Source organism: Hemiscyllium ocellatum, chromosome 37, assembly GCF_020745735.1.
Source record: "Hemiscyllium ocellatum isolate sHemOce1 chromosome 37, sHemOce1.pat.X.cur, whole genome shotgun sequence".
Classification (NCBI taxonomy): domain Eukaryota; kingdom Metazoa; phylum Chordata; class Chondrichthyes; order Orectolobiformes; family Hemiscylliidae; genus Hemiscyllium; species Hemiscyllium ocellatum.
This window is the reverse complement of record NC_083437.1, coordinates 16,942,797-17,086,975: the sequence shown is the minus strand read 5'-3', so window position 1 is coordinate 17,086,975 and position 144,179 is coordinate 16,942,797. Positions and strand designations below refer to the sequence as shown.

Here is a 144,179-nt window from a genome sequence, read left to right as displayed (position 1 = left end):
TCCTTTCTTCACTCTAAAGTTTGCTTAATTGACAAGGTCAACACTGTTTTGTTTCTGTTACAATCTGCATATTCACCAGATTTGACTCTTTCTGTCTCTCCCCAGTACACAGATACTAGACTCAGGCTAAGTCATTGACTTTTCTCATTGAGAAGGAAAAATTCAGAACTAAATCTGCTTTTGACTCTCTCTGGGTCATAGTTCTAAACTGAGTAAAGACTTCAACAATTATTCCCCTCCCCCACCCCAACCAAACCTACTTGCTTGTGTTGTCATTTTACAAATGAATTTTTATAGGTTTCGAAAGTTCCACAATAACCCTTATTTTTGTTTCTCTAGGTGCCATTTGGCCTTGTCCCAAATGTGGCTGAAGTAATGTTTTTTATTCCAAACAGCATGACTTCACAATGGTAAAAATGGTAAAAACAATGACTGCAGATGCTGGAAACCAGAATCTAGATTAGAGTGGTGCTGGGAAAGCACAGCAGTTCAAGCAGCATCCGAGGAGCAGGAAAATTGACGTTTCGGGCAAAAGCCCTTCATCAGGAACACAGGAATACACATTGGTAAAGTCTATCCAGTATTACAAAAGCTATTCTTTCTATGATTGTATTAATGAATGGAACTTGCCAGTTTCCTTTCATGAACCAATTTTATAACAAATGTGCTTTTCCAATTTTCGCAATACATTTCTTCAATTGTAGAATCAGATTTGAATTCAACTTTATGAGCACTCCTGACTCATTGTTTAAGTTCTTTCCTGTGATCTTTATATTCTTTAGGAGCTCTGACTGTTGTGATGGAACAGACAAGACTCCCTCAAACATATTTTAAGAAGGTAGCCTAGACCCTAAATTTTTCTTATTTTAAAGGTAGATGTGAAGTGGGTGTTCCAGAAGTGATGCAACTGGTCAAACTTCACAATGTCAAGCAAAACACAATTTATTTCAACACTATAACTAAAATACAAATGAAAGAAAGAGGAATTTAGAATAACTTTACTTTCAGAAAACTCAGGCGAAAAGTGTGGTGCTGGAAAAGCACAGCCGGTCAGGCAGCATCCAAGGAGCAGGAGAGTCAACATTTTGGGCATAAGCCCTTCATCAGGAATGAAAGGCTTATGCCCGAAACGTCAACTCTCCCGTTTCTCAGATGCTGCCTTACCAGCTATGCTTTTCTAGCACCTCACTCTGCGACTCTGATCTCCAACATCTGCAGTTCTCACTTTCTCCATCGGAAAACTCAACCAGATAATAGATACAGTACCTAGTACTAATTAACTTTTCCAATACATTAACATCCACTAAACATACCCACTGGCAAAAAGGTAAATTCAGATACAGGTTCTGACACGCCGTTCAATATCAAGAGAGATTTTAGAGAAAGTCACAGTTAGGAATCATTTACTGATGCTCCAACTCTTCTGGGACCAAACAACCTCTCCCTGCTACAACTTAAAAAAATAGACAGCCCGATCTGCAAGAACCGGCCCTTCCTCTTTCATTGTTAAACTCTTTTCAAAAACACAGAAAGCCTCTTAAGCTAATGATTTAAACTAGGTCCTGTTGCCACTTCAATGCCTCTACCTTTACGATCTCTCTTCAAAAAACCCCAAAACAGAAAAACCTTTTTGAAGTGACAGCATCGTCACACTGTCTTTAATTTCCTAACCTTGCACATGTCTTCTTTTTCTTTTTGACTAAGTGCGTAATATCTTTGGTCATCCAAGATTCCCAAACCTTGCCATCCTTATTCTTCATTTTCACAGGAACAAAGTTGATTCTTTTAAAACATTCCCACATGTTTGATATGGATTTAACCTCAAACAGCCACCTCCAATCTACATTCCTCAGGTCCTGTTCAATGTTGTCGTAGTTAGCCTTCCCCCAAGATATATAAGAAAGCAAATGCAACGGAAATAAAGTTCACTCGGAACATTCTAAAAACAGTGATAGTTAGAATCATGGAGTCATAGAGATGTACGGCATAGTAACAGCTATCAAACTATTGTCATCCCATTTCCCAGCACATGGCCCATACCATTGTATGCCCTGGCATCACAAGCGTACATGGTCTAAATACTTCTTAAATGTTATAAGAGTTTCTGCCTCCACCAACATTGCAGGCAGTGAGTTCCAGATTCCCACCACCCCCTGGGTGAAAAAGTGTTTCCTCATATCCTTTCTAAACGCCCTGCTGTGACCCTATACCCATGCTACCTAATTATTGATCTCTCCGACAAAGGAAAAAGTTTCTTCTTGTCTCCCCAATCTGTACCCCCATACATTCATACTTCTTAGTCTTCTTTGCTCCAAGAAAAACGATCCCAGTTTGTTCAATCTCTCTTTCATAATTAAAATTCTCAGTCTAGGCAACATCCTGAAAAATCTCCGTAGCAGCTTCTCCAGTGCAAGCACGTCCTCCTCCAGAGTGTGGATTCTGGATATGCACACAATACACATAAGCCACAATGAATGCTCCTTGTCTCAGAATTGTACTGCCATCTCTTGACTTGGTACCAAAGAGACGTGAACTTGAATCAGTCGTTCAACACTATGTGTTGAACCACACGTTGACGTTTCTAGTCTGTTTTGCATAATACCTTCAGTACATGAAAAATTATTTATGAGATTGTTACCTAGGAGTTATTTCTCCACAATTTTCTACAATGCTTTTTTCTGGTTCTTCTGATCTATGTATGTGAACACTGTTTGGCATCTTGCAGAAGTAGCTCTTCCTCCTCAGTCACTTCTGTTTGTCAGAGGCATTCAGTGTTGACCTTGCTCATACGTATTCACCAACAAGCAATAAGTGATTTCTGACCGACAATAAGAACAGTGATATGTGTTTTCCTTCGCCAGTTCTATTGAGTATGTTATTGAGACTGTTAATCATCATTAATTGCAGATTGTACCCAAGCATTTTAGTTAAAAGATCTCAGTAATGTAAGGGGCAGTGTACTTACGAGCTGATCAATTAGAAGGAAAAATCTTATTGGAAATAGCCCAAAGAACAACTAGTTCTTTGACTAGGAATTGAAAGACTAAGTATTTTCTTGTTCAATTTCTGGACTATTTCAATAAATCATTAAGATTTCAGCCAGACTTATGAGGGAGATGCAACAACACTTCATATTTTAAATAGCCGATACGTATTGAGACATGTCTTTAACATCTAATAAAGCATCTCAAATCTGTTACTGTTTATTGATACATCATTTAAGTAAATCTTATAATTAGCTATAACTTGGTACATACTTCTTTGGAAAGTAGCTTGGATATTTTTAAAACTAAAATATGTATCTCAAGATTGATACAACCCATTTTGTGTATCAAAAGCTGGTATCACTTTAGTTCTTAATGCCAAATGTATTTGCCAGTACGCCTTCAATAAATCAGCATCTAAAAGGGATGAAACACGTCCAACACGATTACAGAGGAACCTCCATTATCCGAATGCCGGGCAGGGGCTGTGTTGAACAAGGTTGAGGGGGCAGGCAGGGAAGGGTTGTGTTGGACGAGGTTTGGGGGACGAGCGGGAGGCGGTGTTGGATAGAGTTTGAGAGCGAGGGAGCGATGTTGGATGGTGTCGAGGGGGCAGGCGGGGGGGTGGTGTTGGTGTTTGGGGGTGGGCGGGGAGCGGTGTTGGGTGGGGTTTGTGGGACAGGCATGGGGACGTTGTTGGACAGGGTTTGGGGGGCGGGCGGGCGGGTGGATGGTGTTGGATGGGATGTGGGGGTGGGCGGGGGAAGGTCTTGGATGGGGTTTGGGGGTGGCCAGGTGGATGCTGTTGGATGGGGTTTGGGGTGGGTGGGCAGGTTAATAGCGTTGGATGGAGTTTGGGGGTGGGCGGGAGGACGGTGTTGGGCAGGGTTTGGGGGTGGGCGGGTGGACGGTGTTGGATGGGGTTTTGGGGGTGGGTGGATGGATGGTATTGGATGGGGTTTGGGGGGTGGGTGGGTGGATGGTGTTGGATGGGGTTTTGGGGTGGGTGGATGGATGGTATTGGATGGGGTTTGGGGGGTGGGCGGGTGGATGGTGTTGGATGGGGTTTGGGGGGTGGGTGGGGGGACGGTGTTGGATGGGGTTTGGGGGTGGGCGAGTGGACGGTGTTGGGCAGGGTTTGTGGGACAGGCGGGGGGGGTTGGTGTTGGACATGGGTTTGTGGGACCAGTGGGGGGATGGTGTTGGATGGGATTTGGGGGGTGGGCGGGGGATGGTGTTGGATGGGGTTTGGGGGTGGAAGGGAATGAGGTTTGGTTGGTGGGTGGGTAGATGGTGTTGGATGGGATTTGCGGGTGGGCGGGCGAGTGGACGGTGTTGGACGGGGTTTGGGGGGAGGGCGAGTAAACGGTATTGGACGGAGTTTGGGGTGGGCGGGGGATGGTGTTGGATGAGATTTGGGGGTGAGCAGGGGAAGGTGTTGGATGGGGTTTGGGGAGTGGACGGGGGGATGGTGTTGGACAAGATTTGGGGGTGAGCAGGGGATGGTGTTGGACGGGGTTGGGCAGGGGATGGTGTTGGATGGGGTTTGGGGGTGAGCAGGGGACGGTGTTGGACGGGGTTGGGCAGGGGATGGTGTTGGATGGGGTTTGGGAGGTGGGCAGGGTGACAGTGATGGACGGGGTTTGGGGGGTGGGCGAGTGAATGGTGTTGGATGGGGTTTGGGGGGTGGGCAGAGTGACATGCTGGACGAGGTGTGGGGGACAGGCGGGGGTCAGTGTTGGATAGGGTTTGGGGGCAGGCGAGTGGACGGTGTTGGATTGGGTTTGGGGTTGGGCGGGGAACAGTGTTGGACGGGGATTGGGGGGTGGGTGGGTGGATGGTGTTGGACGAGGTTTGGGGGTGAGCGGGGGATGGTGTTGGACGGGGTTTGGGGGGTGGGCGGGGGGACTGTGGTGGATGGGGTTTGGGGGGGTGGGTGGGGGGATGTTGGTGGATGGGGTTTGGGGGTGGGCGGGGGGACGGTGTTGGATGGGATTTGCGGGTGGAAAGGCGAGTGGATGGTGTTGGACGGGGTTTGGGGGCAGGAGAGCTGTATTGGACCTGGTTTATGGGACAGGCGGGGAGATGGTGTTGGACGGGGTTTGGGGAACGGTGTTGGACGAGGTTTGTGGGACAGGCGGGGGGCGGTGTTGGACAGGATTTATGGGATAGGTGGGGGAATGGTGTTGAACGGGGTTTGGGTGGGGGGGGGCGGTGTTGGACGTGGTTTATGGGACAGATGGGGGGACGGTGTTGGATGGTGGCTGGGGGCGGTGTTGGACAGGGTTTGGGGGATAGGCAGGGGGACGGTGTTCGACGCGGTAGTTGGGGGGGGGTGGACAGGTGGACGTTGTTGGATGGGGTTTGCGGGTGGGTAGGAGATGGTGTTGGACGGAATTTATGGGACCGGTGGGGGGATGGTGTTGGACGGGGTTTGTGGGACAGGCGGGGAGATGGTGTTGGACGGGGTTTGAGGGAACGGTGTTCGACGGGGTTTGTGGGAGAGGCGGGAGGCGGTGTTGGACAGGATTTATGGGACAGGTGGGGGAATGGTGTTGAATGGGGTTTGGGGGCAGGGGTGTGGTGTTGGACGTGGTTTATGGGACAGGTGGGGGGACGGTGTTGGATGGTGTTTGGGGGAATGGTGTTGGACAGGGTTTGTGGGACAGGCGAGGGGCGGTGTTGGATGGGGTTTGGGGGACCGTGGTCGACGGGGTTTGTGGGACAGGCGGGGGGCGGTGTTGGACAGGATTTATGGGACAGGTGGGGGATGGTGTTGGACAGATTTGGGGGCAGGGGGGCGGTGTTGGACGTGGTTTATGGGACAGGTGGGGGGACGTTGTTGGATGGTGTTTGGCGGACGGTGTTGGACGGGGTGTGTGGGACAGGCGGGGGAATGGTGTTGGACTGGTTTGGGGGCAGGGGGGAGGTGTTGGACGGGATTGGGTGGGGAGGGGCAGTGTTGGACAGGATTTGTGGGATGGGTTTGGGGATGGGCAGGGGCACGGTGATGGAGGGCGGTGTTGGACGGGTTTTGGGGGTGGGTAGATGCTCACGTGCGGTGTGAGGCTGCCTAGTCTGAACAGGAACCAGACTTAATTCAAAACTCTGAGCCCCACTGGAAAGGCATTGAATCGATTAACTGATTAATCAATTAAACGATAGAAATAGTGCCCACCCATCCCATTCGGATAATCGAGGTTCCCCTGTAATTCAACCTGCAAATCAAGGAATTTAATATGTGTTTGTCACTGCATTTATTCTTCTGTAATTTATACCGAATCTAGTTGATCTGTCAGGCTTAGGAACTAATACAGCTGGAGAACACGAATTAGGTTCAATCAAGTGATGATCTAAAACACATTGAATCCCTCACGCAAGTGTGCTTCTCAGGGTTTAAGTGGTAAAATATTGTGGATGTAAGTTTGCTCAGTGAGGTGGAAGGCTCGTTTTCAGATGTGAAAAGGTTCTGTTGAATTTTGTTATATTGATAATTTCTGTGAGAATTCCTGCAATAAACGTACACCTCATCTTTAACATTTCCTTTATTAGACTGAAATTGCACAGACAGTCAATCTTCTAGGATAGAGCAAGAACTGTTTACTGATCCAATGCTTCCACTATTTTAGTTTTTCATCATTATTGAGATAAAACCACAAAGGTAATTTCATAAATGTAACTGTTCATATTTCCAAATAGAGAAGATATGCACCTGGATTAATGAAACATCTAAGTTTATTGAACATTTTAATTCTCATTCTTTCAACTTTAAGAAATGTTTAATTGATGACTGGTTTTGCCACTTGTTCAAAACATAAGTTTTTTTTCAAATAAATGAGCTTTTTTGAGTTTATTTGTTTCAGCTAATTTGAAGCAGGACAAAACTGACCTTTTGGTTGATTAAATGAGGCCCCTTAACATTTTTGGCACAGCTCAGGGAGTAGCAGAATAATAGCTGTAGTGCTTTCCTCCTGTCTGAGTCACAACAAAGTTCGGGGGCTCATTGCAGAATTTTTGGAAATGGGCAATGTGAGATTGGACAGAGAATAATAGTAATTGGTAAAAGATAAAATAGCAATGGCAGGTTTTCACATTATACAACTACGATAGAAATGGAAACAGCTAAAACTTCCTTACAGATGCTGGAAGTAACCCAGAGTGGGTTACCTGATTTAACTGAGGCTAAACTAATAACATTGACAAATGAGTTAAAACTGAGGTAATTGACATAATGGCAAACAGTTGGGAGGAAGGGTCCTAGGAAGGGTCATTGGACCCGAAACATTAACTCTGATTTCTCTTCACAGATGCTGCTAGAACTGCTGAGCTCTTCCAACAACTTCTGTGTTTGTTTCTGATTTACAGCATCCGCAGTTCTTCTGGTTTTAATTACAGGTTAAATAACAAGACTGATGTATAACAAACTCCATACAATTAAATCAACATTTTACTGAGTTTGGAGAAGGTTGGTAGCTTAGGTTGGGATTCTGGATGTAAGTTTGCTTGTTCATCTGGAAGGTTTTTTTCAGACGTTTCATCACCATTCTAGGTAACATCATCAGTGAGCCTCCAGTGAAGCACTGGTGTTATGGCTCGCTTTCTATTTATGTGTTTAGGTTTCCTTGGGTTGGTGATGCCATTTCCTGTGTTGGTGATGTCATTTCCCATGTTGGTGATGTCAACCCTCTGAGAAAAAGAACAGGAAATTACAGAGAGAGCAGCTTTCCTTCCTTCAAATATTTTAGTCAACCACATGCATTCCTATAATAATTGGCAGTGATTCCTTGGCTATCATTAGACTTTCAAACCTGAGTTCCTGTGAAATGACCAATACCTCACTACAATATCACTATGCCATCACCTAGCCCTAAATCCTGGCCAATCTACATTTTGAGCACTATCATACCATACCATAGCCACCCTGCCTTACAAGAGGTAACATGGAACAAATCAAGGAAAGCAAGCACTCAATTTTACGTCACAAGTCAGCTCTCAGGGGAATGATGGTACACAAGGCTCTCTTCTACCATGAGCCTGAGAGATCAGGCCATTTGTACTTCGGTGCCCATTTTACCCAGTTGTTCAAGATTTTGAAATGACTGAAGCATTGCAGTCTTATCAGAAACAGGTTGTACCTTTTAAGCCTTAAGTGATCACAACTATTCCCAGAACAGCAACAGCACTTCCCTTACTACTGGTGTCTGCTTTCTCAGTCCTGCTCCAAATCCTTGCATTAGTTAGCAAAATGGCAGAGACTACTTTTCAGAAATTGCTGATTTAGCGTGAAGAACCGTAGGCTCCCTCTCCTCTTGCTAATAACATGCCTGCAGCTTTCCCTTACTGTGTATCTGATCGACTTCCTTGAAATTGTTGTTCTACATTAGATGCTATCCACTGGATACTGCAAGCTTGATGCTGAGGTGCCTTAACCAGAGAACCACACAAATTTAGTTTGAGCAACAAAGAATGATATGCATTTTGAAAGCCTGAGACCAGTATCTGCTCAGAGTGATCGAGCTATTAGCCTGCAATTCCTTTTATTGCCCTTTCCAAATTGCATCATTGGATGGGCCAGCATTTATATTCAATCCCCAAATGACTCTTAAGAAGGTAGTGGTGAACTGCCTTCCTGAAATGCTGTAGCCTTGGGGTACATCCAGAGTGCTGTCGGGCAGTGAGTCCCAGCATTTGCAACTGATGCAGCAACATACATTTACAGGTGACCCCATCCTGGATCAGTCCTATATATCCTGATAGATGGATGGTCTCTCATGATTTCAATTCACTCTATCAAATGGTATCTGTCTTGTTAAAAGGTTACTCCTGTTCAACACCCCATAAGCTTTTTTTTCTATTTATTGAATTCTACTTACAACTGTTTTGTAAGCAATTTGGGTTTACATCTCCCGCAGCTGCCCCCATGCTTTCGACTTTATCAATGACTGATGACTTGTTGGAAATCCCCTGAATAAGGACAAGTTTTTCAAGTATAGATTGTTATTATTCTGAAACCAGAAGAAATTTGAATACTCTTTGCAGAAGATGTTCTTTGACATTGATGTCACGGTTGAATCTTTTTTCCCAAATTGGTTTCCTCATGCCAGAGATGTTTGTTGTGTTTCTGAAAGAAGTAATTTTCTACATATTCTTTTGGCTACTTTTTTCGGAATATAGCATCATTTCTTACCAGGTTCAATTACAGATTGTGAAGCTGACTACTGTTTTGGCCTTGTTGCTTTCAAGAGCTTGAATGGAATGTATCAAGAGTCTACTATTAATCTCTGATGCTTGTGGAGGTTTTTTTGACTTCATGCATGAGAAATGGGTGTCACTTTGACCTAGTGACACCAAAGCAACAGTGATATATTTGCAAATCAGGAGTGGCTTGGAAGGCATTGGAGAGAATGGGAGAAATCGAGTTTTCAGGCTGAATAATTCGAAACAAGGTGGTCTTTATTTGAACTATATCAACACAATGTGGGAGAGACCTCAGAAGCTTCACGATGCTCTACCGTGATAACTCAAAACAGCATGTTTATATATTTTATGGCATAATTGTTACATGCAACATTGGTATAAAATAAGCTATACATCAGACATTAACTGCAAAAACAGGATGCAGTTTAGTTTCTTATGTAGTGCTGAGCCATCTAAATTCTATAGGACCTCCATTTCCATGTTATATTCAGAGCTTTTCTGTCCCCATTCACATCGCTCACCAGAGCTTTTCCTTATGAGTAATACTTGTGTGCTACTTAGATCGGTTGCCATGGTCTCTGAACTTTCTGTCATTGCTGACTGTTACCTCTTTATGGATATGTAATTAAACTATCTGAGCTACTGTTACTATTTCCTAATATGGATTTATATACCTGTTTATATTTTGTCTAAGCAGCTTCTTGTCTCCCCTTCACCTTGCTCCAGATCATTCTGCAAGTTGCATCATTCCAACCTTTCACCCATCGACCCTTCTTCAGAGGGGACCTTGCAGATGTTGACATTTCCATGTGTCTGCAGCATCTCATCTTCCTCATGCCCTTCTGCCGTAACGCCTGGTTCTGAACTCCCTGGTCATCAGGAACCTCCTTTCTGCATTTACCCTGTCTAGTCATAGGAACCCTACAGTGTGGAAACAGGCCATTCAGTCCATCAAGTCCACATTGACCCTCCAAAGAGCGTCCCAACTAGACCCACCAACACCCCTACCCCAAAACCCCCACCCCAGTAATCCTACATTTCCCATGGCTAATTCACCTGGCCTGTACACCCCTGCACACTATGGGCAATTTAGCACTGCCTATCCAACCAACCTGCACATCTTTGGACTGTGGAAGGAAACTGGAGCACCTGGAGGAAACCCACGCAAACAAGGGGAGAATGTGCAAACTCCACACAGACAGTGGCCCAAGTGGGAATCTCACAGTTCACTCTCCCAACCAGTTTTGTGTCACCTGCAAACTTGGAGATATTACATTTGCTTCCTTCTAAATCAATAACATGTGTTGTGAATAGCTGGGGTCCAAGCACTGATCCCTGTAGTACCTCACAAGTAACAAGGTATTATTTAGAAAAAGACACGTTTGTACCTACTCTGTTTCCTGTCAGGCAATCAGCTTTCTAACTATGTCAGCACATTATCCTCAATCACAGTGTTTTCATTTTATGTGCCTATCTCTTGTGTGTGCCATTATTGAAACTACCTGAAAAGACCAAAGTAGACCACATCCAATGGTTCAATTCTTCTGGATATATTCTCAAAAAATGCCAATAGATTTGTAAAGCACGATTTCCCTTTCATAAAGCAAGGTTGACTCTGTCCAATTCTGTCGCAGTTTTCCAAGTGTTCTGCTATAATTTTTTCTCAATATAGCAATTTCCCTACAACTGTTGTCATACATACCAGTCTCTAATTCCTTGTTTGCATTCTGTTTGTGATTGGAACTTAATGTACAGTAATTGTCAAATGGTCTTACAATATTCCAAACTACATCGTCTCTTCTCTTACAGTTTGTCATCTTAAAGCATGATCTGCTAATGGGCCTGGAGAAGAAAGAAATCTGTTAACTTATTCTTCTCTGGGCTTCTTCTGGAATCCTCCAGAAATTCTGTATCTCATGGACCGCCTCTTCCTTAGTGTCCAGTTTAGTTCCCTCTCTGAAATATTTGTAATTTTAGATCAGCTTGGAGGTGTAATACCTTTCTCCATTGTCATCACATTTAATTACTGTTGTTTCTTTTATTTAAATGATTTACTTGAAAATTGATACAAGGTTTTTCTAATTGTTTGTACATGTAGTTGTTGTTTTCTGTCCAGTATTTTAACATTTTAATCACTTCAATTGTATTTTTAAGCAGGTGTTTTTAAGTATTGCAATTATTTCTTTAATAACTAGATAATGAAGATGAGAGACTAATAAAACATTATTGTTAGGAAGCTTTGTTTAATGAATATTTTACCTCCTTTTTCAAATATTTCTTTCATTTCTGTTAATTAGAGTTGAAAATCTCAAAATGGAATTATCTTCCTGCTTGTGCTGAAAAAAATATTTTCAACCACTTAAGAATCTTTGAAATGCTTTAATGCTGAAACACATTATCCTTTACAAGATGGAGGAAAACTTTGCTAATTCATGCCATTCCCACTTAAGAGTTACAAAGTCATGTAGTCATACAGCACAGAAGCAGACCTTTCAGCCCAACTCGTCAACACCAAATAAGTTTCCCAAACTAAATCAGTCCCACTTGCTTGTGTTTGGCCCATCTCCCTCTAAACTATTCCTATTCATACACCTGACCAAATATCTTACAAATGTTGTAACTGTATTTGCACCTACCACTTCCTCGGTGCTTCATTCCACATGTGAACCACCCTCTGTGTGAAAAGGTTGCCCCTCAGGTCCATTTCAAACATTTTTCCTCTCACTTTCAAAATATGTCCCCTCGTTTTGAACTCACCCATCCTAGGGAAAATACCTTCACTATTTACCTCATCTATGCTCTTCGTGATTTAACAAACCTTCATAAGGTCACCCCTCAATCTCTTATGTTCCAATAAAAAAAGGTCCCAACCTATCCAGCCTCTACTTACAACTCAAACCCTCCTGTCCCAGCAGCACCCTGAAAAATCTTTTCTGAACCCTCTCCAATTTAATCATATCGTTCCTTGAACAGGACGACCAGAACTGTACACAGTACTCCAAAGTGGCCTCACCAACATCCTGTACAACCCCAACATGCTGACACAACCAATGGTGTGAGCAATGAAGGCATGTGTGCTAAATGCCTTCTTTACCAACCTTAATACTTCTGGCGCAACTTTTAAACAACTATGTATCTGAACCCCGAGGTCTCTGTTCCACGTCACTACCTAGGGCCCTACCATTCATTACATAAGTCCTATCCTTTTTGGGTTTACCAAAATGCATCACCTCGCAATTTAACTCCATTTAACTACATTAAACTCCATCTTCCACTCCTCAGTCCATTAGCCCTATTGATCAAGATCCCTTTGTAACCTTGTTAGCCATTCTCCATAATATAGATGTCTTTCAGTTGCACAATAAATGTTACTTCAACCCTCAAAATATTGATTTTATTTTTGTTTAAAGAGTCTCAGTCTTTGATCTTCTCACTTTTAATCAGTGAAATTACAACTCGGTATTTCCTTAATGAGTATCCTTTCCCAAATAATTATTTTGCAGCTTTCCTGAGAAGTATAAATAATTTTAACAATACTTGTTTAATAAATCTAAAGAATTCAGAACAAAAACAGAAATTGCTGGAAAAAGTTCGGCATGTCTGGCAGCATCTATGGAGAGAAATCAGAGTTAACATTTCAGGTCCAGGGACCTTTCTTCAGAACTGAAGGTGGCTGGAGTAGTTGCCTTGGCACCATCCTTGGGTGTCTACATCAGAGTTAAATCAGTAACAAACAGGGTTTAGTGCGTGACCCTAGCTTCAGTTTTGTAAAGGTTAGTATTAAATGGAGAATTCCCTTTTTACCTTGCTGTAACTCACCATCAACCTAACAATAGCGACCGCACTGAAAAAAAAGGTACATTTATTACATTGGCATCTTTTTGCTATGGAATGTGCATGAGCTATTGCCTCAATTGCATGAGATTTGAGACACATCCAAACCACTCTGTTTGAAACCTGGCCAACTGAGTGAGCTTTTTTTTTTAATTCATTCTTAGGATGTGGTCATCACGGGCTGGGCCAGCATTTATTGCCCATTCCTAATTGCTCAGAGAACTGTGGGTCTGGAGTCACATGTAGGCCAGACCAGGTAAAGACGGCAGTTTTCTTCCCTAAGGGGCATTACTGAACCAGATGGGTTTTTCCAACAATTGGCAATGGATTCATGGTCGTTATGATTCTAGATTTTAAAAAAATTGATTTCAAATTCCGCCATGGCAGGATTTGATCGTGGGTTTTTAGATTAACACTCCAGCAATAAAACAACTAGGGTGTCTGCTTTTAGCTGTTTCTATGCCAGGTTTTTAACTGGCATTTGCAGTGGCCTAATAGGTCCAACACTTTTACTTTGTGTTGCTGCTGACTGTCCCAAGACTGTCAGGCTAGGTATTGCCACCTCGGGCACGATTCTCAGGTGATCCAAACACAGTTGTAGTCCCAACCGTTTGAACCATGGCTAAAACACAGGGAAGAAAGGATCCCAAAGCAATGGCTGGTATCCCCTGACACAGGCTTGTTTGCTTTATCCCTCTTGGCCAGAGCAGTGTACAGGGCAAACCGTTGCTGGAATCTGACACTGAATCCAACCTGAATGCAACTGATGTTGGCCAAATTGCACAGCTATTCCACAGAGTCTCTTCCACAGAGAGATAAACGGCTACGGTTGTGGCAATGAAAGGAACCACAAGAGTTTCACAGTCGGTTCTGATGTAACAGTGTAGTTCCATTCTCGTGCAATCTCGGGTTATAGGAAAATCACACAATACTCACGCCATTTAAACTTATGGGGTCAGAATTGTGTTACAGCCAATACAGGTAAGGAAAGTTTGTGTTCTACAAATAACTGTCTAACTTTGTTCAACCGCATTAAAGTTAATTCGAGTTGAGAAAAGACACATAATAGGAGAACCAACTGTATGTGAAACCATATTGTTGTGTTAGTGGCTGTTAGTTGCTGTTTAATCACAAATGTGCTGTAGGATGATGGCAGTTGGCATGTGAGAGCACCTGGAGCTCAGTAACATTGAGTGGCTGCAAATAGTCCTGGAGGATCAAGTTAAAAGGAGGAACAATTTCTTAGCTTTGTATTATACAAGGAACTTATAGTTCCCTCTTATAATTGGTTATAAAAGGTATCATCAAAAACATTTTTACAATCACTACAAATACTGAAACGTTTTGTGTAAACATTTGGAATATGAGACAGCCAATGACCTCTAACCAATTGCCCAGAGTCCTAACAAGTGGTGCTGATGAGCCAGTTCCAAACAACGTTTTGCAATGAAAACAATTTATTTTGCTCTGTTAAATGTAGCGAGGCATGTTTTATTGGTATAATTGTCAACTTGGCAATATTGTTGTCAACTCTTTAAGAGTTAACTAGCAGCCCCTAGGGCATTCCAGTGAGTAACCAACAAAAAATCCGAAAGGCATTAAATTGATTTAGTTAGTTAATATTTTGTCCTCTTTGAACCCTGCTTTTATTGGCTCTCTATTAAAGAAATCATCGAGACCATGCAACACAGAAGTAAGCCATTCAGCCCATTGAGGCCATGTCAGCTCTGAGCAATCCAGACAGTCATAGCGTCCCTTCCCTCCATCTCTATCACTGCAGCCACTTCAACTTTATTTCCCACAAGTGCTCATTCAAATCATTGATTATCTCCTGAACAAAGAACAAAGAAAATTTACAGCCCAAGAACAGGCCCTTCGGCCCTCCGAACCTGAGCCGATCCAAATCTACTGTCTAAACTTGTCGCCCAATTCCTAAGCATCTGTAACCCTCTGCTCCCCACCTACTCATGCATCTGTCCAGACGCATCTTAGATGAATATACCGTGCCTGCCTCTACCACCTCTGTTGGCAACGCGTTCCAGACACACACCACCCTCTGTGTCAAGTACTTGCCGCATGTATTCCCCTTGAACCTTTCACCTTGAAAGTGTGACCTCTCGTTATTGAATCCTTCACCCTGGGAAAAAGCTTACTTCTATCCACCCTCTCTATACCTTTCACGATTTTGGAAACCTCAATCAGGTGTCTCCTCAATCTCCTTTTTTCTAATGAAAACAAACCTAACCTACTCAACCTCTCTTCATAGCCAGCACCTTCCATACCAGACAACATCCTTGTAAACCTTCTCTGCACCTTTTCCAAAGCGTCCTCATCCTTTTGGTAATGTGGTGATCAGAATTATACACAGTATTCTAAATGTGGCTGAACCAATTTCTTGTACAATTTTAACATAATCTGCCAGGTCTTATACTCAATATCCTGTCTGATGAAGGCAAGCATACCATTTGCCTTCTTGCCCACTCTATTCACCTGTACAGCAACCTTCAGGGTACAGTGGACCTGCACTCCCAGATCTCTCAGCTCGTCAACTTTTCCCAAGGCTCTTCCTTTTACAGTATAATTTGCTCTAGAATTAGACTTGCCTAATTCTAGACTCACCTCACATTTGTCTGGATTGAAATCCATCTGCCCCTTTTCCGCCAATTCTCCAGTCTATTTATATTCTCCTGTATTCTTTGACAGCCCCTTATGCTTTCTGCTACTCCACCAGTCTTCATGTCATCTGCAAACTTGCTGATCATACCAACAGTGCCCTTTTCCAGATCATTTATGTATATCACAAACAATAGTGGCCCCAACACTGATCCCTGTGGAACACCACTGGTCACCTTTCTCCATTCTGAGAAAATCCCTTCAACTACTACTCTGTCTCCTGTTGCTCAACCAGTTCTTCATCCATCTAACTCGAATACTCTGCACACCATGTGACTTCACTTTCTCTATTAGTTTACCAAAGGGAACCATATCAAATGGGTCGACACCGTACCTGTAGTCGCCCCAGGCCTCTAGTATGGTAGGGCATGATTTCCAGGCATCCATGACCTTCTACAGTGTACTCCCAAATAAACAGCTGAGTTTCAATCAGTGCTTTCACCTCCTTAGAAACATGGATTGTCACTCTCATGGTAATGAGGGAATACCTGAAAACTACTTTTCAATCCTGGAGACAAAGTGCATGCAGAATTCTGTCTCTCAGTATTTGCAGAATCGAGTAGGGATGTACCTGGGAGAATCAGAATGTTAATAATGAATAAGTTGGCTTGAATTTACTTTATACTTTGATGCATCAAATAAAACTTAGTCTTTTATTCCTAGAGGTTAAAGTTATGCAAGAGAAATAATCTTACTCTCTTCTAACCGAATCAATCAGCAGATTCTGATTGGCACAAGTATTTTGCTTTATTCCTGTCATGTATACCAAGATACAGTAAAAAGTGTTGTTTTGCATGCTATACAGGAGATATATCATGTGGGAGAAAAGAGATTTCATGTTGTAAAGTACTGGATTTAAAGACGGGTTTTTCATTTAAAGGATTAGATTAGGCCCCTCCAGTGTGGAAACAAGCCCTTCGGCCCAACAAGTCCACTCTGACCCTCTGAAGAGTAACCCACCCAGACCCATTCCCTCACTAATACACCTAACACTCTGGGCAATTTAGTATGGACAATTCACCTGACCTGCACATCTTTGGATTATGGGAGGAAACTCATGCATACACAGGGAGAATATGCAAACTCCACACAGGCAGTCACCCGAGGCAGGAACCGAACCCAGATGCCTGGGGCTATGAGACAGCAGTGCTAACCACTGAACCATCATGCCACCCCATTTGCAAAGGCTGAGGGAACTGTGTAAAATTGAATAGAAGCATTCGGTAATCTAATGCCTCTTGCAGTGGCGTTCTGAGTGATTTTTGCAATGATATCTCCATGTGCTTAGGTCTAGTATAATGGGAAATGAATTTGTTAATGATGATGATGATGCTCTTTGACACCAACAAAGTAGAGAAAAACCCGTGAATAAGAATCAAAGAGAGGTTGAAGAGAAATGTTGCAGTAGAGATCTGCATTCAGTATGATATATATCAAAGTTGAAATAAAAAGTTTATGGGATTACTGAGAGTGAAACAGACTTACTCTGCTAAGGTGCCTGCTGAGTGATGCCTGGTTTGGGGTTCTCCCAGGGCCATTCAGCTCCAGACCTCACTACAGTTTTGGTTCAAACATGGACAAAACAGCTCTATTCCAGTGGTGAGGTGAGAGTGACAGCACATGACATTAAGGCTATATTCGACCAAGTGTGTGGGTGGAGTCATATCTGACACATTGGAAGATATTCATGACTTTTGGAGGTCAGTCATCTCAGCTCCATGACACCTCTACAAGTGTTCCCCAGGGTAGTGCTCCTAGCCCAAGCATCCTCAGTTGCTTCACCAATGACCTTCCATCCATTGTAAGGGTCAGAAGTGAGAATGTTTGCTGATGACTGCACAATGTTCAGCACCATTCACAACTCCTCAGATACGGTGGCACAGTGGTTAGCACTGCTGCCTCACAGCAGCAGAGACCCGGGTTCAATTCCCGCCTCAGGCAACTAACTGACTGTGTGGAGTTTGCACGTTCTCCCCGTGTCTGCGTGGGTTTCCTCCGGGTGCTCCGGTTTCCTCCCACATTCCAAAGATGTGCAGGTCAGGTGAATTGGCCATGCTAAATTGCCTGTAGTGTTAGGTAAGGGGTAAATGTAGGGGCACGGGTGGGTTTCGCTTCGGCGGGTCGGTGTGGACTTGTTGGGCCGAAGGGCCTGTTTCCACACTGTAAGTAATCTAATCTAATCAGTCCCTGTTGAAATGCAACAAGATCTGGGCCATATCCAGGCTTGGGCTGAAATATTGCAAATTGTATTCAGACCACACAAATTCCAGTTAATGACCATCTCCAATAAGAGACAGTCTAATAATCTCCCCGTAATATTCAATGGCAATACCATCACTGAATTCCGCACTATCAATATCCTGGATGTTAGCATTTACCAGAAACTCAACTGGGCTCATCGAATAAACACAGTGGCTGCAAGAGCAAGCCAAAGACTAGAATACTGCAGCAAGTAACTTCCCAATCTCCTGACTCCCCACCATTTACAAAGCATAAATCAGGAGTGTGATGGAATATTCTCCCCTTGCCTGGATGAGTGCATCTCCAACAACACTTAAGAAGCTTCACACCATGCAGGACAAAGCAGCCCACTCGATTGACATCACATCAACAAACATCCGCTCCCTCCACCACTGATGCTCAGTAACAGCAGTGGGTGCTATCTACAAGATGCACTGCAGAAATCTGTCAAAGAAACTTAACCAGCACCTTCCAAACCCATGACTGCAACCAACATAGAAAAACAACAGCAGGAGAAAAATGGAAATCCATCAACTGTAAGCTCCCAAGTCATTCAACATCCTGACTTGGACATATATCACCATTCCTTAGACTATAAGACCATAAGGTATAGGAGCAGAATTATGTTATTCAGCCCATCAAGTCTCCTCCACAATTCGACCATGGCTGATATGTGTCTCAACCCCATTCCACTGCTGTCTCTCCGTAACCTTACAGCCCCTTACCAATCAAGATCCTATCTATCTCTGTCTTAAGTACACTCAATGACTCTCTGGCATTGGGTTCCACAGATTAACCACCTTCTGGCTGAAGAAATTCCTCCCCATCTCAGTTCTAAAGGGTCTTCCAGTCATTCTGAGGTTGTAGCCTTGGACCTTAATCTCTTTTACCAGTGGAAACACCTTCTCCATATGCACTCTACCCAGGCCTCTCAGTATTCTGTAAATGTCAGTGAGATTCCCCTCATCCTCTAAACTCCATTGAGTACAAACCCAAGGAGCTCAAACGCTCCTCAAATGACAAGCCCTTCAAGCCTGGAATAATTCTTGTACACCTCCCCTAGAACCCTTCCAAAGCCAGCTCATCCACTTGATGAAGAATCGAAAAATGTGGTGCTGCAAGTTCCGAGAAGCAGGAGAGTCGACGTTTTAGGCATAAGCCCGCCACATTCCTGGTGAAAGGCATATGCCTGAAGCATCGATTCTCCTGCTCCTCAGGTGCTGCCTGACCTGCTGTGCTTTTCCAGTGCCACACGTTTTGACTCTGATTCTCCAGCATCTGCAGTCCTCACTTTCCCCCTCCCCTTGGTGTCAGTGTCCTGACTCAACTGTATTTTGTCAGACTCTTCCAAGTATTTGACAATCTCAACCTTATTAAAAGACCCTAAAATCTTACCAATGACTGAGGTTAGGCTCACCAGCCTATAGATTCCTGCCTTCCACCACCGTCCTTTCTTAAAGAGGATGTTACATGAAACATTTTTGAGTCCTCTGATACCCTCCTTGACTCCAGTGATTCCTGAAAGATCAACCCTCCTCCTCTTTAGTGATGGTCACTACACTCACCTCGACTTCAAAACTCTCTTGAAATTCTGCTATGTTGCTGGTGTCTTCCACTGATGCAAAGTAGCGATTCAGTCTTTTGCCATTTCATTGTTCCCAGTATTGCATCTCCAATCCCATTTTCCAATGGTCGCATGTCCAGTCTTGCCTATCTCTTAGCCTTTTAGATATCTAAAAAACTCTTGCAAGCTCCTTTTATGATATTAGCTAGCTTACTCGCATTTTTCATCTTCCCTCCCCTTATTACTTATTTAGTTATCCTCTGCTGGCTCTGCTAGATTTTAAAGACTTCCCAATTCTCTGGCTTCCCACTAATCTTCACCACATTAGATGCTTTTTCTTTTGTATTTATGCTGTCCCTGACTTCCCTGGTCAGCCATGATTGCCTTGTCCTCCCATGAATGTGTTTCTTCTTCCTCGGAATGAATTTCTGCTGTGCCTCTGATTTACCTCCAATTGTTGCTCCACCATTTTCCCTGCTAGACTCCGCTTCCAGTTAACTCTGATGAGCTCCTCCCTCACGTCTTTGTCACTTTCTTTACTGAATTGTCATACAGTTACATCTGATTCCAGCTTCTCCATCTCAAACTTAGTTAGAGTAAAAGAAAACTGCAGATGCTTATATCCAAAGTAGGCAAGCAGGAGGCTGGAAGTACCCAATAACCCAAGGAGCATCAAGACATAGGGAAGTCAACGTTACAGATATAACCCTTCTTCAGGAATGGAGGTGGGCACAGGGAGACCTGCCTCAAAACACTCGCCCCACTCCCACTCTTTATCTGCAGCTCCCTCTATCCCCACCTCCATTCCTGAAGAAGGGTTATAACCAAAACCTTGACTTCTCCACCTTTTGATTCTGCCTGGCTTTCTGTGTTCATACAGCCTCCTGCTTGTCTACTCTCCCTCTCAAACTGCAGTGTAAATTCTTATATATTGTGGTCCCTGACACTAGAGGTTCCTTCATCTTAAGCTCCCTAATCAAGTCTGCCTCATTACATATCACCAAATCCAGAATCGTCTTTTCCCTAGTGGGTTCTACCACAAAAAAACAATTTCATGGACATTCTACAAATTCATTTTCTTGTGATCTGCCACCAAGCTAATTTTTCCAGTCCACCTGCAGACTGAAGTCCCCTGTGATGATTGTAATAGTGTCTTTCTTACATGTCTTCCCTATCTCCTGAGTGATATTCTTCCTCACATCCTGATCACTGCTAGAAGGCCTGTACATAACTCTCATGGTTTTATTTCCTTCATGGTTCATCCACTCTATCCACATAGATTCTATACCTTCCAACTCTATGCCATTTCTTGTTATCGATTTAATTTTGTTTCTTACTAACAGGACAGCCTTGTGCCCTCTGCCCATCTGCCTGTCCTTTTGATATCCTTGGATATTTAGTTCCCAACTCTGATCCCCTTGCAACCACGTCTCTGTAATACCCCCAAGTCTTATCAGCAAATCTCAATCTGCAGTACAAGCTCATTGACCTTGTTTTGTACACTGTGTGTACTTAAGCATAACATCCTCAGTCCTGTGTTGACTACATCCCTTCTCATAGTTGTCCCCTGATCTGCTGTGCCTGAAGTCGGATTCATGAACCTTTCCTTAATCCCTGTCCTATGCTGGAAAATTTAATAATCTTTCCTGAGCCCTCCTCTCTTTAACATTTTCCACAATTTTCCATGCAACTGAACCCACCCCTCCCATTATTTAATTTAGAGTCTTATCCATTGCAGTAGTTATGAAATTCACCAGGACTCAGGTTCCAACTAGAGTCAGGGAGTCTGTCCTATTGGAACAGCTCCCTCCTTCCCCAGCCAATTCCCCAAGAATTCAAACCCACTTAGAAAATAGAAACAGTAAAGCCATGGTGTTATGCCAAACATGATGCCAAATTAAACCAAACCTTTCCGCCTGTCCTTAGCCCATATCCCCATTTATCTCTCCACCCTGAAGACTTCCTACCTCTTTCCTGATGAAGGGCTTTTGTCCGAAACATCAATTTTCCTGCTCCTCAGATGCTGCCTGACCTGCTGTGCTTTTCCAGCACCACTCTGATCTAAAATCTGGTTTCCAGCATCTGCAGTCCTCACTTTTGCCTAGTTGATTTTAATCTTACTGCGAATCCTCTTGCAAGGATGCCTACCTTGAAGAAGTCTCCTCCTCTCTCACAAGAATCTCAGTGAGTCTCGCTCAATGCAACCCCCAGGTCATCTCCGCTGCCCTAAAAAAAAGCCATTATCTCTCCACCCTGGAGGCATCCTGCCTCTATTCCTGATGAAGGGCTTTTGCCCGAAACGTCGATTTTCCTGCTCCACGGATGCTGCCTGACCTGCTGTGCTTTTCCAGCGCCACTCTGATCTAAAGCCTTAGTCCATTTCACGCCATTCCTCAATTATTCATGTGCTTATCAACAGTCCCTTAAATGCCCCTATCACATCTGCCTCCACTGCTATCCCTGGCAGAGCATCTCCTTTGTACTTTCCCCTCACACCTTAAATGCACGCTCCCTAGTATTGGACATTTCTACTATGGGAAAAAGTTTCTGACTGTCAACCCTATCTATGCATCTCATAATTTTATAAACTTCTATAAATCTCCACTCAGCCTCTGCCACTCCAGAGAAAACAAAATGAATTTTTCTAGCTTTGACATGTCGCTTATATTCTCTAATCCAGGCAGCATCCTGGTAAACCACTTCTGCACCCTCTCCAAAGTCTCCACATCCTTCCTGTAAGATGGCAACCAGTAATGAACACAATACTCTAAGTGTCACCTAACCAACTTCTTATAAAAGTACAATATATGACATCCTGACTCTTGCACTCAATTCCCTGACCAAAATGCAAGCATGCCATACCCATTCTTTACCACCCTATCTACTTGGGAGTCCACTATCAGGGAACTATAGACTTGAACACCAAGATCCCTCTGTACATCAAAGCTGTTCAGGATCCTGCCATTAACTGTATATTTTTCCTTAACATTTGGTCTCCAAAAGAGCAGCCCCTGACACTTGCCCAGATTAAACTCCATCTGAATTTGTCTCCACCCTCATCTGCAACTGATCTCTATCCTGTTCTATCCTTTGACAACTTTCTACATTATCCATATTTCCACTGATTCTTGTGGCATCTGCAAGCTTACTAACCCACTCATCTGCATTTTCATCCAAGTTATTTGTATATATCACAAACAGCAGAGCTCCCAGTACGAATGCTTGTGGGACACCGCTAGTCATGGACCTCCAGCCTGAAAAACACCCTTCCACCACTGCCCTCTGCTTTCCATGGGTCAGTCAATTCTGAATCCAAGTGGCCAAGTCACCTTGGGTCCCATACACCCTATGTTCTGGATAAGCCTTCCATGAGGGGCTTTGTTAAAAGCTTTACTAAAATCCTGTAGACAACATCTATTGCTCTATCCTTATCGATCACCTGAATCACCTCCTCACGAAATTCAGTCAAGTTAGGAAGACATGACCTGCCCTGCATAATGCTAGGCTGACTGTCCCTAGTAAGGCCATGCTTTTCCAAATGCAAGTAACACAGCTCAGGACCCTCAATACTGCCCCTAGAGAACATTGTCTATTCCCCTGACTATACTATTCCTGATACATTCCCTTTTCTCCCCTCTCCTGAATGGCTCTCTGCACCATGGTGCTATGATCTGTTTGCTCATTCTCCCTTTAGCCCCCTCTCTTGTCCACACAGGGATCAAAAATCTCAAATCTGTTCAATCAGCTCAAAGGCTGAGGCTCCTTCAACCCTACCTCCTGAATTCCTCTCCATTGCTTGCTTGTAGTCACACACTCTTGTCGCTGATTATTAAACAAATTTGAGTTTGTTGATCAAAGGGATGTGACCACCTCCTGAGACACAATGTCCAGGTAATTCTCTCTCTCTCTCTCTCTCTCCCGGGTGTGTCGTGGTGTTCAAAGCTCAGACTGAAGCTCATCAACTTTGAGCCTGAATTCCTCCAGCAGCCAACACATCCACATTTATGGTCACTACGAGCCACAATGGGGGCCCCCAGCTCCCACATCATGCAGTTACAACACATTGTCTGGCCCAACATTCTTATTTTAATTACTTGGCTGTTAATTTGATTTCTAAACATTTTCTATTGGTCTTTTGGTTTGCTGCCTTTAGCTATTTCTGCTGCTTCCTCATGGTGGCTCAGTGGTTGGCATAGCTATCTCACAACACTAGGGTCCTGGGGGACTGTCTGTGTGAAGTTTGCCCGTTCTTCCCATGTTTCTGTGGGCTTTGTCCGGTTGCTTCCCACTATCTCAGTTAGGTGGATTGGCTGTGCTAAATTGGGCAGGTAGATTAGCTGTGGGAAATGTGAGGTTACAGGGCTAGGCTGGGTTTAGGTGGAATGCTGTTCAGATGGTTGGTATGGGCTGAATGGCCTGCTTCCTTCCTGTAGGGATTCTACTTCCCTTCAATCTGAAAGTAACCTATGATCGTAAAATTAGTAGCGATCACAACTAATAAACCTACAATTTACCTGTTACATCACTCTTTGGTGCTGGGCCTGATCGTGGGCTTCAATATATTCAAAAAAACGTACGAAGTATGAGTCAAAAAAAGCAAGAAAAAGCATCTCTTCCTCACTGCACTGAATTCATTTGTTGTCTTCAGATTGCCTGAACTACATTCTCACTCGGGCTGTATCTCATTCTGGTTGGGATGTCTCCTTCCTGATCATGTGCAGCTTACTGACCCTTCACTGGGCTAACAGTGGGTCTACATAAAGCAGATGGACTACAGCTGTTCAAGAAGGCAGCTCACCACCATCTTCTCAGGGGCAAGTAGGGATGGAAATAAATACCAGCCGATCCAGCGACGCTGATGTCCCACAAGTGAATATGGAAGAATGATCTAAGTTATTCTTCCAGAGGTGACTGAGACTCAAAGCAACAGCAGTCTAGACAGACAGTGTAGCCTCTAAGAGTACAGTACAGACACCCAATACGTTTCACTGTATCTTGGTACATATGACAATAAATCAATCAATCAATCAGCATCTAAGAATCTATTTGGTAAAATGTCCAAATATTATCTGGCCTTTCAGGAGGTGAGATGTCTGACTGAAGTGATGGATCTTTTTGCTTAATGTAGTTTTGTAATTGTTATTGCTGAATGCCTGGTGAGCAATAACATATGACAAAGATACCCCAGATTTTCACATGGATTAACAGAGGTCCTACTGGAGCAGTTCAGAACACGGAAGCAGGAGTCTGCCAAGACCCAGGCATAACATAACTGTCATAACCAAACCTAATCCTAACTCTCTCCGAACTGCAATCAACCCATCACCATGTGCTGCTAATTTCACCAATGTTTGCTTGGGTGAATGTTTGATTAATGTATCCTATTGACCTTGGACAAATGATTAATTTTTGACTTGTTTCAGTAAATTTTCATTTACTTGTTTTGTAACACTATTTCCCTCACCTCTTCCCTTAGACAGCAACATTTGAAAGTTTGAAAAAAATGTTGTGAGAAAGTGGATAACTTTAATCAACCTGTTCACACATGTAATGATGAAACTCAGGAGCAGGTGGGACCTGGATTCAGGCCTCCTTGCCCCATTGTGAGGACGTAAACCACTGGAAGACTGTCAACATGTATTGACTCCATTGGCAGATTGAGGTTAATGAGATTTGAATGACAATTGCAGGGCAATTGGGAAAATAATTGGTTAAAGAAACAGCTTAAGATGTCTTGGAGTTTGAAATGAGACTATCGGGTTAAAGTGTGGCGGGATTTGTGAAGGGGAAGCGATGGCCTGTGGTATGATATGGCCAAACTAGTAATCTGGAGAGCCTAGTAATGTTCTGGGGACCTGGGTTTGATACCATGTGCAGATGCCATGGTGGAATTTGAATTCAATAAAATCTGGAATTAAAAGTCTAATGGTGATCATGAAACCATTGTCAGGGGTAACAACACATCTGGCTTACTAATGTCCTTTAGGGAAGGAAACTGCCACCCTTACCTGTTTTGGCCTAATATGGCTCCAGAACCACGGCAATGTCGTTGACTCTGGCCGGGCCAGTGATGCCCTCATCCTCTAAATTAATTTACAAAGGGTCTTTGAGATTTTAACATTTATAGTTGAGTCATGCCATGATCACGGTTTGCAATTAGGCTCATTGCAGTCACAGAGCAAAGATTTACATTATGCTTTTTCCCAGATTCCTGATGTAAATGTTTGTCAATTGGAGGTTGGTTTCCTCCTTTAAACAAAGAGGTAAAATTAGAGTGTCAGTGACCATCAGCCCAGTTTTACACAGTTTCCAATGGCCAAGCACCAACAAATCACTGGTGGACTGGCAAAGGAATATCTGCCCTCTCTAATATGGAAGGACAAAGGAATATCTGCCCTCTCTAATATGGAAGGACAAGAAAAGAATACAAGAAGAAAGCAATTTTTTAAATAACCACAATGCTATAGTTGCAATCTTCTCAGTCATCTCAAGAACAGACTTAAACATTCTGTCCTCGTTGTTACGGCAACAAGTTACTGGAACACAAACAAAGTAAAAGTGAGAGGCATTACAGCATAGATAGCCAATTAATCTAAGAGTGTTGTGCTGACTCCTCTGTTTCTTCCCAAGAATGTGGATAGGGCCACTTTTTCATTTTCTCACAGAAGCACACAGCTGATAACATTGTGATGTAGCAACAAATCATGACTCCACCCTATTGTTTGACAGGTTGCATCATTGCCTTCAGCATTGTTATATCATGCAAAGTGAATCAAAGTGTCCTGAGTTCATTACCCTTCTTAGATTGCATCGTATTGTAAACTTTTGCTATAAATTCTGTGTCTTATGATTTTATACTCCACAACCACCTGATGAAGGAGCAGTGCTCCGAAAGCTAGTGCTTCCAAATAAACCTGCTGGACTATGACCTGATGTTGTGTGACTTTTAACTTCCTGATTACCTTATGAAATTTCAGTAACAGAAAATAATTTTGTACAGAAAGGTGTTACCTAATTCGCAGTGCTTGAATTTTACAACTCTGCAGTAAAGCACTTCAGGCCATTAGTCATCCAGTCATGTAGATAACATCATTCACCTTCTAACATTTCTCAGGGTATTTCAATGAGTTCTTATTCAGGCTGTTATTAGTGTAGACATGGATGTTGCAACAGTGTTTTATTCACGAGGTTGGAGAATTGCCATACACAGCAGAAATGATCATCCTTAAAACACACACCATTCCAACTTGAACCGATAGAACATAGAACAGTACAGCACAGAACAGACCCTTCAGCCCACGATGTTGTGCCGACCATTGATCCTCATGTATGCACCCTCAAATTTCTGTGACCATATGCATGTCCAGCAGTCACTATTGCTTTGCAGTTGCATGGTCAAACTTCTGGAACTTCTTTCCTAACAGACTATAGGAGGTCCTTACTCCCCAAGGACTGTAATGTTTCAACAAAGCAGCACAATATTGCCTTTTGCAGAGCACCGAGAGATGGGCAAGAAGTGATAGCCTTTGTCAACAATGCCCACATTCCATAAACAAATGAAAAAAAAGTGTTTCTTGTCTATTGTGCTTGGTTGTTGCTATTATCATTCTATGCCTTGAAGGGACCAGCATTGAGGAGTCAACAATCCTGGGCCAGGGCTTGACAGCCTCAAAGCATCTCACTCAACAACAATTCCATTTATTTGAATCTTTTTATAGGAGGGGGAGATGCTTCACTCTGTTAACTTGACACCAACACATGCTCTCGTACATGCTGTCCAGTGGGAACACTGACGAAGCAGGGGAACCCTGTCAGAACTCTATCTTCTCTGGTGCATGATGGTGTTGTTCCATATTAAAACAAAAACTGCTCCCCTTTAGCTGTTATCAGCTGCCTCAAAGTTCATTGGCAGATCTCAAATCTTCTCATCAGATCTTCCTGGGGTCAGTGCATCACACTGATTGACTAAAAAACAGACAAAAAGAAAGACTTGCCTTTATACAGCACTTTTGACAAACACCAGATGTCTCAAAGTCCCTTATTGCGAATGAGGTAGAGTAGTAGTTAATAAAATTTAGACTTTGCATGGAAAAATCCCTACGAAGGGATCAGGTGATTTCTTTTAACAATCTTCACAAAATTCCTCCAGTTTGGTTTCAAAAGCAATACCATGGTGAAATGTTGGTTTTTAATTTGTGACATTTGAATAATCACACCTCCAGTTTCAAGAAATGTGAACTCTATTAAATTCAATGGTTGCAGATTGCATGAACAGAGGACCCCCAATTCAGACTGCGCTAGACAAGTCCTTATTAATTCTGTTACAGATGTTTTCCTAATTAACTTGTTCAGAGACATGACATACCGCTGGAGCATGTGGGACTTGCCCTGGCCTTCCTGATTTAGAGGTAAGGACACTACCACTGCACCACAAGTGCCTAAATTGGTTTTGTTACATGTTACATGATTTTTAGGTGTAGCTGTGAAATGCTTTGTCCTTTCATTTGGAGAATTCTCATAAACTTTCAAAGCCACCTCCTTCACCTTACGGTTTGTGAGATAATCTGCAGCTCTTCACAACCAGTCAATATCAGGATACCCGGGCCATCAGTTTCAGTGATGGGGGGTATAGAGTTAATATCTTCTCTGTTATGTGTCGCTCTGATTTGATTTGTTCCTCTTTGCCAAATCTCTAATCTCTTGCATGCTGTTCGCATGTCAATTTTCTTTGCAAATACAGTCATAGAGTCATAGAGATACACAGCATGGGAACAGACCCTTTAGTCCAACTCATTCATGCTGACCAGATTTCCTAAGTGTATCTAGTCCCATTTGCCAACATTTGGCGCATATCCTTCTCAACCCTTCCCATGCATATGGTTATGAAGATGTGGGTGTACTGTACCTTTACGAGAGTTAAAAGCAGCAGAACAACCTGACAGCACCAAGTATTCTGAAGAAAAGATATAATGTAACCTTTTGGTCCAGCAATTAGTGTAGCTGGTTGCCTAGAGGCAGAAATTAGGCCAGATTTGAATTAAGCCAGTCAGTTTAAATTATACCTAAAATAAACCAAACTCCAATCCAGTTTGAATTGGGTTTATTGACAATCTTAAAAGCCAATGACACAATCTGATGCTTTGGGGGTATAAGACCAGGGAACATTGGACAGTTGGGAGGAGAACTGCTAAACCAGTATGTAGAGACTGCCCAACAAATAGCTCTCTGAAAAGTACCTTTATCGATCAATAACCTGCAAAGCAGAATCTCCAAGAAGCAGAAAAGAACACCAGAATACAGAGAAGAACTGAAAGCTGCATGGTTTTGAGATAAGAAGTTTTGTTTTGTAAATCTTAATTGGTGGTTTTATCAGAATAGCATTGAAGAAGGGGAAGTTAAAGATCAGTAAGAAGAAGTTGTAAATAGTTGTTACTTAAGTAAATTCTGTTATACTCTAAGACATAAACTTGTTAATTTTTACTTTAAATAGTTTTTGGCCTCTCAAATTTTCACTGATTACTGCACGAGATAAATCTTTTCTGTGTTGCTGGTTTAAATTAAGCAGGAGGGTTTACCCTGTATTGTAACAATATACCCATCCAGGTGCCTTTTAAGTATTGTAATTGTACCAGCCTCCACCACTTTCTTGAAAATGTTTTGTGTATAAATCATAGGAGTGGGGCCTGAATCAACAGCCTTCTCATTCAGAGGTGAGGTTTCCATCATAAAGTCATAACACGGAAGGAAGCACTCCAATCTATCAAGTCCAAGACTGCTCTCTGCTGTGCCATCAGTCAGTCCCATTTCCACATTCTATTACCATAGCCCTCAAGTGATTACTTAATTTCCATTCCAAGTTCTGTTGTGTATATAAAATAGAGTTTACCTAATAACAATGGAAAACTCGTTGCAACTTTAGCCCCTTCACATTCCTACTCCTCTCTCTCTATTGCTGCAGCAAAGTCTAAACTTGGTCTAATGCGCCAAATAAATTTGTACAGCACAGTTATTTCATCCATGCCAACCAAGTATCCTCACTTAATCTAGTCCCATTGGGCATTTGTCCCACATCCCCCTAAATCCTTTCCATACTGTCCCTATCCAGATGCCTTTTAAATGTTGCAATTGTACCAACCTCCACCACCTCCTCTGGCAGCTCATTCCATACATGCACCAGCCTCTGCGTGAAAATGTGGCCCCTTAGGTTCCTTTTAAATCTTTCCTCTTTCACCTTAAACCTATGTCCTCTAGTTTTGGACTCCCACACTCTGGCAAAAAAGACCTTGACTATTCACCCTATACATGCCCCTCATGATTTTATAAACCTCTATAAGATCACCCCTCTGATGCTCCAAGCAAAAATAGCCCCAGCCTATTCAGCCACTCCCTTTGCTCGAACCCCCCAGTCCTGGCAACATCCTTGTAAATCTTTTCTGAACCCTTTCAAATTTTACATCTTTCCTATAGCAGGGAGACCAAAACTGAACACAGAATTTTAAAAGTGGCCTAATCAATGTCCTGTACAGCTACGACATGACCTACCAACTCTTATACTCAATGCACTGACCAATGAAGGCAAACATGCCAAGCACCTTCACTACCCTGTACACCTGTGACTCCACTGTCAAGGAACTACCCACCTGCGCCCCTAGGTCTCTTTTTTCGGCAACACTCCCCAGACCCCCTACCATTAACTATATAAGTCTCACCTTGATTAACCTTACTAAAAGGCAATACCTCACATATCTAAATTAACCTCCATCTGCCACTCCTTGATCCATTTCCACTGGCCCATCATCTACCGCTCTGGTTTCATCAATCCTCTTTGTTCATTTTTCAAAAAACTCAATCAAATTAGTGAGACATGATTTCCCATGCACAAAGCCATGTTGACTATCCCTGATCAGTCTTTGCCTTTCCAAATGCATGTAGATCCTGTCCCTCAGAATCCCCTCCAACAACTTACCCACCACGGACATCAGGCTCACTGGTCTGTAGTTCTCTGGCTTTTCCTTACCACCTTTCTTGAAATAATAGCACCACTTTAGCAACTCTCCAGTTCCGGCACCTCACCTGTGGCCATCAATCACACAAATATCTCAACAAATGGCTCAACATCTCTTCCTTGCTTCCCACAAAGTTCAGAGATACACCTGATCAGGTCTTTAAGATGTTCAGCCCCTCTTCATCTGTAATATGGACACTTCTCAATATATTACTATTTATATCACCAAGTTCTCTAGTTCCATCTCCTTCTCCACAGTAAATACTGACATGAAATACTCATTCAGTATCTCACCCATCTCCTGTGGTTCCACATATAGATGGCCTTGTTGATCTTTAGGGAACCCTATTCTCTCCCTAGTTATTCTTTGCCCTTAATAAAGTTGTAAAATCTCTTTGGATTCTCCTAAACCCTATTTGCCAAAGCTATCTCAGATTGCCATTTTGCCCTCCTGATTTCTTTGTTAAAGTATACTCGAACTGCCCTTATAGTCCTCTTTGCCAATTACTTTAAATCTATGCTCTCTTGTTCATGATCGTTCCACCAGTGAGAACAGATTTCCCTCATCTCCACACCATTTAGACTCATCAAAGACAGCTGAATGTTTAATTTAATTCCTTTATTTTTTCATGTTCAAATTAAGAAGGATTTCAATGTTAACTATTACATTGCTTCTTTATTTTTCTGCTTACTTTACGAAGAAAATCTGTTTCTCTTACTATTTGTACCTAAGTATTTTGTACCTAGGTACCTTTGTACATAAGATTGCATGGTGTGGGGTGACATTAAACACTTTCCACTGTAATCCTGTACTTGAGTGCGCATGACAATAAAATCTAAATCTAAAATCTGTTCAGACATCATTTAACCTTTTCCGGTTCAAGGAGAACAGCTCAATATTCTTACATTTTCTGTGTGTTGTTTTAACTTTTCAGTATCTACAATATTTTACACTTTTGTCTCACAACCAATAATAGCTTCATATGCCTCCACAGCTATATGGTTGACCAATACAGTTTTATAAAAGTTTATTGTTTTTTGTGAAGTCCATAATTTATGGCTTCTGTTTAATGTATCAAGCTTCAACACATTTACCCTTACAGGCTGAGGCAAAAGTATCAATTTTCAATTGTAATAAACACTCATTTGTTTTTTACTGATGTACTTTTGGGAAATAACCTGCCCTCCTTTCCAGATTAGAGATGAGATGAGAGTGACAGCCCTTGATATCAAGGTGATATTTAACCAATTGTGTCTTCAAGAAGCTACAGTCAATTAAAATCATGGGAAAAGTCTCTGTTAGTTTGTTGGAGGTCAATCATCTCCACTCCAGGATATCTCTGGCTAGTGTGTAGGGCCAACCATCTTCAGCTGCTTCATCAATGGCCTTCCCTCCAACATAAGATTTGAAGGGGGAACGTTTACTAATGATTGTGTATTATTGACGGAATGCTTCCTCAGGTCTATGATTGGTCCATACTTGTAGATCTTCCCCAACTCTTTTTGTGAGGTAGTTGAATGCTTAACTCCATGGACATGGAAGCCAGTTGGGCTGACTGTTCATTGGGTGAATACTTGAAAGAGAAAAAATGGCAGAGCTACAGGGAAAGAGTGGGTCAGTAGGACTAACTGGACTGCATTTTAAAAGAGCTGAGGCAGACTTTGTTTTTATTCATCCACAGGATGTGGGTATTGCTAGCTGGGCCAGCATTGATTGCTCACCCCTAATTGCCCAGAGGGCTGCTGAGAGTCAACCATATTGCTTTGAGCCTGAAGTCACATGTAGGCCAGACCAAGTAAGGATGACTGTTTCATTCCCTAAATGATATTTTTCATTCCAGTTTGTTAAGTTTAGAGATAAAGATGTCTACCTCTAACCTCGTTTCAATGATGGTGAGTTGGAGGAGGCAGCTTGTTTAACTCTCAACGAGTATGGGATGACTTTCAGAAAAGATAATGATGACTTGGGCATTGTGACCTGGTGAGCCATAGGATTTTGGATGAAAGACAACTACCCAGTCAAGCCATCTTACCCCTGGATCACACCCTATCATTGGGATGAAATCTGAAAGTCTTTGGAGTAAAGTATCATCCAAGATGCACCACGTCAACACTCCTTCGTTTTCATAAGGATGAAAGACAGAAGACTGAGGATCATATTGAATACGAGGCAGTCAATGTGAAGGCTCAGATGAATGCCTACTCTCGACCCAGGTTTGAGGAGGCTTTACAAGTCCTCAAAGGTGCAAAGTATTCCTGCAATCACAATTTAGCACACAGTTGAGGAAATCAGGCAATCATGAAGGAGTGGTTGGGAAAGAGTGTACCAGGTATGATACTGAAGGAGCATCGCAGTGAGTTGAATCCAATATTTGAAGACCCCTTTTGCACTCCAGTCAGAAGATTGTCTTCTCGCCTGTCCTTGGCTACCCAGATTGCCATCTCCCTTCTCTACTGGGAACTAATAGCAATTCTCTCAGCCTAGGAACTGTGCTGTCACGGGTTCAAGGGAATAGAGAATAGCTATCACTTCTGGCAGTTGGAGTCTCAAACTGATAGCCATAGCAAGAAAACTGACTGTGCTGCAGGGGAACCCTGCCCTTGCCTGGCGATAGCCCCTTCCCCAAATCAAAGACAACATTCTAATCCTGATTTTCCAGACCTTCAGATTAAGGTCTAACAGTGTATCACCAATGCATTTAGGAGTGAGATCCAAACCTAGTCCAGGCAGGTAGAGGTGTTGTCTCACCTTTGCCGGCTCTCTCACAAAAGGAGGTCAGGTAGCTTCAGCTGATTGACATGGACATCAGTAACTGCAACATTCCTGGAAAGGTCAACATTCGCCAACACAGAGTCAGACAATGAAGAAGCAAAAAGCTGCATGGAAACTGTTGAGGTCTGGTAGAGGATCAGGAAGTAGGATGGAGTCCTCCACTGGCTGGTTCATGACAAGAGAAGAGACATGAAGCAACTCATCCTTTCCAACAGCCTCAAGGGTCAAGTGTTGGTCTAGTTCATGATCAAGGAGAACACTGAGTGGCAGAAAAGACAGCTGCCCTGACCAAAGATGGCTGATGATATTGATCACTACCATCAAAACTGAGAGGTAAAATTAGGTCCAAAGAGGAAAGTAATTTCATCCCAGTATTGGATGTCTGGTCACCAAGAGATCTCTAGAGGTCCTTACAATGGATTTCATGGTCTTTGATTAATGGGATTGAGAATAGACACATGAGTTTCACCATGTTCACTCAGGCCATACTCAAGCAACCAATCCACCTCAAGTATGGCCAGATGTTATTGTCTGATGGGCTTTTCTCATCAGATTCATAATGGTCAGAGTCACAACTCCAAGAGCAGGAGTATTGCAAGGTCTATGGCATTGTCAAGAGCTACAGCAGCCCCTATCATCCAGAGGGTAATGGACAGTGTGAACAATTCAACCATACTCTGTGTGACTGACTGCGCACCTTAACTCCTGAGAGTACATGCATGTAGCCTGTGTCTGTTCTGAAGATGGTTTATGTTTACTGTAGCAACCCCCACATTTATCTAGGGGCTATTCTCCACACCATGCCTTCTTTAGAGAGGACCCAGTCCATCCTACAGACTATCTCCTTGGGCTCACCACACACTCTGGTTGGTGATTGCCAGGTTAATGAATGGATATTCCCAACCATCATGTGACAATAAGCTAAGCATTTCAGATAGCATCCAAGTGGCTGAAGAGAGAGAAACTCTGAGTAGAAAGACATTGCCTGATCTCAGTGCTGACTGGACTGATCTTCCAAACAAGGGTATTTCTCCGAAATCGGAATATCAGGGATTGGGATGTGTAAGAGCCTGAACATTACAGAGTCATTGGGGGAGCTGTATGCAGGTGACCGCATCTACATTGCTGAACCGATAGCGCAGCCTCATAAAACAGTTTACAGAGGGAGGGGATTGTGTGAGGCCAGATGTCCAACTGATGGTGTGGAAGCAAACAGCTCACTCAACAGTGTTGCGGAAATTGAAACATTCATAATATCCTGAGAGTAGGAATTGTGATAAGTTAAATGAATTGGAGTCAACAGATGTGAAGCTGGAAAGGCACAGCAGGTCAGAGAGCATCTGAGGAGCAGGAAAGTCAATGTTTCGGCCCAAAGCATTGATTCTCCTGCTCCTCGGATGCTGCCTGACCTGCTGTGCTTTTCCAGCTTCACATCTATTGACTCTGGCTTTTTGCAGTCCTTGCTGTCTTCAAGTGAAGTGGAGTTGGATATTGATATAGAATCCTAGAGTGATCTGTGGATGTGAATCTATGGACATATACTCAATAGTGTTTAGAAGGATGAGTGGGGGACCTAACTGAAACATACAGAATACCGAATGACCTGGACAAAGTAGATGTTTGAGAGATATTTCCATTGGTAAGAGAGAATAGCACATGAGGGTACAGCTTTAAAATAAAGGGAAGACCTTTTAAAATGGAGTAAGAAGAAACTTCTTCAACAAGAGAGTGATGAATCTATGAAATTCACTGCCACAGAAGGCTGTAGAGGCCAAGTCACTGAGTATATTTAAGAGAGAGATAATTAGGTTCTTGAGTATCAAGGGCATCAAGGGTACATGGAGAAGGTAGAAGAATGGGGTTGAGAAACCTATCTGCCATGATTGAATGATGGACCAGAATAGATGGGCTGAATGGCCTAATTTCTGGTCCTATATCTTATGGTTTAATGGTGTATATCCAGAATGGAAAGATCTAATTCCATTCTGAAAAAACAGCGCAGCTTCTAGAAGACAAAAAGTGAAGGAACAAATGTTGCTGATCATGTGACTCCTGGAGATTTGAGTGAGACGTCCATGTGAGTGATCTGCTGCAGATCTTGGATCTCTTCAAAACTACCAAGACAGAGAAAAACTAAGAAGGTCCTCTCAAGCAAATGCTGGATGTGACCTCAAACATCATTATCTGTCCAGATCAGTGATGCAAGAAGCTAATGCTGCCACTAATGTGAACCTGAATGGACCTTGCAACCGGTCACTGTGTAGCTATTGGGACTGCAAGTGCCAAGCAGGGAAGTGTATCATGGATCCTTCAGCAGCAGGTGGCAATAGAGATGGTGGACACAAAGCAGGGCAGCTGAAAATGTGTTGCTGGTCAAAGCACAGCAGGCCAGGCAGCATCCTCATTCCTGAGATGCTGCCTGGCCTGCTGTGCTTTGACCAGCAACACATTTTCAGCTGTGATCTCCAGCATCTGCAGACCTCATTTTTTACACAAAGCAGGGCAGGTAAAGCAGTTGGGCTATAACTTCAGCAGCAGGTGTTAATGGTGAGGGTAGTGGAATAAATCTCCCTGGAGGAAAAGGATTCTTATGGAAAAGGTGATGTTATGGGGTGAAGAATCAGACAAGCAGTGCTTCATGATCTTTGGGCCGTCCATGTGTTCAAATCTCATGTTATAAATAATTGAATGACTGGCTTTGATCTTGCAATTACAGTCCTTTTTGTGAGTAATGAATGCATTTGAGTCAAACACTTTCTATATGTCTTATTGCATTTTCCCTGAGTACTCGTTGGGGGAATTTTAGTTTTTGGGCGGATGTAGAGAGCATCTGCACAGTACTTTTAATGCAATGAGACATCTTGAGGCACATCATCAATGGGCACTAGGAAGCTGGCATGGAGCTGAGAGGGAGGGGACCGGAAACAAGTGACCAAAGTTTGGTGAAAGTTTTTAAATGTGAAGATGTAGAGATGTCAAGGAACCGAGAACAGCATAAGGTCTCTTGAACTGTTCCTTGCTTTATTAAGGCATGGAGGCATTTGTACATAATTTCTGTTCTGAACTGAATGGGTTGCTGTACAACCCAGAATACTTGTGGACAAATAGTGATCACTAATCACAGGCTAAGCAATAGGGAGAATCAAGCCTGGCAAAATTATTTCTTCTAAATTAGTTAATATTACCTGAATGTATTTTACTGTTGTAAGCCAAGTGTACCGTCCAGCACTTTACAAACACTAGCAATTTATATTTAAATAGCACCATTAATGTAGAACAATGCCCTACAATTAACCCAGAGGAGTTCTACTACTTGTGTAAACAGTTCTATTGTAAGGTTAGTAATGCCAGTACCAAACTCTTTCCTGTGATGAAGGACCTGGTGCAAGCCCCCAAAGATTTCGGTGCTTATTTCTCGTGTGAATGGTCTTTTGATTGGATTGTTGAATAATCAGCATTTACATTTATCTAGCAATCCCAAATAAAAGTCAAAAAAACGAAAAGTAAGAAAAAAGACTTTTTCCCTCGATTGATGGTCTCCCAGAAAAGTGATTATGCTCTGGTTAAGATCAACGTTTGTAACTAATCTGGTAGCTTTCAATTTTAATGGAGAAAGAAAGGAAGACTTGTACTTACATAGAGCCAAGCAAGCCCTCAGGACATCCTCAAACTAGTCAATGTTACCATGCAAGAAATGTGGCAGGCAAGCTATTCACAACAAGCTCCATGTGAAATGATCAATTTGTTTTTGGGGTTTTATTGAAGGATAAATTTTGGTACTTACCTGCTCTTCTTCAAAATAATGCCATAGCATTCTTTCCCATCCACCTGAACTGGCCTCAGCTTCATGTCACCTCCAACAGCGCAGCATCTCCTCAATACTGACTGGAGAGTCAGCGCTCATATTCATGTTCAAGCCCTGAAATGGCACATGAACCCACAATCTTAAGACTCAGGTTAGAGTGTTGCAAACAAGTTATGAATTAAATAAAAACAGAGAATATGAGAGATTGTAAGAGCATAAGAAATAGGAAATCCAGTAGACAGTTTGGCCCCTTGAGCCTGTTCCGCCATTCGATAGGATCTTGGCTGACCTGACATTTCTCATGTCCACTTTCCTGCATCTTGTTCCCCTTACTCATCAAGAATCTATCTACCTCAGCCACAAGGACTCTGTGCCTACAGCCCTCTGTGGCAAGGAGTTCAAAATACTCACAACCCTAAGAGAAAGCCCAAGGAGAAACAGAGCAGGTTTGGCTGCATCTGTGGAGAGAGAAACCCAGAGTGAATGGGTGGAATCTTCCATTCCCTTAAGCAGTGTGGATAATGGCAGGAATGTTGGGAAAATACAGGAAAATGGAAAAATCAGATTCTTGAAGTTGAGAAAGAAAATCCAACTTTCTCCTTAGGTTGAAATGGTGAGTTTTGAATCTTGTTAATGAACAGCAACTGCCCGATTTCTATGTATTTGCATCTCAATATTGTGTTACAACTGAAGGTGTGCATAATAATGAAGACTGGCACCGCAAGCTGTCACCACGAGCCAACTTAACCCACCACTTAAACTTTATTGCATGTAGCATCCCGAATAAAACTCTCAAGTCAGCAAGTTAATCATCTAAGTTTAACTTAGCTATTTATCAATTAATGGTGAAATTTAACTACCGTTCCAAACGATGTTTATCCCTGCATGTCCAGGGTTTGACCCTAATGTTGTGTGGTTCTGAAGAATCCTTAAGTTGAATTCTTATAGGGCTTTGTGAAGTTTCAGAAGTGACATTATTGACGACCCTTTCATCACAATATTGCTTACACCTCTGGAGTCGTCAGGTTAGCAGTTTGCCTTCTTATCAGTAGCAGCTTTCTTGTTTTTTTGTTTTGTTTAGTGTTGACCATCTATTCTCACCCAGGAAACAGCTCGTTCATATTGCATCAATTCCTTCTTCCCAACGATGGTTAATTAGCATGTTGCTTTTAATTCCTTTGTAATAGTTTCTCCTTATCCCTTTTATTTCAGAAACAGTTTATTCCAGAAACAGTTATTACTGATTCTTTCAATCCCTGAACAATTATTAAAGTTTTGAATGTTGTAGTATTACATTCTCTTGTTTGTTCATTGTTGTTCCTATGATGAAGAAATACTAGTATACTTAAATATCTTCTACCACTTTGATTCAAATCCAAAGTTGAGTTGCTACACCAGGTACAATTTAAATAAAATTCCATTATACATTAGGGATATCTGCAAATCAATAGCCAATAAATTACTGACAAATTAACGGTCAGTAAATAATCATAAAATAAAATAGGGTACTAAGCATGCCAATAAAGACAATAAACTGTTACTGTGAAATGACACCATGCTATACCTACTGCAGTTTTAACATTATCATGTGTTAACCATGCTAATTCCATTTTCAGCTGCTTTATTTGTTGCCAGTGCCAATGGTGAAACATAATAGCAATAAAATTGAGATTTGTCAGAGTACACAAAATATTAATAGCAACATGACGTGAAATAAAGCAAACACAGGTGGCCATGTTATATTACGTCCTGAATTTCAGATATCATCACATTGAATCATTAGTCCATACTGTTGTTAATCACACCTGCATGTGATGTTAGCAATATGGAATGCAATGTCGTTAGTGGTGTTTCCTGATTGACTATCAGCTTTAGTATCATCATTTATTGCACCTGAAATACTTTTAACTTGAGAAGTTAATTGATTTAATTAATCACTGATGTCCAAACTAAAAAATCCTGAATTGTAAACACCTGTCACATTTCCCAACAAACTTTGATGCTTCCTCATTGTTTTGTAATCCTCTTGATTAAACAATGCATTGATCAAGTCCTTGTAAATGTTAGGCACTAAGGTTTTGGATAGCATGACGGTCATGGAATAGCTGAAAGATTTAGAATTACTGGTACCAATTCATGATGAACATTTTCATACAATACTTTACCCGTGTTTTGAATAACTGTCCTGTCCAACCTTCTCTTCCTACCTCAACATACGTGAACTGGATTTCCACATTGCTACTGCAGCAAACATTAATGCAGGAAGTTGTAGGCAGAGGCTTTCCGTCCACGCATGCTAGAGTTTGATTATTTGTAGAATAACACACAGTTGTCACGTTAAACAGTACATAAGCTGTAATGGTTCCTGCTTCTGTATTATTTGAATACATAGAGTTCTGTATTCCTGACCAAGGAGATAACAACCATATTGGTTGCTTAACTCCGCAACTCCACAGAGAGGCAAATTGTTACATTGTACATCGTGCCCACTTCCACTGAGCAATGGATTTTGGCTGCTGGCTCTGTATTCAGTATGCAAAAGCCAGCAATAGCATTTCAGGGGTAGCATGGTGGCTCAACAGTTAGCACTGCTGCCTCACAGTGCCAGGGACCTGGGTTCAATTCGAGCCTGAGGTGACTGTGTGTGGAGTTTGCATGTTGTCCTCGTGTCTGCTTGGGTTTCCTCCACAATCCAAAGATGTGCAAGTCAGGTGAATCGGCCATGCTAAATTGCCCCATAGTGTTAGATGCATTAGTCAGAGGGAAATGGGTCTGGGTGGGTTACTCTTCAGGGGGTCAGTGTGGACGCATTGGGCTGAAGGGCCACACTGTAGGGAATCTAACCTAATCAGCTTCATGGTTTATCTAAAGCACAGAAATAAAAGATCAAGATAACTTCTGCTCTTACTTACAGTTTATCAGTTTACACAAATACATTACCAAACTCCCCAGCGAGTTGATCTATTATTATCTCCTCAAACCAGATGTTCTTTTGGTCTGTTTCTGTTACATTGAAGTGAAACCTTGATATTATGGTTTTTCTTTATTACAGTGTGTATTTGGTTCTACCAACTGCTGACGTTGGTGTTGACACGGTTGAGATGATGGTAATTGCTGTTTGGATGTTTTAACCGATTGTTGCTATTGAGGTGTTTGTGTGGGGTCTATAATATAATTTGTCCCATAGTTATCGGGAGTTATCAGTTTTTTAACTGTTGGAGCTCTGCGATTAGTTGAGGTAGCTGATCTCACACAGTGGACTTCTCCAGCAACCTCCTGCTGTATGAGGCTTTTTACAGCATCATTTTCAGTACTGGTGTCAAAGTTAATGGTTTCTCATCTGGTGACCCTTTTGTTTCTCACTGCAAAGGCAAATCAGTTCAGCTATTATAAACATACATGTTGTAGAGTAAAGATCTGGTTGGATCAGGAATTCTTCAGGACTCACTATATCAACTACCACTGCTAATTCTGCTGCTTGTTCGGTGATATTGCTCAATAGTTTAAAAAAAGATGACATTATGTGTTACCCTGATGGAGTTTTCACAAAAAGGCCACATCCTGTCTTCCTGTTACCATCTTCTATCATTGACGAGTCATCGATAAAGATTTTAATTCGGCTCTCCGTATTCTGTCCCCCCATTGTCTTTGGCACAAGTGATCCTTTAGGATTAAACATAGATATTCCTGGAAAATCCCTGCAGGTTTGGCGGCATCTATGGAGAGAACTCATTGTGAATGTTTCAGGTCCAATGACCTTTCCTTAGAACAGTTCTGATTTCCTTAGAACACTGATTTCTCTCCACAGTTGCTGCCAGACCTGCTGGGATTTTCCAGCAATTTCTGTGTTTGTTCCTGATTTCCAGCATCTGCAGTTTTTCGGGTCATTTGTTTCAACTGCAGTACAAACATGTGGTTCCGCCAATAGAGCAAATTGTCTGCAAAAAAGGTTGTTTTATAGCCTTTCAACTGGAGTATGCAAGCCTTGTAACATAAGTGTCCAGTGAGCGATTCTGATCTGACTAACATTACCATTCTTAAGACATCCATCTAATTGGCAGTAACTGGAGGAGGGAATGTTCGGTTCAAATGATTATGGCCAATTATGAATGCCAAATGTTGTACTGTCCAGAAAACTGCAAACAAATGTTTTTCACTAAACTAGAAACCTTGTTCTACTGGTGCTAATAGCCTGAAGGCAGTAACAGACATAATCTAAACGTTGATGTCTGTTTTTTAACAGCACAGCTGCTAATATAGTGTTGGCAGCTGCTACTTGGTGCAAAGGGCATCTCTGGGTCTGGAACCTGTAAAACTGGGGCTTGAACTGATGTTTCTTTCAACTCATTGGGCCGCTCCAAATTGATGCAGGAAGTTGAGTGATGGGAGATAAGGTAATAGCTGAAGAACTTAATAAATACTTTGTGTCAGTCTTCACAGTGGAAGACATGAGTAATATCCCAACAATGAAGGAGAGTCAAGGGGCAGAGTTGAGTATGGTAGCATTACAAAAGAGAAAGTGCTAGAAAAGCTAAAAGGTCCTGGCCCCAGTGGGCTACATCCTAGAGTTCGGAGGGAGATGGCTGAGGAAATAGCGGAGCCGCTGACTGTGATCTTTCAAAAATCACTGGAGTCAGGGAAAGTTCCAGGTGATTAGAAAATCGCTGTTGTAACTCCCTTGTTCAAGAAAGGACCAAGACAAAAGATGGAAAATTATATGCCGATTAGCCTAATGTCAGTTGTAGGTAACATTCTAGAATCCATCGTTAAGGATGAGATTTCTTAATTTTTGGAAATGCAGGGTCGGATTAGATCAAGTCAGCGTGGATTTAGTAAGGAGAGGTCTTAGAATTCTTTGAAGAGCTAACAAGTAGGTTAGACCAGGGAAACCCAGTGGACATTATCTATCTAGACTTCTAAAAGGCCTTTGATAAGGTGCCTCATGGGAGACTGCTGAGTAAGGTGAGGGCCCATGGTGTTCAAGATGAGCTAATGGCATGGATTGAGGATTAGCTGTCTGACAGAAGACAGAGAGTTGGGATAAAAGGTTCTTTTTTGGAATGGCAGCTAGAGACAAGTAGTGTCCCTCAGGGTTCAGTATTGGTGCTGCAGCTGTTCACTTTATATATTAATGATTTGGATGAAAGGACTGGAGGCATTCTGGCAAAGTTTGCCAATGATACGAAGTTAGGTGGACAGACAGGTAGTACTGAGGAGGTGAGGATGCTGTAGAATGATTGAGACAGTTTAGCAGAGTGGTCCAGGAAATGGCTGATGAAATTCAATGTGAGCAAGCGCGAGGGCTTGCACTTTGGAAAAAAGAATATAGGTATGGACTATTTTCTAAACGGTGAGAAAATTCATAAAATCAAAGTACAAAGGGATCTGGGAGTGCTAGTCCAGGATTCTCTAATGGTTGATTTGCAGGTTGAGTCTGTAGTTAAGAAAGCAAATGTAATGTTGCCATTCATCTCAAGAGGGTTGGAATGTAAAAGCAGCAATGAGCTACTGAGACTGTATAAAGCTCTGACTAGGCCCCATTTGGAGTACTGTGTCCAGTTTTGGGCCCCACACCTCAGGAAGGACGTACTGGCACTGGAACGTGTCCAGCGGAGATACACACGGATGATCCCTGGAATGGTAGGCCTAATATACGATGACCGGCTGAGGATCCCTGAGATTGTATTCATTAGAGTTTAGAAGGTTGAGGGGAGATTGAATAGAAACTTACAAGATAATGCATGGCTTAGAAAGAGTGGACGCTGGGAATTTGTTTCCGTCAGCTGGGGATACTAGGATCTGTGGGCACAGCCTTAGAATTAGAGGGGGTCAATTTAAAATGGAAATTAGGAGACATTTCTTCAGCCAGAGAGTGCGTGGGTCTCTGGAATTCATTGCCACGGAGCGCAGTGGAGGCTGGGACATTAAATGTCTTCAAGGCAGAGGTTGATAAATTCTTAATTTTGCAAGGAATTAAGGGATACGGGGAGAGGGTGGGTAAGTGGCATTAAGATGCCCGTCAGCCATGATTGAATGGCAGAGTAGTCTTGATGGGCTGACTGGCCTTACTTCCACTCCTATGTCTTATAGTGTTATTGACTGCTTGTGTGTGTTGTTCCTTCTATTTCCATGGAATGCTCTTTATCAACAGATCTGTCAACTTTAGTAGCAAAGCCATCAGTATGATTTCTACGGTGTGCCACTAATCCTAAGAACGATTTTAAGGCATTGACCTCTTTGGGTAAAAGCAGATTACATTTAGCATCAATCCGTTTCCTGCCTGTCTCCAATTTACCAGGTGCCATTGCTGTAGCCAAATAGTAGACTTTCTGCTTCACGATCTGCGCATTCTTAAAGTTAACTTTCAGTCCTAGATCTGTAAGGAGAGTTAAAAACTCATGGAGCAGAACTGGTTATTCCTGTTTTGTTTCCATCTGTAACAACAAATCTTCTACATATTGTAATCTGCAGTTGGGATCGGAAAAACATACCTTTGCTAATCTTTGATAGAATATAGACGGACAAATTACGGAACCCTTACGGCAAACAAATCCAAAAGTTGTAATTGGAAAGTAAACATTTTCGGACTGGCATTCCTGCTTTAAATGAATGGACCAAAATGTGTGACTAAGATCCAGGACAGTAAACTACTTTGCCCGAGGTGCCTGTTTCAATATAGTCTCAGGATGCGTGTCTACAGTGGGTGCTGTATGTGGAGTGGGTTCACTTAATGCTATATAGTCGATTGTCAATCTCCAAGATCCACCCAGCTTCCTAACTGGCCAAATGGGGAATTGTTAGTAGAGGCGACTGGGTGCAAAATTCCTAGTTAAGCAGAATCACAGAATCCCTACAGTGTGGAAACAGGCTCTTTGGCCCAACAAGTTCACACTGACCCTCCGAAGAGTAACTCACCCAGACCCATTCCTCTACCCTATTATTCTACATTTATCCCTGACTAAGGCACCGAACTTTACACATCCATGAACACTACGGGCAATTTAGCATGGCCAATTCACCTAACCTTTGAATTGTGGGAGAGAACCAGAGGAAACGTACGCACAGGGGGACAATATGCAAACTCCACTCAAACAGTCATCCAAAGCTGGAATGAAACCCAGGTCCCTGGCGCTTTGAGAATGCAGTGCTAACCAGTGAGCCACGATGCTGCCACACTATTGATTATTTTGACTACCGTCCCTTCTGCTTGTTTTGGAAAAGAATATTGCCTCTGAGTTTAGGATTTGGGTCATCTATCACTGCTTCTTCCTATCATATGTCTACAATCACGTTTGTAGGTAGCCAACACATTCGTACACTGCGCAATGAGACTCGGAGCAGGATGTTCATCAGTCAGCTAAGGGGGATCAACCCATAAATCTCCCATTGTCAGATTCAATGGTTACACTTGCTAGTAGGAACCTCAGTGGGTGCCTGTCCCCCCAACCAGAGAATCTGCCAGAGGAAGTAGTTTCCTGGATCAAAGGCAAGTTCACATTTACTCATTAAATCTGAGCCCAAAGTATGTCCCACATCCCAGTCTAGGTCTACCTAGCTGACTGGATGTTCACACTGTATCCTACCAATCTGAATGTGTAGTAGGTGGGCTTCAATGCCTTCTCATGTATAACCTGTGAAGCCACTTCAAATAATTGTGCTTGCACTGTGCCCATTTAACTGCAAACTATTGGCTGTGTTAAGGAAAGTTTGGAATCATCCCATATCCCATGGGAATTTGACAAGGTTGTCTCCTACCTTGCCCATTATGTGAGGTCTCCCTACACTATCCCAGTTGGCAATATACACCCAAAGTGGAGGAAACTGACACTGTCAATGGAGGTATTCACTCCCCTGTTCTGTGATTGGATGCAAGTCCTTCCAGTGGTACTGATCTGTCATGTCTATTGGATAACCATAAGGAGGGCCAATCTTTGGCAAAATGTCGTCTTCCCTCAAAATTAAAACACAATGGCAGTGTTCTGCCCCTTCCACTAGGGGGCAGAAAAGGTGTGTTTCCTCTGCCTTGACTGAAATCGCTTTCTTCATTCCTCCCGACAGGTGGATCGCACCCTGAGGTCCTTGGTTCAGGTTCCTTGTTTTTTTTCTCCTTCTTACCCTGGTCTTACCTTTCCCATACCAAAGCCATTCACCTAAGGACACACACTCAGGATTAAAGACATCGCAGGCTTTCTGAGGTGCCTCAGTGGAATGTTTTATTCAGTTCACATTCAAACATGGCGCTGTCTATCGTTTCTTTGCTGGAAACCAAGGACAGTTACAAACTGGTTATAGACAGCAGGCAAACACTGTTGGGTGTTCCCCTTTTCTCTGTCTACATTTATCAGTCCATCTACAAGCTCTCTTTCATTCTATTCTACTGCTGTCACTGTTGCCTTTTCCATATCTCTCAGAGATCTCCCCAGCCCCCTCCACCAATGCATTGTGGATTGGAAAGGGCATTTCATATTAAATTGCTGAAGCACAAAGACAGAATCTTTAACATTTTGGTTTCAGTGAGACCATGTAACTGACTCTGATGGTGAGCTCATGAGAGTCATCGCCTGGTAAAAAGGCAGATATGTCTCCAGCAATATCCCATAATTGTGTTATGGAATAAGGGGTACCGTACTGCATGTTCCATTTTTCAATCCTCTTTGTACTGTCCGAATGGGATTCATTGGATTTGCTGAAGGAGGCTATTTTAGTGATCAGCTTGCCCTCCAGTCCCAAAGATTATCCCAGGAGTCTGCAGGGAATGCTCCTTCTTGACTTCCTGTCTCAGAGATGCCTCTGGGAATCAAAGTGTAGGCACATTGGACAGGAGTCGAGATTAGAGTGGTGCTGGAAAAGTACAGCAGGTCAGGCAGCATCCAAGGAGCAGGAAAGTTTTGGGCAAAAGCCATTCATCAGGAATGAAGGGCTTTTGCCTGAAATGTCGATTTTCCTGCCTGACCTGCTGTGCTTTTCCAGCACCACTCTAATCTAGACTCTGATTTCCAGCATCGGTAGTCCTCACTTTTGCCTCCATTGGACAGGGGTGCTGACTTACACAATGATGTGGAGAAGTCAGTGTTGGACTGGGGTGGACAAAGTTAAAAATCACACAACAGCAGGTTACAGTCCAACAAGTTTATCTGGAAGCAGTAGCTTTTGGAGCGCCACTCCTTCATCAGGTGGTTTTGCAACAGGATCATAAGACACATAATTTATCGCAAAAGATTACAGTGTCATGCAACTGACATGATTTATTGAACAATTTGTCATTTCAGTTGCATGACACTGTAATCTTTTGTTATAATTTCTGTGTCTTATGATCCTGCTCACAGCTATCTGATGAAGGAGCAGCGCTCCGAAAGCTAGTATTTCCAAATACACCTGTTAAGACGATAACCTGGTGTTGTGTGATTTTTAACAATGACTGACACAATTTAACCACAAACTACCAATTTCTGGTCAGCCTTATTCAAACTGTGATTAGTACAGTAATTTAAGTGCCACCTGCAAATCTTTACATTGGCTTTCAAGTTCCTGAGTGTTAATTTCTGACTCCCGAACCTGTCTCTGTGCCTTCCCAGTGTCTCTGCTCACTGTCTTGAATTGCTTTGATAATTTGACAGGTAAATTATCTTCTCCTGAGTAGTCCTTTCTCGTGATTTAAACTTTCCCTTTAATTCAGCGCTTTCTGACGGGAACATTGCATTTCCTGGATGTGGCAACCTCTCAGGTTTCAAGTTTCTGCCTTAGCTCTGACTTCAGCTCTAACCTTTCTGACTTCAACCCGCTGATCTCAGCATTTTTCTGTTTTACGCCTGATTCAGTTGCAAAGGCTCTGCAAAAAGGTAACAAATTCCCATCAGCCCATCCTGTTTGGGTGCATGCCTTTCCACTGACTCCCTAACTGACTCTAACAAAACAATCCAGGGCAGCAGGACTTACATCCTCAAAGGCTTCCCAGTATGCTCTCCACTTCGGTATCTTATTCTTTAACCAAGTTGTCCCATTCAGCTTCTGTCTGCCATGATTTCACAGCAAAGTATCAATGCTACGTTCAACGATAGAAAAATCTAAATAGTCCAATTAAATCTGAAATGATATTGATTTGATTATCTCTCTCCAAACCCATCCACTTGAATCCTGGCTGTCACTCTGAAATCAGGCTCAGGGTGGAAGTTTGGGAAGGCAGAAGTGGGTACGCCAGATGCTGGAGATTAGAGTCAAGATTAGAGAGGTGCTGGAAAAGCACAGCAGGTCAGGCAGCATCGGAAGAGCAGGAAAATCGACGTTTCGGGCAAAATCCCTTCATCAGGAATGGCAGGATGTTTGGGAATACAAGTTCAACTTCAGAGCAACTCGGATCACTTCTTATCAAAGGCCATCCAGGGACACCAATTGTTATGCATAAATTGCAGTTGGTTCTCCTATAACGCTGTAGTTGCTTTCCAGTGAAACCCTGCTTAATACAAAATCGCTTAATAGAAATAATGGGACCTATGGGAGAAGTGGTGTTAGGGGCAGACCATCACAAAATATCACTCACAATCACTCAAAAATCACCCAAAAGCCTAACGCAAACTATAACACAGCCTGAATGAAGGTTGAAATCATATTTATTAACAAAAATGAAGTCATTTTAACACAGTACGCGTTAAAAAACATGTAAGAACGCTGGTCTCTGTACAGTGCCTCTTGCAGAAAGCTGCTCTTTTAGCAGCTGACATCGGTGTGTGCTCAGTGCGGTGCAGAGACATCAGTGTGTGTTCAGTGCGGTGCAGAGATATCGCTGTTTGCACAGTGTGGTGCAGAGACGTCGGTGTATGCTCAGTGCGGTGCAGAGATATCGGTGTTTGCTCAGTGCGGTGCAGAGACGTCGGTGCATGGTCAGTGTGGTGCAGAGACGTCGGTGCATGCGGAGTCTGTTGCAGAGATGTTGGTGCATGGAGATATCGGTGTGTGCTCAGTGCGGTGCAGAGACATCGGTGTGTGCTCAGTGCGGTGCAGAGACATCAGTGTGTGTTCAGTGTGGTGCAGAGATATCGCTGTTTGCACAGTGTGGTGCAGAGACGTCGGTGTGTGTTCAGTGCGGTGCAGAGATATCGATGTTTGCACAGTGTGGTGCAGAGACGTCGGTGTATGCTCAGTGCGGTGCAGAGATATCGGTGTTTGCTCAGTGCGGTGCAGAGACGTCAGTGTGTGCTCAGTCCGGTGCAGAGACGTCGGTGCATGGTCAGTGCGGTGCAGAGACGTCGGTGCATGCGGAGTCTGTTGCAGAGATGGTGCGTGGAGATATCGGTGTTTGTACAGTGTGGTGCAGAGACATCGGTGTTTGCACAGTGCAGTGCAGAGACTTTGATGTGTGCACGTAACAAAGCTTATGAACTGATCCCCTGCTGAAATCGCGCTATTGCCATCAGAGGTAAGCATTCTCCAAAATACCTTCCCTAATTCTTCAGCGGCATTATTGCCAAATCGCACTGTCAGAACACATATTATCCCAGAACTACCTGCATTTTAAACTACCTTTGATTCGTCTACTTATTAAGAAATCTCACAATCAAATACTGAAACAATGGTTTAAACGTTGTTACACGTAGCAACCAAATAAGATCCTTCAAGTAAGAAATTAAGCCTCACAGCTCAACTTAGCTCTTATCTGATTCATTCTCCCTGTATCCACATGGGTTTCCTCCGGGTGTTCTGGTTTCCTTCCACAGTCCAAAGATGTGCATGTTAGGTGGATTGGCCATGGGAAATGCAGGGTTACAGGAATAGGAGAGGGGGGCAGGTTTAGGTGTGATGCTCTTTAGAGGGTCAGTAGACTCGATGGGCCGAGTAGCTTCCATGCTGTACAGAATCTGTGATTCTGTGGTTTATTTAATGACCGTTCCAACCATCAGTGTTTCTCTCTGAATCTCCAGGGTTCAACCCTTATACCGGGTGGTTCTCTCAAGTTTTGCTATTGAAGAATTCAACTCCTACAGGATTTTCTGTCTCATGAAAGTTCTGATGTGAACATTATTGATGTTCCTTTAGATTTGTTCATCACAACATTAAATACACCTCTGGAATCATCAAGAGTGTAGCTTGCCTTCTTATCAGGAGCAGATTCCCTGTTCCTTGTTAAATTCAGTGTTAACTGTCAGTTCCCTTCCAGGTAACAGCTTGTTAATGGGAACAAAGTGCTGCTGGAATCTGTACTGTAAACAACAAGGATTGTAGAATCAAGGGTTATGGGGATAAGGCAGGAACAGGATACTAATTGAGGATGATCAGCCATGATCATAATGAATGGTGGTGCTGGCTCGAAGGGCAGAATGGCCTACTCCTGCACTTATTGTCGATTGTCTATTGTCTAAATGCTGGAGATCACAGCAGACAGGCAGGAGGCTGGAAGAACACAGCAAGCCAGGCAGCACCAGAAGGTAGAGAAGTAGGCGTTTGGGGTGTAAAGCTTCTTAAGACTGGGGAAGGTGCTGAAGAAGGATTACATCCAAAATGCCAACTTCTCCACCTCCTGATGCTGCCTGGCTTGCTGTGTTCTCCCCCCCTGCATGTCCACCTTGGATTCTAGCATGTGCAGGTTTTTTGTCTCTAACTGGAGAACACAGCAGGTCAGTCTAGACTCTAAGCGTTTGCTTGTTCTCTCTCCAGCTGCCTGACCCACTGTGATCCCCAGCACTTTTTCATTTTCAGAACAGCTGGTTAATGTTACTTTCATTCCTTCTTCCCAGGGATGGTTAATTAGCATATTGCTTTTAATTCCTTTACAACAGTTTCTCCTTGCCCTTTTTACCTCAGAAACAGTTTATTCCAGAAAGAGTTATCACTGATCTTTTCAATTCATGAACAGTTATTAATGTTTTGAAGTTTAAAATATCACAATACTGTGAACAAATAAACATAACAAAATAACATCAATTCAGCCTCACTCATCTTTATTCAGGAATATACAATTACTTGTTGTCTTTCCTCTCAAATTCTTAAGTTATTACAACATAATCAAGTTACGAATAATACAATTACATTTTGTTTCTATCAACACGAACATTTTTGAAATGAAGTGGTTGCATTAATAAGCTCTTTTGAAATAATCTCACATTTTGAATTGTATGTTTTTCTACAAAAGATAAGTGATTATTGTCAGTATATATAAATGCTGACTTGGAAGCATATTTGGCCTAGATTTCCAAATATTGAAGAACCAATAATAATCTTAAAATCTTCTTTTCCACTATAAAGTACATCATTCATACCGTTTTTTATCGGATAGTGTTCTGCTGCATTCTCTATTTCAAATTAATTTTCTTGCAACAGAGTGGCATCTGAGTCATTAGCATAAATTGCAATTTTTACAGGTTTTGCAATGTCAAGAGCGGTCAACATTGATTCATTTTTTTAAAAGATGGCTTTCCGCTTCTGAAGAACTCCTTGGCATTTTGTTAATCATACCACTGTTGCATATTTTTATGGAAAAAAATGTTAGTGCTAGAACTATTGTGTTGAAGTTGGGCATGGATTCCTATAAAATTCACATATTCCCACAAGTCTCATGCTTTCCTGTTTAGTTTTGGGAACAGGGAACTCAATCATCCTGCATTTCACTTCTCGTCGCCTGATAATAAGGTCTACGGTAAATTATCCTCACTTTATGAATTCACTTTTAACAAGATTTATTACGAAGACACATTTATAGTTATTTGAACAGTTCTCCTAATTATTTTTCTTGTTCTTCCCAGTTGTTAGAGTACATTACAGCACCATGAAATTAAGTAAACAATTAGGTACATTAGCTACAATTTGATTTATAAAGCTTTGCATTATAGCTGGGGCATTTATAAACCCAGGCGGTATGACTTGACACTAGTACAACTTATTTGATGTAAAAAAGACTGACATATATTTTGCTTTTGATATCAATGACATCTGTCAGTACTCCTTCAGCAGGTCTGTCTTAGAAAGAAATTAAGCACTGGTAACCCCTTCAATATAATCATCTTACTGAGGAACTGGGTAGGAAGCTGTTTATCACTGCATTTACTTTTCTGTAATCTATGCAGAATCTAGTTGATCCATTCACTAGTTAGGAACTAACTCTATAGGTGAACTCCAACAACTCTGGGGCTAGGTTCACTCAGGTGATTTTCTAGCACTTAACAATCTCCATTTCCATCTGAACTTGTTCTCGTGGATTTCATCAGTAGGAATGTTGTTTTATTTGCATGGATTCTGCTACACTGAACTTATGCCTGGTTAATATTGTGTCTACACAAATGCCCTTGAATTTTCAACGTAACTTCACTGGATCTTCCTGATCTTTCTCTAAGTATGAGAATACATTTTACAACCTACCTAGTAGTTCAGTCAGATTGTAGGAGGTTCGCTTTATAAACTATACAACTCTCCTTCTACACACTGTCTCTGTCATCCTCCATCACTCCAGACACCTGACATGCCTGCTCTTTCAAATCTGCCTCTCTACACTGATATCGCTTCAATCTGCTTATTCTTCTTCCTGTAATCTGAAGGATCTACCACATATGTCACTTCATCAACCCTCCTAACAACCTTCAATGGATACTGAATCTCACTTTTAGATGTTCACCTTGTAAAAGTATTAACACTAACACTCGTCTCAAGTTTGAATTGTTCTCATTTCATCATATTTGTCTGCCCTTCCTTTCATTTTTGCCTGTGAAGTTTTAAAATGTTCCTTTGCTACTTTGCCTGCTCCTATGAGTCTATTTAAAAGCACAAACACAAAATCCAATATTAAGGGTTTGGTTCTTTGCTATAAAAACATTTCCTTGATCAATTTTAATGGATTGCTTATCCCATGACCATAGATCAATCCAAATGGACTAAACCCAATAGAATCACTTGGGGAATCTCTAGTAGCAAATAGTAAGAAATGTAATCCTTTGTCTCAATTCTGTGTGTATTTTTGACAATATGTTTCCATCATTGTTTTGACAGTCTAATGGCATCTCTCCATAGCTCCATCCCTTTGCAGATGACATGTGGTGGACTTCAACTGTATTGTACCCAAAATGCCTATTTTGTCCTGAAAAATTTTAGATGTAAAGTGAGAACTTTGATCTGATTGTATTTCTGTGGCAGTTCATAAATCTGTTAAAACAAAATGTTAATATTCCCACCACTGCCTCAGTTGTAATTGTCTTTAAAGGAATATCTTCCAGAAATCTTGTTCCCATATTTATAAATGCAAGGATTTACTGGTATTCCACTTTCATTTTCAATTATGTTCTACAAATATCACTGAAAGATTTTTCAAAAACTGCTTTGGGGACCAAATATGTCAGTTTGATTACATGTTGAGGTCTTCCAATTCTCTGATATGTATGGCATGTTTATAGAACTACAGTACATCCTGACGAAATTAAAAGTCACACGACATCAAGTTATAGCCCAACAGGATTATTTGGAAGTACAAGCTTTTGGAGCACTGCTCCTTCATCAGGTAGCTACCTGTGACTATCAATGATACAAATATCTCACCAAGAGGCCCAGCAATCACTTCTCTAGCTTCCTACAGAGTTCTCGGGTACACCTGACCAGGTCCTGGGGATTTATCCACTTTTATGCATTTCAAGACATCCAGAAATTCCTCCAGAATACCCACAGAATTGAGACAAAGGATTATATTTCTTACTATTTGCTTCTGGAGATTCCCCAAGTGACTCAATTGGGTTTAGTCCATTTGGATTGATCTATGGTCATGGGATAAGCAATCCATTAAAATTGATCAAGGAAATGTTTTTACAGCAAAGAGCCAAACCCTTAATGTTGGATTTTGTGTTCATGCTTTTAAACAGACTCATAGGAGCCTGCAAGACATCACCATCTATTTCCCTACAGTCTATGTCTTCCATATCCTTTTCCACAGTAAATAATGATGCAAAATACTCATTTAGTATCTCCCCCATTTTCTGCGGCTCCACACAAAAGCTACCTTGGTGATCTTTGAGGGGCCCTATTCTCTCCCTAGTTACCCTTTTGTCCTTAATGTATTTGTAAAAATTCTTTGGATTCTCCTTAATTCTATTTGCCAAAGCTAGTTCAGTGGGACAGGACACTAAGTTTGCAGAGCATTAATATTATGTGTCTTGTAGGCCTCAGGTAGCATATGACATCTAATGATTTGTTAAGACATTTCTCATAACAGAGTGCAGTTTGGGAGCAATCCTGAAGTGCTTCCTTTTGACCCCTCTATCATTAGATACCCCTTCAGAGTACTCATGCATTGAAATGCTTAACCATCCTGTAGGACAATGTTTTGTCTGAGACAATCAGCACTTCATGCAGAAACTCACAGTAGGACAACATGATTCGAGGGAGAGTGGACCTGAAAACTTCCCATTGTATATATTCCAGCTTTTTACAACTGACCTCAGACCTCCAAAGGCATGGTACATTGGCGAGACAATGCAGAAGCTAAGATAATAGGTGAATGGACACTGTGCAACAATTGTCAGACAGGAATGTTGCCTCCCAGTTGAGGAACACTTCAACGGTCAAGGACATTCAGCCTCTTATCTTCAGGTAAACATCCTCCAAGGCAGTTTTTGAGATATGCAATAACACAGAATCTCAGAGCAGAAACTGATAGCAAACTTCTGTACCCATGAAGACGGTCTCAGCTGTGATCTTAGGTTCATATCATACTACATTTGACCCAGCCGCATTGTTCTGTAAAAACTTCCTCACTGTCCTGTTTTGACACCATCACCTTGATCACATGTTATGATCTCTCTACCTTAATTGGTTCGTACAGTTGGTTAGACCTTTGGCATGCAACTCATACCGAGCATGTTATTCCAGTCATGTGGTTTATCTCCAGCACCACCTTATTTTTAATTTTTTGAAATTATCTCTCTGCCTCAATTGATCAGATTATCTGTCATCCCTTCAGTTGTTATTCAGTTGTTGACACTTTATTCACACCGTCTGACACTCTTGATCACCTACAGAGACCTTTAATTCAGCCTGGCAACACTCCACTCACAGCACTTGTATGATCTTTTGATCTCTCTGATTATAAATTCTCTTCACTTCACCTAAACAAAGGAGCAACACTTCAAAAGTCCATTACTTCAAATAAAAGTGTTAGACTATAACCTAGCATTGTGTGAGTTATGATGTTATCCACCCTGGTCCAACACCAGCACCTCCACATCATAGTAAGTACGGGCTCAAAGTTGAAATACTCAAAGTTGATCCCCACAAACATTAAAACCAATGACTCACTAATTTAGTTCACCTCATATGACATGAAGAAGTGGCTGAGTGTCATGGTTACAGAAGACAGGCAAGACTCTGAAATATTCCAGCAATTGTGGTGCTGTAGCTGTAGGAAACTTACGTATTAGGGCCCAGAACTCTCCTAGCTGAAATTCTAATATCTAACTAATGATAAAGAAGTTTATCAAATAGTTCTGGCATGGATATACTGAATAGCCAAGATCTTTTTCCCAAATAGAGGAGTCCAGGTATAAAGTGAGAGGAGAAAGATTTAAAGGGGATCTAAGGGACAACATTTTCACACAGACGGTGGTGTGTGCATGAAATTAACTGCTAGAGGAAATGGTGAAATCTAGTAACATTATAGCATGGTGGCTCACTGGTCAGCGCTGCTGCCTCATAGTGCCAGGGTCCCAAGTTCGGTGACTGTCTGTGTGAAATTTGCACATTCTGCCTGTGCGGATCATGTACATATAACTAAATAAACAAAAATATGTATATCCGATGAGTATATGAATAGGAAGAGTTTAGATGGATATGAACTTATCCCGACTCAGGCGACTGACTGTGTGGAGTTTGCACGTTCTCCCCATGTCTGCGTGGGTTTCCTCCGGGTGCTCCGGTTTCCTCCCACAGTCACAAAGATGTGCGGGTCAGGTGAATTGGCCATGCTAAATTGCCCGTAGTGTTAGGTAAGGGGTAAATGTAGGGGTATGGGTGGGTTACGCTTCGGCGGGTCGGTGTAGACTTGTTGGACCGAAGGGCCTGTTTCCACACTGTACGTAATCTAATCTAATCTAATCAACTTGAGAGACTTGATCAGTTAGGACTATATCCACTGGAGTTTAAAACAATGAGGAGGGAATCTCACAGGCTCTTAAAAATTTCCAGCAGGACCAGACCATGGAAACACAGAAAGGATGATTTCAATGAATGCAGGAATTCAGAACCAGGAGTCACAGTTTAGGAATGCAGGGTAAGCCATTTAGGACTGAGAAGAGAAGAAATGTCTTCACCCAGAGAGGAGCGGGCCTATGGGATTCTCTGCATCAGAAAGCGGCTGAGCCAAACATTGAATGTTTTTGAGAAGGAATTAGGTACAGTCCTTAGGGCTAAAGGCATCAAAAGGGACATGGAGGAAGCAGGAATGGGGCAGTGAGATGGATGTCAAGATTAGAGTAGTGCTGGAAAAACACAGCAGGTCAGGCAGCATCCAAGGAGCAGGAAAATCGACGTTTCAGGCAAAAGCCTGCACTGAGATGGAGGATCAGCCATGATAATATTGAATGATACAACAGGCTCAAAGGGCCTCATATCCTATTTTTGCTTCTATTTTCTATGTTTCTACCATTCAGCGTTGCAGACAGCTGTGGACTGGGTTTGCTCCAGTAGAAAGCCTGAAGCCAATCAGTGGCAAATAGAAATCATTACAATGGTTGAAATCATTACTTACACAAAGGAAGATTGTTGCAGTTATTAGAGTTCAGTTGTCAGTTTTTCCAAATGTCTCAGTAGGAGATCATCAGTTGAAGAATCCATGTATCAATGTGACCATGGGAAGCAGAGGAAACTTCATTGATGAAGTTAGTTGGGGGCTGGGCACGGCTCTTGTGGTGCAGTTGTAGTGTCCCTATCTTGTGAGCCAGGAGACCTAAGTTCAGGACTTAGCCTTTGAGTCTTGTGCAAGAGCATCTCTGTACACGTTAATTAGAAAATATAGTCAGTTCAGTTTTGAAAGGATTCCTTAACACTACCCTCAGTCAAATGCTGTCTCAACATCAGGGAGCATCACTCTTGGGTCAGCTCACCTCTTGATTTCAACTCTTTTCTGCACATATGGACCACTGCTGTAAGACCCAAATGGAAGAAAGGGAGAGGATGTACTTCCAAAGCTGTTGATTCTGGCTAAAAGAAAAAGGAAATTAGCTGCAGCAAAAGAGGGAGTTGACTTCATCAAAAGGTAGAAAGCAAGATATTTTAGGTTTACCTAGTGACATACAATAAAACCTTGTACATCTTTTAGATTCCCTACAGTGTGGAAACAGGCCTTTCCACCCATCCAGTCCACACCGACCCTCCGCAGAGTAACTCACCCAGACCCATTTCCCTCTGACTAATGCACTTAACACTATGGGCAATTTAGCATGGCCAATTCACCTGACCGCACGTCTTTGGACTGTGGGAGGAAACCGGAGCACCCAGTGGAAACCCACACAGACACTGGGGGGATGTGCAAACTCCACACAGTCGCCCAAGGCTGGATTCAAACCTGGGACCCTGGTACTGTGAGGCAGCAGTGCTAACCACTGAGCCATCGTGATCATGATCAAAGGTATGTACGATTATATGTGTTTTCAATGACTTTCAAAGACCACCATCTAAAAAAAGTCAACCTTCATTAAAATGGTGATCTCCTTTCGCAGAATCAGAAAAGCAGAGATAATGACACTTTGCTTGAGGTATAGATTTGTTCCTATCTTTTCTGATGGAAGTGATTTCTTTGTTTTCTCAGTTCAAAGGGGCTAATCACTTACTCTTATAGTTTGCCCAAGTTTCAAGTGTACATAAATTAATTTTTATATCCCATTACATTAACCATTTATTTTCATTTAGAAGGGAGTAGTAGAATCCAGAATATTACTGTTAACCATTTTCTACTCAATGTCATGCTGCAGAACAGGTCTGCTGTGCCTGTGCTGAAGTTTAGGAGAATTAGAGGTGATCTTATTAAGATTCGTTGGGGATTTGACAGGATAGATGTGGAAAGGTTGTCCTCCCTTGTGGGAGAGTCTAAAACCGGAGGCATGATCTCACATTATGCTTTGAAGACAGAGATGAGGGGAAATCTTTGGAATTCTTTACATCGTGGGTTGAGGCTGGATTGCTAAGTATTTTCAAAGCTAAGATTTTTAATCAGTAAAGGAATCATGGGTTATGGGGAAAAGACAGGAAGGTGGAGTTGATGATTATCAGATCGGCCATGATCTCACTGAATGACAGAGAGACTTAATGGTCTGAATGGCCTACTTCTGCTGCTACATGATATGCTTATAAATTGGATTCACTGACACATACCAGCTTCTGTAATCTGCAAATAAACCTTAGAAACATTTTGACGAGACTAGGTACTTCACTAATGCAAATATTCCTGGAGAATCTTTCAAAAAACACAATTTTGCAAAACTTGGTGGAGATGGCGATATTGTGATAATGTCACAGAACTTACAATGCAGAGGCTCAGTTGAGAATATGGATTCAAATCCTATCATAGCTGTTCGAGTCATAAATCTGGAATTGAATATTTTCTCTCAATGTTTGTTGCCAAGAATGGGCAAACAAATGCTGGTCTTGCCAATGACACCCACATCCTGTGAAAGAATAATGATAAAACAGACAGAGCCTTTTAATTCAGTCTACAGCAACAGAGTGGTCTCTCTGTGGAATCAATGAATTCAGGGAATTCTCCAATCTTGTCATTAGCAAGCTGAAGTTGACATGGAAATCACATTTCTTGCCCTCTTTAAACCAGTGAAATGTAAGGCTGGCTTGTCTTTCTTAAATAGATGTTGGTTCAATGATCAAAAGTTACATTTTAAAGCCAGTTAACTATCTTAACTGTTTTGTGTTTAACAGTTCAAGAAGATCAATGTTATTTAAACTGCGAAATAAAAATTCCAATTTCTAACACAAATGGGACAGAAAAAATAATGTTTCTTTCCACCTCCCAGTTTGACCTATCTTTCGTACAGGACAGATTAAGTAAGAAAAACATTTTTCAGTATAACTGATTACATTTGAAAAGTATTTGATGGCCTTGAAAGCACTTTGATATGTTCTGAAGCTTTGAATGGTACTATACAAATGCAAATTTGCCTTCTACATGAAAATCTATGAGGGAAACAGATGATGAGGATGGAAGGCAGATGAGAAAAAAAAGAGATTGAGGGATAAAAGCAACGATAACGTGGGAATACCGTTACCTCAAAATTACCATACAAATCACAAAACCTCGTCATATATTCTCAAATATAGCTTGCAGTCATTGATAGACCCTTTCTACATCCACAACATTCACACCAAAAAGTTAAAAAAGGAAAACAATGAGAAAATTTCAGAAGGGGATTGATACAAACAAAAAGTGTGACAAGCATCCTTACAGTAGTATGAATAGAGGGTTAAAGGTCTAGTGAGTGGCAACATGACAAAGGGAAGTAAGATGGACAGGAATTGATTGAATGGCTTTCAGAGGTAGATTAGATTAGATTCCCTACAGTGGGGAAACAGGCCCTTCAGCCCAACAAGTCCACACCAACTCTCCAAAGAGTAACCCACCCAAATCCCATTTCCCTCTAACCAATGCACCCTACACTATGGGCTATTCACCTGACCTGCACATCTTTGGACTGTGGGAGGAAACCGGTGCACCCGGAGGAAACCCACACAGACACAGGGAGAATGTGCAAACTCCACACAGACAGTCGCCCGAGGTTGGAATCAAACCTGGGACCCTAGTGCTGTGAGGCAGCAGTGCTAACCACTGAGCCACCATGTCGCCCCAAGTAGTGGTAGTATTGGAATGAGCAGGCTGCATCTCGTGGGATGGGCTCAGGGAAAACATTCAGAGTGAAGTAGGGGCGAGGGTGAAGGAAGATGCTGAGTGGCATAACTTATTGCCAGTGTCCACGTAACATTTGTGAATCTTGACACCATCCAGGATGAAGCAGTACACTGGATCGATATTCCGTCAGTTTACCCAATATGTACACTCTCTCCCATCATGGTGTACAGAAAGGCTGGAAAAACTCAACAAGATTCTTCAACTGTACCTCCCTTCCTGTAGAACCTCTATCACCATGGACAGCAAAAGCAGCAATGTCTTTAAAATTCCCATCCAAGTCACAAATGTATTAGGCCTCATTCTTCCTTTATGTCACCATTATTGTCAAAGTTTAGTTATTTTCATCTGAATTTTTTGTGATGGCATGTGCCTTTAAGAGGGATGTGTCTGTCCTGGTTCTCTGGAATTTGTAAACCTGGTAACGAGACGTCTGCTCCATGGAAAGCAAATAGCTTTAGATTTTTTTAAAAATTAGACAAAAGAAGCACAAGTGGGTGGTCTCAGGCTCACGCAGACCCAGGGTTTTATTTCTTGCTTTTAGTTGTTGAAGCTGGGATTTTTGGAGTTGGAGCTGCTAGATATAGCTCTCTCTGTTGCAGAGAGCTGGAGATCTGTCTCTGCTGCTAGGCTCATTCTTTCAATGTGCCTTTCTCCTGGACTGGAGATAGCACTGTGAGTGATTCTGTTTTGCTGAATTTGCCTTTGCCATGGTTGTAAAAAAGGTGACATTTTCTACAGTGTGGAAAATAAGCCCATCAGCCACACCAACCTTCCGGAGAGTAACCCACCCAGACCCATTTCCCTCTGACTAATGCACCTAACACTATGGGCAATTTAGCATGGCCAATTCACCTGACCTGCATATCTTTGGACTGTGGGAGGAAACCGGAGCACCCGGAAGAAACCCACACAGACATGGGGAGAATGTGTAAACTCCATGCAGACAGTCGCCTGAGGCCGGAATCCAACCTGGGTCCCTGGTACTGTGAGGCAGCAGTGCTAACCACTGAGCCACGTGATTATGGGATGCTGCTATATTGAAACAATTAAAGAGCAATAGTCAAATTAGATATTATTTGGTTAAGTATTTCAATATAGTTAAAGTTATGTCAATTCTTCTTTTTCTGTTTGTATTTTAACGGTAGTGGAGAATAAAATGTGTTTTACTTAAAACCTAGTAGTTTGACCAATCAAATCACATCTGGAACACAGCTCTTTACACTTGCCTTCAAATAAAATAAAAGTTAGGTTCTAGGTTATCTCCTTGATATGTTTTGAGAAGGTTTGGTCTGGTCTATAACAAATTGGGGGCTTGTTGGGATCAAAGTCTCGAATTCCAAGTTAGGTTTAGAGTTCCTGGACTCAAGAGGCAGAGTGAGTTGTGAGTGTTGGTGTTCTCCTTTCAGCTGTTGCATTCAGTTGACTTAAGTAGGGTATGCCTTGTGTAATAATAGCTCTTTCAGAAGCTAAGAGCTTCCTGGGTGTGGAAGAAGTCATTTGGGTGGTTTACAGAAGGTGAGTAAGGCAAAGTAATTGCAGCAATCACTTAGCATTTACAATTGCCAGGAATGCAGTCAGAATCTTCAGAAATAACTAAAATTCAATTGCAAATGAAGCAACTTGAATACGATTAGGAAATGAAATGGTTCGAATTACGAATAAAAGAAGAAAAAGAGCAAGAAAATGTTTTGAACTTTGGAAGTTAGAATTAAAAAGTGAAAATCCACAAAAAGGTCAGAGATAGAGCTGAAAGTTGGGATTGGTGGAGAGGGCAGTGATCTGAAGGAAACCTATCCTAGCCAAAGGGCTAGTGAGGATCTGTTTAAGTATGTCCAAGCATTATCAAGGTTCAAAGAGAAGGATATAGGAGTCTTTTCCATTTCATTTGAGAAAATGGCTAAACAAATGAAATGGCTACCAGCCATGTGGGTATCTTTGATCCAAACAAAGTTGGTCGGTCGAGCTACTGAGATTTGCATCCAATATCGAGGGGCTATCTGGGGAGTATGATGAGGTGGAAAGGACTATCTTAAGAGCATATGAACTAGTGCCAGAGGCCTACAGACAAGGTTTTACAAATCTAAGGAAGGAAATTGGTCAAATATACATCAGGTTTGAAAGGATCAAACAAAGTAACTTTGATAGATGAATCCACGGGCATTGAGAATAGATCAAACACATTATGCACTTAGAAAGACTGTTATTTTGCAGCAGTTCAAAAATTCACCTCCTGAAGCAGAGAGAACCCACGTGGAAGAGCAGAGAGTTAAGAGTTTAAGATTTGCATCAGAAATGGCAGGTGATTATAAATTCATAGATCACAGTTTGGCTTCTGACATCAATTTCAATCCATGAGGGATAGAAACTGGGGAAAAGAGAAATTCTCAGGTGAGAAGGAAAAAGAAGATGGCACTGAAGACTGTAAAGATAGTTTACCACTGGGTAGGAAGGAAACCCATGATGTGGGGGACATGGGGGCAAGAGAAGTTGAAAGGCTCAGGTGTTTTCACTGCAATAAAAAGTGGGCCACATGACATCAGTGTTGGTGGGTTAGAAAGAGCACAGGGAAGATAGATATGGGAAAACAAAGCAAGCCAGTGAGTTTTGTTGAAGTGGTAAAGCAAAACACAGGGAAAGCTAAAAAGAAAACTGCAAAACGAAAGTACAGCCTGGTCAGGGGGTGCTTGAGAAGAAAGTGGCAGATCTCTTTAAAGAGTTTACTTATGTGGGTGAGGTTTGATTAATTCCTAATGAACAGCTCACGCACAAAATGTTGACTCTCCTGCCCCTTCGATGCTGCCTGACCTGCTGTGCTTTTCCAGCACCATGCTTTTCGACTCTGATCTCCAGCATCTGCAGTTCCTCACTTTCTCAAGGATTACTCATTTGTACTGGGAGAAACAGATGGAAGAAATTAAGATTTTGAGAGATATGGGAGCAAGTCAATCTTTGATGGTGAGAGATGAGGAGATAGGTAATTCACAATTAATATTGTCAGAAAAGGTGGAAATATGTGGAGTTCAAGGCAAGAAGAGCAATTACATAAAGGGAGGATGAAGAGTGTAATGAAAAGTGGTGAAGTGGTGGTAAGAGTAAGAGAGAAATTCTCAGTTCCAAAGATGTGCAGCTTAGGTGGATTAGCCATGCTAAATTGCCCATAGTGTCCAGGGATAGGCAGGCTAGGTAGATTGGCTATGGGAAATGGAGGGTTATAGGGACAATGTGAGGGAGGTGGGGGGGTTGTCTGGGTGGAATGCTCTTTGGGGTTATCAGTGTGGACTCAATGGGCTGAATGGCCTCCTTCCACAAAGTAAGGATTCCATTCTATGAACTCTGCATTCTGACAACTCCGAACTTTTGTAAATCCTTATCTTCCTTGACTTCACCATTTTCTGCCATGTCCTTAGCCAGCAGAGCCCTTGGCTCTGGAATTCCTTTCACACTTCTATCCCTTTAAAACCCTCCTTGAACTTACCTCCTTGTCTAAGATGCTGGTCATCTGGCCATTACCATAAAGGCACCATATAAATGCAACTTGCTGTCACTCACAAACTAGCACACGTTTCTGCATATGTTTATATTTTATTCAATAACAGAAAGATACAAATTTTTTTAATTATTATAATACAAAGCAAACTTTTCCTTTAAATTGTGTTGGCCCATGAAGTACACAACCATTCCAGGCAATGTTTAGATACCACACTCCAAGACAGATGCAAAAAAAAACTTTGAAAAGAGTTCTTCTCGTTTTTTAAAACTACAATATACTGGGTTACGATTGATTCGTACTCAACGTTGCACCAGACGAAACATCTTTGTTTAAATTTTGTATTATTTCATCCACATTAACCTCATGCTAACAAAGAGGGGAGGAGCATTAAATACAGCACTCACTTTTAAAAAAAAGATAGTTCAAAACCCATAGAAATTAATGAGTACAATACATATTTAAAAATAAACTGGAGAGAGAAAAAGGAATTTTATATATTTTAAGGCTTTTAAATGTGTATAAAAATAACAGACATTTTATCTCAAAAGTTTCAAATGAAATTAGTATGTGGCAGATGTAGTCATCAACATAGAAAATTTGTTTAAACATTTAGTCATATGTACACAGGGGTAAGGAGTAACACTACAATTCGATGCGATCTCCATAACTAATGAATGTGTTTCAATACAAACATATTTAAAAAGGTGGGTTTTCTGTTTTCATGTTCCTCAAGTGAGGAACCTGTCCTACTAAAAGAACCTACTGGGAAATCACATGCCCCTGGCCACAACAGCCTCTCCATCAGGGCAGGGATAGGAAAATTCTGAGTGCACAAACAGTGATCCCACAATCTGCACTGCTGACATGCAAAGGTGCAAGCAGTTGGAAATTTTTAAACATCACGTGCGGGCAAATCATGTTACACCTCCATGTGCCATCATATCCTGTGGTGGAACTCCAACTCAAGAGGAAGGGACACTGCCATTTCACTGCACAATGCTCCACCATGCAGTTGGAACATTCACCTTTTAAACTGAAAGATCACTCAATTTACTGGCTTATGGATGATGCCTTTTGAGACTCACTAAAACAGGACAGCAAAAGATAGACCTTCTGACAGCAGGAATTGCTCTTGGAATTGGATTCTCAGTTTTCTTGTTTGAGGGTGTCTTTTCAGAAATTACAAAAATTTAAAACGGTCTGATTTTGTTTTATAAGCCAGTGAGATTCATCAGTAAGAATTTCAATGCATTTTCAAGGGCAGGGCCACTTAATTCATAGCCGTGTGGAACACCAGGTGGAGGCCAGGCTGCTTTTCTCAGGTCTTTTGACAGCCCGATTCCTAAGCATTTTGTTGTCTGTTACAGGAGACCCTCATGATTAATCACTGTCCAAAGGGAAGAGATGTTTTTAAAAATAAGTTAAACGTTAAAAGGCCGTCTGAGTGACACAAATGAAATTGCTTTACTTCAATTTCACTCACTATAATGAAGTTCAAACATGGTCAGCTATCTCCAAGAAATTAAAAATCACACATCATCAGTTTATAGTCCAACAGGTTTATTTGGAAGCACATAGAAGCTACTGTTTCCAATTAAACCTGTTGGACTATAACCTGGTGATGTGTGATTTTTAAACTTTGTCCACCCCAGTACCTTTACATGAAGAAAGGCAAGATCATTTTGCAGGTCACTCATTGAAATAGCTTGTATTAGCCCTGCCCCAGCAACCATTTAAACTTCACAATGAATCGTTTTCATGTTAACTGAGAATTAATAGACCAATCGGCTGTTGGCTGACATTAAAATAAAGTTTAACTGGCCACTATATGCACGGCACTGTATTCCATGACTTAGGAATGCTGTAGAGCTAATGACATTAACTTACACACCCCTGTCATTGATCCTTGCCATTGGCACCAGTCTCAAAAAGGTAATGGAAGAACACAGCAAGCCAGGCAGCATCAGGAGGTGGAGACGTCAACCTTTTGGATCTTAGCCCTTCTCCAGGAAGACTTGAAACGTTGACTTCTCCACCTCCTGATGCTGCCCAACTTGCTGTGTTCTTCCAGCTGCCAGTTTGCCTACTTTGGATTCCAGCATCTGCAGTTTTTTTTCTCTCTCTCTCAAAAAGATAATTACAGCTGTACCTGATAGTCTTATTTCATCAGTTTGTTAAGATTTTGCTTTTCACTTCATCAAGAAGAGTGAATTCAGAATTGCTCACATCTACAATAAGATCTTTGGTTAAAGACCAACCATCCATAGTTTCATTGTTATAGTACTTTGGTTACAGTTTTATCAGATAGTTGGTTTTTTTTGGGGGGCCAGATTATTAAGCCTGAAAGGTATGGTTTCTGTGGAAAATATGCAGGAAATATTCAACTAGTTTTTGCTTGCTCGGTAATTGGTGCCCGTAAAGTACTGTCTCATGGGAAGGATTATAAATAACATCTCAGCATTGTTGCAGTTGGTGCCTAGAACAATACTTCTTGCCAGATAATTGCACAAACACAAGGAACAGTAAAAGACAGGAGGGGCATTCCTGTAGGAGCAGAAACTCTGAGTTTTTTTTAAAAAAATTAAATGTGATGCAGATGTCAAAGGATAGAAATGCCAGTCATCAACATGGCATGCATGCTGTGTGCCGAATGCACGAGGGTGCTGAATTGATTAGATTAGATTCCCTACAGTGTGGAAACAGGCCCTTCGGCCCAACAAGTCCACAATGACCCTCCGAAGAGTAACCCACCCAGACCCAAATCCTCTGACTAATGTACCTAACACTATGGACAATTTAGCATGGCCAATCCACCTGACCTGCACATCTTTGGACTGTGGGAGGAAACTCACGCAGACACGGGGAGAATGTGCAAACTCTACACAGACAGTCACCAAGGCTGGAATTGAACCCGCGTTGAGGCAGCAGTGCTAACCACTAAGCCACCGCGCTGCCCCAATGAGCCACCGTGCCGTGCAGGTGATAACTACTGCGTGGAATAACAAGATGCGCAAACAAGTGCAAGTCCCAGTATGTTACGCATTCAGACATACATTCAGAATTTCTAAGTTCTGGAAACCTGGCTATTAAAATGCAACCTTGTTAGAGCCTATAAATTGAGACTCAACCGAGTTCGTTTTTGACAATGGGAAATGTTGGAACATGACCCCGTCCTGTACATGTTGTGCCCTCCAAAACAGAAGATGCCCTCTCTCCTCATCTGCATCTCCAGGAATTTTTCAAGGGTCACCACCATCAGCCAGTAAATGTCATGCCATCAGTGCTCTGGCAACAATAGGTCAATTCTCCAATTTGGAGAAAGTGAGGACTGAAGATGCTGGAGATCAGAGTCGAGAGAGTGGTGCTGGAAAAGCACAGGTCAGGCAGTATTCGAAGAGCAGGAGAATCGACGTTTCAGGTAAAAGCGAAGACCTGATGAAGGGTTTATGCCCAAAATGTCGATTCTCCTGCTCCTCGGATGCTGCCTGACCTGCAGTGCTTTTCCAGCACCACACTCTCAACCCCAATTCTCCAATTTGTCCATTCCTGGCCCACAGATCATTCATTTTGTACATCTACTCTTGGAAAATCAAGTCTGGCTAGCACATAACCTTCTCGGGGGTACCATACCCAATGCAGGTTGGACATGTGAGTCCCAAATGCACGTTCCGAGTGGGACAGGTTGCAGATCAGAAAAGGCAAAGCAAAAATCTACTCATTACAATACACTGGACTGGATTGACAGTAGAAGGCGTGAGGTTATCTTAAATGCATCTCCTGCAATAATTGAACAGTTCTAAAACTACCACAAGAAGACAATTCTGACTCTGTTGCCAAAATGTTCAAACTTCAGGACAGCACCATGTAAAAACTAAGCTGATTTCTGTTGTCTACTATAACCTCAACAGCTCAGTGCTTGCAAACAGGAAGACTGAATTGGCAGTGTGGAATTACAGAAGAGCCTGTCACAAGGATTGTGCTTCTCCACACATTGTCATCATTTTCCCATGGGGGTGTTGGCTCATGCCAGAATCTAAATAATGCGGATGGTAACTCCTGGCAATAGGCGGATTGCATGTTCAGAATGCCTGATGGTATTGTGGCTCCCAGAGTCACTGACAATGTCGTAAAACTAAAGGCATTTCAGAGAGTGAAATTACAGTGTAACAAAATAACACTTCGGTAATAGTAATAGCTATCAGACTGGTGTGTCCAGTGTCTTCACAAGTAACACCCTGACTGGCCCCAGGCTGCATTCATGATCCCACACCCACCTTTGGCATCTGGGTCGTAATATTCAACTCACAGCAGGCCCTGGAATACTTCACTGATATATATTTTAGGCCACAGCCTGAAACTGGTCTCTCCCCGGTGGGTGGTGGAGGATAAAAACATTAAGAAATCCATTGCGACCCAAACGCGAACCGATCTTTACTTTTGGAATTATAAATTATGCTCAGTTCTCAATCAGCACGGCACCTGGTTTTGTGAATGATGGTGGAACTGGCGTGAGACGTTAATATTGGTCCCTGTAAAGTGTTGAGAGAACGTGTCGTGCCACTCCAGTTTATTAAAAACTCCAGCATGCCCGGAGTACGGGAACCATACTCATTTTGTGCTGCTCCCCTGCGTACTCACTCCTCCTGGGTAATTTGGCCACGATTATGCATTATCAACTACACACACACACACACACACACACACACACACACACACACACACACACACACACACACACACACACAATCCAGGAGGGGTGGCTGGAAGAGGAGAAGCAAAATCCCAGTTGTTACTGAGGCTAACTATGGAACCACTACAATATCCTGACTTAAAAGGAGCTGGCATGCTTGCCCTGTGTAGCCCTAACTGAGGTGCCTTAACCCTGTACAATTTATTGTCAACTTTTCTCACTAACAGAGCCAAAGCAGCAAGTTCACGGTGCATCCCAGCACACAGGGAATGGGACACAGGCTTGGACCCACGGCATTTTGTTCATTAAAGCTGTGCAAATGAGGATTATCACATGGGGAAAGGATGGAAGGGACATTTGCGCCATGTTTTCAGAAGCCTGCTCTGATAAAATAAACTAACACTTGAGTGATTAACCCAATGCACTGTGACACCTACTGGATGGTTTGTGCACGTCTCAACTGAGGACCAGATAGTTCTTGGCTGCAATGTTCCTACAGTCGAATAGTCACCGATACCAATCCGTCACAGGCAGAGTGCACAGACTGCCCATTGTACACAGCCTGACAGAGTACCTTCAGGAGGTCAGAGGGTGAAACTGAAAAGGATAGGTCAATAAATGCTGCTGCTGTACCTCAGCAAATTTACACCGTTAGACCATATACCTGGCCAAGGACATACCAACGAGTTAGCACATAGAGCATCAGAAGGTGCGGCAGTTTGCTCAGTTTTATGTTGACTGTTGGTGCAGTGGGGGATACACCTTGCTGACTTGACTTTTCAATTTCAGGACTCAAAATCGACAAGTGTGAAATGATATCAGACATGGTTCTGCTGGTCAGTGCGCAGCACATCCCAAGGATTGCGATTGGATGAGACATGGGCAAGCAGCCAATTTCACTTCACATGGTCCGTGTGTTTCAGGCCAGTGAGGGAGGGCATTGGCTGCAGATAATGTAGCTATGTTGTTCTGGTGAAGTACAGCATAGAATATTTAACTCAGCCCCATCTGAAACAGACAGCTGACTCCCACGGGGCAGTAAATAGCAAGATGTCAACATTGAAAATAAATCAGCAATAAATGCTGCTCCCACCACAAGACGGGCTGTATCCAATCAAATTGCCAAGATTTGTGAAAGACATCCAAATGAGGAACATAGGTACTCGTATTAATTAATTCCACTTTGATTCCAATATTGGATTAATATAAACACTGGGCACTAAGGACTGCTAAGGTTATAGGTCTGAGAGCGAGGAACTAACTACTGCTGTTGCAGCTACTGATTTTTGAAGTTCATCCCGCTCTTTACTCATGACTGAGAGCAACAAATGAACCAGAGTGAAGTTCACTTTCAGTCCACCACGAGCCAGTATCGCAACTAAGTCTTTGAATCTTAGGGTCCCAGCTAAAGATGATCACTGAGTCTCCAATTTTATCCAGACATCTGAAGCCTAGGCCCACACAGAGAGGAGGGAGCTCCACTGTAGGCCTGTGCCAGGAATGTTTCAAAAACACAGTTAACAGAGGTTTGGAATTTTGTGAATTATCTGTCATGGTGGAAGGGAGATAGAAATAACTTTGAGATGAAGGAGAAATATAATCGAAAATTCTGGTTGAAGCTCCCCAATCTCTTTGTGGCATTTCCACACATACTTTAAGCTGCAATCATTTAACTGTGTGTGAGATTCACATGTGACAGCATTCCAAAATAAACCAATGATGATCCAGTATGTAGTTTTCAGGCACAAGCTCTACCTGGGTCAAAGCTCACGTCACAGAAATTTCAGCCATCTCCTTGCTTATTATCCACATATTATCCAATTAAAAACACTAGCTTCTTCACCTGCATGTTCTGACATGAGGACCATGAATAACGCTGAATAGAGTTCTGGTATCTTACCTCTATGACCATTCTTCATTCTGACAGCACTGTCAGCAAGCTATTTAACTGCAGTGGGCAACATAGATCAACCTTGGATCTTGAAGTCATGTGAGCAGCAGGAATCCTGTGAGGGGTTGGCAGTTGGGATTCTCTTCTTTTCCTGGCCTAGGGATGTGGAAACCAACAGTTGTGTCGTGCATCCACCCCGGCACCAAAACCAACTCCTGCCCAGAGGTCAGGTCAAACCACTCTGCACTTGGTGTTGCTAATGCTAGTGTATATAAATCCCTCAAATTTTCTGATCACTATCCTACTGCAAGGTGCACATTTATGGATTCTGAGCAAGAGCGAAAAACGTTTGGATTTCTCATGATACAGTATAATATGAAGTTAAGAGAAAGATTTCAACCTGTTTATCCACCTTCATGTCTCTTTCCACCTCTGTTGGACTCCTAGACAGTCAACAACTGCTCAGGTTTCAGATTATTTGCTCTGGAAAGCCAAGTATGAGAGAAGCAAACCAAATGGTTTTACTGGAAATGGCAATGACTACTGTCTTTGGATCCGTTGCATGAACTCTCTACTCTCTGGGTTTACTTGAGAAACACAAACCTCTCAAGTCAATGCTGCATTCAAAGCCCTGCTTTAGGCCAATCTCATCCGTCGATGAAGTAATGAAGGTGCTTGGCTGTAGGAAGCTGGAGACAGTGGCAGCTCCTGCATCAAGGTGGAGATGGTGGGTTAGTGGGAATGTGGCAATGTCACTGGAGCAGAAATCCGGGTGTCACCTGACCTGCTGTGTTTCTGTTTATCTTTCAGATCTCCAACATCCATAGTACATCAGTAATAGGTTGATCACGATTAATCCGGAGGTCTTGAGTTCAAATCCCTCCAGGGCGAAAACCCATCTGGTTCACTAATGTCCTTTAGGGAAACCTACCATCCTTCCCTGGAGTGGTCTACGTGTGACTGCTGACCCAGAGCAATGTGTTTTGCTCTCAATTCTCCTCTGAACTGGCCTAGCAAGACAAAGACAACAAGAGATGGATGCTGAACCTTTCAGCAACACCCACATCCCAGGAAAGAATGAATAAGAAAAAAAAAGTGGAACACTTTTTAATAATTTGTTCACAGGATGTGATGTCACTAGCCAGGCCAGTACTTCACTTCCCACTTTAACTGTTCAGGTGGCAACCAAGACTCAACCACATTGCTGTAGGCCTAGAGTCACATGTAGGCCAGACCAGATTGGGACAACAACATTCCTTGCCTAATAAGGATAGTAGTGGTACCAGATAGCTTTTTTTTAAACAACAATCAACAATGGTTACATGGTCACCATTAGGCCGGCTATATATTCAATTGAACTCAAATGTCACCCTCTATCATGGTGGTATTCAAACCCATGTTGAGAAGCAAATTACTGCAGATGCTGGAATCTGTAGTAAAACAATAAGTGTTAGCGATCACAGTGGGTCAGGCAGCATCCATGGAGAGAAAGAAAGCTAACGTTTTGAGTCTATCATTTCAGCTCTGATGAAGGGCCATCTAGACTCGAAACGTTAGCTAAAATGTCCATCTTACCTAACCCACTGTATCCCCAGCACTTTTTGTTTTCAGTCTAGAAAACAGGGTTCTGGATTACTAGTCCAGTGACATGACCACTATGCCACTGCTTTCTCTGGGATGGGGGTGAGAGGCAAATTTAGAAGGTTGCATGCCAGGTCATGTTCTGACCTCCAAGTGATCTTGTTGGAGGTGGTGCCAAGGATTTCGAAATTTCTCCCTCTGGTTTAGTATTTCCTCCTGACCTCACCGTGCCCAGATATCCCAATCTGCCCTTGCCTCCTGAGGGTATGGCAGTTCCTGACAAAGCAGCAGCTGGCAACATCTCAAGAATTGGCAGCCTCAGCCTCACCAAAACATGGTCATGGCAGTTGAGCCGAGAGTGTTCCAATTACTCCAATCATGGCTTTGATTGGACTGATTAGCGATTTTGTGGGCGTGTGCGTGCACGTGTGCACAGGGGTCTCTGTGTGTAAGTGGTGTATGTGGGTGCATGCGCATGTGTGAAGGTCTTTGTGTCTAGGTGTGTGTGTCTTAGTGTGTGTGATTGTGACGGTGTGTGAGAGTGTGGGAGAATGTACATTTGTGTCTGGATGTAGGTGCCTGTGTGTGTTCGGTTATGTCGCTGTCCGTGTGCAGATATGTATGTGCACATGGACGTGGATGTGTGTTTGTGTTGCTGCACATGTATGTCCGTCTGTCTGTATTGGCCTTCACAGCGAGGCTGCTGCCTGCTCTCTCTTTAGGCATTCCTATTGGTCCATCTGCCTGCACAATCCCCCGTATAGACTGTCCTACAGACTGCAAACCAAGAGGGGCCAGAAACCCGCTATGGTCCAGGTGCCAGCCAGTATTCTAACTCCACTGGACTCTGTCCAAAGAGACCCCAATGTCTAGAAAGAACTATTTAAAATAAAAAGAGTAGACATTCAGCCCCTCGAAATGTCTTCTGTCATGCAATTAGATCTTGGCTGATCAGTATCATATTCCTGATGAAGGGCTCTGGCCCGAAACGTCGAATTTCCTGTTCCTTGGATGCTGCCTAACCTGCTGTGCTTTAACCAGCAACACATTTTCAGCAGTATCATATTCCACCAATCTGGAAGAGTAGTTGAGGTGGGACACCTCACAATTTTTAAAAAGTACTTGGATGAGCACTTGAAATGTCATAATATGGCTCAAATGCTGGAAAGTGGGACTACATTGATTTAGAATAGTTATTTATCAGTGCAGACTTGATGGAGCAGGGAGTCTCTTCATTACTGTATCATTTGAAGTTTCTATCTGCTTTGGATCTATAACTTTTATCTATTAATCTCATGGCTGCAATCTCTCTATTCCTCATGGAGATCTGACTTTAAACATTTGATAACAATCCTAAATCAGTTCCCTGTAACTGGACTGGCATTATAAAAGGTGGAGTAATTCAGTGTGCACACTGATTGATTTTCCGTCTCCTCTTATGGCCCCCGATTCTTTCCACTTGGTGCAGGCAGCTTTCAGTATGACAGGTTTACTCCAGGTTTGGCAGAAGGTGAAGAAAACTATCCAGAGTTCTTGCTTCAGATCACAGTCCAAAGACCTCTGCTGGGGCACAGGGCTTGTCCAAGCTCAGATTCCCTCCAGGTCAGAGCAGCAGACAGTCAGTCTGTTGGGCCTTATGTGGAAACACTGACCTGTTAGGTGAGGTACTGGAGCCAGTAACTTCAACAGAGGGTGAAACATGAGAGGAGAGGAGGGCAGCTTGTGGGATGGAGAAGCTTCCTTTGTCCTGTATTGGTCCAATATCCATTCAGTCTACAGCTCTGGAATCGACAGTGAATCTCAAACACAACGATGAGTATCAGTTTATGAGATAGTGTGTTTACAAAACAGGAACCATAGGGGTCTTTAAATATTTCTAACACAGATTGAATGAGAGCACTTAGCCACCAATGGTAACATTTGACTCCTAAACCCCAATTCCCTCAGTATTTCTCAAAACCAAAAAGGAACGGAGACTTTGTTTCTCAGATCGTAGGTGGTGCAAAGGCTCACCCCCTACCCCCAGCTCCCACGGGCCAACTATTGCATTTCCCTGAAAAGTGAAAATCATTCAAAATGGTTTTCTTGTCAAAACTTTTTGTTTTTATGCAGAATTGGTTTGTTTTCCTAAATCTTCCACCAAATCATTATCAACATCAAGTGCTCTGAGGCCAGGCACAGCAGAGACAGCAAAGGTCTCTGCAATGGCCTGCAGTGTTGTTGGTCACTCTGAGTGAGCAGTTATCACAAATGCTACTAGAAGATGATTCGCTGTCACATTTACGATGTACAGTGGGCAAAGAACACTTTTCAAGTTACCACCTACTAATGACTCTGGAGAGACAGCAAAGCCTCTGGTCATTGTATACACGGTTTACTGACATTGTAAATGTGGTGGAGAGTGGGAACAATCCTAAGTGCTTTCTTTCTGAAGTTGCTAAGGATAACAACCAAGGGAAATCTTCCTACTCAACTACGTTGCCAAGACATCGCGGCGAGAGGAATTAATTCCTTAAAAGGTACCAGCCTCATCCCCAGGTGAGAAGTCACAATGGTACTTTCCTATTTCTCGCTGATCGACACTGCTCGGCTTGGTGTGGTGTGCTGATGGAATTGCAATTTGAGTGTGAGAGGCTGCTCTCACCCAGGCCCTTACATCTAATTAATGGAAGGCAAACCTTTACCGTCTACTCTGGACTTCGGTCAGGGTCCCACTGTTCTGATCCACCTAAATCAGGGCCTATAATCGACTGCGATCTTGAAACAATTTCTTTTCAAAACATCCACCCCCTCCCCCCACACCCCCAAGCGTTTTAACATATATATACTGTTCTACAAGAACATCAGATTAGTGACAGTGCAGGCTGTGTCTAATCTAGATCTGCAGGCTGAGAGGGACACTCCCTCTGCCATAACTGAATTATACATATTTATATATATATATATAATATATATAATATTAAAAAAATTAAAGAAGAGATTACTATAATTGACTCTATTGTATAAATCTCTTGGAAATAACAGTATGAAAAAGGTACATGACAAATGAACCTCAACTTAAAAAAAAGGGGACATGAAATCCCAGGAGCAGCAGAATTGGCACTGAATGTTTGAGTGTTGTTCAGCAGAGCCTCAGAGTGTCCTGAGCTGAACTGAGACATTCATTGTAGGACATCTACTGTGTATCCGGCCACCTTCCCATTGCTGAGTCTCTCTCCACTGGGGTCTACAATGACCAGTATTTGATTTCAGTTTTTTTAAATCTATTGTCTATTTCCATCTGCATCTGGCACTCCCTGACCCAGTAAAAACACAACAAGAGCTCAATCTATTCTGCTTCAACAAGGTGGAGCTCTCCCAGCCCTCGAGAAATGTCCTCAATGCACCACTGGGGCACTTTCATTCATCAGGCATAAATAATAGTTGCAGCCTCTCTTATGTGAGAATGCCAGCTTCGGGGCAAATTATGTTGAGACAGCAAAGAACGATTTCATGCAGGTGACCCCTGACCACTCCGAGAAACAGGGCATGCTCATTCCATTTGTTTGCACTGCTTTTTCAACTCAGGAGCCCCCAAAGGTGGAAGAACTGTATTTAATCTCAGGGTCCAAATGACTGTTCCAAACAACCTATGCTTCCCTTTTCTGACCTACACTATGACTTTGATTAGAGTCCCTTCTTTAACTTACTGCAAAGTTTCCAATAGTCTATATATAAATCATCAGTATATGCACCTATAATCTAGGCGAGTTCAAATTATTTGGAACAATTGAATAGATTCCAAACTTTAATCAACTCCTTTGTTTCCATTGGGTTCTAATGAAAACAGCATTGGCCTTTTGACTAAATTCTAGCCTATACTTTATCTTTGGATAACTATTCTGTATCCATTGTGTACAAAAACTATCTGAGCCCCTGACTCGATTTCAATTGTCATCCCAATTCATGTCTTATCAAAGGAGATTGACTTCATTTCAGAATACGGGACAAATCTCTTCATTCCTAGGAATGTGTTAGCACCTTTGTCACAAAGACATCACAGAGAACTATTTCAGAATAATTCTATCTTACGCATCGGTAAACGAAGAGATTCTCCAAATGTTTTTGTAATGACCCTTTTAAGATTCAATGCATGTTAGGCGTGCTTGACGAATGGACTCAACTCCAACAGAAAAAGCCTTGCTACACGACAGGACGTGTAACGTTCTGCTGGCAAAAAGTGACAAAAAGGTGGGCACTCTTGGAAGGTTAAGACTTGATCACCACCGAAAAGCCCTGACAACACTTTTGGACTATCTGCCTGAAAACTGAACCAGTTAGATTTCAGTGCACCTCATCCTCATTTTCTTGGGATTTCCGTTCCTGAAACCTTTGAGCCATTGACATTTGGCTAAACTGGTCCTACTTCATCCTCTTTGCAAATTACATTTGCCCTAGGGCTCTTTAATGCTGCAACAAAAGGCACACTCAAACTTGATTCCTGCTATTCGTGACAACTTGTCTTAAGTGCGCAGAGGCTGTCTAGTTGTCATCAAAGCAGTCAAAAATATCATAGACATGTTCTGTGAGGGTGGACGTGGGTATTCTGTATTGAACTGGTTAGGACGCATATTAAAAATGAGTTGTGTCTGGGGCCTGTATACAGCCTGAATAAGGTACGGTAAAGACGTCAACTAAACACATGAAAATTGACCATACATTTAGTATAATAATTCATATTCGCTAATAACCGATAATTGAAAACTAGATTTGTCGCACTATCACAGAACAACAAAATGAGATACTGCTTTATAATTCTATATCTAATTGATTCCTCCTTCGTCTTCCTGTGTAATAGTAAGACATATTAAACATTAATAAAAGTGGTGCTCTCAGACACAGCTTATAAAGTCTTAGACAGTACGATCCATGCCCTTATTGAGGAAGTTACCAGTCTGTAGCTCACATCATTGCTTCCAGTGCCGTTGCCCAGCAACGGAAGGTGTTCATCCAAGGGATACAGGCACTCACCTCCTCGGCAATGGATGACACTCAGGCTCAAGAGTCTTTAGGAGTCTCTACAATGATGAGAATGTTTCTGCTGTAATTGGGCCTCTTCTCAGAGACTGAATAAATAGCGGGAGGAGGTAAATGAAAAAGGAAAGCTCCTCATCCATCCGCAGAAAGCACCTGACCTTAGCCCTGGAGCGTCCACTTCCTGGAGTTCTGACACTGGGGCTGATTAAAGGAGGGAAATCCGAACAGGACAACTAGGGGATTCCGTTCTCTGAGGGGAGTGGGTGTCCATTGCGTGCTCTACTGCTGTATGTTTTGCCATATGCTTGATGAGGTATGTCTCCTGTAAAAGGCACAAAGGTCACCAATTTCAGCACTAGGTTCTTTACACAGTGGACTCCGTAAACATAGTTCATAGGTTCAGTTACCACCAGCTTTCTAGAAATACAATGATACTCATGCAGGTGCTCCCCACGTACCAGCTCGCACACATCTCCTGAGCAGCAGCGTGTGTCATCTACAAGATGTTCTGCATCAATTCACCAAGATTCCTTTGACATCACCTTCCAAACCCATGCTATCTATTACCAAGTAGGACAAGGACAGCTGGGCATGGGAAAGGCACATTCCACAAGTTCCTTTACAACCTGCCCACCATGCTGACTTGGAATTGTATCGCCATTCCTTCATTGTCACTGGGTCGATAATCTGCTAGGTATACCTATCCCACATGGACGGCATGCTTCAAGAAGGTCAATTCTAAAGGACATTTAGGGATGGGCAATGAATGCTGAATTTATCAGTGATGTCACATCCAATAGAAGTATTTCAATTTTTAATAACACACACCAAAGCTCTAATCTATACCTCTTACTCCAGCATTAATGATTATTAAGTAAACCACCACTAAAGAATATTTCACATCCCAGCACTATAATGACTATCCCCTATCACAGCACTAATCATTGTCACATACCACAGGAACAATCAATATTTCATATCCCAAACATAATCAATATCTCATACCACGGGAATAATCAATATCCCAGACCACAATACTATTCAATATCCTATATCTCAACACTAATCATTCTCCTACTCTGGCTGTAATAAATATCCTGTATCCCAGTAAAAAGGAATATTCCACACCTCAGCACTAATCAATATCCTGTATCCCAGCACTAATCAACATCCTGTATCCCAGCACTAATCAATATCCTGTATCCCAGCACTAATCAATACCCTTTATCCCAGCACTAATCAATATCCTGTATCCCAGCACTAATCAACATCCCGTATCCCAGCACTAATCAATATCCCGTATCCCAGCACTAATCAATATCCCGTATCCCAGCACTAATCAATATCCTGTGTCCCAGCACCAATCAACATCCCGTATCCCAGCACTTATCAATATCCCGTATCCCAGCACTAATCAACATCCCGTATCCCAGCACTAATCAACATCCCGTATCCCAGCACTTATCAATATCCTGTATCCCAGCACTAATCAACATCCCGTATCCCAGCACTAATCAATATCCTGTATCCCAGCACTAATCAACATCCCGTATCCCAGCACTAATCAATATCCTGTATCCCAGCACTAATCAACATCCCGTATCCCAGCACTAATCAATATCCTGTATCCCAGCACTAATCAACATCCCGTATCCCAGCACTAATCAATATCCTGTATCCCAGCACTAATCAACATGCCATATCCCTGCTCTAAATATTCCCAATCCAGAACTAATCAATATCCCATATCTGTGCACTAATCAATGTACCACAGACAGTACCAGTCAATGCCCCACACAAAGTCTTGGTTGATGTTTCAGCAACTGTGGGAGTGCCCACAGGGCAAAATACAGAGGGAATCTTATACATTCTGAAAAGACAACTCCTCTTTATCATGGGGTGAGGGTTTCAGTCGGAAGAGAGTTGCTGATACGTACTGAGGTGTAGGCTCGTCCACACATGCTGCAACAATAGGCTTTAGTGTGTTTGACCGTATGTGTGGACAGATGGATCTGAAGTGAGGCAGAGTCTGAGTATGCCCTGTAGCAATTCGGACATTTGTACGGCTTGTCTTTGTTGTGTTGTCGTTGATGAGACTGAAACAAAAATTAAATATATAAGGCAGAATTCACATCTCACAACCACAGGATATCTTAAATGCTCTTCACTGCCACTGAAGTAATGTTTGAAGCATAGTTCCTCATGGTTAGTGGCCGACATAGCATCCAATTAGTAAGGAGCAAAGTCTCACAAGAGACAAAAGAAACGAATGAGTGTATTCAAGTCATATCAAACGAGAGAAGACATGGGAGAACACCCTGTTCCTTGGAATTGCCCCCATCTGAATGGGCAGGCTGAGTCCAATAGCAGAAAGTTTCCTCAGACCTGTGACCAGTTGCACTGGATTTTGAGACAGAAGGGATGTTGGAAAATTCCTTCAGGATCTGCACCACCACCTGCCAGACTCCCCGATGTGCTCAGGAGGTTCAGACTTGGGAAAACTTCTCATGCAACTCAGCAGTGTGTTAAAATATCCTCCTATGATTATATACCCAAGTTTCAGAGTGGGCCTTAGACCCAACTGACACAGCAGTGAAAGTGCGGTCAATGGAGCCAATCTGACATTGGAGAAAAGGCCAAGTCTCCATCCGCCATCATTCCTTGGAGCATCTGATCATAATTCATGCTCAATCTGGTACACCTTCTAAGGGAAAGTTCTGGTGGTTGATTCATTCCTGAAATAATAGTGAGTTTTCTCCCTTTCAGATGCTTACTAAGCTGCCATGCATATTCAGCATTTTTGCTCAATGCTAGGTTCCTCAAGGTTCATAAAACACACTCCAGCTGCTGAACCCTAGTCACCCTGTGGCCTGTCATATTCAAATCTCCTTTCGCTGTCCACCCAATCCTGTATCAGTATTGGAGTCATGGTGACTACATCTGTCTTAACCTCACCCCACAATCTCCATTCCCAGTGAGGTGTTTATCAAACTTGCTTATGTCAGAAAGAATTGACTCTTCCCCGAGTGGACAGTCTGTCAGTGATAAAAAAAAATACTTCTTTCAAGATGCAGACAAGCTTGAGGCTTTTTAGTCTTTCAGAAATAAATTGTGTCCTTTATCTAAGCTACAGAATTACTGAGCTTGTTACTTAACCGGAAAATGCATCATCCTGTTACTCTGTTGACCTGTTTAACATTTTGTATGAACTGATCAAATGAACCTTGGATCTTAGGCTTCTCTTAGGATCATTTCACTTCACTGCTGCTAGGTCTTCCTTTGGTACAAATCTAACCTACGACTCCATCCCCTTTTTTGTGGCCCTTTATCTTCTGTGTTACTCTTCCTTCGTTAGATCACTAGGTGATCCTAGTCACAGGATAAGTGGCATTATATTTCAAATGAGAAGGAATCTCTTCACTCAGAGGGTGTTGAATCTTCACTCATAAAGTGTGTTCAAGATTGAAATCAAAAGACTTCTATGCATTAAAAATATATGGAGAGATTACAGGCATAGCCATAGCATAAACGATCAGCCATGATCTCATTGCAAGATGAGGCCAACTCAAAGGGCAGTCTGACCAACCCCTGCTAGCGTTTCTTAAGTATACTAAAGCCATGGTGTAACATGTCTCCCACAGAAAACTTTTGGGGCCAGATTGTTAGATATATTCAAAAGGGAGCTGGATGCGGCCCTTGCAGCTAAAGGGACAAAGGGTTATGGAGGGAAGTGGGAGTACGATACTGAGACTGCATGATCAGCCATGATCATATTGAGTGGTGATGCAAGCTCAAAGGGCCGAATGGCCTACTCCTGCACCTAGTTTCTATGTTTCTAAAACCGGTTACAGTGGTGTACTGCTCATAACCGCCTCACTTTCTCAGGTAAATACCTGGCCTCAGCTTTAGTTTCAGGATTTCTATTTCACCAATGGTTCTTGTTGAGTGTATCATGGAATCAAAGAGAAGACTCTTCGAGATGGATCCCTGTTAAAGGTTTGAAGAGGACGCTAGGTAAAGGAAGATTTGGGTTTGAGTTTAGGCCCATTTGGGTTTTGAAAGCCTGATTCTGGAGGAGGAGTTCAATCATTATCAGGCGTTAGCTTTATAAAGCTTGTCTGATGAACGACAGTCTCTCCTCTCACCCCAAGACTTTTATTTTGCAACATAACCTCTGCGCTTACTTTCTGTTCTATTTACACTGCAATGTTTGTCCTCCTGAAACTTCCTTTCTTATTCTTCCTAATTTTTAGACAATCTGACCCTCCTTCCTTTGTTGACCCATCGCACCATCGGCTACTGTGCATTGTTTTTCTCATCTTGTCTACAGAGAAGACAGAATGTTATTATTCCCGTTCGTCCTCGAACTGCATTCAGTAAGCTCACCCGAAACCTGGTTTGTTTAACAGCTGCAGCAGGAGAGACTTCTGACATTCTGCCTTGTACCGCAATGAAGCTTTGAGTGAGTTAGCAACCTGTCAGTTGTATCTAAACCCGATGCACAGTTGTTCACTGACCTGCAGGTTTGATAATTGGGTAAAAGCCTTCTCACAACCTGGGTGTGCACATTTGTATGGTCTGTCCCCGGTGTGAATCCTGCATCAGAGAAAGCACAATTCATTTGTTTTGTTTTTTTTAGGAATATCTGTACTCCATAGCGCGGTTGATAAGATCTGTCAAGGAGCCCAATCTCACCTGACAACGTGATGAAGGGCCGCTCTCAGTAGTGTTCAAGCATGCAAACACAAAATTAAAACTACAATTTCCCACGCTTCTGATTTCAACTTACCCATTCTCAGGAGCTACCAAGTGGAGAACTCTCTGCAGGCACCAAAAAACTAACAGATCAATAGTTTGCTGTTAATTGGGCCCAAGGTACCTCATTCTAATTAACCAAGCTGCTTTTCCAGTCCAATGGTTCACACCTATAAGACCCTTTAGCCGACAGATTCACTTGGACCATTGCTGCTTTCAGCTATGAAATCTGGAGTTAGATTATCACTCCCACCACCAAGGGAGGGCTAATTAGCACTGCGAGTATTGGAATGGGGCAGGATCGCGTGATAAACATAAGAGTCTGAGGAGGAAAGGTAGAAGGAACTTAAACATAAACCGTGCTGACACAATCACCAAATCAAAACCAGCCCAACAGAGTACAGAATTCTCCCCACCTTGTGTGCTGCTGTAGGTGAGAGAGCTGCCGGAAGGATTTCTCACAGTAGGAGCAGTGATAGGGTTTCACTCCTAAGTGGATACGTAGATGCTGAGCCAGGTACGAAGCATTGGCAAAGGACTTGGAGCAGTGCGGACACTTGTGAGGTTTCGCTTCCGTGTGCGACTTGGAATGAATCTGCATTTCGGATTTGGAGAAGAAGGTCAAAGGGCAGATTTTACACCTAGGCAGGAGAAACAGAAAGAGGATTTCATCAGGAAAATAGCCAACAGAAATCAAAATATCCCAACCAGCCTCTCAGGCTGTGAGTACCCTCTCGAGGATGCTGACTCCAGTTTGGCGATAGATTCCAAAGATGCCATCCGCCCTCCGTGCCTCTCTCCAATTGCTGTGCTAGTCTATGGCACTGATCTGTTTGTTACTTGAGGCAATCATTTTTGCCTACGGGCACAGATGCCAAAGAGAAAAAAAAAATCAGTCAACATTCCAGTTTTGGCTTTCCAATGAACCCTTCTAAAAAGTAGGCACCTTGTGCACGTTACACTAAGGCAGCACTGAACTGAGTCTGACATCCTTTGCAAGCACTCATTGCCTGAACACAGTTAATACAGTTTGTAGATTTAAAAAAATGCCACTTAAGTAGAGCAAGCAGGCTCCAAGGACCTTACGAGGCTTCTCTCATAGCAGGTCATTAGCTGTAGGATGTAGGTCAATCCTTTGTCAATTGGCAAATATTACAGAGTGCCAAAAATGGAGACCGCGCAATGCTCTGGAACACCGGAGCTCAATTCTCGAGTAGCAAGGCCCCTAGTAACAGTGCACTCTGTTCTGGATTGGAGCTTTTTGTTTTAGAGAAGCTGATCGACACTGGAATGGGAAGTAATGTTCTCTAATGGTGAGCTGGTCTCGAATGTAAGCTGCACTTCGGAACTGGCAGAGGTCTGGGCTTCACTCTGGGAAAGCTTGGGGATTCACTCGGGAAGAGGTGGGGGATTCACTCGGGAAGAGGTGGGGGATTCAATCTGGGAGGGGTCTGCCCTTCACTCTGGGAGAGGTCAGGGCTTCATCCCATAACTGGGAGCTGTGTTCCTGAATGGAAAATTCCCTGTGGAAAATGGTGAAGTCCAGTCTGCAACAATGTGGATTGTGCTATGGAGTACCACACTGTTTCCTCTGCTAGAAATAATTTTGTTCAGTGAAGATGAGCTGTACACTGGATGATGGAGAGACAACACCTATATTTATTTTATGTCAGCTGTGGTATTCCAATACATCTCTGTAATGCATGAGGGATTTCATACTGTTAGCAAAAGAAACACTATGCACTTCTGGAAGGCTCAGTTATTAGAGACTCAAGTTTTCAATAATTGTCATAAAAACCTGAGGGGAAGAATGCTTTTCTTAAACACCACATTGCACCATATCTTTCTTCCATATACTTAGCTAACCTCCAATGTATCAATGCCTCCACCACTCCATTTGGCGTCAAGTTCTACATTCTCAGTAATCCCTTGAAAACAATTCTTCCATTGCCTAGTGGATGTAATCGTAGTTATCTTATGTATAAACTCTGGTTTTTGCCTTCCTCATAAATGGAAATATCATAACAATTCTGAAACTGCTTATTGGGAAGGCTTCTATCAGTTCACCAAAAAAAAGTTTGCTTTTCCAAAACTAATGCTCCAAATGACTGCAGGCAATGGAAACCATCTCTTAGTCTAAGTTATTCTGATTAGGAATGCACTACAGGAAAGAGTCATGGAAGCAGATTGAAGAGTTACTTTCAGAAGAGAATTGGAAGCATATGCGGAATGAAATTTGCACAGCTCAGCAGAAAGAGCAGAAACTAACCCGGAAGTCTTTCATAAAGTCTGCATACTTATAATGGGAATGGACTCCCCTGTGCTAGATGAATCATCAGCGGTTATGTCACATTGGAAGCAAAACTGATCTTGTAGGACCACTCAGTCTCATGTGCTGCAACAGCCCATTCTCCAATGGGGCAGAGTAGCTTTGTGAGCCAATCAACTGCCTGGAAATCCCACCCTAATAGCACTGCAGTTGCCTACATCCCAGACAGTGCAGTGGTTTGACAAGGCAGCTCAACACCACCTTTGCAAGGACTATTAGGGACAGGGAATAAATGTTGGCCTTGCCAGTAATGCCTACATCTTGTCAGCAAATGTATATAGAAAAAGGAGTCTGCTTATGGCCACTTGAGGCAGAATGGGCCACGTTCATTGTGATTTGTAAACCGACAAACCTCCAAATAGGACCTGCTGTGAATTCATATCTGGTTGAGATGGGGCTTTTTGTACTTATAGAAGGAGTTTGTGGAGTTCTGAGTTTAGGCCCACCTGCTTCTCTTGAAATAATATCAAAGGCGATGATTCCTGATGGAGGCCCACACCCCAGCCTCACTGCGATATTTCCTGCGCCTCTGGGCTTTGGAAGGACTGCATTCTTTAATTCAAACTCGATCACCTATTGACCAACCTGTATGTCTTCCCATCCTTGGAGGATTCGTTGCCTGAAGCCAGAATGGGGTACGGCACCACGAGCACAGGTGGCCCGATGCAGTTTTCACCCTTTATCTTCTTCCGGCCTCGTTCGATCTTCAGGGAGTTGGCCAGGCCGTTCTTGCTGGAGTGTGCAGGGTCCATGCCGTGGTGAGTGATCAGCCCGGAGATCAAGGTGGGTGAAGAGACCTCGGAACGGCCCTGGCTGGCTAAGCTCGGGGTTGTCGCACTGATGGAGTCACAAGTGGCAGTAGGGGAAGATAAGCTGAGCCCTGTTGTGGACGGTGGAAACAAACACAATGACATTGCGTAAAACCAGACTCAGAGCATCGCGAACTGTAGAATTTCATCTGCCAAAATGTGAACACTCCTGGCCTGAACCTGCTTTGGTTAAAAAGACACTATCTGTGAAGCTTGTATTTTGCCAATAAGATACACACACCCACACACATTTGCACTCAGACAGGCACAGTCATATGTATAAACTTACCCACAAGACAAATATACACTCACCTGCAAACACACACAAACATGCACTCCCGTATAGAAAAATACACACATACACACTCACACTCACAGATTTCCCCGGTGCTACTGTCTGGATTCCAAGATGGAGCTACACTTGATTTGCTCAGGTATTCCCAAGTGGAGAAGTGATCTGAAATAGGCACATCCAGTCCATTTATTTTTAGATTCATTCACCAGATGAGGACATCGCTGGCTCAGCCAGCATTTACTGCCCGCCCTTAATTGCCCAGATAGTAGGTGAGAGTCAACCACATTGCTGGAGTCACATTAGTCCAGACCAGTCCAGTTTCCTTCGCAAAAAGACATTAGTGAACAAGATAGGCTTTTCTCGCAATTGAAAATGGTTTCATAGTCATTGTTAGACTCTCAATTTTAGATTTTTATTGAACTTAAACTCCACCATCAGTCAAGGACGAATCAAACCCATGTTTCTGGAACAGTTACCTGGGTCTTTGGATTAAGATAAGACCACTGGGTCATCGCCTCCTTGAAATACTATTAAATATAGGTCAACAGAGTGTATGTTGGGAACCTGATCATGCTCTAGCTGTGATTTACTGTTATTTTCTGTTTATTAATTTCAATGGAACATATTCCTTAAATATATATTCCTGTATGTTGTCCTCTTGGGAATGTACATAATGAAGCGTACCACCTTCAACAGGATAAACAGCAATGACTGCCAGGTAAAGAATCCTTGATTGCCCCGTCTCCTTTTCTTCCTTACATATATCTACTGTCTTGCAGATCATGAGTCGAAGTGGAGAACAACTACATGTAACAGATATCAGAGTAATGGGGGGGATGGTGGTGCACAGCTCCCAGGGCAATAACCCACAATGACAACATTTTGGTTAGGTTATGAACTGTCAGAACATCACAGAGACTCTGCACATTATATTTTCACTTTTAAAACTCCCTTTGGCAGCTGAACTGGGGAAGTGCACTTGTAGTTGTCACGCTCTGATAACGGAACACAAGGTTAGGATGTGGATCATGAACAGCTCTCTCATTCCAACACTGTGATCAGGCCTGTTTTCATCCCATCTGTTTGTCTAATTACTTCCACTTGCTCTGATGTCAGGATGTGAGTAACTATGAGCCAGATCTCAGCATTCACACTGCCAAGACTGGCTCCCATAATCATGACAGGGTTTTTAAGTCAACTTAAAGCAAATCTACTCAGCTGCCATCGTGGTAAAGGAACCAGGTTTTCGGAGTTCCTCAAATTCAAGTGTCATACCCAACTTGCCCCATTTATGGTTCTAATGGCAGTTAGGCTCTGTAATTCCCTCTCCTAAACCTTTTTGTCTCTTGACTGCTCTCCTCCTTTAAGACTTTCTTAATCCCTATTTCCTTCTTTGGCTCAGTGTCATGGGTATGTCATGCTTTGAGGACATTTTTCCTATGTAACAAGGTGCTTTGTAAATGCAGGTCACCCTTCTAAACATGTGAATGGTGTCTGGGTTCCTAGATTCAGGTATGGAACAAGCATCAGTGAGGGAGAAACTCAATGGGAATGGCTGCTGCAGATCTGGGCAATTAGTTAATCTGACCTTTATGAGATTACATAACTAATCACATGGGATGGCAGAGAAAGAGAGTGGCAGAGGATATGGCAATAAAGGAAGGGCACATTGAGAGAAAGAGGAGCGAGGGAGAAAATGGTGGAAATAAAGGGAGAAGAGATATGAGGAAGAACCAATAAGAACTTTGCACGAAAAGAGAGAGATAGAGAAACTAAATCATATAGTGGATCACAAATGAAATGAGGGGTGAGAGGGAGCAAGAGAGTATGAATGGACAAGGAAGAGGGGAAGAGAGGGAAATGGGGGCGTTGGGAAAGACTGGGGAACAGGAAGAGAGAGGGAAAAGGAAGAGAGAGGAGATGATAGATGGATTGGCGAGACTGTGGTGGAGGAGAGAGGGAGGCTGGGAACAGGGTGACTAGCAAAAAGAAAAAAACAACAGAAGAAAGAGAAGTGATAGAGATGAAGGGGGAGTAAAGGCAGGGAGTGGGAAGATGGGGGAATGGAGATAAAGTGATTTGGAGAGAACTGAACTGGGAGACAAGATGGAATGGTAGAACCAAAAACAGAAGGGCAGCAGAAGAGTCAGTGGAGAGAATATTTTACAAAGAAACAAGAAAACGTCGTGGGGGTAAAGCATGTGAGATGAGGCTAGAGAGCAAAAGAGAGCTGGAGAAGGGAAGAGAAGAGAGAAATGACAGCCACAAGATGGAAGGCTGCAGCAATCAGGACCAGATTGGAGGTAAACATGTCAAAAAGGTCGTTTTATTCCTAACAGCACTAATCCAGTGTGTTTTTCTTACTTTAAAAGTCTAGCCAGTGTTATTGATAAAAATTATTGTCAGAAAATAATTTGGTTTAGTTTAAAGAACATCAAGAACCATTTATAACTAACTTGAAGTCCTTAATTATTGTCAATTTCCAATCAATGTATTTATCTCCATGCTGAATAATGATGACAACAGCTAGGAACGTTACTGAGCCTAGCTGTTAAAAGGGACTTATAGCTTCATAATGAATAAAGGAAAGAAATTGGGAGAGATACAGGAACTCCATTAATTTACATATTAAATGATCTCATCAATTGAACATTATTTTTACCAACTGTTCTGCTTTATTCAAATGCTGTAAAAAAAATTCCAAAAGTATCAAATGCAATGTGAGGGAAAAATTTGTTTTACACAATGAGTTTTCAGGCCTGAAAGTCTGGTGGAGGCAGAGTCAACTGAGGCTTTCAAGAGGAGGAACATTTGAACAGAAACAATAAGAAAGGGTATGGGGAAAAGGCAGACAAGTGGCACTGAGTCACTGGAGAGCTGGTGGGCCGAATGGCCTCGTTCTGGACTACGAAACTTCTGTGATTTCCATAACAGCTCGCTGAGGTAGGGCTTGTAGTACAGCACCACTCTGTGGCAAACATCAGGTACTACAGCAATGACCGGGACTTCCCTGCAGAAATTCTCGAATCTCAGCCAAGTGTGAACGATGCCTTACCCTACACCAAGGGAGGATTAGGTGACCTGACAACATGTGCTCTTCCATGCATGCTGGAGTTTGGAGCTACCGATAGTAGAGGCTCCAGCTTTCTCCCATCACATGGCTACCCAGGAATCTCTCCCACCACATTACACCCTCCCATAGCCTGGTAATAGAGTCACAGAATCATATAGCAAGAAAACAGACCCTTCGGTCCAACTTGTCCATGCCAACCACACACCCAAACTAAACTAGTCCCCCCTGCCTGTGCTCGGCCCATATCCCTCCAAACCTTTCCTATTCATGTACTTATCCGAATGTTTTTAAAAGTTGTCACTGCTGTCATCCACCACTTCCTCTGGAAGTTCATTTCACACACGAACCATTCTGTGTAAAAAAAGTTGCTCTTCATGACTTTTTTTAAAGCTTTCTCCTCTCACCTTAAAAATACCCCCTCTTGTCTTGACATCCCCCACCCTAGAGAAAAGATTTTATAAACCTCTATCAGGTCACCCCTCAACCTCCCACGCTCCAGTGAAAAAAGTCCCAGCCTATCCAGCCTCTCCTGATAACTCAAATACTCCATTTGTGGCAACATGTTGGTAAATCTCTTCTGAACTCTCTCCAGCTTAATAATATCCTTCCTACAACAGGGCGACCAGAGCAGGACACAATACTCCAGAAGAGGCCTCGCCAACATCCTGTACGTCCTCAATTAACATCCAACTCCTATACTCAAAAGTCTGACCAATGAAGGTAAGCACGCTAAACGCTTTTTTAACAACCTTGTCTATGTGCAACACAAACTTCAAAGAATTACGTACATCAACCCCGAGGTCTCTCTGTTCTACAACACGACCCAAGGCCCTACTTTTAATTGCATAAGTCCTGTCCATGTTTGTTTTATCAAAATGCAATGCCTTACCTTTGTCCAAATTAAACGTCATCTGCCACTCTTCAGCCCACTGACCCAAATGAAGAAGATCTCGTTGTAATCTTAGTGTCCACCATACCATCAATCTTGATGTCTTCTGCAAACTTACTAACCATTCATTCTATATTCTCATCAATTTCATATATATAAATAACAAACAAAACTGAACCCAACATTAGTCTCTGTGGAACACCACTGGTCACAAGCCTCCAGTCTGAAAAACAACCCTGTTGTGTTTTTTTTTCAGGTATAAGAAGATCACATGGGATGAGGAAGGTGTCGAACTGAAAAACAGCTCTAAACCAGGCCTCATGTTGTTATGATCATATTCACAGTATGATATTCACAGTAAGAGTCTGTTGAATAGCTGCAGCATATTCAGTTAAGGGGCAGGAATAACTGGTGTCTACATACACTGGTGATTTCCAGTAGGGCTACCGAATATAGCTCAGGAACACTCTCTTGAGTCTTAGATGACAGGGCATATTTCTTTCCTAGTTGCCTAACAGAGCTGACCAAATTCAGCGCACCCCAAGGGTGTGACATGTTATGATTTGACCTGTACACCTAGTGCACGAAAATTAGTCTCTGGTAAAAATAAGGAAAGAAGTGTGAAATGTGTCCAGTTCAGAAACTGATTATTTGGGAGCTCTGTCCCCTGGTTGATATCAATCTCAGCAATGTCAAAGGTGGCTAAATGCTGAACATTTCTGATGAGGGTTCCCCAAGTTTGAAACATGAACTGTTCTGTTCTCTTTACCAGTCATGACATGCCGAGTGTTAGTAACATTTCTGTCTTATCCTTTGACTAACAGAGCCACCCGGTATACAGCACAATCTCCTGCAGATAGAGAACAAAACTATACTTGATTTGACTTCTTCCAGCCCTCATCAACCAGCAGCATCAACCCCCCCCCCCCCCCCCCCACCCCGCCCCAGCCAAGTGACAGCTTTTTGACTTCTGCATTGTTTGACAATGATAACTGACTCATCCACACATTCAGTGATTACCGGAATTGCATCCTCTGGTCTGCAGCTCAGCATCGTACAGATCGCAGGGCTGACATTTTCGGTCAGGCATTTACTTTCTCTCCTTGCAGCCCTCAAATGGTGAGGTTGCTGTGCACTCACTCTGCATGAGATATCAGGGAAGCAAGTCATGGCAATGGAGGTAGCGCTATCCCAGCATTCACAGCAATGAGGAAAGTCCTCTATTAAAACTACAAGGCCTTCAGCAGCAGAAGGCTATACAACTCATTGAGCTCTCCTCACCATTCAACACGATCCTGGTTGATCGTTGAATTAGACTCTACGTTCTCAAATACTCTTTACATTCGAGAATCCCTGACCAGCAGAAACACACTCTGACCTGTCAAGCCCCTTTGGAATCTTGATGTTCCAATGACACCATCTCTCATTCTTCAAACCTCCAGAGAATACAGGCCTCATACACTCAGCCATCTCAACACAAGACAAACTTCTCACCCCAGCACCCAATCCCATGATCAATTGCTGGACTGTCTCCATTATATCCTTCCATACAAAAAGGAGGACAATGCTGTTCACAATATTCCAGGTGTTTCAACCAAGGTTCTCATGACTGAATGTGAACTCAGATCCACCTCCTGGAATCTAGCCAGGCCATCGTTCTCATGTGGGAGAGCAAGATATAGCCTTACCCACCCAGTCTCCTGCCAAACATGTGGGAGATCTAGTTTACAGAATGTGAGCGGTGGCTTCTTGGAAGGATTTGTTGCCAAAGGGAGAGCTCAGTCACTCAGTAAAACCCCGGTTTAATCTCTCCTCTGCAATCAATTGTAATATAATGGGGCTGCAAGTAGTCTCAGTGTCAGTGTGCCGTATTCTCACCTCTCAGCCACGTTTTACTCTTCAGCACAGGCTGACAACAGTCCAGTACTGAGGGAGTTCCACCTTCTAAATATAATCTTGGAAGCCCTACGGTGCAGAAACAGGCCATTCGGCCCATCGAACCTCCAAAGAGCACACCATCCCAGACCCACTCCCATATCTGTAACCATGCATTTCCCATGACCAATCCACCTAAACTGCACCTCCCCAGACACAATGGAGCAATTAGCATGGCCAATCCACCTAAACTGCACATCCCCGGACACAATGGAGCAATTAGCATGGCCAATCCACCTAAACTGCACCTCCCCAGACACAATGGAGCAATTAACATGGCCAATCCACCTAAACTGCACATCCCCGGACACAATGGAGCAATTAGCATGGCCAATCCACCTAAACTGCACCTCCCCAGACACAATGGAGCAATTAACATGGCCAATCCACCTAAACTGCACATCCCCGGACACAATGGAGCAATTAGCATGGCCAATCCACCTAAACTGCACATCTTTGGACTGTGGATGGTAACTGCAGCACCCAAAGGAATCTCATGTGAATACAGGGAGAATGTGCAAACTCCACACAGTTAAAAATCACACAACACCAGGTTATAGTCCAACAGATTTTTTGGGAAGTACAAACTTCCAGGGCACTGCTCCTTTGTCAGTTAGCTAGCTTGTAGTTCTAAATAAACCTGTTGGACTATAACCCAGTGTTGTGTGATTTTTAACTTTATCCACTCCAGTACAACACCAGCACCTCCACATCAAAACTGCACACAGACAGTCACCTAAGAGTGAAATCGAATCTGGGACCCCGATGCTGTGAGGCAGCAGTGGTAACCACTGAGCCACTGTGCAGATCTAAATCCTTGAATTCATTTTCATGGAGTCTGGGTATTGCCATCCTAAGTTGTTCTTGAACAGAATAGCTTGCTGGGCCAATGGAGAGGACAGGGCAGAATCAACCACATTGCAGAGGGTCTGGAGTCACATGTAGGCTAGACAAGGTAAGGATGGCAGGCCCTTGGTGTACTTGGTGGGATTTTACAACAATCACTGACCATGCGAGGACGGTGGAGGTACAATAGGCAGAATGGCCGCCTTCTGCACCCTAACACTTCTGTGAATTTGTTCCATAGTCACCACTACTGAGACTAACTTTTAATCCAGATTTTATTAACTGAAGTTAAGTTTCAACAGCTTGAACTGTCTCCCCAAAGGATTAGCTTAGGCCTCTGGATTGGTTGCCCAGGAACATTACAGCTGTGCCAACATCTCCCCATTGAGATATTTCAATCAATGCCCCATTTACCCTCTCAGATAAAGGTAAAGCATTCTACAGCTTTATTTCAGAGCACAGCAAGTGAGTTTTTCTTGGTCAATACCGATTGCTCACCCAAGGCTGACTAAAGCCGATTATCAGGCCATTTAAGATAATCATTGTTGGTGTGCACGAGCAGGGATGAATCCCCTACATTACCAAAGTAGCAACATTTTAAAAAATACTTCACTGGTTGTAAAGATTTTTCTTCCTTTACACCCCTCAGCTGGTGAGAAGTAAAATTTGCCCAGGTTGACATTCCTGATCTCTTCTCAATAACTGTTATGCAATCTAGACATAATATTAAGATCAGGTAATAGGGTTTTTGACCTTCACAGTCAGTGCTCACATATAAAGAATGATCGTTTGCAAGTGCAGCACCTTATGGAAAACAAAGTTTATAGGATATATCTCGAGGCTACAAAACAACATCAAACACGACAGTGTGTCTTAAGAAAGGGAGGGCAAACAAAACATTTCACATATAGAGCATGAAACATTAACTCATTTGGTTTTCTCTCTCTCTCTATCTCTTCTGCTTCCACAAAAATTGACTGCCTTGCTCAGCAATTTCATCTATTTCTCTTTGTGTTCCTCATCTCGGTGGTAATTGTAATGAGGCCTGAGGGCTAAAGGCCCACTGCAGCCTCCTACCAGCCAGGCTTCACACTTGACTTACATTGGTGCCTCTTTTTCTACTCACAAGGCTGAGAAATGCTAACCTGAACCAGATATGTCCTTTTCCTTTATGCCTCCCAGTGTAGCAAGAACAGTGTTGTCAAAAGACTGAGTTACAGAGTGGAAATGGCTCTGGAGTACTGCTGCTATGGTTTCAGTCGTTCCTCTTCCTGTAAGAAAATGGCTGACCACCCATTGGACAACCACCTACAAGTGACATGACAGAAACTTGCACAGGTTCAAGGCACTTTTCACCTCCTGAGGAAACACGGTCAGATACAATTCAACATTCAACACGTGTCAGTTAGCGTGCGAGAAAAAATATGTCCTTACAGTTCAAAATACCTGTTACAGAACTGGTAGCAGGTCTGGCGTGGAGGGCCACATCCGGCTGAGGGGCCTGCGTGTGAACGTCCGACAGCTGCTGTGGCTTCAGGATCGACAGGGGTGATTGGCCACTCTGCGAGGTCGACGGCAGCAGCAAGGGCTGCTGGGATTGCACGGACGAGGGGGGCATGTGCGGCGGGCGGATCTTCTCCGCCATTAGCTGCTCCTTGATCTTGTTTATCAGCATCAGATTATCAAGCTGGGGAGAAGGACAAACAGACACCAAAGAAATAAGACAGCGTCATGTCATTAACTAAACTTGCTCACTGGGACCATAAACCTGTGCACAAACATTACACACAGAATATCCAAGCAGGCTGGCCTTGGGATTGATACTTGACTTATAATGGCCTATTTTCTCTATATCAGTGTTGCTCTTGCCTATCTTTAATTGTCCTCTCAGGCAAGTTAACCACATTGCTGTCACATTAGATTAGATTAGATTCCCTACAGTGTGGAAACAGGCCCTTTGGCCCAACAAGTCCACACCGATCCTCCGAAGAGTAACCCACCCAAACCCATTTCCCTCTGACTAATGCACCAAACACTACGGGCAATTTAGCATGGCCAATTCACCTAACCTGCACATCTTTGGACTGTGGGAGGAAACCGGAGCACCCGGAGGAAACCCACGCAGACACGGGGAGAACGTGCAAACTCCACACAGACAGTCGCCCAAAGCTGGAATCGAACCTGGAGCTGTGAGGCAGCAGTGCTAACCACTGAGCCACCTGCCGCACCTGTAGGCCAGGATGGGATAGGGTGAAGGACAATCTAGTGTATTCATGATTCTTATTAATGAGGCTCGTATTTTGACTCCAAATTTATTTATCCATTGAATTTAAATTCCATGGTGCGATTTACATGTGTGCCTCTGAGGTGGGGAAAAGACAAGTGTGACCAGAAAGGCTCCTTGCTCCTCACTCTTTCAGTGACCGACAACACTTTGGCACAATCGTGCTGACACTTGCTGGGTACTGCATATTGGTCAGACGATCCATACTGTGGCCTTCCCTATAGCCTCTGAAGGTTTAGTCCATTACCATGGATTACTGGTCCAGAAGCTTTTACCACGGTCAAAGTTCAAACTTCTGCCCATCTATCTGGAAGGTTCTGGGTTGTCTTGGGATACAGGTCCTGAGGCAGGCACCATCCATTTGGTCCTTGATCAAGGGTCCATGTATCTCCCCGAGATTGGGCTGGGGGGTTTTTGGTTATCACACACCCGATTCCCACCCTAACTCCAATCCTAAACCCACATGCACTTTGCAGCAGAGGTTACTGGACAGCAGGTCACTTTGCAAGGTGACCTCCGCCCTCCAGAGTTTCCCTATCTCAGGCCACAGTCGCTGCAACTTGTTGTAGGACCTGAACCAGAAACATCAGTAAGCTGAACTAAGATAAACCTGGGACTCAGCACCACACCACTAGTGCCTTTACCAAACAAGCCCACAGTGGGAGAGCTGCTTTGTTCCTTCTGTTTGATACAGGGCGAAGAGTGACGGGAACAGCCTGAGGTTGTGAAAGGCACTATACAAATGCAACGTACTGGTTTCTTTCCTTGCTCCAAATTAACAACACAGTTACCCTTGTGATGTTGAGTTATTGGCTTAGCAACCAAGCTCTTTCCAAACTGGGCTCGTATAAATATTCCACAGCCTGCAGAGGATGGAGCAAGAAGCTGTTTCGATGACATTAAACAAGGTAATTCTGGGTATTGCTGTTCCTTTGGTTGAGGGGGTGGGGAGGTGCATCTCTACTCCCTACATTTTTAGCAGCTCCCCCCCACTGCCCCCCTCCACCCTCTGGCAAGGGATGGAAGCTGACCAACAGTAAGGAATGGTGGGGAAAAGACAAGTGTGACCAGAAAGGCCCCTTGCTCCTCACTCTTTCAGTGACCGACCACGCTTTGGCAGAATTGTGCTGGCACTTGCTGGGTACTGTGTATTGGTCAGACAATCCATACTGTGGCCTTCCCTACAGCAACTTTCAAGGAGTGAACTTCTGAATGCACTACAGAAGAAGCCATTGGTTAAGAAATAACTGCAAATTATAACCCAAAAGAACAGGGAGCAAAGTGGATTGTTCTATTGACATGAATTCGGTGCTCATCAAAAGGAGGTAGTAGCGCTGGGGAATGAGTAGTTTTTCCATTGCAGGAAGCCAGTGAGAGCATTCGAGACCCGGTGGATGCAGCATAAGTGCTCCCTTTGCTCCAACCAAAGCAGCTTTGGTCCCACTCTCAAAACACTTGACCCTTCATCACTGCCTGCACCAAATGGCCAGAGGTTGTTCTGAGAGTAACTGGTACTTTGGTACCAGTGTCTGCTGAGGTAGGCCAATGGGCGCGAGACTGCCCACTTGACGGAGAAGCATTATAGACCACACAGAGGAAACACTGATCCCATTAGCCCGGGCTAGATTTACACTCAGTTCCTACAAGTGGATAGCCATTGTCTAACCAGTGTCAGGATTGAGTTAAGGAGGAACTTCCTCCCCTAAAGTGCTGTGAATTTGTGGAATTCCCTGTGAAACAGTTGAGGCTCCCTCATTTTAAGGCAAAGAAAGATAGATTACGGAATTAAGGGTTATGGAGAGCAGACGGGTAAGTGGAACTGAAATCCACGAAAAGATCAGCCATGATCTTATTGAATGGCGGAGCAGACTCAATGGCCTACTCCTACCTCTTATGTAACTCTGCCGAGGTTAACAGTACCACCTCTCTTCCAGCCCATCCTCCTCCTTTATTTCTGAAATGAAAACAATGCAGAGAAAACACGGACACAAAATACCAGCAGCACTTAGTCAGGAAATGTTGGGATGCACTCTCACGTTTCTCTCCCGGCTACAAGACTACGGTGGGCACAAAGTGTCACACTGCTGCACGCTAACATCTGATGCTGTTACACTCTTTCAACACAATATCTATTCACTTGTACCTGGCTTGACATCGTGGGGGGTGGAGGCCAGAAATACGGGTTGTTGAATCGTGGCTCAGCCATGGCAACTGTGGAAGAGAAACAAAGACCTCCAGTTACAGGAGTTTTACAGCAAGCGATCCTTTACCTCGAACACTCTCTGAGAAGCCACCCTGTGCAAGACTGCAATGCTTCTCCTTGGTCTGGGATGGATCCTCAAACACCAGTCACTGGAACAGGACTAGAAAGAACTTGCTGTCATATAAGAATCCCGCCTCACTCTCTCCTATCAGACAACTAATCCTCACCCTCACTGCTGAAATCATTTCTTATCTTTATTTTAGCAATAATTCTTTGGTAATCTCTTTTTTTTCCTCCTTGGCTCTTCCTATGCTTTCCTGTTCATCCTACACTCCACAAACTGCATTTTCACTACAATAAAATCAATTCTAAGACCACCCCATCTGTGACCACATTTTGTCCCAGGATGTCAAAAGTCCCAAATCATAACTATATCTTAATTACACTGGGTATTAACTGGGGATTCATTTGAGCTCCTATATATAGACATAGACTGAAGTTGTGGTTGTTGGTTTAAAAAGGTGCACCTTTGCAATATACAAACAATTCTTTAGAAGTGTGCACAGATTGGGTCCAGTTCTATCATTTACCAATTGACTTTCAGGACTCAATGACTGCTTTTGTCCAACTAAGCAAAGCATCAGCTAATGACATCATTACCTCAAGCAGCTCTTCTCTCGATTAGAATGCTCTGGATGAAAGTGGTCCAGATATTTGAAATTCCCTTAGAGCCACTGGACTTTGCCATCTGTTGTTCTGCCTTAAATAAGTCTTCAAAAAAAGACTTGCCTCATTGACAAAGCCTTTATTCCCTCTTTGGTGACCAGTTGCTTCACCTTTTTAAAGAATCTGACATACATATGTTGTTATGTCGGTGTGGACTTGTTGGGCCGAAGGGCCTGTATATCAAAAGTTTACCTTTACATCAATGTCAGCTGCTGTCTTGTATTGTGGGGCTTGGCCTTTTACCGGGGCTTCCCAATTCAAACATGACTTTGAAACTGCTGACAAACTAAGCAAGATACTAGCCTGTGCTCCCTTGGGAATGTGAAGGTTGACGTATTCGACATGTGTTTGATGTGGTAGATCTGGAGAAATTATTTCCTCTCGTCAGGAATTCAAAAGCAAGAGGCAGAATCTTAAAACTGTAGCAAAATCATCAAGCACCACCAGGGGGAAGCACAGAGTCACACAAAGGGTAGCAGCTTCTGGAACATTTTCAGTCAGAAGGCTTTGGATGCTGGGACAATCGGATCTTTAAAGGCTACAAGCGATGGATTTTTAATGAGTAAATCATCATGGAATGGAATCGTGGAATAGTCAACAGCACAGAAGCAGACTATTTGGCCCATCCTGCCTGTGCTGACTCTCTGTACGAGCAATTCGCCTCTTGCCACTCCTCATTTATCTGCACTTTTCCCATTGCCGCCTGTGGCATTAAGAAGCGATTCGCCTCCTCCACAGTTTACTCTGTCATCAAATACGATCTTGGCCTTCATTTCACATTCCATTCTATAACCTCTGGCTCCCCTGGCATTTAAAAATTTGTCTAACTCAGCCTTGAACATATTCATGATTTGGAGGTGTCGGTGCGGGACTGGGCTGCACAAATTTAAAAATCACACAACACCAGGTTATAGCCCAACAGGTTTAACTGGAAGCACTAGCTTTCGGAGCACTGCTCCTTCATTAGGTCGTTGTGCAGAGCTCAACCCCAACACACAGAATTTATAACAAAAGTTTACCGTGTGATGTCACTGAAATTATACATTGAAAAATACCTTGATTGTTTGTTAAGTCTCTCATCTGTTAGAATGACCATGATAGCTTCACTGCTTTCATATGTAAATGGCAAAACTTTCTTTAAAAGTTACATTCTCAGGTTAACTGTAACGATTGGTGTCAGCCAGATTTGTTGAAGGTGTTAGCTCCCTGTGTGCTGTTGTCTGTGCAATAATGTTTAGACTGATTCTAATTCATGCAGTTTTTGAGCAAAGTAAAATGTAACTTGTAACTCTGCAAGTACGATTTCACCCCACAAACATATATGTGTATGTGTGCATGTGGGTTTTTGTATGTGTGTGTGTGTGTCGGGTTGGGGGGGGGGGCGTTGTGAGTGTCTGTGAGAGAGGATGTATGTGTGTGTGTTTGAGTGTAAATGGTCAAATTCTGAGGGAGGGTGCACTTGTGAGTGTGGAGTGTGTGTTTCTTCTGTAGGAGTGTGTGTGTATGTGTCTGGGGGTAGGGGGTTGTGAGTGTCTGTGAGAGAGAATGTATGTGCGTTTGAGAGAGAGTGTAAAGGGGGTCTAAGTCTGTGAGAGGGTGCATGTGTGAGAGTGTGTGCGCGTGTGTGCAGGAGTGTGTGTGTGTCTGACGTGGGAGGTTGTGAGTGTCTGTGAGAGACAGTGTATATGTGCGTGAATGTAAAGGGGTCTAAGTCCATGAGAGGGTGCATATGTGCATGTGGGAGTGTGAGTGTCTGTGTGCGTGTCAGTGTATAGGAGTGTCTATGTGTGTATAGGAGTGCCGGTGTGTGTATGCATGTGCGTGCGCGCGTGTGTGTGAGGAGTGTCTGTGTGTGTGTGTGTGTGTGTGTGTGTGTGTGGTGTAATGGTGGTCACCTGTAGTGTGACATGAATCCAAGGTCCCGGTTGAGGCCCTCCCTATGGGCACCGAACTTAGCTATCAGCCTCTGCTCGACCACTTTTCGCTGCTGCCTGTCCTGAAGTCGGTCTTGGAGGATGGTCACCCAAAGGTCCGAAGTCGAATGTCCTGAACTACACACAAAAACACTCTGTCTCACGGACACTCTTAATCCCCCACCCCAGACACACACACACTCCTGCACACACGCGCACACACTCTCACACATGCACCCTCTCACAGACTTAGACCCCCTTTACACTCTCTCTCACACGCACATACATTCTCATGCACACATAAGCCCACATGCACATATACGTTTGTGGGGTGAATTTGTACTTGCAGAGTTACATTATACTTTGCTCAAAAACTGCATGAATCCATGGAAGACTCATTTTTTTAGATTAGAATCAATCTAAACATTGTGGCACAGAGAGGGAACACAGGGGTCTAACACCTTCAACAAATCTGGCTGACGCCAATCGTTACAGTTAACCTGAGAATTTAAAGAAAGTTTTGCCATTTACATATGAAAGTAGTGAAGCTATCATTCTAACAGATGAGAGACTTAACAAACAAGCAAGGTATTTTTCAATGCATAATTTCAGTTACATCATACTGTAAACTTTTGCTTTAAATTCTGTGTCTTACAATCGTGTCCTCCATAACCACCTGATGAAGGAGCAGCGCTCTGAAAGCGAGCGCTTCCAATTAAACCTGTTGGACTATAACCTGGTGTTGCGTGATTTTTAACTTTGAATATATTCAGTGAGGCAGCTTCAACTGCTCAGAAAGGAACAGGAATTCCAGATACTAATAGCCTTCTGAGAAAGAGGAAAAAAATTCCTCCTCATCTCCGCCTTGAATATAAAAGCAGAAAATGCTAGAAATACCCTCCAGGTCTGGCAGTGTCCGTGCAGTGAACAATAAACTTTACGTTTCAAGACTGACAGCTTTGGTTTTGGCCTGTTGCCTGTTAAAATAGCCAAGAAGGGGATAGGTATCCAGCAAGATAATCAAAAATGCAAACAAAAGCTATTAAACACTTAATGATCACACTATTGACATTCCCTTTCAGATAACAATCCAATTCTCTTAAGAAAGTCACAACTGAATCTGCTTCCTATCAAATACTCCATTTTGGATCTCAGCCATTCGCTGATATGGAGCATGTGCAGCAAAATGGCATTGAGGTACAGGTCAGCACTGGCTTAATTGAATAACAGAGCAGCTTAGAGGGGCTGAATGGCCTCCTCCTATTCCTAAATGTACCTATGACTGTGAGGTCAGCCAGACGGAAGGTTTCTCAATCAGGTAATACGTAACCAAAGACAGCTTCAGCTCATGACAATCTAGTCTTCAGAGTGCTACAGATAATGGTGTGATTGGGTCTGAAATCCTATAAAAACCGTCTCCCACTCCCACAGCTCACAAATATTTTTGCCACTCCTTCAAAGTCATGTGGGTATTTCAGTCACCAATGGCCCTCGACACTCAAAAGGCCATCAGACAATTATTTAAATAGCAACAATGTGCAGGGCTAAAGAAGAAAAAACTGGAGAATTGGCACTAAGTCAAAATACTCAGAAAGCCGGTGTGGCTACAATGGGCCAAAGGGCCCCATTTTAAACCGTAACTGTTCTGCGATGTTCTAACAGTCTTTTCCACACAGTCAGAATCAGGAGGCTATTTGACTCAATGTAATCCTCTTATCCCCTCGGTGCAGGTCCCCACCTTAAGTCAGTAATTACTGGACAACACAAGTCAGCATGGTGGCTCAGTGGTCAGCACTACTGCTTCACAGCATCAGGGACCCAGGTTCGATTGCACCCTCAGGCACCTGGGTGGAGTTTGCACAATATCCCCATGTCTGTGCAGGTTTCCTCTAGGCGCTCCAATTTCCTCTCACAGTCCAAAGGTGTGCAGATTAGGTGGATTGGCCGAGCTAAATTACCCATAGTGTCCAGGGTTGTGCAGGCTCAGTGGATTCGCTATGGAAATTTCAGGGTTATAGGGTTGAGCTGGGTAGGATGCTCTTTGGAGGGCTGGTGTGGGCTGAATGGCCTGCTCCCACACTGCAGGAGTTCTATGAACAGTCAGGATTGAGATGCCAGTCCAACTCAGGACAAAGTGCAGCCAACTAAACATGGCAATGGTCTCCTACCAGAAGATTTGACTGAAATCAGTGACTACAGCATAAGTCATGAGAAACCCTCGGAGCTTCCTGATCTTCAGGACTCAGTGGTACAAATCAGTCTACTTTACACATTGGGGAAAGCAATTTCCCAGTTTTATACACACCTTGTGCACAGCTCCTGTTTTTCCACTTACAGTTACAAAGAGCAACTTTTCCATATCTCCGCACAAAATTGAAAACAGACTTTAGACTGTACACCAGTACCAGGAACAATAGCAGGATTGGTGCCAGTGTCCTGCAGTAACCTAATCCACCAGCCTGTGTCACTGTTGAGAACAGAAAGGTTTACTCTGACATACATGCAGCGGTATAATGGGAATTATAGAATTACCACAGCACAGAAATAGGCCAATTTATTTTAGTAGATTTGTTCATGGGATATGAGTGTCGCTGGCTAAGCCTGCATTTATTACCCATCCCTAATTGCCCAGAGGGTAGTTCAGAGTCAATCACATTGCTTTGGGTCTGGAGTCACATATAGGCCAGATCAGGTAAGGGCAACAGATTTCCTTTCTCAAAGAGCATCAATGATCCAGGTGGCGTTTGACAACAATTGGCAGAGGTTACATGATCATTATTTTTATTCCATATTTTTAACAAATTCAAATTTCACCATCCTTCATGGCGGTATGCCCCTGGAACATTAACTGGGGGTTTTGGATTACAAGCCCAATGACATTACAACTTACACCACTGCCTCCCCATGCGACCTGATGGCCCATTGACTGAAAGTTCAGTAGCAATGCTAAATCTAATTGCTGCCACCCTTCTGGGCACAACGTTGGGGACAAGTGGCAGCCTCAATAGACAAACTGAAGTCAAGCGACCAGAATCATGTTCTGTACTATTAGATTCTCCTTGGTGTTACTCAACGTTTTGAGTGAAGACTAATGGAGGTATTCAGCTGTTCATCTCACCTGACCTTTTAAGGCCAATGTTTCAAAGTTCATTTTGGGGAAATGCAACATAAACCAATTTAGATAACGGATTTTAAACTATAAATGTCAATTACTGGCCGCATGTCAATTTCAAACTCTTGGTCAGGAGAACCCATTGTGAAACAGATTCCCTGTTTTCCAAAATAGCTTGACCCTAACAATGGGAAATCTAACGTCCAGACAGCAACAGATTTGTGCTTCCTTTTAAATATTTATGCACAGGGTGTGGGCATCACCAGCTCACAATCGACAATTGAACAGTAAAGGAATTAAGGGTTATGGTGAGCAGGAGTTCATAAAAAGATCAGCCACGATCTTATTGAATGGCAGGGCAGGCTCGACAGGCCAGATGGCCTACTCCTGCTGCTAGTTCTTATATAACTAACAATGTTTGTGTGAATGATAGGAGACTCATTTTAATTCTGGATTTTTATTCAAATTTCACCATCTGCCATGGTGGGATTCAAACCAATTTATTTCCCATCCCTCACGGCCCTTCAGAAGTTGTCGATGAGCTGCCTTCTTGAACAGCTGTAGTCCTTGTGCCAGGGCAGGTTCCAAGTCAAGACTGTCTGTGGCTTGGGAGTGGAACTTGTAGGTGATGGTCTTCCATGCATCTGTGGCTCTTATCCTTCTACACGTTGAAAGTTTGGAAGGTGCTCAAGCCTGGGTAACTTGGTAACAGTGCATGTTGTGGATAGCGTACACTACTGTCACTGTACATCCGTGCTGAAGAGAATTTAATATTAAAGTTGGTGGATGGGGTGCCAGTCAAGCAGACTGCTTGGTTCTGGATGGTGTCAAGCTTCTCGACTGTTGTTGGAACTGTACCCATCCAGGCACCTGTGAAATATTCCATCACACGCCTCACCTCTGCCTTGTCGATGATAGAAAGGCAGTGTGGAGAGTCAGGAGGTGAGTTACTTGCCACAGAATTCTTAACCTTTGACTTACTTTTGCAGCCACAGTATTTCTATGACTGGCCCAGTCCAGTGTCTGATCAATGAAAGCCTCCAGTTGGTTGATAATGGGTTTCAGCACTGCTAATGCCACTGAATGTGAAAGAGTAATGATTAGATTTTCACTGGTTGGAGATGGTCATTAACTACAATTTCTGTGGTGCATGCGTTACTTGCTGCTTATCAGAATCCTGCTGTGCAGCGTGACAGATGATGGAATTTTAATTCCAGATATTTTTTGAATTCCAAGTCTATTGATGACCATGAAGCAATTTTCAGGAAAAACCCATCTGGTTCACTAATGCCTGTTGGGGAAGGAAATCTGCCATTCCTACCTAGTTTGGTCTACATGTGACTCCAGACCCAGAGCAATATGGTTGACACTTAACAGTGCTTAGGGATGAACAATAAATGCTGGCCCAGCTGGTGATGTCCACATCCCTGGGAGTGAATAATTACTAAAAAGGTAGGATGCTTCCCCTTGCTGACGATTCCAGACTAAGAGCTACATTCTCAGGTAGACCTTGGATGAGGAGAAATTTCTTCACTCAGAAGGTGGTGAATCTTTAAAATGCTCTACCCCAAAATGGGCTGTGGAAGTTCAGTCATCAACTATGTTCAAGTTGGAAATCAACAGATTTCTGCAAATGACTGATATCAAGGGAAACAGGGACAATGGCCTTGAGGCTGATGATCAATCATGATCTAACTGAATGGTGGAGCATGCTCAACAGGCTGAAAGGCCTACCCCTGTTCCTGTATTTCTATATACCTATGTTCCTAGTCCTGCACAATTTCCTGCACATTAACGTAAACTTCAAACATAAGTATCTGAAGAGGCACTGAACATTGTTCACTTCCCCATTTTTGGCCTTATGATTGAGGGACCAATATCCCGGGTAACTCTTGCAATGATGTCCTGGGAATCAAACAATTGACATCCAACAACCACAACCATCTTCTTTTGCACTGCATATTAACCCCAGTAGTTCAGCATTTTCCCCACTGACCCAATCTTGGTAGGGCTCCTTGATACCCCACTCAGTCCAACACTGCATTGATCTCAAGCTAGTCACTCTCATCTTAGCTCCAGAGTTTAGTTTTTATGTTTGCGTTTGGTGCAAGGCTGTAATGCGGTCAGAAACTGAGTGCTTTGGTGGAACCCAAAGTGAGCATCAATGAGCAGGTTATGGTTAAGTTAGTGCTGTTGATAGCACTGTCAATTACACCAGAACAACTTGTCTATTGGTACACAAAGTTCTGGAGTACAAGTCTTCAGTATTATAGCCATAATATCGACATGGTCTACAGCTTTTGCAGAATCAAGAAATGGCGGAAAGTACTGGATATTGTTGGGAAAACCTATATTTATGGATTATCAGAATTAAACATGGATGTGTTTAGACATTACTGGGTTGCAAAACATTTATCATGTGATTGCTGTTACATTTCCAGATCCAAACAAAGGAGATTATGATCTTTTGCTGTTTGCAAAAACAAGTGACTTTGGACAGCAGTGTGCTACAAAGGTTTTAGATAGATACGAATAACTGTTTAGCAAACAGAACTGGAAAGCCCTCATGGTTCTATGCTAGACATAGCAACAGCCTCTGAAGTCGATGGCTGGCTGTTTTTTTCTGTTCACACCTGGAAGCTCTGGGTTGGAGAAATTTGCAAGGACAATCAGTACTGCCTTTCTCTCGATCAGGAAGAGAAAGCACTTTGATCCGAAAGCAGCACTTTCTATACCTTACTCAGCAAAGTGTTTTTGATAAAAAAAAGATAAAGCTTCCAATGGCAGGACTTCTAACTGTTTCTCAGCTGAAAGTGAAATCTTTTGATCATTTGCCATTATTCTGTGACTATCAGGTATCAGGTCTCATCTACTGGAATTCAAAGGAACTCTGAGAAATCAACTCACTTTTGTTGTCTGAATTTTGCCTACTTATCTTATTTCTCCCCCAACCATAATTGGCTCTGCAGAGCTACGTGTATTTGTTCTGCTTATATGAATGTGTGTGTTTGGGATTATGTGATAGGGTTTAATTCATATAGTGGTTTTGGGGATAACCAGTTTGCCATGTGATTGAAGATTCAGTTTGCCTGTAATAAATGTGCTATTTTTGAGCTATTGAAAAGCCTGGTGAAAATATCTTGTTCTAATTAACAGTACGAAAGAGAAACAAATTTACCCTTTTTGGTGACTGAAGAGCTGTCTATCCCACACCAACTTTTCTCCTTGCCCCCAGGTTTTGACTTCCTGATTCTCTTCTAACACCCTGTTCACATTCCCATGATTCAGCTGGACCATGGGCGGCATCATCAACAAGCTCAATCCTACCTTCACCCCATGTCCACACACCATCACGTCCAGAATCTTCCATGAGACATCAATCAGAGGAAGCCCTGACTGAACTTTCCCTGTCTCAACATACGGGATCTACACAAGTGTCAACTGTGACCGGAACCACTGCATCAGCACCAGTTTCCCTCAAGTTAAAAAATTCCCTTGGAATAATCATTACGCCTTTGCAGGACGCAATCATCTAACCAACCACCAACCCTTCATCCTCATATAGATCACCAGTAAACCTCTTATCCTATAGATTAATATAATTGTCAAAAGAACTCAACTGCTTCAGTGAAGTGCTATACAGAAGGACAAGAGAATAAGTACATTGATGGAGAGAGACTCATAAAGCTATATATCCCACAACATTTTTTTCCCAATATTCCTGCTCACCTACAAACTGATTCTCCTCTCATAGCTTTACTTGGTTTGGCCTTTACAGGATTCAGTCCCATGTCAGTATAGTTTTGTGTGGCCTAGTATCCACTCAGTTGTATTAAGAAAAGACCAAGGCAAAATGGATGGACCATCTGGCTGCAATCTTGGCATTGATTCAGGTTACAAGCTCCCTCCCTAGCAGCACAGAGAGAGCATGGACACCACACAGATGACAGCAATTCAGGGAAGCGTCCACTGTCCTCCGAAGCAGTGACATGCTCTGAATGAAAAGGGACGATTAAAAGTTAGCTCTGATGTGTTCCTGCCCAGAATCTGTCTTGTTCTAGTCCGAACCTAGCAAACAATTGATCAGGAGATTCAAAGCCACAGAAAGCCATATTGAAAGGGCAATGATGTCGGGTTGTGGAAAGACCACATGAGACAAATTGGCAACCACTCCTCTCCGCAGGATTTAATTTTTAGATTTAGATTTAATTGTGTACTCAAGTATAGGAGTACAGTGAAAAGTGTATCATGTTGCCACACACAGAGCCATCTCAGGTACAAAAGTACTGAGGTGCGAAAGCCTTCAGTACAAATAGTAAAAGAAACAAGGTTAAAAAAATAAAGCATTACCTTCACAGAACAAAGAGAAAAATAAAGAAATAAGGTAATACTTAACATTATAGTCGTTCTTAATATAAACTAGGAAAATAAAGAAATAAAGAAATAAAGTTAAAAGTTCAACAGCCTTTGATGAGTCCCCTCTGCACCTACAATGTAGACCATTTAACACAAATTTAACACCAGCTGGAGCTGCTTGAGCCCCTGTGAGTGCTGCAGTTAAACTACCCTGATCAGTCTAACAATGCCCAGGACAATAGAGAAGAGAAACGAGGCTGTGGTTTCCCTCCTGATCACTATTCATGGCTTTGTGCTGCTAGTGTGAAAAAACCAGGATCTAGTTCAGCCGTGACAACCTTTGCCTTTGACTAGGCTGCTGACACTATCCAAGTTCTGTAAAGATAAAAACACTTTTAATATTGGACTGTGGACCTGAAAATGGGAAAGGTATACAGGTTGTTCTGATAAAACATGCTTTTCGTCAATGTGAATTAGCTATATTGCGATTGATGAATTTTGGATGTTGTTTAGATAATACGAACCTTCTACTAAACAGGTCTCGTGATCTTCTACAGCATGACTTTCTATGGTGCAAGGTTGTACAGGAACATAACTGTCCCATTACAGCAGAATAAACTGTATTGCTTTAAACCAAGGGAACTGGAAGGAGATGTTTGCAGTTTTAAAAACAAGTTACTGGATCGCATTGTGAACTGTACTTACAATTTTGCCTTTTTAAAGCAGTGGGGGTATGCTCGACACCCCAGTATTGTGCACATGTGTGTGTATATTTGCACACACATGTGTTCTGGGCAATTCTGCTCAGAGATAATCATTTGATTGTATTTTTCAAATTGAGTCCAGCTGTCTGCGTTCAGGAGATCTCAGCATTATAACAATTTCTTGATTGGTTCCTGAGTAAGTGGCTGCAGGACATCGCAGGAAAAGCTTCTAGCCTGTAAAGAGGAAATACCTACATCTCTCTCCTCACATGTGCAGAAGCAACAGAAAATTCCCTTGTTGAAAGGAAAAGGAGAGAAATCAGCTTCAGAGGAACCAAAAGAGCAAACCCTTCACCAGTGAATGAATGAAACGCTGAAAATTGGTCTATACACACCTTTTGTCATTAGCAAAATGATCAAAGATTTGGAAGAAAGATGAAACAAAACATCTCATCTACATCTATAATTCGGACGAGTGCCAGATTTGTGCTGCTCTGACATATCAATTCCTTCCTCACCCATAATACTTGTGTCTTGTCTCTTTGAGTAAAAAGACCGCAGATTCCCCCCAGACGTGATCGACGATGCCCTCCACCGCATCTCCTCCACTTCCCGCTCCTCCGCCCTTGAGCCCCGCCCCTCCAACCGCCACCAGGACAGAACCCCACTGGTTCTCACCTACCACCACAGCAACCTCCGTATACAGCGTATCATCCGCCGTCATTTCCGCCTTCTCCAAACGGACCCCACCACCAGGGATATATTTCCCTCCCCTCCCCTATCAGTGTTCCGCAAAGACCACTCCCTTCGTGACTCCCTCGTCAGGTCCACACCCCTCACCAACCCAACCTCCACTCCTGGCACCTTCCCCTGCAACCGCAGGAAATGCAAAACTTGCGCCCATACCTCCTCCCTTACCTCTCTCCAAGGCCCCAAGGGATCCTTCCATATCTGCCACAAATTCACCTGCACCTCCACACACATCATCTATTGCATCCGCTGCACCCGATGTGGCCTCCTCTATATTGGGGAGACGGGCCGCCTACTTGCGGAACGCTTCAGGGGACACCTCTGGGACGCCCAGACCAACCAACCCAACCACCCCGTGGCTCAACACTTTAACTCTCCCTCCCACTCCACCAAGGATGTGCAGGTCCTTGGACTCCTCCATCGCCAGAACATAACAACACGACGGTTGGAGGAAGAGCGCCTCATCTTCCGCCTGGGAACCCTCCAACCACAAGGGATGAACTCAGATTTCTCCAGTTTCCTCATTTCCCCTCCCCCCACCTTGTCTCAGTCGATTCCCTCGAACTCAGCACCGCCCTCCTAACCTGCAATCTTCTTCCTGACCTCTCCGCCCCCACCCCACTCCGGCCTATCACCCTCACCTTGACCTCCTTCCACCTATCACATCTCCATCGCCCCTCCCCCAAGTCCCTCCTCCCTACCTTTTATCTTAGCCTGCTGGGCACACTCTCCTCATTCCTGATGAAGGGCTTGTGCCCAAAACGTCGAATTTCCTGTTCCTTGGATGCTGCCTGACCTGCTGCGCTTTTCCAGCAACACATTTTCAGCTCTTGTCTCTTTGTACATTATACATGTACATTTATAAAAAGGATAGAGTTTTCAAGTTCCAGCATTATGAGTTAGCAACTCATCTTTCATTTTTGCCATTGCTTTAAAGCAATGTGACTATTTTCTTGTTAATAGAAAAACAGTCTGAGGTGCATTTTTTAAACTTGAATTAAATAAAAATAAAGCATTTTGGTACTTTGATCAAATTGTCACATTTGTGTCAACTCTGGGAATATGGGATTTGATTTCCAGCACACCAGTCCAGTGAGACATGGTAATTCACATTAAATAGAGCTAATTAATTAGTTCTGAGCTCCTCAATTCAATCTTGGTCTGCAACTCACAACCAGATATCTACTTTCTATTTATAAACCATTTAAATCTTCACTGTTCTGTCATAGTTACCATTTTTTTCCAATGAGGTGCTAAACAGAGACCGTCAGCTGTCTCAGCCAGGGGAGGGGGATGAAGGCCTATTTTGACGAGAGAAAAAAATGTTTTGCATTTATGAATCGCACTCTTCAAAATCCCAAGATCTTCCAAGATGCTCTGGCCTAGTAAAGCTTGAACTTCTTAAAGTACTGTTGTAACCCGGGAAATGTGACAACCCAATTTGTATATAGCAAGCTCCGACAGACAGCGATGGTCAGGTAAAGATTTGAGGAGTTAATAGTGGACAGGACATCACAGTGCCCTTGCTCATCTTCCACCCACTGCTTATTGCTTATTGAGAGTTGGGTGTCCTTGACACCAGTTGCTGAGAGTCAGCATGTAGGAAAGAAGACTTACTGAATGTTGGCCTTCATAGCAAGAGAAGTCAAATACAGGAACAAGCATGTCTTACTATAATTATACAGGGCATTGGTGAGGCCACACTTGGAACATTGTGTGCAGTTTTGATCTCCTTATCTGAGGAAGGATGTTCTTGCTATAGAGGGAGTGCAGTGAAGGTTTACTGAACTGATTCCTGTATGACAGGACTGTTGTACAGTACAGGGAGAGATTGAGTCAGATGGAGTTCAGAAGAATGGTGGTGGGGTACTGGGGAACAATCTCATAGAAAGCTATAAAATTCTAGCAGCACCAGACAGGTTAGATGCAGGAAGAATGTTCCCAATGGTGGGGGAGTTCAGAACCAGTGGTCATAGTTTAAGGATAAGGAGTAAACCTTTTAGGACTAAGATGAGGAGAAATGTCTTGACCATGAGCCTGTGGAATTCACTGCCACAGAAAGTAATCGAGGCCAAAACATTATCAATTTTAAAGAAGTTAGATATAGCTCTCATGGCTAAAGGAGTTAAGAGTCATTGGGGAGGGCAGGATTAGGATTAGGATTGATAATCAGCCATGATAATAGGTGAATGGACAAGCAGGCTTGAGGGGTCGAATGGCCTACTCGCTCCTATCTTCTATGTATCTCTGTTTCATCTGTTTCACAATGCCTCTGACAGTGCAGCGTGCTCTCAGTACGGCACTGGAGGGTCAAGTCAGGATTTTGTGCTTGGGAAGAGACTTCACCCCGCAACCTTCTGACTCACAGGCAGATCGTTGGCAGCGAACAGGGAGCTCTCCCTGATGTCGGGCCAATACTTATACATCAAACAACTGAATAAAACAGACAGTCCAGTCAGGGACTTTACTATCTGTCTGACTTTGCCGTGCTCAAATTGGCTGTTGTGTTTCTTGTATCACAGTTGTCACTGCGTTTTAAAAACACACAGAGCTTAACTGATGATAAATCACACTGAGATGTGCTGATCCTATGAAAGACTGACATTACATAAAGGCAAGCGTTTACTGAATGTTGTTCTTCTTCATTTCCAATTCCTCTAACAATCTTGTTCCATGCACAGCCACTAGACAGTGCTTAAGACCTTTACAGGTTCGTTAATGGACCTGGACGGGACAAACATAAGGATCATTGGCCCTTCTCAGCAGAGTGACTTATGGGGGAACAGAGAAACACAGTTACTATTAACCTGTAGGGTCAATGAGAATTGTCACTTATACTGCTCATATTTGTACCCAAATGACATCAGCTCACACCATGTGATATGACGCACTGGGACAGCACAGGGATTAAAGGCTAGCGAGGTAATTAAAAGGATTCTGGCTGCCTGTGTCACAATGACGTTTTTTGTTGATTTAAACCTCTAGCAGATTTTTTGGCTGCAGAACAAGCAAAACAGAGTTTATAAGTAATGGCTCAGCAGGAAGGGAAGTGAAACTGAAGGTTATAATGAACAGTTTTTGAGAGAGGTTTCCCTGTTGTCAAAGGGCCCAGTCTGACTATACTGCTACTCAAGTGCTCCATGTAGAGAAACACCCATTTACATAACTTTTCGTGTCCATAGTTTGCATAAAAGGTTCCAAGTACTTGTTATCCCGTAGACCCACGACAACATACGATACTATGGCTTTAAGAGGAATATTTTGTCCTTTTTTTAAAAAACATAAAGAAAGGTTGAGGCAGAGAGTGACATGGTGGCTCAGTGGTTAGCACTGCTGCCTCACAGTGCCAGGGACCTAGGTTCAAATCCACCGTTGGGTCACTGTCTGGACTTTGCACATTCTCCCCATGTTGGCATGTGTTTCCTCCAGGTGCTCTGATTTCCTCCCACAGCCCAAAGATGTGCAGGGTAGGTGGATTGGCCATGCTAAATTGCCCATAGGATCCAGTAATGTGCAGGCTAGGTGGATTAGCCAGGGGAAATGCAAGGTTACAGGGATTGGCAGGGGTGGGTGGGGTGTGGTAAGTGTGAGTGCAATGTTCTTCAGAGAGTCAGTGTGTATTTTTGGGCTGACTGGCCTGTTTCTAAACAATAGGGATTCAATGAATAAAGTAAACAGTTTACGAGGCCCTTAGGTTTATTTTAAGTGGACAATAGAAGCAGCCTGAATGGGTGGGGCCAAGCTCCCTGAGAATCTGGATTTTTAGGTCAAATTTTAACAGTAGCTGTTGGTGTTGTGAAAGCTGCTACATTTCTTTTCCTTTCTTAAAATCTAGGATTCTCTTCCTGCTGCTGGAATTGCATGTGAAACAATTGTTTTTTTTAAACTGAATTTGCCTTTGCCTAAGGTATGTTAGCGGGACATTCTTATATTGGAGTAGTTACTGTTTAGTAGTTAAATAATCTATTATTGTATTAAGTTTAGATTAGATTCCCTACAGTGGGGAAACAGGCCCTTCAGCCCTACAAGTCCACACCAACCCTCCGAAGAGTACCCCACCCAGACCAATTCCCCTCTGACTAATGCACCTAACACTACGGGACAATTCAGAATGGTCAATTCACCTGACCTGCACTTCTTTGGACTATGGGAGGAAACCGGAGCACCCGGAGGAAAACCATGCAGACACAGGGAGAATGTACAATCGCTACACAGTCACCCGAGGCTGGAATCAAACCTGGAACGCTGGTGCTGTGAGGCAGCAGTGCTAACCACTGAGCCACCGTGCCGCCCAGAATATCTGGCTCTTCGCCACCTTGTTGGTCCCCTGACTCTGTAGTTGGTTTCCATGCCTCTGTTTTCTGTAGGTCCCTGACCCTATTCTAGTCTTTTCTAGATTTCCTTTCCATAGGTCACTGACTCTGTACTAACTCTAGCCCACTCTACTCTCTGTGCCTCCCACTAGAGTTTGCCCAGGGGTACAGGAGCTGAATGGGGACAGGGTCCAGTTGTTGCTAGAGCCCACCTGATTGCACCCACACCCTGGATTATCCTAGCTCAGAACTCTGGCTATTTGTCCTCCACATAATACAATGTCTTGGTTTATGGCCTGGTATCTGGTAAGAGCAAGTGAATGGAGTTTTCTAACATAGATATGCTGTTGTGCTGCAGCTGCCAAAAAGTCCAGGAATGTCTACCACTCTTAACATCTACCGCAAGAGTGCTGGAAGGATTTACAGGTTAATATTACTTTGGAAATATTATGAATGCACCTTCCATGTCTGAATGTTACCCAATACAGCACAAGATCACTTTGCTGTCCAATTGTTAAAGGCACAGAAACTTAGAATCAGAGAATCAAGATTCTATGAGTTTTCCAATCGAGTTAAGTTATTGCACTATAACGTGTGGTTTTCATCAACCCTAATAGTTTAACCAATCAAATTACATCTAGAATGCAACACTTGGCCCTTGCCTTTCAAATATGAAAAAGTTAGGGTCTAGGCTGTCTCCTTGACATGTTTTGAGGGGATTTGGTCTAGTCTATGACAATACAGAGCTTGCATTAAGCCTCAGACCTCTGTGACAATAATAAACAGCAACAGTTACTCTGTGCCAAAATGCATTCGCCAAACATCAAGAATCGCCCAGTATAGAAAAAGTGTCAAGATTTTAAGAAAATAATGATCAAGATTCTGATCTGAATCACCTTGCTGGACTAGACAGAAACATGGTCCTTGAGGTAAGTGGCCACCAAAAGGCTACCAAGTTGCAAAATGTGATGCTGGAAAAGGATTGGGTGGGAGAGAACAGTTGGCAGAGAACACCACAGCAATGAATAAAGATTGAGAATGGTGGAGAAGGAAAGACTAATGGTCTATACCATCAAGAAAAGACAGCAAGTATTGGTTGGCCATATTTTAAGCCATGAGAACTAGCTGAAGCATGTGAATGAAGGACGATTAGTCAGACCACGATCAAGAAGTAGGAAGAAGGTGAGGATGTTAGGTAACTAAGCAACTGAAGAAGAAAGCATAAAACTGCAAGGTGTGGAGAGTGAGCAGAGGATCTGTCCTTAGGCAAATCACCTCTATTGCTCATTGACTTATAACCCACTGAAGTTTTAAGTGAACCTCCTCAAAACTCTCCTGAATTCCCAATCTCAGCCATATTGCTTTGGGGAAGCACTAAATAAAACAAAATGGAGAATGTAAATCTGAGGGGAGGACCATTGTGCTCTCAGTTCTAACGTGATTTTTTATATCACATCCACATTTAGCACCTTTCAGAATATTCCATTAACCTCCACCTCAGGAACTATCCAAGAACATTGTATTGGTCCAATTCTGACCTCTCATGAATTCTAATTTCCTTCATTCCATCATTCACAGCTATGTTTTTAGCATTCGAGATCCGGAGCTCTGTAATTGCCTTCACACATCTATATGCTTCTCTCTTTCTCTCTTCTCCCTTAAAATCTTCCTTAAAACTTATCTCTGTGACTAAGCCTGTGGTTACCTTTTCTAATACTGCCTTGAGTGGTTCAGTGTCATGTTTTATCTGATTACACTGCCATAAAATGCCTTGGAAAGTTTTCATTTGGTATATTGATGGAAATTGTTGTTTTGTCTTCTGTTGTCAATGTAAACCTCAACACCCTCATAATGGTGAATGTGGGTTTAACACAAAGTCTTGTCACAGAGTACAATAATCCAGTGAGTGGTGCATTGTACCCAGAGTGATTGAATGTCAGACAATGACCAACTCCCTGCAAATCTCTTTAGTTCTCTTCGCTGTCCCTGCTTTTTGCACCAAGGTTCACTTTAGGCTACAGTTGCATCGATACTGTCTGGCATTTTGCCCAAAATGATGTCCTTAATGGGGGAGGCTGAGCGTTGGATTATAAGGGCATATAAATCATTGTCTTCATCTGAGCCATAAATCTCCTTTGCCTGGAGCTGTACCCTGATGATGCTGGTGACTTTCAGAAATGGGAACCTTGACCAGCTTTTCTCCAGTTAATTTAGTGCCTGCCCTCATTTGTGCAGCTCAGATATTCAGTGCCTCCCGCCCAACCATACTGAGTTCCCATTCTGAGCTGTCTCTGGGAGCTAACAAAAAGAGCACAAAACCACAGAGGAAAAATCAGTGGGGAGGAGCAGGAGAAATTCTCTTCATGTAACTTTAGATGCCTTACTGAGAATGGACATGACCAGAGACCCAACAACAGGTTTGGGCAGTACAGTGGATCAGTACAGTAACACGCCTGCCTCACAGCGCCAGGGACACAGGTTTGATTCCACTCTTAGGTGACTGTCTGGGTGGAGTTTGAGCGTTCCCCCCGTGTCTGCATGATTTGAAGGGAGAAGAGTGAAAGAGAGAAGCATACAGGTGTATGAAGGCAATTGCAGAGCACTGGATCCTGAATGCTAAAAACATAGATGTGAATGATGGAAATTAGAATTCATGAGAGGTGAGAATTGGTGGTCAGGTTTCCTCCCACAGTCCAACGATGTGCAGGTTAGGTGAATTAGCCAAGCTAAATTGCCCCATAGTGTCCAGGGATGTGCAGGCCCGGTGACTTAGCTGTGGTAAATGGCAGGTTACAGATTTAGGGTGGGGAGTGGGTCTGAGTGGGAAGCTCTTGAGAGGGTTGATGCAGACTCAATGGGCCAAATGGCCTCTTCCTGCACTGTTGGGATTCTATGACCTGCCCTACTTTTGTCTAAATGATGTCCACGAGAGAGCAGAGGAAAGAGGAATTAAAGTTGGAAAACCTTGCAATGTCAGGGCCAAATGTGAATGACACATTTAGCCTGCATTTCTGTTGCTTCATTAGTGTAGTATTCCTTGTTTAAAGATAGCTTTACTCTACAGCCTTTAGGAATTCAATCATACTAGAGCCACACCAAGGTCAGTGAAAAGATTTTGGGACTTCAGTGTTCAACTTCCTACTGCTATACACTATCCCAGCAGCCGTACATCACATTCGCGACAGTCAGGTCAGGGAAGGTATTTGACATTGTGCGTGTTATGGATTAGAATGAAGGCTGTTTTACAGTAAAGGCTGACCTTACCTCAGACAAACAATTTGCAAAAATGTCACTGCACAGTGATCAATAGCAGGAACCGTAAATGTAGGAATACCACCTGTATACCTTCTACAATTCCCCTGAAGTGCTAAGGACAATTGCAGTCTTCAAAAATAAATATTCTTCAAGAACTGCCACTCCCTCCACCACCGACACTCAGTAGCAGTAGTGTGTACTATCTACAAAATGCACTGCAGTAATTCACCAAAGTTCCTCAGACAGCACCTTCCAAACCCATGATCACTTCCACTTAGAAGGACAAGGGCAGCAGACACACGGGAACACACCTTTTCCTTCAAGTTCCCCTCCCAACCACTTACCTTGGAAATGTATCACCTTTCCTTCAATGTCACTGGGTCAAAGTCCTGGAATTCTTTCCCTAAGGGCAATGTGGGTCTACCTACAGCAAATGGACTGCAGCAGTTCAAGAAACTTTCTCAAGGGGCAACTAGAGACACACATTAGATGCTGGTCCAGCCAACAATACTATTCTATGGAACTCATTGCCACAGAAGGCCAGGTCATTGAGTTTATTTAAGTCTGACATAGATAGGTTCCTGAATATCAAGGGAATCATGGGTTACGGGGAGAAACCAGGAGAATGGGGTTGAGAAACTTATCAGCCATGATTGAATGATGCAGCACACCTGATGGGCTGAATGGTCTAATTTCTGCTCTTATGTCTTATGGTCAAATCCCACAAGTGAATTTAAAAAAAAGGTCTGTCTTGAGAACACAACGCGAGAATCAAACTTTGCTCAGTCTGGTCGAGTTTTCTCTCTGCCCGAGTCTAAACCATCTGAGGTTATTGGGCTATTTGATAAAACAGGTCTCTATGATGAAATGGAGGAGATGGTCAGGAAATCCTACAGGCTCAGTACATTGAGTATTACAATGATGTGATGTATCAGTATAATGCACTTCAGTGAATCATCAATGAGTTCTCACATGTTAGAAAAATATTTTAAGTGCCAGGGAAGATAATAGAAATGCCACAGATGGCACAGACCTGCCTAACATCCTATATTATGGCAGTGAATATCTGTATCTTAACCAAGTCTAACTTTGATAAGCCTTTACTGGAAATGCAAACCTGTCTACAATCACCTCCGAACCCAACCACTGTGGTTTCACTCTCTTTCTCTTTATAGGAACACTTTGTAGGAATGCCTAGTTAATGCCTATCATCTGCACGTAATTAAACATAAGATCATAAGACACAGGAGTGGAAGTAAGGCCATTCGGCCCATCGAGTCCACTCCGCCATTCAATCATGGCTGATGGGCATTTCAACTCCACTTACCAGCATTCTGCCCATCGCCCTTAATTCCTTGTGACATCAAGAATCTATCAATCTCTGCCTTGAAGACATCTAGCGTCCCGGCCTCCACTGCACTCTGCGGCAATGAATTCCACAGGCCCACCACTCTCTGGCTGAAGAAATGTCTCTGCATTTCTGAACTGAATTGACCCCCTCTAATTCTAAGGCTGTGTCCACAGGTCCTAGTCTCCTTGCCTAACAGAAACAATTTCCTAGCGTCCACCCTTTCCAAGCCATGAGGAATTAATAATTAATAGCTTTTATTCCCTTTCCTTAAAAATACTAAAAGTTTGCATGTGCAACCAAACTTTCAACACAGACTAAAATATCTCCATTTTCATTATCACATTAAGGAACTGATGCCCTTGCAGGTGCCATTCCTCAGGTAGGAATGTAAACCATTTCAGAATTGGCCAGCGATCGAGTCAGATTGCAACATCAGCTGTACTGACCTATTGAGCACTGCAAAACAGAAATTGCCGGAAAAGCTCAGCAGGTCTGGCAGCATCTGTGCAGAAACATCAGAGTTAATGTTTCGGGTCGAGTGACCCTTTCTCAGAACTCCGTTTTCTCTCCACAGATGCAGCCAGACCTGCTGAGCTTTTCTGGCAATTTCTCATTTTGTTTCTGATTTACAGCATCCAGAGTTCTTTCAGTTTTTTTTTATCAAGCATTACAATTATCCACTTCTCCATTAAATTCAAGATTGTTGTTCTGTGATGACCTTATATCATTAACCAGGACCACTCCTGCTATAGAATTGTTGATTTAAAGATGTCGCAGGCTTACTCTGCTTAATATTTAAACCTGAAGATTGACTCCCAATCTTAAGTTCTGCTCTAATATTATTAATAACACATTTCTCAAATTCTGCAGTGCTGCTCCATACGAAATTATCATCATCTATTATGATCATGAAAGGTTTCCTTTATGCTATCAGCAGAACACTGTGGATCTGTTTTGGTTACAGTTTATTTGCACTCGGATCTCACCAAAATAAAACATTCATTTGAAACCTCACTCGGAACATAGGTGGTGTTGCTTTGTTTCCTTTGCTATCCTTTTGCGTTCGCTGCCTCTTTGAGCTGTTTCAAAAACACTTCTCTCTGAAACTATCCAATGCGGAAACACCATGTTAATGCTGAAACACCATGTTAATGCTGACTGAGCTCTACTTCCAGGAAAGAGACACCAAGCGTGTATACTAACAGAGATTACTTTTCCAGCTGTGGAAGTGTCCACTCTGGCATCTGCATCACCCAAATGCTCTTCACAACTAGCCTCAGAAGTTCCAACTGCACTGTCCATACAAATGCTACAAAGCTGCTATAACCTTATCTGGCACCTTAGAATTCACTCCAGAATCTCCTGTACTGTTGAACTCCTTTTGTTTTGCCTCTCTCAATATTTTTTTTCCAAGCTTATTGGCAACCGCCATGAGTACTTCTGCATCTAGTCCAGTTCTGGGATTGTTCCAGGGCCATTAATTCAACATTTAATTTGTTCCAAGTTTTGGCCCTCCTGTTCCACATTTAATTCCTTTGGCATTAATACCGAAAGTCCTCTGTCTTGCAATATTGGAGCAACTTTCTCCAGTACGTGACTTTTTTCACGACGTACATGTCAGTAAATGCACTGCACTTTCTTACTTCAGACTCTGTCACTCCAGACCATGGACGTTGCTTTTCGGCTATTGTTCTGAACAATCGGCCAACATTTAAACCAGTCAGTTACTTTTCCAGCATGTACCACCAATTGTCATATCCTTCCATTTACTGCCTCCCTTCTGAAAGCACCCACCTTGGGTAAGTAGAGGAGACAGCTTGGTCATGTGTATCATGCCATTATCTAATCCTTCATCTGTTATATTCAGTTCCTTATGCCTTCATCGCTGGACACATGAGCATTTGAGGTGCAAGGTGGTTCACTAACTTCTTTCAGTTGCTCAGATTCTGAGATTTTATACCTAAATGTGATTAAGGGTGAAATATGGACCTTAACAGTTTCGTTGTCATATTTGATAGTCTTAACGTTACACCCAATTAAACTAAAAGACTTGTTCATTCCCAATGACTATCCCTTCTATTCAATGCTAAATCTCTTTGATTGAATGTTATCATAGACGGTCTCAATTTCTCCCTAGCATGGTGAAAGTGTGTCGTTCTCCATGTGAACCACTTAAAGATTAGGTTAGATTCTCTACAGCATGGAAACAGGCCCCTCAGCCCAACAAGTCCATACCGACCATCCGGAGAGTAACCCACCCAGACCCACTCCCCATGTTCACCCCTGACTATGGGCAATTTAGCATGACCAATTCACCTAACCTGCACGTCTTTGGCTTGTGGGAGGAAACCGGAGCACATAGAGGAAACCCACACAGACACAGGGAGAATGCGCAAACTGCACACAGTCCATCACCCAAGGCAGGAATTTAACCTGGGTCCCTGGCGTTGTTAGGCAGCAGTGCTAACCACTGAGCCACCGTACCACCCCTTTCAAGACAGGCCCTTCGGCCCAGCAAGTCCATACCCACTCAGACCCATTTCCTTCTGGCTAATGCACCTAACACTATGGGCAATTTAACATGGCCAAACATTCTGAAAAAAAAAACTATTGGGGTAGGAGGACGACTGCAGAGTCAGAAGGAGGCTTGCAATTTTACCCATAGATTAATTGATAAGAAATACCTCATCTAACCATCTGAACTCTTTGTGTGAATCAACAATAGGGCACTTGCCAACTTGATGGATCAGCTGACATGTGGGAAGGTGACAGCTGAGTGGTATTATTGCTTTTTGTTAATACAGATACTCAGATAATGTTCCGAGGACCCAGGTTCGAATCCCACCACGGTAGTCAGTGGAATTTGAATTCAGTTTTTAAAAAATCTAGAATTAAGACTACAATGATGACCATGATGCCAATTGTTGGGAAAACCCACCTGGTTCACTAATATCCTTCAGGGAAGGAAATCTGCCATCCTTACACTGTCTGGCCTACGTGTGTCCCCAGACCCACAGCAATGTGATTCCCCTCTGGGGAATGAGAGATGGACAATAAATGCTGGCCTAGCCAACGACGCCCTCATCCCACGGACGAATAAAAAAAATTGCGTGCAGCATTTAATCAATCACTACAATTCTCGTGGCAGTATTTTTGACCATAATGTTCATGTTTCCATACACCTCTGAACCCATTGTTGACAAATCCCCTCCAGTACCAGTCAGAAATGTTTCTGGTGTCCAAGGCCCACTTCTCCATGATGTAGTCTTTCAATACTGGAGTCCCTACCATGTGTTGTTGCAAAAAAAAGACTAAATCTGGTCCACTAGCTCAATAAAATGCTGGATGGAGATACTTTGGGTTGATGGCTACTACTGAACCTCAATAAAGTCATGCACCAATGGAAAACGTACAGCATTCTTTGATTCCTTTTCCGGATCCACATTCATTTTTACTATAAGTCTTATACATTTAACTATGCTTGTATATTTTGGTAAAATTATAATTCTTGACAATTAGGAGAGTAAATTTTCTGTTTATCTTAATGATAACTTGCTTTTTTCTCTTTTAGATTCTTATCACCTGATGCCATTAATGATGCAACCATCAGCAAAGGGAATACAATAAATATTCTGACTGAGTAAACTGCAGATCAATTAACTTTCCAAAAATAACTACTTCATCATGTTTCACAGAACGTTAATTCATTAGCATAAGCTTTTCACTAGAGACTCCCTTCGTACTTACAAAATGACTTAATCCAGCTATTTTCCATGGGATGACACCGCGCTATGTGTGACTTCAATGTGTTATCCACAAACCTAAAGCAAGTACATTCAGTTCCTCTGCCACTAACACTTCGTAGCAATAGTGTGTACCATTTACAAGATGCACCGCAGAAATTCACACAGGCTCTTTAGACAACACCTTCCAAACCTACGACCACTCCCATTCATGTGAATACGGGAAGCAGATATATGGGAACACCACCACCTGCAAGTCCCCGTCCAAGCCACTCACCATCCTGGCTTGGAAACATATCACCCTTCTTTCACTCCTGGAATTCTCTCTCTAATAGCATTGTTGGTCAACTACAGCAGCTGGATACAGCGGTTCAAGAAGGCAGGTCACCATCACCTTCTCAAGGGCAACTAGGGACGGGCAATAAATGCTCACACAGACAGTAATGCCCACGTCCCATTGGTGAATAAAACAAAGGAGTACATTCATATTCTCAACCTTACATTGATTCTCACTAATTCATGATTTAAGAGAAGATTTTAACCAGTCTGCTTCATATACTATTGAAGAGCGCAAATACTATCTAGCATGCACAGATAACGAAATCCAAAACTAACACTGCGCTGTGTTATTTATCATTGGATTAAAACACTTTATCACCGGTCTAATTGGTTTGTATTCATCATTATCCTCACTCTCTTTCTCATGTGATAATTTGAGAACCCTGTTTCTTTGTTTGGACAGTTCATCACATCATGATATCTGAAGCAGCTACTAATTATTCCTTGCACTTTCATTCAGTTACCCATTCTGTTTGTACACATTTTATCTCCTGCTGCAAACAACAAATCTGCTGAAGTTGCACTAATCTTCATTCTGCTTGTCTTTAACACCTCTGTTCTACTGGCACCAGCATTCAGCGTTCCGGGCCTTTCAAAATCTAGCAATTCCAGAGTCCTCGATCGTCTGTTTCACTACAGAATGTCCCAGCTGTTCCATGAACGTTGAAGAGAATGGTCACAGACTTTTTTTTAAGGCAGTAGTCACCTTAGCCAAGAATCTGTCCTGCTGACAATCAAACACCAGTTCGCACCTACAACCTGTACAATTGAAATACCGTAACACAATACAGAAATGTAAATAGTCGTACTGATCCAGGAATTCCCAAATCGAATTTTGCCATTCTGTCACACAAACTGTTGAAGTTCAGATATAACCTTCTACTAAATTATCAACTGATTTCGGAATCTTGTCAAATTCTGACCCTGCCTCATAGGCATTTAATACATCATGTTTCTTGTAGATTCCATCCAGGAGCTCTAATAGAAGGTCCATACCATTGAACATATCCCTCTGATGAGCACTCATATGTCAAAATACTTTACCATTAATTTACATCTTGTATAAAGCCACAAAGCCAAAGTCCCGCCTGGATTCTCTCTTGGTCAGGACATAACCCGTGTCTACATACCTACTTCCGTTTTCTGATGGGTATATGGCTCAGACTTGAAGGCACTTGGAAGATAATCAATCCTTGACGACATATACTTGCTTTCTGTCATGTTCCACAAGTGGCACGTTTCAGGCTGAATATTTTTCCAACCTTCATCTTTAAAGATAAAAATAATGCAGATGCTGGAATCCGAGATAGTATTCTTCCAGCCTCCCACTTGTCAACCTTCACCCTTAGGCAACCATATCCTGTCACCTTGCAACACTGCAGGTAACCAGGCAGGGGAGGATAGAAACAGTGCCAATTTTCACAATGGATTTAAAATCAGAATGAAACTACCTTGCAAAATAGATACCCGGTAGGTGGACTGGTGCAAAATCTACTTGTGCCATCTGCAACCTGGCACGATTTCCAGCTCAGTTCGAAACACCAGCTCAGTCCGAGACACCAGCTCAGTCCCACTGCCAGAGACTCCCTGAATGGTTTGAGAATGAATATCAGTATCTCAGTTGGCATCCTGAATTAAAATGATCTACAAAGTATTTCAGTGAGGGGCGGGGGGGAGGGGGGTTTGGGTAGAGTGCTCAAGCAAATTTAGAGGTTGTCACAATGGAGCCCAAGGAATCAGACAAGACACCTGAACAAATATTTCTGGCAGATATAAAAGCCAACCATAAGTCATTTGTGCAGGGTACTCTGTACTACAGTCCAGATGGATCTATTTCATTGCCAGACCTCTGCATTTTCCACGTTCTGCAACATTTTCAGTGCTACTCTCCTTACACACCATGGGTAGAGACTGGACAGTAACACAGCAAGCAGTACCAACATCCAATCAGCTCTTGGGACTGGAGTTCAAATCTATTGCTAACTGGAGGGCTCCTGAAACCTTCCTCCACCTGGCTATAAAGATCCAAGATTAACTGAGTTTGAACAATCTTATCCTAGGTCCCAGAGATCCTACTGCAATATCTTAACTGAGGAGAGATAAATTGAGGTCTGAAGTAGCATGTGCTCCATTGATCCAGGTGGTTTCTCTTGACACTAGGAGTGAGAAACACCAGTGCAGTAAAACAGAAAGGTACTTCACCCTGTGAGGTTCTAGCCCTGGGAAGACCAGAAGATAAGTTCAGTAAGATCTCTGCTCCCAGGGCAATGCTTCAAAAGACAAATGTAGTTTTTGGGGAAGCAATTACAACGTCAGACCAAATCCCCAACCTTCTGCACAACACGCAAAGCTCCAAGATGGAGGCATTCAAACATAAAACAGAAAATTGGAGCAGGAGTAGGCCATTTGTCCCTTCGAGCCATTCAATAGGATTGTGGCTGATCATTCAAATCAGTCCCCTCTCCCTGCTTTTTCCCTTTGATCCCTTTAGCCTTTAGAACTATATCTTCTCCCTTCTTGAAAACAATCAATGTTTTGGCCTCAACTGCTTTCTGTGATTGAGAATTCCACAGGCTTACCTCTCTCTGGGTGAAGAAATTATGCTAAAACTGTGACCCCCATCTGGACTCCCAGTCATTGGGATGACCCTTCCTGTGTTTACCCTGTCTAGTCCCGTTAGAATTCTATAGGTCTCTATCAGATTCCGCCCGCTCCCCATTCTTCTAAACCCCACTGAATATAACCCAAACCAATCCAGTTTCTCTTCATAACTCAATCCTGTCATCCCAAGAATCAATCTGGTAACCTTTGTTGCCCTCCACCCCATAGCCAGAACATCTTTCCTCAGATAAGGAGACTAAAACTGCACCCAATACTTTGGGGTGGTCTCACCAAAGCCCTGTACAACTGCAGCAAGGAATCCCTGCTCCTGTTCTCAAATTCTCTTGCTACGAACGCCAACATACCATTTGCCTTCTTCACTGCCTGCTGCATTGTTTACTTTCAATGACTGGTGCACAAGGTCACCCAGGTTTATTGCATCTCCCATTCTTCCAAGCTAATGCCATTCAGACAATAATCCACCTTCCTGTTTTATGCTACAGAAGTCAATCACCTCACGTTTATCCATGTTATACTTTGTCTGCCATGCATGTGCCCACTCACCCAATTTGTCCAAGTCACACTGAGGCATCTCTGCATCCTTCTCAGTTCTCACCACCTCATCCACCAAGTTTTGAGCCATCAGTAAACTTGGAGATGTTACATTTAGTTCCGTTATCTAAATCATTCATACATATGGTGAATAGTTGAGTCCCAAGCATTTATCACTTGGTAATCCCATCAGTCACTGTTTGCCAACTAGTTCTCTATCCATATCAGAGCTGAAAATGTGTTGCTGGAAAAGCGCAGCAGGTCAGGCAGCATTAAAAGAGCAGGGGAATCGACGTTTCGGGCATAAGCCCTTCTTCAGTTTCCTGAAGAAGGACTTATGCCTGAAACGTCGATTCTCCTGTCCCTTGGATGCTGCCTGACCTGCTGCACTTTTCCAGCAACACATTTTCAGCTCTGATCTCCAGCATCTGCAGTCCTCACTTTCTCCTCTATCCATATCAGTACAGTACCTCCAATCTAATAAGCTTTAATTTTATCCGCTCATCTCTGAAGTGGGCCCAAGTAAACCATATTCACTATTCCCCCCTTATCAACTTTACTAGATACATCCTCAAAAATTCCAGATTTTTTAACACATGACTTCCCTTTTGGAAACCCATGCGGACTCTGGCTGGTCCTGTCACAGTTTCCAAATGCGCTGCAATTAAATCTTTTATAATGGACTACAGCATTTTCCACCCTACCAGTGTCAGACTAACTGGTCTGTAATTCCCTGTTTACTCCCTACTTTCTTTTTTAAAGACTGGAGTCTTGGCAACTTCCAATCTGTAGGGACTGTTCCCAGAGACTCTGGAATTTTGAAAAGTTACAACTAATACATCTACTATTTCCTGGGTTACCTCCTGCAGTACGCTGGGATGTATTTTGTCGGGGTTTACCAGTCTTTAACCCCATCAATTTCCCCAGCACCACTTCCCTACTATTACAACATTTAAAAGGCATCTGGATGGGTATATGAATAGGAAGGGTTTACAGCCAAATGCTGTAATTAGATTAGGTTAGGATATCTGGTCAACAGGGATGAATTGGATCGAAGGGTCTGTTTCCATGCTGTACATTTCTATGACTCTTTAACTAATAGCAATTTCTTTCAGTTCTTCCCTCTCTGGATTATGCGATCCCCAACATTTTTGGAATGCTATTTGTGTTGTCCTTTGTCAACACAGAACCAAAATTAGTCTGCCATTTCTTTGTACCCCATTATAATTTCCCCTGTTCCTCACTATAAGTGAGCGATATTTGTCTTCACTTGATTTTTTTTCTCTTTGCAGGAACATACATAAGCTTTTGTAATCGGTCTGTGGAAAAGATTTATCTAGGAAAAGTAAAATGTTGCAGTTCTTGAATCTAAACTTGAAGAGTAAAAATAACCCAGCAATTGAGAGCACAAGCTGTTTATTTTGCTGGGGCAAGTGCTTGATATAATCACTTGACATTTCCCCAGAAAAGTCATAGAATCATACAGCACAGAAACAGACCCTTCGGTCCAACTAGTCCATGCCAACCATAATCCCAAACGAAAATGGTCCCACCTGCCTGCACTTGACCCACATCTCTGCAAACATTTCTTATTCATCTACTTATTTAATGTCTTTTAAATGTTGTAACTACACCCGTATCCACCACTTCTTCTGGAAGTACATTCCACACACGAACCATTCTCTGTGTAAAAAAAATTGTTCCTCATGTATTTTTTAAACCTTTCTCCTCTCACCTTAAAAATACATCCCCTCGTCTTGAAATCTCCCAGCCTAGGGGAAAGACACCTGCCATTCACTCTTATTAATACCGATCATGACTTTATAAATCTCTATAAGGTCAACCCTCAACCCTCCTATGCCCAGTGGGAAAAGTCCCAGCCTATCCAGCCTGAAATCCTCCATTCCTGGCAGCATCCTAGTAAATCTTTTTCTAAGCCGTCTCCATCTTAATAATATGCTTCTGATAATGTCCTATAAAAATAAGCATGTGAGAGGGGCATGAATGGGATAAATTGACAAGGTTTTTTTCCCCTGGGCTGGGGGAGTCCAGAACTAGAGGGCATAGGTTTAGAGTGGGAGGGGAAAGATATTAACGGGATCTAAGGAGCAATGTTTTCACACAGAGGGTGATGTGTGCATGAATGAGCTGCCAGAGGAAGTGGTGGAGGCTGGTATAATTACATCACTGAAAAGGCATCTGGATGGGGATATGAATAGGAAGGGAAGGGTTTAAGAGCCAAATGCTGGTTAGGATATCTGGTTGACATGGGCGAGTTGGATCAAAGGGTCTGTACACCTCTATGACTCATTGTCCTTACAAAGTAGAGTTTGATAGTATGACAGTCCTTCTTATCTGTACTACTGACATCTTCTGACAGGAGACAATACAACAATCTTTTTATTAATGGCAAATGTCCTGAGATACAGTTCAAAGGAGTTCAGGATCTGTGTTAAGCCTGTGTTTCACTGCTATACTGACTAATCTCACAAAGGTCACTATATACATTTAAATACTCATGGCCTATCAGCTAATTAGGCTAATTAGAAATCAACAGATTGCTGGTAACCTTCATGTCTATCAACAATGGTTGATTCACTCCTTATGTTGGTGAGTTTTCATCTCTGAACATCCGGTGGAAACTCAATGAGGGATATACCCTGCTCACTGTGACCCTTTGCCATGTCACTTGTCAAACTATGGAGAGATGGAAACGTTCTAGGGAACGCAGATTCCGCAGTATAGGAACTATAATGTTAGTTGGCTCACTCAGTTTCAAAGTAGGCTGTAGGATGGGTTTAAGATTATTCCCAGCATTGATTAGTGTCTGTGAAGTGTCAATAACTAAACAAAATCGCATAAGGAATAAACAATTAAGATGGTGGGGAGAGAGGAAACATCATATGAGACTAGCACTCGCCTCGATTGTGATTTCCTTACTAGGAGAAAGTGAGGACTGCAGATGCTGGAGATCAGAGTCAAAAAAATGTGGTGCTGGAAAAGCGCAGCAGGTCAGGCAGCATCCGAGGAACAGGAGAATCAATGGTTTGAGCATGAGCTCTTCATGAGTATTTCCTTACTAGACAAGGGTAAAGTCGCTATAGTCACAGAGGAGCCTGCAGAGCTATTCTCTCATTAGCGAGAGAGGTGACAGGGGGTGGTTTAACTTAAGTTTCACCACACCTCAGGTGAGGAGAGTGATTAAAAGGAGAGACCGTCTGCCAAGGGAAGGAATCTGCCACCTTTACCTGGTCTGCCTTACCAGTGACACCAGACCCACAACAATGTGGTTGACTCTTAACTGTCCCCTGGAAAATGAGGGATGGACAATAAATGCAGCCTAGCCAGCGACACCCTCATCCCATGAATGAATTTTTAAAAAGCCAATGCGGGGAATTGAACATGTATGTTGGCGCTGTTTATGTTTGCAAACTAGTTGTCCAGCCAACTGAGCTAGGGAGGAACACCCAATTCTAACCCTCAGTTCACACATGAAGAATGAGCCTTTGGGTGTGGTGCAAAATGTTCTCCAAACATCCTGCAAAACCACAAACACAGGCCACATATATATAAAATGTCTACTTGTGACAGGCTGTGGTCTTCACAGTAGACAGAATTAATCTTATCTGAATTATATCGAGACAGAAAAGCCAGCTTAAGTCTCGCCCCCGACCAAACAAGAAAACTGTCCAATGAGAAATTAGAACAGTGCTGTGAAACTAAAGTGCCAAAAGCAATTCAACAGAAAGGTTCAAGTTCCACTGCAACATGTCACAGAAAGACTGAACCGGAGGTTAATTCCCTAGTTGGCAAGATCAAGGCCTTGGAACGTACAATCAAGGGAAAATGTTGAAAAGCAAAGGAGAGATCATTCAGCAGCCAAAGCACCCATGTTGTTCATGTGCATTTTCTTAAAGATAGAACAAAACAGAAAATGCCATCAACCAGATGGCATAATTTTGTACAGGGTTCAAAAGTCAAGAAATCCTAAGGGAAGCTTGTAGATTAGATTACTTACAGTGTGGAAACAGGCCCTTCGGCCCAACAAGTCCACACCGACCCGCCGAAGCACAACCCACTCATACCCCTACATTTACCCCTTACCTAACACCACGGGCAATTTAGCATGGCCAATTCACCTGACCCGCACATCTGTGGACTGTGGGAGGAAACCGGAGCACCCGGAGGAAACCCACGCAGACACGGGGAGAACGTGCAAACTCCACACAGTCAGTCGCCTGAGGTGGGAATTGAATCCGGGTCTCTGGCACTGTGAGACAGCAGTGCTAACCACTGTGCCACCGTGCCGCTGTACACAAATCTTTGAAAATGACAGGCCAAGTTGAGATGACTATAAAAGAAAGCAAATAGGAAATTGGATTGCAAAAGCAAGGAGGCACAGAACACTGATGAAGCCTCTTCTGGAATTTTGCTTTCAACTTTCGGCATCACTCTTTCAGAAGGATACTAAGGCTTGGAGAAGACTTTAAAAATTTAACACAGTGAAAGATTTTAGTGATGCAAACAGACTGTAGAAGCCATGACTGTCCTCTTTGGAGTTGGAGGTTAGAAGACCGAGAGGTGATCTTATTGAGACATGCAAGATTCTAAAGGGAATTGATAGGGTAGATATTGAAAGTATGTTTCTCCTGGTGGTAGTTTAACCTGAGTTTAATCGATCAAAGGATAGTACTACGGGGCACAATTTAAAAAGAAGGCGTCTCCCATTTAAGGCTAAGAAGAGGAGAATTTCTCTCTTGGAGGACATAAACAACGAGTAGGCCACCATGCCTCCTTAAGCCATTCAAAAAAAACTGGCTGATCTGCCCCCAGCCAGCATCATGCTATGATGCTACGTCATGCTAGCTTCAATGCGAGAAAATAAATTAGACAATAAAAATCAAAAGGAAAATGCGTTCATATGAAATGAGAAAATCTTGTGGTATTTACCTCATATTTAGTACGAGAAATAATTTTTTCAAGTGTTTTCAAACATCAATCCTATTCTGTCTTTTTTGGTAATTCTACAAGAGGCGGTGGCCTGGTGGTATTATCTCTAGACTGTTAATCCAGAGACTCGAGTAATGCTCTGGACACCCAGGCTCAAATCCTACCACAGCAGATGGTGGAATTTGAAATCAATAAAAGAAAATCTGGAATTAAGAGTCTAATAATGACCATGAATCTATTATCAATTGTTGGAAAAACCCATCTGATTCACTAATATTCTTGAGGGAAGGAAATTGCCAGCCTTGCCTGGTCTGGCCTACATGTAACTCCAGACCCACAGCAATGTCGTTGACTCTCTGGGCAATTGTGGATGGGCAATAAATGTTGGCCTAGCCAGTGACACCCACATCTCATGAATGAATAAATTAAATAAATGCACGGTGAGGGTTGCTTTTAAAAATATATGTTTTACTGAGATTTGTCCCATCATTAACTTCTTTTTAATATAAAACATAGGCACTAAGTTAACCAAGGACATTGTTTTTAGAGCAATAGACAACTATTTTTTGGGTTTGTAGATTGTTACAGTAGAGAGGTGGACTTTAGAGTGTTCTTCCTCTCAGATGTGGGAGATTAGCGAGAATTTCAATATTCCTGATGATTTAGTCTGCAGCAAGTGTGTTTGGTTGCGGATCCTATCAGATTGCATGGATAAGTTGGAGTGACAGTTAGAGGCAATGAGGAGTTTACAGCAGCTCAGGGGTGTGATGGATGGCAGTTTCAGGAAAGACCGCTGATAACGTCAGGTAGATGGATTACCGTTAGGAAAGGTAGGAGGAGTAGGCAGGTAGTCCAGGAGTCTCCTGTGGCTATCCCCATCTCAAACAAGTACGCTGTTTTGGAAAACGTAGGGGGTGATAGATTGTCAGGGGAATGTAGCATTGACAGCCAGGTTTCTGGTACCAAGACTGACTCTAATGTAACAAGAGGGTATGTCAGGTTCCAAGCAATTGATTGTGATAGGGGACTCTCTACATAGAGGCACTGACATTTCTGTGGCCAGCAATGAGACATTAGAATGGGGGGCTAAATCCATTCTCCCAGGGCTACGCGCTAGTGAGGGTAGGAATAGAAGGCTAAAGCAGACAAATGCGCAGCTGTGGAGTTGGTACAAGGAAGAAAGATTCACATTTTTGGATTATTGGAATTTATTCTGGGGTAGACGTGACCTGTATAAAAAGGACTGGTTGCATGTGAATTGGAAGGGGCCTAACATACTGGCGGGAGATTTGCTAGTGCTTCTCGGGAGGCTTTAAAGTAATAATGGTGGGGGAGAGGGTCGGACCCAAAGAGATAGTGAGAAAAGAGGCAAGTCTGAGGTTGGTCCAGTTAAATAGTCAAGGCAGGCAGGAACAATGATGTGGAGGAGCCAGTTTTGGACTGGGATGGATAAAGTTTTTAAAAATCACACAATATTAGGTTATAGTCCAACAGGTTTATTTGGAAGCACTAGCTTTTATGCGCTTCCAATTAAATCTGTTGGACTATACTCTGATGATGTGTAATTTTTAACTTTGCCTTTTTTGGAGGTGGCTAACTTTGTGTCTGAACTTCATTCCGTGAGTGAAATTGATGTAAAGCAATTTCATTTGTGCCATTTAGACAGCCTTTTAACATTTAACTTATTTTTAAAAATCTCTTCCTTTGGGCAGTGATTAATCATGAAGGTTTCCTGTTATAGACATCAATATGCTTGAGCACTGCTCCTTCATCAGGTGGTTGTGGAGCAGGACCATAAGACACAGAATTTATCCCAAAAGATTACAGTGTCATGCAACTGAAATGATATATTGAACAAACCTAGATTGCTGTTAAGTCTTTCATCTTTTAGAATGGGTTGCAGGTTTTTGGTTTATTAATATGTAAATCCCAGAATTTCTTTCAAGTCACATTCTCGAGACAACTTAAGGTTTTATTTAAAAAAAAGGTGACATCTCAGTTCAAACAATGCATTGAAGGTGTTAAGTTAGAGTCTGTATCCCAATCCTGAGTCAGACTGATTCTATTTCCAAAGTGGAATTTTTAAAATATTAAATGGATTGACTGTCTGCAGATTGTGTGCTTTTTGAGCAAAATAGAATGTACCTGCAAATACAATTCTGCAAATGTAAATTCACCCCATAGACTTGTATATATGTGTGTGTGTGTGCATGCATGAGAGAGAGAGAGAGAGAGAGAGAGAGAGAGAGTGAGAGTGAGAGTGAGTGCATGCGTGAGAGTGTGAGTACACATGAGAGAGAGTGTGTTTGCGTGTGTGGATGCTCAGTAAAGTGCGAGTGTGATGGAAAATATGCCTGTGAGAGGGTGTGTGCATGGGGGTGCATGGGTGTGTATGTGAGAGACAGCATGTGTATGAGAGAGGGTCTGCGTGAGTGTGTGAGTATGTACGAGTGTGTGTGTATGTGTGAGAGAGTGTACAGTGTAGCAGGGTCGCCTGTAGTGCGATATGAACCCAAGGTCCCAGTTGAGGCCATCCTCATGCGTACCGAACTTGGTTATCAGCCTCTGCTCAGCCACCTCTGCATTGTTGCGTATCCCGAAGTCCACCTTGGAGGATGGTCATCCAAAGATCCAAGGCCGAATGTCCCTGACCACTGAAGTGTTACTCAACTGGGAGGGAATAACTCTGTCTGTTGATTGTTGCGTGTATCCATTCATCTGCTGTCGTAGCATCTGCTGTATTACACCAATGTACCATGCTTCGGGGGCATTCTTGTTGCAATGTATGAGATAGACAACGTTGGCCGAGTCACCTGAGTACCTATTGCATACATGGTGGGTGATGTCCCACGTGTAATAGTGGTATCCGTGTTGACACTCTGACACGTCTCGCTGTGGCTGTGATGACATCGGTTGTAGGGTGTTGTGGTCAATGTCATCCTGAAGGCTGGGCAGTTTGCTGCAAACAATGATTTGTTTAAGGTTTGGTGGTTGTTTAAAGGTGATAAGGAGAGGCATAGGGAATGTCTTGGCGAGGTGCTCATCCTCATGGACAATGTGTTGCAGACTGCGAAGAACATGGCTTAGTTTCTCCCCTCCTGGGAAGTACTGAGCAATGAAGGGTATGCTATCGGTTGCATCCAGTGTCTGACTCCTGAGGAAGTCATTACGGTTTCTTGCTGTGGCACTCTGGAACTGGCAATCAATGAGTTGAGCATTGTACCCTGTTCATGTGAGGTCATCCTTGAGCACCTTCAAGTGTCCGTCACGTTCCTCCTCATCTGAACAGATCCTATACATGTGTAGGGCTTGTCCATATGGGTGCAGATGCTGCACATCTCTAGCTTCCACCCTAAACATATTAAAACAACCATCCCATACGGACAAGCCCAAGCATATACAAGATCCGTTCAGATGAGGAGGAATGTGACAGACACTTGAAGATGCTCAAGGATGACCTCACATGAACAGGGTAAATGCTCAACTCATCGATTGCCAGTTCCAGAGTGCCACAGCGAGAAACCGTAATGACCACCTCAGGAGTCAGACACAGGATGCAACCGATAGGGTACCCTTCATTGCTTAGTACTTCCCAGGAGGGGAGAAACTAAGACATGTTCTTCACAGCCTGCAAAACATTGTCAATGAGGATGAAGCACCTCACCAAGACCTTTTTCACACCTTCACTTTTCAGCTTTAAACAACCACCAAACCTTAAACAAATCATTGTTCGCAGCAAACTGTCCAGCCCACAGGATGACATTGACCACAACACCATACAACCCTGTCATGGCAACCACTGCAAGACGAGTCAGAGTTCGACACAGATGCCACCATTACACATGGGGACACCACCAACCATGTGTGCAACAGGTATTCATGTGACTCGGCAACGTTGTCTATCTCATACGTTGCAAGTAAGGATGCCCCAAGGCATGGTACATTGGCAAAACCCAGCAGACGCTACAACAACAGATGAATGGACACCCCGCACCAATCAACAGAACACTTCAGCAATCAGGGACATTTGACATCGGATCTTCAGGTGACCGTCCTCCAAGGTGGACTTCGAGGTACGCAACATTGCAGAGTGGCTGAGCAGAGGCTGATAGCCAAGTTCGGTACCCATGAGTATGGCCTCAACCAGGATCTTGGGTTCATGTCACACGGCAGGTGACTCCACTACACTATACACTCTCTCACACACAAGCATACACACACACACTCTCTCTCTCATGCGCGTGCACACATATAAGTGATTTTACATTTGCAGAATTACATTTGCAGATATTTTTCTCAAAAAGCACACATCTGCAGGTAGGCAATCCATGTAATATTTTATAAGTCCCACTTTGGAAATAGAACCGGTCTGACTCAAGACTGGGATACAGACAGACTCTAACCTCACACCTTTAAAGCATTGTCTGAGCTGAGATGTCACTGTTTTTATAAAACCATAAGTTATCTCGAGAATGTGAATTAAAAGAAGTTCCAGGATTTACATAATAATGAACCGAAACCTGCGACCCATTCTAAAAGATGAAAGGCTTAACAGCAATCTAGATTTGTTCAATATATCATTTCAGTTGCATAACACTGTAATCTTTTGCTATTAATTCTGTATCGTTTGGTCCTGCTCCACAACCATCTGATGAAGGAGCAGTGCTCTGAAAGCTAGTGCTTCCGAAACACCTGTTGTACTCTAATCTGAGGGAGGAGCAAGGCAGAGAACGAGGTAGGACGGATAAATTAAACTGCATTTATTTCAATACAAGAGGCCTGACAGGTAAGGCAGATGAACTCAAGGCATGGTTGAAAACAAAGGACCGGGGTATCCATTGTTATTACAGAAACATGGCTCAGTGATGGACAGAACCAGCAGCTTAATGTTACAGGGCATAGATGCTATTGGATGTAAAGGGGGCTAAGAGAGGAAGGGGGAGTGGCAGTTTTGATTAGGATAATATTATGGGTCTATTTAGGGAGGATATTCCGAGGAGTACATCCAGGGAAGTTATTTGGGTCGAACTGAGAAATAAGAAAGGGATGGTCACATCATTGGGATTGTACTTTAGACCCCCACCCACTAGTCAGCAGGAAATTGAGAAACAAACTTGTTTTTGTAAGGAGATCTCAGTTATCTGCAAGAATAATAAAGTTGTAATGGTAGGAAATGTTAACTTTCCAGACATAGACTGGGACTGCCATAGTGCAAGGAGTTGGATGGAGAGGAACCTGCTAAGTGTGTATTTTTTAGATTTTTAGATTAGACTTACAGTGTGGAAACAGGCCCTTCGGCCCAACAAGTCCACACCGACCCGCCGAAGCGCAACCCACCCATACCCCTACATTTACCCCTTACCTAACACTACGGGCAATTTAGCTTGGCCAATTCACCTGACCCGCACATCTTTGTGACTGTGGGAGGAAACCGGAGCACCCGGAGGAAACCCACGCAGACACGGGGAGAATGTGCAAACTCCACACAGTCAGTCGCCTGAGTCGGGAATTGAACCCGGGTCTACAGGCGCTGTGAGGCAGCAGTGCTAACCACTGTGCCACCGGTTATCTAATAGAGAAGAGAAATAAGACAGGACAAGTGACTGAGGTATCAGTTGGGGAGCACTTTGGGGCTAGTGATCATAAAATTCTATTAGTTTTCAAATACTTATGGAAAAGGATAGACCTGATCTAAAAGTTAAAGTTCTAAATTGAAGTAAGGCCAATTTTGACAGTATGAAGCAAAAACTTTCATAAGTTGGCAGGGGGCAGCCATTTGCAGGTAAAGGGATGGCTGGAAAGTGGGAAGCATTTAAAAAATGAGATACTGAGAGACCAGAGACAGGGCAAGGCTGGTAGGTGTAGGAAATGCTGGATAACTAGAGAAATTGAGGCCCTGGTCAAGAAAATGGAGACATATATCAAGTATAGACAGCAGGGATTGAGTGAATTCCCAGCAGTAGGAATATATGCCAGAGGGAAATCAGGAGGGCAAAAAGGTAATATGAGATAGCATTGGCAAATAGGGTTAAGGAAAACCCAAAGAGATTCTACAAACACATTAAGGACAAAAGAGTAACTAGGGAGAGAATAGAGCCCCTTAAAGATCAACAAGGATGCTTATGCGTGGTACTGCAGGAGTTGGGGGCAATATTAAATGAGCATTTTGTATCAATGTTCATTCTGGAGAAGGAGGATGTGAAAGATAAAGAACATGGGGAAATAAATAGCGACAACTTGAAAAATTTCCATACCATAGAAGTGGTGGTATTTGACATCTTAAAACGCATAAAGGTGGATAAATCCCCAGGACATGATCAGGTGCACCCTAGAACTTTGTGGGAAGCTAGGGAAATGATTGCTGAGATCCATGTATCATCAATAGCCATGGGTGAGGTGCCAGAAGACTGGAGGTTGGTTAATGTGGTGCCATTATTTAAAGAAAGGTGATAAGGATAAGCCAGGGAGCTTTAGACTAGTCAGCCTGATGTCAGTAGTGGGTGAGTTGTTGGAGGGGATTATAATGGATAAGATTTGCACGTATTTGGAAAGGCAAGAACTGATTAGGGAGAGTCAACATGGCTTTGTGCGTGGGAAATCATGTCTCACTAACTTGCTTGAGTATTTTTGAAGAAGTGACAAAGAAGTGACCCTAATGAAGGCAGAATGGTGGACGTGATCGGTATGGACTTCAGCAAGGCGTTCGACAAGGTCCTGTATGGTAGACTGGTTAGCAAGGTTAGATCACATGGAGTACAGACAGAACTAGCCATTTGGATACAAAATTGGCTCAAAGGTAGCAGAGATAGGATGGTGATACAGGGTTGCTTTTTAGACTGGAGGCCTGTGATCAATGGTGTGCCACAAGGATCAGTACTGGGTCTACTGCTTTTCACCATTTATATAAATGATTTGGATATGAATATAGGACAAATGGTTGGTAAATTTACAGATGACATCAAAGTTGGAGGTGTAGTGGACAGCAAAGAAGATTATCTCAGAGTACAACAGGATCTTGATCAGGTGGGCCAATTGGCTGAGAAATGGCAGAGGGAGTTTAATTTAGATAAATGAGGTGCTGCATTTTGGTAAGGCAAATCTGGGTAGGAGTTATACGCATAATGGTAAGGTCCTGGAGGAGTGTGGCCAAACAAAGTTGGGGTGCAGGGTTATAGTTCATTGAAAGTGAAGTCTCAGGTAAAACAGGCATTTGCCTTCATTGGTCAGAGCATTGAGTATAGGAATTGGGAGGTCATGTTGCGGCTGTACATTACATTGGTTCAACCTCTTTTGGAATATTGTGTGCAGTTCTGGTCTCTCTGCAATAGAAAAGGTGTTGTTAAACTTAAAAATGTTCAGAAAAGATTTACAAGGATGTTGCCGGGGCGGTGGGTTTGAGCTGTGAGGAAGAGGCTGAATAGGCTGGGGCTGTTCTCCCAGGAGTGTCGGAGGCTGAGGGGTGACCTTATAGAGATTTATAGAATCACAAGGGGCACGGATAGGGTAAATAGACAAGGTCTTTTCCCCAGGGTGGGGGAGTCCAAAAGGAGAGGGCATAGGTTTAGGGTGAGAGGGGAAAGATATAAAAGGGACAACCTTTTCAGTCAGAGGGTGGTGGTGCGTGTATGGAATGAGCTGCCAGAGGAAGTGGTAAAGGTTGGGACAATTACAACATTTAAAAAGCATCTGGATTGGTACACGAGTAGGAAGAGTTTAGAGGGATATGGGCCAAAACAGTGGCAAATGGCACTAGATTAATTTAGGACTTCTGGTTGGTGTGGATGAGTTGGACTGAAGGGTTTGTTTCCATGCTGTTATGTCTCCACGACTCCAATAAACTTTTTGTACTCATTCCCAAAATTTTAACCTGATATCACAAAATTTATGCAAATATTCAAGGTCTTTCATATCATTACTACTGCCCAATCTTATTTTATGTGTTTATCACTCTTCACCTGAAGAACTGACAGGCATCAGCTTTAAATTTACTTTTTGTCTGTTCTACTCTGTTCTTTGACTCTTCCAGCTGATTCAGTATCACTGAATTGTTACAGCACAAAGACAGGCCTTTCAGCCCATCGCGCCTTAGCCTCTGTTAAATAAGTCATTTAAGAGCTTGGACCTCACTAGTGTTAACCTTATAAGTCTTTTTGGTTGGGTGTCTGATCACTGAGGCATGGTGTTTCAGTGCTCAGTTTTTGCTACCTAGCTACTCCTTTTAAAATACGTTTAGCAGATAAACTTGAAAACAAATTAAGTGAGTTTGATTTAGCCAAAGTGATATGTTCGCACATATCTCCGTTGCCAAATGGACAAGTCTGACCAAAATAAAACTGTACACTGGACATCCTTTTATCAAATCAAACAAGGACTGTAAATGTGGATACCTTCTTTATTTCTTCATTTCCTGTCTTTATATTCTAAGTGTTGCTCTTTTTTCTGTGTTTTTAAGATGGCGCAGAAGAGAGGCAACACTTTCCAACGCTTCTCACTGCATTTTATGACAAGATTCACATGACAATAAATAAATCAAATCATAAAAGGAGGGCTGGGCTCAGAGTGTAGATGTCTCCAGCCTACAATAGCCTGCTTATTTACAAGGACTACTTTTCGTTTGACATTACTTTTCTTTTAAAATCATTTTATACGTTAGACTGAAGCAGAAATGAACCGATTCGCTTGTACATTTGGTTTATAAGAAGCCTTCAATAAAGTACCACACATAATGCTACTGAATAAGTAGCATGGCATTGGGGGTAATATTTTAGTATGGACAGAGGACAGGCTAACTAACAGAAAACAGAGTGTTGGGATAAGGGATGAATTTTCAAAATGGCAACCTGTGACTATTGGAGTGCCACAAGGGTCAGTGTTGTGGCCATAATTATTTACAACATATATTAATAACTTGGATGATGGAAATGAATGTACTAAAGCCAAGTCTGCAGATAACGCAAAAATAGGTGGGAAGACAAGGAGGATATAGAGGGCTATAAACAGTTTAAGTGAGTAGGCACTAATTTGGCAGATGGAATACAATGTGACATCGTGCACTTTGACAAGAGTAGAGGAGCTGAATAAAAAACAGAAAAATTTGAAGTGCTGAGTGATTTTGAGGTCTGTTGCATAAATCACAAAAACCCACCATCAAGTCAGGAGGGAGTAGGAAAGACAAAGAGCCTGTTTGCTTTTATTTTGAAAGGAATAGATTATAATAGGGCGATTTTGCTAAAACTACACAACATTATTTAGATTATACCCTATTTAATGTCAACAATTTTGCTCCCTTTGTTTAATGAAGGATACACTAGCATGGGAGTATGAAAAGGTTCACAACGTTGATCTCGAGTATGGAAGGATTGTCTTTTGAAGAAAGATTGAGTAGGGTGGACCTGCACCCATCGATGTTTATAAGAATTGAGAGTTGACTTTCTTGAGTCGTAAAAGAATCTTAGGAGGCTTGGCAGGGTAGATGCAGATTGATTCCCTTTGTGGGAAAGTCTAGGACCAGACGGCATAATCTCACAATAAGGGGTTACATGGAGATGAAGAGGAATTTCTTCTCTCAGAGGGTGGACAATCTGAAGACTTCTTTACCAAAGACGGCAACAGAAGCTGGGGATTAAAATATATTCAAGGCTGACATGGACAGCTTTTAAATCAGTAAGGGAACCAAGGGTTTTGGGGGAAAATACTGGAAAGGGGAGTTGAGAATTATCAAATTGGCTGTGATCTCATTGAATGGCACAGTAGACTTAATGGGTCGAATGGCCTCCTTCTGTTCCTATCTTGTATGGACTATTAACTTCACACTGAAAGAATGACCAATTGTGTTAACTTACACAGTTAACACCATCAAAGACTAAAGTTGTGAAAGCTGGTCCTCCAGAGGTGCATGAAACCCCAGATAAACCACAGGAGATCAGACAAACAGTTTCAATTCCATGTACGGCTACAGAAAATAATAAAATCTTTTCATCAGTTTGGCCTGATCCCAAGGCCACAGTTAACTTTGATATTGTTTCTCGGAATCACTGCAAGACATTTCTAACAGAGAGGAGTCAATAAACTGGCAATGCTGAAAGTCCACTGCACTTTCTCTTAAATATTCTGCACAGTTGGCCCAACTCCATCACACACCGCAGGAAGTCTCCAGAAAAGTGAAATCAGCGTCAATACCTCAATGAGTTACGATTAGATACCTCATGTCAGTTTAGAAACTAACCAGCAGGTCACAACACAACTTGGCCTGAGGTGATCCACCCAGACACCAAAACTGACTGCATGCCCTGCCAACATACCTAGGATCACCTGTCTGGATGCAAAACTGACCACTTAGCTGACCATCTAGGTTGGTCATCTCTGTAGGCTCCAAACTGACAACCTGCTCCCCATTGAGAATTGTCATTTTGAATTATGGATCCAGGATCACCCAAAACCAGGAAGGAAGAACTTCACAATCTCCTCAGTCAGTCAGACAGACTGTGTGGCCAGCCCTGTAAGGCACCTACAGTCAGACTCCCCAAGTGGTTCTACAAAACTCTCCTGCGGATGAATGGGATAGCTGTGGGAGGACACCTTGGAGCCACTCGTCCAACACAGGCAGAACCGATTTCTTCCATCACTTAGTGAATCAATCAACAACTACAACATCAAATAACATCCCTATGTCAGGGCAGTTCCAAAATCAGCAACTTTATCATCACATTTTTTATTTAAAAAATTCTGCCAAGTACCATTCCCCCTCCCAACTCGAGAGATATTCCTAACAGTTGCATTTTCCACACTAATCCCGATAATAATACTTTACAGAAATTAATCTCACATTAATCATTAAGATGAACAGATTTAAAAGTCACATTTTCACTTTTGTTTTAAAAAAAGAGGCATTCGTCAATGTTGAATAAAAATTAAAACATCTTGTTCACTCAATACAAAACTTTTTAGCACAGGCCTAGAGAAAAATAACATTTAAAAAACTTGAATCTTTCAGAACAAGGTTTCCATTTCAATCTTAAAACGATAAAGGAACTCGAATCTTTCAGGGCATATCTTCCATTTCAACCCTAAAACTATATAGAAACTTGTTACAAATCCCATCAGTAACAGTTCCATCCCAAAGTATCAAATTTCTTTTTTGTGAAATTCTGAAAAGGCGCTAAAATGCATTAGATCTGTTTCGCTCTCCATTAAAGGATTTGCAATTGTTTGGGAAGTGGGGGGGGGGGGGGGGGGGGGGTTGTTGAGGGAGAAACAAAAAAAATCTTCAAGAAATTAAAACGAGATGCATTTGTTGCAGGAACTTTGCATGCGATCACAAAAAGAAATGTGGGGCTTTCTGATATTGCAGAGGGTGGTGCAAATACCCCCTTGTGTCTGTGCTCAGCCTCTCCTGCATTCTCAGGCCGTCTGCGGGGTAAAAATAAAACTTTTTTGGGGGGGCAAAAAGAAATTCTTTTTTTAAAAAAAGCGACAAAAGAAGAAAAAAAACAAAAATGGCAGCCGGTGTTTTTTTATTTAAAAAGGACATAGAGTCGCCATATTTTGCAGGTCCCAAAGTAATGAGACAGAGAGAGAGAGAGAGAAAAAGAAGCTCAGATCTGAAATCACATTTGCATGTCTTGATGATTCATTGTTTACGTGCGATTTAAGAATTGCCGAGGGTTTGAATTGCCCGGCACACACACTCTTTTTAAAAAAAATTCAGACGCTTCAACACTTCCTAGAACACGCATGCCTTGCATCGCATTTGAATGCAAAACCCAAAGATCTGAAAATGCATTAGGAAACCACTTTGCACAGAGCAAAAAAAAGGTTCGTCTCGCCTTCAATCCGCCCCCCCCCCTCCCCACCATCCTTGCACCACAAGCGCCTTTTGCATTGAATGCAGCCAACCCAGTTTTGAAATCAGAGCATTGCATACAGACCTTGCTTGCAAAGGGGTCTTTTTTTTAATTTAAAAAAAACTTGGTTTATAAAAAAAATAAAAGGGTTGCGATGATCTTCGGGCTTGTTTCAGGCAGATCTCATCTTCCGGGTCGCCTGCTATTCACTTCTGGTTACTGCAGGCAGTGAGGGGGTCTGGGGCTGGAGAAACCAGCTTATTATTTGCAGCCTATTTTACTGACTCACACAGCCCTAGGATGCCATGCCCAGCTGCAGAAAAATTTTTTAAAAAGGCATTTCCACCCATCTCTCTTTTTTTAAGAAATTGCACTTCCACGATGGGGACTGGCGGAGTCTATAAGCTGCAGGGAATGAGATCCCTGGAAATTCGTCTCCAGCAATGGGCGTAAAAGCAGTATAGGCTCTGGCGGATTGAACGCCCCATTCCTGATATTCGGTTCACTGGAATTAAATATTAGTCGCTTTGTGCGAGATGAGCTCCGTCTGTTTTGAGCCACCGCTTGAGGCACATTCCTACAGTCCTGCATCTTTTTTAAAAAAATAAATTGATCTTGCTGTGTTTTTATCTCATTTCACAGTGCTTTTGTTGAGGAGCATCTTTGCTTTTGAAGCTCTCGTCCTTGTTTTCCAGTTCCATCTCCCTGCAACCTTCTCCAGCCCTAGCTGTGAGCTCCTCTAACTGTGGTCACTTCAGCAGTGCTGCACCTCACTTGCTGAGGCCCCTGAGCTGTGGTACTTCCACGTTTGATCTCTTCCTTTCCCACCTCTCTTTGCTACTTAAGGGTGCATCTTCAATCCTAAACCTTTGGCCATCTGCCCTCACTCTTTTTATGTGACCAGCTGTTCAAAACACATCTTTGAAGCACCTTGGCATGATTTATTAAAATATCTACATTTAAGTGTAGATACATTGATTGCAATATTTTGTACCCGTAAATTCTGGGGTGTTAAAACTTCTCATGTCAAGTCTTCAACTCATATTCTGCTTTATAGTCAGCACCACATTTTGGCTCAGGTTTCAACAACAGATTGCATTTATGTCGCATCTTTACCATAATTAAAATAAGTCCCAAAAACCCTTTCGCAGTTGTAAACCCATATGAAAGTAAGACATAAGAGCATTAGTAAGCCATTTAATCCAAGTCTGATCTGCCATTCGCTGAGATCCTCGCTGATGTGATACTCTTCAACTCCTGCCTTTTCCCCATTATCCAAGATTCCCCTCCTGATTAAAAGTCGGCTTCAGCCTTGAATAAACTTAATGACTCCGTTTCAACATCCCTCTATAGTAAAGAATTCCACAGATTAACTACTCCGTCAAAGAAGAAATTCCTCCTCGTCTCTGTCATAACTGGGTGAACTCCTGCTCTGAGTTTGTACCCTCTGCTCCCAGACTCTCCCACTGGGAGAAACAACCTTCTGCACCTACCCTGTCAAGTTCCCTAAGAATCTTGTCAGATATCTCAAATGTTAATGTTGATCTCTCTCTCTATGTTATACCCGCCTTCCTAACCTGCATCCAGTTTCCTCATTTCCTCTCTCCCCACCTTGTCTCAGTCAAATCCCTCAAACTCAGCACCGCCTTCCTAACCTGCAATCTTCTTCCTGACATCTCCGCACCCACCCTCACTCTGGCCTATCACCATCACCATGACCTCCCTCCACCTATCGCATTTCCAATGCCCCTCCCCCAAGTCTCTCCTCCCTACCTTTTATCTTAGCCTGCTGGACACACTTTCCTCATTCCTGAAGAAGGGCTCATGCCCGAAACGTCGATTCTCCTGCTCTTTGGATGCTGCCTGACCTGCTGCGCTTTTCCAGCAACACATTTTTCAGCTCTCTCTATGCATCTTCTCTGTAGCTGTAACACTGTATTCTGCACTCTATTCTGCTACCCTTATACCCTTTGTATTGTATGATATGCCTGGAAAGCACATAGAAAAACACTTTTCACTGTATCTCGGTACATGTGACAACCATAATCAAAACAAAAAAAAACAAATCAAATCAATAAGATTGCCTCCCATTCTTCTCAATTCCAATGAGTACAGGCCCAACCTATTCAACCTCTCCTCATACGAAAATCCCTCCATACCTGGGATCAACTTCTTGAAACTTGTCTGGATTGCCTCTGATTCCAATATCTAGATTAGAATGGTGTTGGAATAGCACAGCAGTTCAGGCAGCAACCGAGGAGCAGTAAAATCGACATTTCGGGCATCGGGAATATATCTTACTTAAAACATGGGAACCAAAACTGTTCACTGTATTCCAGATGTGAACTCACTAATGCCTTGCACAGTTTAGCAAGGCTTTCCTATTTTTCTACTCCATCCTCTTTGAAATAGCAGGCGAATTGAATTGAATTGAATGTATTGTCACGTGTACCGAGGCACAGTGAAAGGCTTTGTCTTGCGAGCAACACAGGCAGATCACAGAGTTAAATAAGTCAATAATAGGTAGACAGTGGCACAAAGCAAAAACACAGGTAGAGGCAAATGTTAAGAGTTTGAGAGTCCATTCGGGTGAGTGGAGGTGAAGCCCAGGGCAGGCTGGCGTGGCACCAGCAAGTCCCAGAGGCGAGTGGAGTGGAGACCTGCAAGGCCTCTAGTATTGATGCCCAGTATCTCCTATACGCTTGGCCCAACTGGTCTGAAAGCCAGCCCAGACCTGGTTAAAAGACTAACGTGCTAGTAAATTTTAAAAGAAAACTTATTTATCTGTTATTGTAATGCTGAACTTTTATTTATAATTCTCGCAAGACTGTAACAAATATTTATGTATCCTGTGCCTAGGTACCCTGTAAATAAGATGGCACCGAGAGGCGATATTACAAATTTTTCACTGCACTCATTCGAGAGTACATGACAAGAAAGGCTAATTCTAATTCTATTTCGATAAGCCAACAGTCCATTTTCCTTCCCTTGAACTGAACCCGTAAGCTAGGTTTTTGAGATTTATACACAAGGACTCCCTAATCCATCTCTATTACAGCTTTCTGCAGTCCTTGTCCATTAAAATAATATTCAGCACCTCTATTCATCACATAAAGAGCACAAACACACATTTTCCCACATTGTATTCCATCTGCAAAGTTTTTGCCCACTCACTTAATCTGCATATATCCCTCTGCAGACTCTGTTATCACCACAACTTGCCTTCCCACCATTTTTCTGACATCCGCAAACTTGGCCATAGTACACCATCCATGTCATTAATATATATCATCAATAATTGTGATCCCAGCACTGATCCCTGTGGCATTCTACACTTGTGACTGTGGCCATCCTGAAAATGCTCCCTTTGTCACAACATCTTTTAGCTAGCCAATCCTCTATCCTTGCTAACATACTCTTATCTCATTAATTATTCTAATGTGTGATAGCTTATCAAACACCTTCTGAAAATCCAAATATATAACATCAACTATTCCCTTTTATCTATCCTGTCTATTATCTCTTCAAAGAATTCCTATAAATATGTTAGGCATGATTTCCCTTCATAAAGCCATGCTGAGTTTGCTTGCTTCAGATAGGACTTGACATTGTGCCAAAGAAGGAGATAGATGACCATAAACATTGTCAGAGGAAAATGGTGAGAGTTTGACAGGAGCCAAAAGCAGAGGGGCTATTCCAATAATGACGCACTGGGCATCTATAGATAAGAATGTTGAGGGAAAGGATGTTGGGGTGCATAGAAGGACAGAGTCAAAGAAATGCAGAATTGGAAGAAGTTACAAAGCTATGCAAATGAGACAATGGAGGGATTTAAACGTGAAGGCATGCATTGTAAGAGAGAAATATTTAGGTTTTGCTTCTATCTTTTCATGAGGTGTCACAGGTGAGACTAATGTATGTTGCCTGCTCCTTATTATTACGCAGACTAGTTTGTTCAGCCATTCTAGACGACACTGAGTCAACCACATTGCTATGTGACTAGAGGTACATTTAAGCAAGATCACCAGAATATATGGCAGATTTCCTTCCTTAGTGTACATTAGTGAAAAATCAATTATACCAACGGGAACTCTATCAACAAACACATTGGCTTGGATCCCATTTACCACTCACTGGGAAAAAGTACCAGAAATGGGATCACCACCGGAAATGATGTCACCGTTGGAAATGATGTCACCATGGGAAATGATGTCACCAGCCCAAGGAAACCTAAACACATAAATAGAAAGAAGGCCATGCTACCAGTGCTTCATCCAGAGGCTCACTAATGATGTTACCTAGTATGGTGACGAAACATCTGAAAATGAACCTTCCAGCTTAGTGAGCAAACCTACATTCAGAACCTTAACCTGAGCTATAAATCTTCTCAAAACTCGCTATCAATTATACTTTCATGGTCACCATTACTGATGCTAGCTTTCTGCTTCAGATTTAAACGACTCCATTTAAATTCCACCTGCTGCTATGAAATGATTTGGAGCCATGCTTCCAGCACATTAAGCTGAATTATTTCAATGAAAGTCAAACACAACAGATGCTGGAGATATGAAATAAAAGCGGAACGTGCCAGAGAATCTCATCAGGGTGGGCAGCATCTGTGGAGAGTCAGAGAG

General features: G+C 42.8%; 1 protein-coding gene across 2 annotated transcripts; it reads right to left on the bottom strand.

Annotated features, from left to right (window-relative positions):
• Nucleotides 1-75,393: 75,393 nt before the first annotated feature.
• LOC132833501 (zinc finger protein 362-like) lies at nucleotides 75,394-139,760 on the bottom strand. 2 transcript variants are annotated; one of them, XM_060851831.1, is made up of 8 exons: nucleotides 139,630-139,760; nucleotides 94,978-95,045; nucleotides 91,985-92,237; nucleotides 83,289-83,583; nucleotides 80,791-81,015; nucleotides 80,137-80,215; nucleotides 77,557-77,715; nucleotides 75,394-75,941 (listed from the first exon to the last, which is right to left on the bottom strand). In XM_060851831.1, the coding sequence occupies exons 2-8, from the start codon at nucleotides 95,038-95,040 to the stop codon at nucleotides 75,825-75,827; spliced, it is 1,191 nt and encodes a 396-aa protein (XP_060707814.1). In that variant the 5' UTR covers nucleotides 95,041-95,045; nucleotides 139,630-139,760; the 3' UTR covers nucleotides 75,394-75,824. The 2 variants fall into 2 exon arrangements, with proteins under 2 accessions (XP_060707814.1, XP_060707815.1); XM_060851832.1 differs by having other exon boundaries at nucleotides 91,997-92,237.
• Nucleotides 139,761-144,179: the final 4,419 nt, after the last annotated feature.

Excerpts from the sequence above, each read along its gene's own strand:
- LOC132833501 (XM_060851831.1), bottom strand. The coding sequence starts at position 95,040 with ATGGCTGAGCCACGATTCAACAACCCGTATTTCTGGCCTCCACCCCCC. Across the intron at positions 92,238-94,977 it reads CCCCCACGATGTCAAGCCAG|CTTGATAATCTGATGCTGAT; the intron begins GTACAAGTGAAT and ends CCTTCTCCCCAG. Across the intron at positions 83,584-91,984 it reads TGTAACAGGTATTTTGAACT|GGCTCAGCTTATCTTCCCCT; the intron begins GTAAGGACATAT and ends CGTCCACAACAG.